This window comes from Lampetra fluviatilis, chromosome 11 (genome assembly GCF_964198595.1).
Source record: "Lampetra fluviatilis chromosome 11, kcLamFluv1.1, whole genome shotgun sequence".
Classification (NCBI taxonomy): Eukaryota; Metazoa; Chordata; class Hyperoartia; order Petromyzontiformes; family Petromyzontidae; genus Lampetra; species Lampetra fluviatilis.
The window spans coordinates 7,923,674-8,067,852 of record NC_136285.1 but is presented as its reverse complement, the minus strand read 5'-3'; the positions used below and the strand labels follow the sequence as shown (position 1 = coordinate 8,067,852).

At 43.1% G+C, this 144,179-nt stretch overlaps 1 protein-coding gene across 1 annotated transcript; it reads right to left on the bottom strand.

The window, feature by feature from the left end:
* Nucleotides 1-77,282: 77,282 nt before the first annotated feature.
* LOC144934765 (ephrin type-A receptor 4-like) lies at nucleotides 77,283-137,726 on the bottom strand. Its single transcript, XM_078860889.1, has 17 exons — nucleotides 137,526-137,726; nucleotides 134,481-134,545; nucleotides 126,631-127,294; nucleotides 112,763-112,918; nucleotides 108,295-108,684; nucleotides 106,409-106,533; nucleotides 103,966-104,125; nucleotides 102,524-102,629; nucleotides 99,872-99,939; nucleotides 98,752-98,877; nucleotides 95,181-95,366; nucleotides 88,169-88,230; nucleotides 86,647-86,856; nucleotides 83,275-83,424; nucleotides 82,337-82,530; nucleotides 80,764-80,919; nucleotides 77,283-80,058 (listed from the first exon to the last, which is right to left on the bottom strand). The coding sequence occupies exons 1-17, from the start codon at nucleotides 137,614-137,616 to the stop codon at nucleotides 79,950-79,952; spliced, it is 3,018 nt and encodes a 1,005-aa protein (XP_078717015.1). The 5' UTR covers nucleotides 137,617-137,726; the 3' UTR covers nucleotides 77,283-79,949.
* Nucleotides 137,727-144,179: the final 6,453 nt, after the last annotated feature.

The window sequence follows — 144,179 nt, the reverse complement described above, 5'->3', positions numbered from 1 at the left end:
GCACGTATTGTAAGCAGAAGGAATCGATTCATTGTTACACCCACTCTTCCCATGCATTCTTCATGTTTCTGAGTTGCATTGGTATGAAGTTTTCTAATAGAAAGTAGCAGGTTTGTTTTGTATCATCCTGTCTTGTCATTTCAGACGATTGGTTATTGTGCGTCGTTGTTTTTGCGAAATTTTTCCACCTGCAGTTAGCCGCCGAAGTAGGTGCACGCATTCTAAAAATAAGCGACATGCAGATGCGTTCACTAAATAATTGAGACGGCTCTTTGCAATCATTGAAATAAAGCGGTTTAGTTCGAAAGCCCTTTCTCAATCTACTGCTTGATGAAGGCCTCCCCATGCCTCGTCACTCTGGTCAATGCACGTTGGCGAAGACGTGCCTAGGACCAAATTTCGATTTAAAGCTCCGCTGCAAGTCTCCAATCGACACTCTCCCATTGACATATTTCGCTGCTTCCTCTTAGTATCTTTCACGCGACGGTCAATGGTATAGTGTATAGCGGATTGTATAATAATAAATAGTATAAAATTGTAATGTTTAATGCAATGTACAAGGTAATACATGGTGTCGTAGTTGTATGGTGAATATGCAGCAGTGTGGTGTGCAGTAGGGTGGGTAGAATAATACATAGTGTAAATTTACATAAATATGCTAAAATTCCTCTTGAGATGCAAATTCTTTTGTCAAGGCGCTCTTCCTCCTCCCTCCCAGCTTAAATAGACGCTTTAAGCCGCTTCCTCCTCCCTCCCAGCTTAAATAGACGCTCCAAGCCCAGGACCTGTTCTCCACCTGAGGACGGCTGCTTGCGTTGTGGCCGAAACGTCGTGAGAATTGTTTTATAATGTTTTATTTTTATTATTTTATTATTTCCATTCTACGTGACTTTACCGAAAGAACCAAGAAGATGCATCGGACCAGTTCAGATATCAACTGATGCTAGCCTTGCCAAGGAATAAGAATTCGGGTGACCTGCTTCATAAGCACTGTGCGCTAATCACTGTGCCAGCGCTCCCGTGTAGCAATTGTTCAAGTGTTTTAAAAGTGCATGCACCTGCTGCAATACAAATTATCATTCAGCGCGAATGGTGGCGATGTTCCCCTTGCATAGTTGCCAGCCTTGGTGCACAGCCAAACTCTAGTGGAGACCTGCTCACTCGAGATACGATGCAAATGTGCAGACTCAAAACTCAGAGAAACCCGTGCACTCGTGGCTTCTGTTGCCATTTAACCACTCTGTTTCGTTTACAAATCTCGACTTTACCCGCATACATTTAGCAAATTTACGGCGCCCTATGAAACCCCTGCGAGAGGACAGGCACCTTGGTATGAGGCTGAAGCACCCATGCTTTACCCCACCACACACGACCTGTCGATCGAATAACTGTGCTGTACCCGCTGATACTACTGACTGGACAGAGGCGGGGGAGATTTTAAGAAACTTGCTCCTCTGTCTCAGCTGGCTCGTTAGGGGACCGTTGTTTCAACTGCCGCGAGAATCGAACCGGCGACCTTCTGGATTTGCAAGTCCAGTGTGCGAACGAACCATGACACCGCTGTAGCATTTTTCCTTCTGATAAAAAAAAAGATTAATTTGAATTCTAATCCAAAAACGTCATATCCATACAGACATTATCACGTTTTCTGTCTGTATTTAAGCACGCGATGGGAAAAAAATGTATTGAGTCGCAACGTTCCACTAACTTTCACCCATGGTGTCTGCTCCACGATCCTCTGCTACGATGCAGTTGTAAAAAAAAAACCTCACCGCCTCTCTTTGGGTTAATTTAAACCGCTCCTTGCTCCTACGAGAACTACACATGAATGTACTTTAGGCAACACGTTGTGGGAGCATATCTACATGCAGATCACTCAACTCGAGGCTGACAGATGGTTTTTTTTGGGGGGGGTGCCTAATTTTACGTCGCCGCTTGGGTAATGCACCCGCCAGGCAAGGTTCACATGTCTCCAACACATCTGCTGTCGGTTAGCATCAGAGGGGATTCGTGGCTCAGCTCAGGCAAACATTAGCCGCCCGGCAGTGCCGTGGTGCCAAAGAATTAAAGCCCCCCTCTCTCTCTCTCTCTTTTTTTCGCAAGACAATTAGCATTTTGTTTTGGACTGTGGCATTGGCTGCTTTGCTGTGCAGTAAAAGTGATTACCTAATGAGTGCAGCCGTGGTATTGATCCCCAGTGGCGATAAACAAGTGGTAAAAAAAGACATGCACATATTAAAAGTAGTACACAATCTGGTAAACAGTCACAATACAAGTGTGACAAGAAACAGGCATCCTCAGTACTGCATTAGCGCATCTCATGCCTTTGCAGACAAGAAGTCTTTGCTACATTGACCGGCGTTTGTCAACAATATTTTTTTCCATTTTAGTCAGACAAAAGCGTTGCAATGCACACATTCATTTGCATCAATCATCGTCAGCCATGATCATTCCACTGCTGGATGAGAGCCTACCCAGGCTATCTCTCATTGTCCTGCAATGTTATAATCCGCACAGCACCTGCACGCGAGCTGATTGCATCGGTCTACATCCCACATTAGCCTACAGATGTAAAAATCACGAGAGGCAGTGTGCATAATGTGATATAAATGTTTTATTATTTTAGATGTGTTTGGTAGATATTGTCAAAAGTTACAGTTGAGCGCATGTGGGCTGGTGGTATTGATTCTGGCCAGGTGGGCCAGTGTTTAGACTGTACAGATCTAAATCAGAAGGCCGTGAGCTCACATCGACCTGCAACCCTTCATCCTCTTTGGATAAAACAACATTTTGTACCACGTTGTGAGAAGTCACCCGTGGCTGACTATGGATCGACTCACCCCCGCCATAAGAGCAGGATATTCTAAGTGGATTACTAGTAACATCAGAAGATCATGGGAGCTGATGGCGGCTTGGGGAACGAGGGGGAATTCATCCAGCAGTGGATTGAACTTGGCTGATGAGGATTAGGATGATGGTTGCTCCGAGCTCATTTCTGCCATGCAAAACATTTTTCACTTTTGTTTTTTTATTTTTGATGTTCTATTGTTAAAACGAGTCAAGGAGAGTATTGCATTATATTATGGATACCCAAGAGCTCAATAGTGACACTCATTAATGTGGCGGAACAGACTATTTGCTCATCTGCTGTTAAAATTCAGCACTGGTTGTAAAGGTTTGTAATGCCCGTCATGGGCAGAGTGTTGTGAAAAAGGACACTTGAATTGAAACAGCTGACAGGAGCTGATTGGCCCCGAGGGTATGGAGATTTAAGGGGTGCGGTGAAATGATAAAGCCGCTCAGTAACTATTCATCAACAAGGTGCACACTAATGATGTGAAAGAAAGTCCGCACGAAAAAAAAATACGTGAAAATGCATTTTTTTGCTGGGAGGCACTCATCAAAGATTATTTTTTTTTTCAAGTAAATTTGCAGTGACAGCTCCGGAATTAGCTCCTTGGCATTCTGGAGTTGAACGTTCAGTTTGATGCCTCAGATTGGCAACACCATGGTGGCTTTGGGTAAGCAGAGAGGGGAAAAAATACCCTTTGAGATATAACAAGTGCCATACAGCAGGTTAAGGTCAGAAGTGCTTGATTTAAAAATCCCTCACTGTGCCTTTGATTTTTTTTTTCCCATCATAAGCTGCCACTATTACGACGGTGGAGAGTAAAGGTTGATTGCATGCAGGTGCATTTCCTTTTCAACATTTTTCACTTTTCATAAGTGTTGACCAAAATAGATATTAATTTTCTGTGTAAATAATATGTGAAATTCATGATTAGAATGCCTTCGTATAAAAAAATAAACTGCGTGTACATTACGAAATGGCTGTTAAAATCACATGAATGGTCACCGCAAAATATTTTGAAAATATCTGAACAAAGCTGAAAGAGACTCTAATCATTTACATCAATGGATATACATTTTGAGACCTGATTTCTTTTTATCCACGTGTTGGAGTTTTTTTTTGTTGCTATTTCACTTCATTATTCATTTAAGATCTCGCATTAAAGCTCGGGTCAGAAATGTATAGCATCGGTTTTTGGAAAAGAGCAAATTGATTATATTGTGGCTAGAGTCGAGGCTAACTACATTCAATCACAATTCAATCTACCCATCGTTATATTGTGTTATTTACCACTCAGCAAATATGTACCATATGCATCAATATTCTGCACAAAGGTCATGTATGTTGAACTTGTTTCGCAATGCACATAGCCAACCGTGCTAATCGTAAGCTAATGCTTTGGAAAGTGTCCTGAATTATAATACCCAGATGCTCACTACTGCTCTTTTATGGAACAAAAAACACCGATGTTTCTACTCGTCTCACAACAGCATTACAGGCAACAATTTTAAGTGTTGAACTGAAACACTGTTTCACGGGTTTACTGTTTAACTGCTTGTGCAAAAGGTGTGCTCTTGATGCCATTAACATTTCAGTAAAAGTCCAACGGGGGATGCCAATGAATTAACCGGTTGACTTCACTCCTCTCCCATAAGTTAATTGGGTGTCATCATCATTATCATTAGTAGCATTGCCCCGTCGCCCGCCTTTTTCTGCGCCGCTCCGCCGTTTCCCCAGCAGCGTTCACCAGCAATTCTCAGCGGCGACACCCGCTGATTGCGCAATGCCGTTTTTCACCTGCGGCAGACGAGGTCACACGAGACGAGAGCGTGCGTTTGTGCTGTTGTCCGTCAGCGTCGTCGGTGGCCCCATAATCTAACCAGTTGCCACCGCTTATTTATAGCCAAGCTCCTCCCTGCTTCTTTGCCCTGACAGGCATTCCCTAACAACCGCTGTCTCGGGCCTGATTAATAGTCCACAACCAGCGCAACACGTTAATAGAGGCCCAGAGCTTGTCACCGGCATTTCAGGCCCGTTTCACTTTGCGCTGACCCCAGTAACATGACCCCAGGGGAGCCATACCCCAGTTGCCAGTGCCGAGCCGAGGGAGGGTTGCTGCGTTGTCCCTGATGTGCACAGGATACATGACCAGAATTAGCATCTCATCAGATGTTCCACATTCACCACTACGGGGCATGCCTGCTAACAGAAGGCTATTATGCTTGTGTGTCGCAGACACATTTACTGATTGCTATGAATCATATTTCACTGCCACCCACTTGCTCCCCCACCTCTCTCTGTGTCCACAACACGGACCTCTCGAAGCCTTTTGTGTACTATGAACCCGGCCAATTGTGTTTGGTTCCTGGCCACGGCTAACATCATTGGTAAGCCATAACTGAAACCGGTTGCTGGCTCCCACCCCTTCACCGACACGCAATGACCAGCGTGGTGAAATATGGTAAGTCAAAATCCTCTTGAAGGACCCAACATGGGGAGGCTTTCAACCATCAGTCGATTGACAAAGGGGTGTAAATTATTAATTACTGTATTTATACGATACCCCTCTCATCCTTATCTTGCTGCAGGTTTGCCTTGAAGATGTGCTCACAACTACAGGCACAGGGGACTTTCGTTTTTATAGCCAACTCTCGGGGAATACTCGCAATTTACCCCGCCACAATAAATCGGTCAATTGGCTGACTGCAGTTTAATGTTTTACCACTGAGCTAACAAAAGGCACTGCTGAAGACAATTTCCTCACGTGTTGTAAGGATTATAATACGACTAATTATTAATCCACCAATTATTAAATGTTTTGTGTTTCTGTCTTCTTGAGAATGAATATACATGTTTGTTTTATATATATACATGCTAATAATGCTTAAGCTAAAAAAATAAGTTTATTTAAAATAAAATACAACCGGTTATTTCTACATGTATCTTATGTCATTCATGAAGCACGGGTTCGATGGTGACATGGTGGTTTTTTTTGCACTGCTACTATGAACCCGGTAACCTGAGTTCAATTCTCGGCCATGGCTCAAACCAGTGGCAGTTGATGTCTAAATGTGTCCTGTGCCTCCCCCAAGTCCCCTTAGCCTCACCCGTTACAGTGGGTGGTTAAACTCCAGCACTGGGGAAACAAAAGTGATTGGGCAAATGGTTCTCCCCACACCACCCCTCTGTGCGCCATTCCAGCCTGAATATGTTGTACGTATGTTGAACTTCTTTCGCACCATACGTATCCAACAGTGCTCATCAGAGGTGCTGGGGGAAGGACACTTAGGTGTATAGTGTGCACATGTTTCATTAAGATATAAAACTGGGCAAATTTTGCCCACCGATGTCGAGTATGTTTGTTACATATATACACACATAATTGCTATTGCTGCACGCTGCATTTATTAATTTCAATAACATGTTGTGATTCATATACAAGTAATACCAGAAATGTAACGCTTTGATCTGAATAATTTACTGATGTGAAAATCAAAGGCATTGATTTTCAAATAAACTTTTGGGTATATAAATCACGGCCCTTACGAATTACACACTTGACCTGTGCTTTATTGGAATTCACGCCAGAACTTCCAACTTCAACCACAATTACAAACAGATCACACAGGACGTTGGATGTTCCAGCAAGGGGCGTAAATTTATTTTTACTAAGAAGAGAGACCGCGGCAAAGGAATGTAAAATTACACGCTTTTGTGACCTGTGTGTATTGCAAAGCACGTCCCTGTGCAATGCTTCCCATGCCGTAAACAAAATGTGCAGCCAGTTAACTCCTCCGCTGAAGTCCCTTTAACTCTAAAGTCTTGGAGGCACATCCACGTTATTTCCTCATACAACAAAAAAGCTGAATGCATATTTTACTTCGTATGTTCCGTGTTGTTTTATTATGTGACTTTATAGAATTACAAATATTAAGAATTAATTAACAATTGTCTAAAATTATTGTGTATTGTATATTGTTAGAACACATGGTGATTTTTTTTTAACATGTGTGTGTATATATGTGCAGTATTTACTTTTCATTTTTGTTCACGAACATCTTGGTCATATTGATGTCTGGTTCAACTGTGTATGCTCACTGCATTCTCGTGTGTCCCAGGTCTCCACAGAAATATTCTGCCAAACAATGTTTGCTTCTCAGAAGGCCACGTGGCCAATGAGATATGTAAAACATATTTTATGTGCAGAGGCATACATGGGTAGGAGGCATATTGTCGGCTTATTTATTATCCCTTGAAACAGATGATTTTGGTCTCAACCAGGCTCTCACCTGGTTTAGATCAAGATTGCTTTTGCGTGTAAGATATACGTGTGCGTGTATGTACAGCATACCGACATCATCGTTGTCAGTAATAATCAATCCACTGCTGGATGAAGGCCTTCCCAAGCCAACCATCCCTCGCAGTTGTGTTTCAAAGACTATGTAATGCTTTACAGAGACAGCCGCGTTTGACTTGCACGAAACGAATGGCGCGAATACCGAATGTACTCACGACTTTATTTGCATGTACATACGTATGTTTGTCGAACTTCTGTCGCGCTATACGTAGCGAACCGTGCTAATTGGGTGTGCGCAATTCCATGATTTGATCATTTCATACCCCCGGCAGACATCTTCTCGGGTGCGATATCTCCTTGGGCTGCCACTGCATCGTCCGGCTCGACCACAGGACATTATCCCTGCTATTGACATGTCCTGCCCATGCCCACTTACTTGTCTAGGACCGCATATTGTAAACACAGGAGGGTCTTCGCCTGCAAAACAATGCTGCTGAGATGATGCGCTCCCTAAAGGCTGAGTGGCTGACGAGGAGTGTAAGAAGTACTTTTATATGATGTGGCTTGAGACGGATATGTGAAAGAAACACTGCTCATTTATTGTGTTACTTTTTTACATTTCTACAAAAAAAAAATGCCTCTTAAGTTATCTTACCTCTCAAGATAACATGTATTGCCCTCTGTCATCAGTGGGTATTTTTTTTTATTTTAGCATTTAAAATAATATTTGCATGTATATAGATCAGTCAATTATTTAATCACATGAAATGCATATTCGTATATATAGATACATTGATTATTTCACCATTTAAAATTAAAGCCGTGTGTGCGTATAGATAACATTTTACGTGTTGTATAGAATTAAAATGAACATAGCAAATAAAATTATCATTCTTAGTGCATATGGCACATTAGAATGCCATCTACACATTTGTTTTATGTCATTAAGCCATAATCACAGCATATGGCAGGGAATTTGTTTATTTAGAGTTTCCTTGCAGGATTCCTATTCAGCAACATTTTGCACTCAATTAACTTGGGTCCATACAGCACCAGACAGTGGGATTTGTGTTAATGGGCAAAATCCGCTTAAAGTAAGAACCAAAGCAGTCGCATACATTTATTTCAGCAATTACGTGCTTTTAATGGGAAACAGAACCACACTTACATTAGTGTCGCCTGTTTTGCTGCAGATAAATTCTGTGGCGAGCATTTCAAATTACCGGCACGTTATCAGCACAGCCACATCTCATTAATGTGACTGATTAGCCTCGCCGCGAGTCACTATCATTAGCGGAAGGAAGAAAAAAGGTACTTAATTAGATGCATATAATTATCAAATGTGCTGTGAACTTGCGTATGGTCGCTTTCATTATTTTCTGTCACTTTCAAAACATCGCGTCGTGCCTGTAGCACGTCCCCTAGGAATGCCAGCTCTCAATTTCATTGAGGTGATTGTGCAGAGTGGTTAAGGCATCTCGTGTCGGTCAGATTGCCTCAGAAATATGCATGCCATGTACATTGTATTTTATGCAACAGAAATATAATTGAGACGTACGGGTTGCATTTTCACGAGCATGTAAAATCACCGAAATGCCCACAGGTGTTACAGCAGGTCATCGTGAGGCCATCATTAAATATTCAGTTGCAAAGAAGCCAATGAAAGAAAAGGCATCACATATGCAATGTATTAACATCTGCACTAAAGAACACGTATGAAATTTAATTTCGAGAACAGACTCTAAGCACATCATCTTGCATTTCATGATTATTCTTAGCAAAAAATATATATATAACGTAAAAGTGGCAATTATTTCACAGAATTGTGACATTCTAATATTTTTCTTAATATTTGTGTGACAAGAAAAAATTTACAAATGTGCTTCCAGGTTTAATTATGTGACATATAAAATAATTACATGACGTCCAATTGAATAATGTGATTCATTAAACCCAGTTTAAGGGACAAAAGACCCAGTGTGTGAAGCCACCTGGAGAACACAAGGGGCAACTGAATCCAGGGTGGCTGGAAACGCAAATGGTTTTGGTGCGTGGCCAACACCACAGCCTGACTGTTATCGGCATTCATTGTTTTCATCTCGCGCAGGCGTAATGAGCAGTACACGGGGCTTATGGATGCATGCAGCTGCAAAGTGATATGGAGCAATGCGTCTGGGGGGAAATTGGCCTCCGAACGTAAGTACACGGCGTGGCGATGATGCGCTAGGCTGGAGAGACTCACATTCCAGTCATCGGGGATTCAGGGACAAAATACCCCACGTGCTGCCCAACTCCCTTGCACGGCCTGGGTGTCTCTCTACAATGCCAAGCATTTACAGCGCTATTATTATTATGCCAAAACCATGCTTACATTTGGCAGCACTAACGCTTGCTGGCGTACACATATCGAAGGTGTGGACACACGGCGTGATAAGAGCATGCATTTAATCGCCGAGCTGCATTTGGCTTCCGGTTGACTAACGAATACATTACGAGGCCGCACTTATTACACACAGAGTGCTTGCAATAAATGAAGCACACTACCTTGCTGATCTCGTTAAGGAGCATAAACCATCACGTGAACTCTGGTCATCCTGGCAGCAGCGGCTTTTGGCGAGCCACTCGAACAAAGACAGTCACTGCATCGCGCGCTTTCAGATGCGCTTCTGCGGCCGTCTGGAACGCTCTGCCGATATTAAGAAGCCACTGGAGCTATGCACTTGTAAATCGTCTAGATTGAAAACGAATTTCTGTAAAATTTATTTTTGTGTTTATTTTGTCGTCCTTCCCCCGCACCTCCGATTAGGACGGTTGGCTACGTACGGTGCGAAAGAAGTTCAACCTACATACGAACATACACGCAATATAAATCATGAAACCCAGGAGATCCCAGCGAGGCACACAGGCTGTTTGTCCCTTCCCATAACTAGTGAATGCCTCATTCATATATGTATGCACATGTATGTATACACGTGCGCTTTCATGTGCATCAGACGGTCCTCCACACCTCAAGATACAATGGAAGTGGTTATAGGACAATTTGCTACATTGGCCATCATGTAGCAGCATTGTCCCCTTCTTTGATCTGATTTTTCTAATTTAATTTTTGTATCGCAATCACATTTTGTTTAAATTCATGACGACATGCAAAGGCTTGTGGTGGTACTTAGAATTAGAATAGATAGTGTGCAATTGCTCTGAACATGATTACGATGGTGCAAGATGGTTCATGGGATTGTGTGGGCTTTACATAAAGTGGTGTTTTTAAAAAGCGTTCTGTTTTATTATAAAATTATTGAATTTACTTTCCGCATACAGGATACCTTTTTTAAACTTGCAATGTATGTAAATCGTGATTGCGTGAAAAAAAACGAATTAAGAAGAATGCTATTTCATCGTAAAGTTGTGAAACATAATATATCTACTATCGAGTCATAACGACCTAAACAATAAATATCGTTTCTTGTTGGGGAAGACATTTTAATGATCTTTTGCTTGCAATGGTTCTACAGCTTGAATGTTAGCGAAGCAACTCTACTTTAAGTGTTCCTGAACCATTGAACTGATTCCCAGGTAGACTAAGACTAACACTCTAACATAAATACCGTCATATCTCCATCTGGGATGGAAAACAGTGTCACTATTTGATATATATATCTTTCTATGCTTACTGCGCTGAGTAAAACATCTTAAAGTCACGCTAATTGAGGGAAGAGTCTCTCTGTGAAAAGGGAAAATTCGGCCAATTGTTTTGCAGTAGAGGGCAGTGTTACTGTGTGTGAAATCTCAATTGAGAAAATTGGAGGTCATTTTTCAGCATTGGGCTGTTTTGTGCGGAAACCTATACAAGAACTGGGGAAGAACAAATAAATACTATAGGATAATTACACTATTGCTAAATTACTTCATTTAACTTCCATTTACATGCTTAAAAGTAAACGCAGAGAATATTAACCACCGCATTTGTACTGATGACATAGTCATTCCAGCAAGCAATGTAAAATAACTACGGGAATATATTGAAGAACTGAAAAAAGAGGGCTGCAAAGTTATACTCAGGATAAATCTGAGCAAAGCAAAGGCTGTGTACAAAAACACTGAAAACACACGGAAATAATTGTTAAAGGGACACGACTGGGAAACAACATAAATGGAAGAGAGGATGACACGTTCACAAAGAAGCACGGAGAGATGCAAGTTTGTAATTACACTGAGAAACATGGGAGAAAAACATGAATCGCGTAACAAAAGCAAATCAGGAATGTCATATGACTATCAATGAAGTATCTTCTTGGTTCTTTCGGTAAAGTCACGTAGAAGGGAAGTAATGAAATAATATAAATAAAACATAATAAAATAAAATAATATAAAATAATATTTTATTATGTTTTATTTTTATTACTTCCCTTCTACGTGACTTTACCGAAAGAACCAAGAAGATGAATCCCTGCAGTCACGAAAGCTTTAAATCGAAATATCAATGAAGTAGTAAATGGGCTTGGGTAGAACACTTCACTATGAAGGGGGTGATGGCCGATGCACGAGGTTGATGACGGAATGGCAGATAAAGGAGAGAATGTGAGTAGCATGACGACCACAGGGAGAGAGCATCAGCCTGTGTGCCGAAGTGAAATGGATTGTGGCGTCACAGGACCATGTAGTATTAGGTGAGCATTGGGAGGCTTCTCCCGCATAGATAAATCATGCTTGACGACGACGATGATGATGATTAATTTACTAAATCAGAATTTACAATACATCTGTCCTGGATTTAACGCACTTGTTCGTTCGTGTAAATGTATTGAACGTAGACTGCACTGCATAGCTGGGAAATTGAAATCAAAACGATACCATTGCACGAACACAGTTTGTTATTTAGTGGACATGAATTGTTGAATAATCGTTATTTATCTCCATTTAATGGAACTTTTAGTGTGAGTGAATTGTGTTAAGTATAGATTACCAATTATACACGTTCCAGTAGAGCTCATTGATTTTATTCTGATGGCAAATCAATTCTCCCGAGTCGAAACCATTTTTGGGACACATTTGAAAGCGCAATTTGCATGTAGGTTGGCTTGCGGCTACGTGTTTTTAAATGTCGCCTTTTACTTTAACCTCAGCACAAAACAAAAACGAATACCAATGTATTCCACCAGATTACTCTTACTTTGGAGATGTCGTTGTAAACATAACACAATGTACATCAAGTAAACAAAAAAACAGAAGGAAAAACACTTTCCCTTCTTGATTTAAACTATACGGTATGGAACGATGAGTGTGTGGCCTCGGGAGACATGTTCAGGATATGACTGAATAAAAAAAACTGCTTGCATCGGATGCCATGCACTTTTGTTGATCACGCGATCGGGGCTTTGTGTGGCGTCTCGCGAGTGAAGCTCTCACCCCCTGCTCTGGCAGTCTTAATAAAGCTGTCAAACCCCCAGTGGCTGTCAGTCTGCCTGTCTGTCACTTCCCACAGGCACATCACTCTATGCCCCTTTGTCTTTCATCCAGGCCGGCATGCTGCAACTTTTTACATGCATTCCAATTTTCATTGCATGCATTGTAAAAGCCCCTTACCATTTACTCTCTTGTTTTCAGCGCCACTGTTCTTCGCGGACAAAAGGTGCGCAATTAATGTGCATCACCTGAACAATGCCAGGATAGCGGCTCATTTTCAGGCTATTGTTTTCGAGGCAATTGGATAATGAATTAACGAGTGTTCTTTGAGCTTAATTACTCAAAATGTTCTGGTAATCATGATGGCGGATAATCACACTCCCTGTTGTATGTGCATCCCTGCACTACAGTATTCACACTTAGTGTCACTTGAATCAAAAATGATGAACCAGATCACTGAACACACGTTCGTGGATGGTAAATGGAGCGCATGTAATATAATACACAGAAAATGCACACAATCTAATTCCATTTAGGTCCATAATGCGTGACAACTGTAAGAGTCTTCTTGGTTCTTTCGGTAAAGTCACGTAGAATGGAAATAATAAAGTAATAAAAATATAACACACAAAAAATATTAATTTATTATATTATTTTATGTTTTATTTTTATTATTTTATTATTTCCCTTCTACGTGACTTTACAGAAAAAACCAAGAAGATGAATCCCTGCAGTCACGAAAGCTTTAAATCGGAACTGTAAGAGTGTTTACACTTTGTTGTGTCATGCGACGTGACTTTCGATAGCATTTTCTGTTTCATTTTAAATATCCTGTGCTGCGTTTTTATAATTTGTGTTGAGCAAAAAAAAACTCAATTACCACGCATGCACAGCAAGACGCATGATTCATTGCATGGTCAGTAGTTATGCTCTATACATATGAATGTGTGTGTGTTACAATATATTTATGGATGAGAGCGATACAATCACAATTGCAGTGTTTGTTTATTGCTTCTGGTGACATTGCAATGTACATGCCCATAAATACGCATTTACACAGCAGTCTATTTTCACTAACCATCCAATGACAATATGGTTTCCCCATTCGTCGTCTTTGGTATTTATTAAATAGTAACTAAAAGTTCCTTTGCGTGTTTCCCTCCATCCATCTCTCTCCCCCGTTGTGGAGTTTTTTCACTTAATTTTCCCACATCCTCCTTCTCGTCTTCTAGTCTTCTCTCTTCACTACCCCCTGCCACACACTCTCATGGTATCAATCTCTCTTGGGCTCTTGTGTTCAACCAAAGAGCAAGCCTGAAGGGCAAGGTGGAGTGGGGAGCGGAATGGAGTAGGCGGCTGGAACAAAAGATGAGAGCGCAGCGTTAATTAAAGCGTGGAATTGAGAGTGCGGGCAGCGCTGGACAGTGAATAGCCTCCTTGTGTCCAGAGTAGGGGGATATGCCCCTCTGCTCTTTCTGGCCACTGCCTTCCAAGCAAAGAAATGCGATAATTCCTCATACCCCAATTACTGCTTTAGCCTGTCTGGGTCCGCGTGTGCGTGTGCTTGCTTGTGCCTCTTGGTGTGCAGGTTTGTAATTTGTGCAAGTGTGCAAGTGTGGGTGGAGCTGTCGTGGTTGGCGCACGGCGTGATGAACCTGATGTCCCGAGTTTGATTACCAGCCACGACTAACACCAGTGGCAGTTGTCTGAACTGGTCATGGGCCTCCCTCTCCTATAGGGCAACGAACGTCTTAAATTGTTTTGTTTTTCGATTTAAAGCTTTCGTGACTGCAGGGATTCATCTTCTTGGTTCTTTCGGTAAAGTCACGTAGAAGGGAAATAATAAAATAATAAAAATTCAACATAATAAAATACAATTCTCACGACGTTTCGGCCACAACGCAAGGCAAGGCGTTGTGGCGTTGTGGCCGAAACGTCGTGAGAATTGTATTTTATTATGTTTTATTTTTATTATTTTATTATTTCCCTTCTACGTGACTTTGCCGAAAGAACCAAGAAGATTGTTTTGTTTTATACGTGTGCACCGCTGTCATTGCAGTATCACAACAATTTGTTTTTTTGTTAAAACTGTCCTCAACTTTGTTGATTGACTTCAAAATGGCATCATCAGATGAAAGAATGTTGCCTGGGTCAAGCAAGTTGCGTAATAGTCATGTCAAGCACTTCACCTGCCAGACAGGAAAGCAGACTTTCAACGTTGCCATGGATCAGATATACTTAGTGGCAAACCCCATGGAAACGGCCTTTCAAATGTGCAACGCTCCACCAATGGAGAGAAGACATCTGTGAAATATTCTTACGCTGTTGTGTGACATTCAGACTGACGCTACCAGAGTTATGTAGTACAGGATATGTTATTTAGATCTAGCATCTATTTTACTCATTTTGTACACTTTTGTCTTGCTGTTAAACCACAAAAATGTTGTATTGCAGTAAAACTGGAGATAATTTACTTTGAATCTGGTCAAAGCAGATTTTAATAAATAAATACATCAATGCATCCACATGCATACACCCATAGTGCATACATCTATGGGTTATTTGACAATACTAGTTATACTTTACGACCATTTGTCTATCTACTGCTGGATGAAGGCCTCACAACGTCATGAGGGCTGTTTTGAGCATACATCACTGCCTTGGTCAGTGCAGGAAGTTGAAGTTCATGGGTGAGAGAGTCACCCATTATCGGTTCAAATATCACTTGCCCCTGATGTTAGCCATGGCCGGAAATCGAAAATTTAACTCAGGTCACAAGGTTTGCATTGTGCACGCCACCACTCAACTCATATGGATTCCTACCAAAATGTTAATACTGATGAACATATGAAAAGTATTATAAATAGTTATGCATATCTAACAGGTTTAAACAGTGGTGATTCAAAGTTAGTGACTGATGTGAGTAATGAGTCAGGAAAAGCTATGGACCTGACAATTGGTATAAATATATAACGTCTACACTTAGAACTAGAAACATGTTTAAAACCATAACATGAATGTTAAGCTTGAAACCTTGCACGAGTAATGTTTGTATCTCACGGGTTTGAAGGGTGCTGAAGCCGAATACGACATCACACTCTCAACAACTACATTTTTGGTGCAAATTTGAAAAAAATCGTGACGCTAATGTTAATATAAAGTGAGTGAAGGCTGCCACCAGGCACTAGGAAAGGTTAAAGGTTAAAGGTGCAGCCCTGCATTGCTTGCTCACGCCACTGCTGTCAGACGGGCCTCCGCTAGACAGAGAGAGCTCTGGAGAGGCCCTCTGGAGGTCATTTGGCCTACTCTTTCACACAACGGCAGCCGATACATGTAACCGGTAAAACGTATAATCAAATCCTTTTATATTTGTAAGCCTATGAATTGTGTTTCGATCCTACCATTAGCGTATTCGCAGTTGTTGAAGCAGCAATAAATAATACATAACGGATTCGTAATCTATCCCTCTTCACCCTTCCCTGCTCCTCGTTGAGCACTGAGCACCGTTGCAGGTAGGGAGATAAACGTTTAGCCTCGCAGGGAAGGTCAAGCGGGCATCAAAGCAGCGAGATGCAATTCTCTATTGTCCCGGCACACAGACACGGGTGTCAGCTGGTAAATTACCCACATCAGAGCCACTTGCAATGATCAAAAATAGCTTTCAAAAGCTTCACAACGATGGTGCATTGACCTCACTCATGAGCCGCAACTTACAGCAGTTTGTATATTGCATGCATGTTGGCTGAATGTGACACGCGCCAGTGAATAACGTGCCATTTTTCCATGGATTGTGCGGGAGCAGTTGGTGATATTCGTGTTTGCACAACAAGGGTGCTGTTATCTCGCACGATCTCAGTTTATTTATAAGTGGTTCCTAAATTGTTTAATGCTTCTTGGGGCTCGACTGTTTACAGTAATCCTGCACACGGTTAATCAACATGTCTGCTTACGGAGCAGTTTGTTTGAAAGCGGCCCTCAGCGTACGTATTACCGGTAAAGTCACGTAGGTAAAAAAATGAAATTAAAATTAATAAAATAATAAAAATCACGACGTTTCGGAGGCAACACAAGTCTCCGTCATCAGGTAGGACCGTCACAACCAGATTTGCTGCATCAAGTGACGAAAGCTTCAAGTGATACAGTAAATCTGGCTGTGACGGTCCCATCCAATGACGGAGACTTGTGTTGCCTCCGAAACGTCGTGATTTTTATTATTTTGTTTTATTAATTTTAATTTCATTTTTTTACCTACGTGACTTTACCGAAAAAACTAAGAGTATGAATCCTTGCAGTCACGAAAGCTTAAAATCTGGGACATTGAATCTTACACGTGTCTTCACACTGGAGTTGCAAATGTTGTTATGCCATTTCGATGCTGAAACCTCAGTGCGCAGCATGGACATTCAGTGTCCATGGAGAGTAAGTGTACAACAAAGAGCAATAGGACATCTCGACGAGTCTATATCACGTCCCAGATGGCGATGCTTTTCTTTTTTTTGTTCTACATGGTACTTAAATTATGTATGCACACCTCTGCGTGCCTTACTATTCTTAATTTCATTCATTGATTTGATGGATGCACAGCGCAATTGTCAATCGATGCGTGAAAGCCTCCACACGGCATGTCGTTGTTTGACCATACTTCACCAAGCTGGGCAGTGCCGTTGTTGGTCAAGTGGGATGGGGGGGATTTTGAACCAGGAGTGGTTGAAATCACACCTTGCCACTGGCGTTAGGGTGGTAATCAAAGTCAGGTCCCTTCGTGTGCATTTCTGTTTGCTAACCGCTGAGGTCAGCACCACCGTGTTAAGCGCTGTACCATATTAGTTGTGTCACGCCGCATGAATACAAGCGCACTTCTAATACAGGTTTTTTTGGGGGGGGTTAGATCGCGTAAATATATAAATGTGTCGTTAAACCCGCCACCACCCGATACAGCCAACTAGTAAGGGTTGTCACGTAAACAGAACGTGGCCAATTCGTCACTAGTACAGCACACCGGTGTGTTGGAGAGCCAAGCCACACCATTTACAATCTGAGTACGACGTTTCGCCTGCAATTACAACTAGCTTCATCAGCCAGATTTCTGGAGAAGTCCACCTGTTTCGTTCTTTATATAGAGGGGTACACTGATGCGTTTGTAAACACATTTTATGTGTGTTAACGCATGTAGTTTAGTGTATTCGACCGTTTCTGTATGCTAAGATTCAACAAATAGTGTGCAACATAATCTTTGATCAAATAAATTTCGATGTCAAGCTTTCGTGACTGCACGGATTCATCTTCTTGGTTCTTTCGGTAAAGTCACGTAGAATTGAAATAATAAAATAATAAAAATAAAACATAATAAAATAATTATTTCCTTTTTTTACTTTAGGACATCTCTTAAAAAGCCACCCAGAGCAAGGTTAGGCTTTAATGAAATATCATATTTGTTGTTTATCATGAACCACAGGTATCTTTGGGATGCAAATTACAGTTGTTGATAGTTGTGTTTACATTGTTATTCGGAATTGTGTAATATTTAATGAGTAATTTCCATATCCTTGAATTGAGCTGAGACTTTAATTGGCACACGCGACGCATAATATTTGTGTGTATGTTGAACTTCTTTCGCGCCGTACGTAGCCAACGTGCTAATCGGAGGTGCGGGATAAGATGATGCCTTCATGAGGAATGTAACCTATAAATCATACATAATGGGCCCAATGGCAATGATGTTGGCCATTGGCCTATTCAATCTACTTTTTTCAAGTAATACGATACATGTCTCCAAGTGTGACGATATTTTGTATCAGATTGAAGTAATAAGTATCAGTCTGTGCATTCTCCATACCCTCTTGTTAATATCGGGTATGATTTTGCTTAGTTATATTGCCAATTTGAGCATGACGTGTCCATTTCGAATATGATTTGTCTTCATTAAGCAACTTGCCATGGCGTACCCCATACTTTATTTGCTTAATTAAAGGTGGCTTTACACAGAGGCCTTACCGTTATTTGAAACCTCACAACAGCATTGTCAGATGCGCCACTCTTGTTTGTGACTGAACACGTGGTTGAATTTGACATGTTACCTCTTGACAACAGAAAAATTTAAATCCAAAGTGTCACACACCTTCCTAGTTATATTTCAACATTTTACATTGCGCATCATTCATAATTGATGTGGAATTCATAATTGCAGTTCACTTAAGGACGGTGGGGGAGGGGGGGGCAGAAGTCTATGTGGCATTGAACTATGTGGCGACAAGGTGGTGGGATGTTAACTAGCTCGCCTGGTATGCAGGAGGTTGTGGGTTCGATCCGGACCCTCACGCTTGTATATTAGGAGTTTGCGTGTCTCTCTCTCCCCGCTGTTGCGTGGATTTTTCTCCGAGTCCTACGGTTTTTCCCTCCACATTTAGAAACACGAGTTTGGAGTATTTGGTTCTAATAAATGTCCACATGATAAGGCACTTCGTTGTGCTATCACTTGTGATAGTCATGTCGTTTCTAACAAAAGAGAGACATAACTCAGTGGGCCTTACCTGGTAAAATAAAAAAAAAAGTTAAGTTCAAAAATTTACAGGCAGCAAGGAACATTACACTGTGAGCGATAACTCTGCATCAACGTATTACATTGTCGTGAAACTTTTAATAATGTTTCAATGCTGAATGTTCCAAGTCAAGGGGAGAGGGTTGCAGGGTAAATGCCAGCCACTATTTATGTACGTTAAATGCAAGTATGTAGGAGAACACATCTAAAGGAAATGAATTTGTCTTTCCACTGTGATGCATTTTTTGCCTCTTTGAGCAAATGGGCATTCTGAGTGGAGCGCTGCCAGCTCTCCCTGATAAATTGCCTCCATTAGCCCACTGCGTTTTTCGAAATTGCATTTAACATTTCAGCGGTGCACTTCTGTTCAGCGAAAGGTAGACATTTCTATGCAAATGCACGAAAGTGGAATTAGGCTGAGGGAAGTGACACACAGTCGTATATATTCTTATGTTCAGTGTCGAGAGACGTTGTAAATCAGAGAACAAGTTGGTGAGACGAAACGATGAGAATTCACCAAACATTGCGCGGAGATGGAACTTCAAATCAGCGTGTCTTGAATATGTAGAGCAGACACTAGCCTAGCCTGCCACCCACTCATTGTAGATCAATAAATCAACAACATTAACTCAAACGACGGCAATCAATCGACGAACCCAAAAACACACGCGAAGTGCAGCCAAAATGCAGCGACAATAAATCCAAGCAGAGTAGAGATGGAGCTACAGATAGTGAACATCTCGTGTATTGACAGAGGCCACGCACTTGTCTGTGTTGTGGTCCACAGACGGCAATCACCGCGCACGTTGATGAACAATCATCTTCGTCCGTCATCAGGGTGGGGAGAGGGGGGGGTGGCCCGCGTGCTTCCTATCGGCCGATTATGATGATAGAATCGATTGGGAGCCGCGAGGTTGGAGTCCTATAACGATAGCCACTGCTGTCAGCGGAGGAGACGCAGAGGGAGCGAACGCACACCCCTGCGTGTGGGAGAGACGAGAGGAAGGGGGTGGTCGCGTGTGGCGAGTAGGTGACAGACAGGAATGCACACACACACACTCCCACCCCCTCCCTACACGCCAGCGCGACAAAGGAGCAGTGAGCGCCACGCGCTTTTGTTCGCGTGTCCCCACCCGCCCTTTCAACCTCCCATCCCCGTCGAGCCCACAACCCCCCCTCCGCCTGCACCCCGGCCAGCCAGCCAGCCCTCCCAACCCACCCACCCAACAACCCCGCATCTCCCCGACGGCGAGCCCTCCCTGTCGGGCTATAGTTTGTCCACTCCCCGCTAAGCTAATCAGCTTGCCTGACATTCAAATGGGGCCTTTTAAACAATAATTATCGTCGCTTCTTTTTTTTTCTTACAGAGGAGCGAACAATGCAATATCGCCGCCATAAATTGCTTTCCGTCTTCTATTATGAACAGCGTTTGACAGTTTGTTACTTTTCAATTGGCAGGCTTTTTGCAAAATGTGTTTTCAATTGTTGTAACAGAATTTGACATATTGGCAGATGCATGACCGTTCAGGCCTCCCAAGGTCAATAATAAATTATATAGAATGCGCTTGATGCTGTGGATGGGCATATCACACACGTTCCAATGGTAATAATTTGCGAACAAAAAAACGAGATTATTTTGCTATTGTTGGAGTGAGAATAAAGTATTCGTCTGTTTTGCGCAGAGACCTCTTAATGCTCCCTCCAGCATTGCTGCCAAGGTGAGCGTATAGTTTGTGTGTCAGTCTTGTGCAGCAATTATACACACCTTGTGAACACTAACCATACTAGAATGCAAATTACCTAAACGTAACGATCGACTATTGATCTGCATAATTGGGCTACGTGAAACCGCTTTGTGTTGGCACTCTGTATGAAAAAGTTTCACAAACTCTCTCCAGAAACCCTGTCATGGCTATCAGACCTCAACATTGGCATTTAGCCCCTGAACACATTGCCATGCGCAAGAATGGCATTTTACATTGTTTGTAAGGTAAAGGTGCAAATGAGAGCCTCATTCATTGTACGACACATATAATAACACATATTACCTCTTCATTTCAAGAATATAGTTCGTGTGCAGCAGAGGGCATTGCATCAGATTCTGTTTTTGTACTCTACCCTGCAGCCAAGCCTCTGCATTCCCACTTTCACCAACCCTGCACTGATCGGAGTGATGCAATATGGTCAAGTTACCTCCGCGACCCACATGACATGAGGAGGCCCTTAACCAGCAGTGACAAAGGGCTCTACATGTACGCAGAGTTTAAGATATACACACAGAGAGAGATAATTACCTGATACAGGCGTCACAGTCCAGTCTTATGGAACCATCAAAGTTTGTATTCCAGTGTGAGTCAATGTATTCTCCATTATATTCGGGCACTTTATGATCTGTTTTAAAAAGGGAACATTTCACAACACCGAACAAAAGTATTAATTGGCTACCAGTTAATTTAGGAAGTACATTTTAAATTGCTCTGCAAACTCATGAATCATTAAACACCTAGATATTTTCGCGACCAACTTCATTATCAATATCTGGCGAGGTCCCTGTGTTCTCTGCATACATTTACTCTTAAGGAAGTTCGTAGCAATTATGGACTGCAGCCACAAACTTTTGAACAGCCTTCTTTGAGAATACAATGTGCTGAGAATATTACCTCTTCATTTCAATAAATAATTTAGAATGTTATTTTTATTGAGCTATGCACCATTTAACGATTACCTGAATGAGATAGGACTATAATTAAGTTGATATGGTCTCTGTATTTGTTATTGCTTCTGTGTTAAACCAACAGATATTTAATCTGTTGTGTGGTTCACAGAATATCACTTCAACAATGAATGTAATGTCGTAGAATACTTAAATTGGTCTATTACGACACATTCGGTGCAATCATATTAATATATTTAATGTGCCTTGAGATGACTGGTTATTTTTTTCATACTCTTCGGTTCTTTCGATAAAGTCACGTAGGAAGAAAAATAATAGTAGGCCCCTACTTCAGCAGTTTGTTCTTGCTGTGGTTGTCCCACCTGATGACGATTGCTTGTGTTGCGATCGAAACGTCGTGATCTATTGTTTTTTTTTCATGCTTTCATTATCATCAGCAGCAGCCATGGTCAATCCAATGCAGGACGTAGTCCTCTGCAAGCCGCCGCTGTCTCCTGTGATCCCATGATGGAATGATCCACTCAGCACGCAAGATGAGTTCGTCGCTCCGTCTCTACAGTGACCGTTCTCTGGGACGCGTGCCATTCCTTGCCTGCCACTTGGTCACTATTCTTGGCCATGGGTCACCATCCATTCTACCAACGTGTCCTACCCAAGCCCTCTTACTGTTTTCAAAGTGTCCCTTCATGTCTCGAACCTGCACGTTTTTCTCTCTCTCTAAATCATGCACGATTGATGACGATAATGCATAATTAAGGTATCTTCTTTTGTGAAGTGAATGAGAGTCTAGAGTGGATATATGTATATAGGTAGATCTATTAAAGCTGAAGTGAAGGGGAATTCCTAATAATTAAAAGTGAATCATTGTAGCTGAAATGTACAAAAGTATCCATTTACAATGTTTATGATTCGTATTGAGTCGTATACCATTCCAGGTTTTCCAATAAACAGAAGTGTGTGCCATGAATTCATTATGAATAGTAATATTCCTTCATGAATGCAGTAACCCATGTACATTGTCTATGGTTGTGTTAACAACAATAATGGCTGTCTGGTTTTATGGGGTTTATTGTCATTTGCAGATTTGAGTTTTCTAATTCACATAAATGTTCATTAGAAACGTTTCAAGGAAATGTGTACGTATCGAATTACTTCCAATATACCAAAAAAACACCATGTGCTTATCGGGCTGTGAATGATTAATTCAAAGTAAATGCACCTGATATGTTTTTTATGTTTCATGTCATTAAATACATCTCAAACACAAAACACAAGAAACCAATTAAAACAATCGGGTGACACAAACATGGTAAAATCAGTCAAAGGCACAGGGCTGGATTCAATTGTTAAGGAGGCCCAGGAGGTTGTTTTCGTTTGTTGGGGTGCCCTATTTTGTACCTTTTTATTTATTAATTCTGTTTATTGTCTTTACCACCACCACCACCCATGCCCTATGTCAAACGATTCATTGTTATCCACCCTTGGTTATTTAAATTTCAGTTTTTTTTATGCGATGTACGAATTGCATCGTTAAATCAAAGTTAATATGAACAAAACTATTTAAAGTCGGCACATAACTGGTAGATATACACACAGTGATGCTATTGCTTTAATGACCAAATTACAATATAGGATTTATCATAGTGCTGCAGTATTGCGTTTCAATTATTATAAAGTTATATCTATATTTTAGAGGGGCCCCTCAATATCCGATGCCCAAGGCTATAGCCCCAAACGCACCCTGCATTAATCCCTCCCCTGGTCTTTCACTGGTAGAGGTGTAAATGTGTAGAAATTGCCGAAAGCGTATGTGACATATTGGTTGACGACATTACAGCAAAAAATTGATCTATCATTAACACCATTCCATTGGGGTGTGACAGTGCGTTTTGCCACTGCGGTCCAGAGAGCATTCTCGCTGAAACGTAGCTGGCACACCACGTGGAACTGTTGACAAGAAGACAACCCCTTTTGCCAGTGGAATTCTATTGTAATTGGGAAGCATGTCCCCAACCATATTACTCTCTGGTGGTAACTCATTGCAGGTGTCTATGATAACGTCACGGGCGAGTATGTCAGCAAAAACATCACATCCAAGACGACAATGATTTTGTCGTGCAGTACAGACCCAGAGCACAAACTTTGCGGATGTTTCCCAAGAAACTACATTCCAATGTTAAACAATAAATAGCTCGCGCTCATAATAATGCACGTATCCTCGCTCTCATCTCATTAGCATGCACGTGACCTTTGCCCTCATTCTCACGTTGTCCAAATGAAAGCGATCCCTGGTCCTCGGCAGCTGAGCTCACTGGTCCCCGAAGTCCAGTGAGCTGAGGTCACATACTGACCCCACCCACCATCCATCATCTTCTCTCCTGCTCTTCCCAGATCAGTCCACCTAAAGAAATTCGTCTGACTCCGTGTATATGCCCTCCCTCCCTCCTCGCTCTCTGCCATTTGCTCCCTGCCAGTCCCTTCAACCAGCCCCACCACCACCCCCTCGAATTATCACTCTGTGGATGAAATCACGCGTCCCATGCCCGACTGATGATTAATGGGCTTCCTCGGAAATGGTTATGCTTGCTTTTTCAGCGTTAAAATAGTTTGTGTATGTAGGCGTTTGGTTTTGACAAAGGCTTTTTTTATCCGCTGCACGCTAGCATTCGTGCTGGATTTGTTATAAAGAATGTGCTGTATGTTGTATTACGTGGCCAGGGTTATCAAGTAAAAATAATACATCACGTCAGTGGTCCTTAACAATTGATAAAGTGTTTACGTGTGAGTGTGTTAATGTAGGCAATATCCATTAAGGGGTAAATTAGTGGGGGTAAAAGTCAGTTTCTCTGTCCCATGGGTAATGATGAGCATTATCCACCAAAAATAATCATCCCCAGAATTTAAGTGGTCATCCCACAAACGCGTAACAACCTAATCGAATGTAACATGACTGCCTTTTCACCTTTTAAATTAAAAATGGTCAATCAGTACAATACATCTAAAGTACATAACATGACAATTGCACAGCTGTTACTGTCGGTTTAGGGGAACGAAGGCAAGTCAATCTGTAAAATGTGAAACGACAACTGGATTCTTTTTGGCTTTACTATCTCGATACAGTACATGGAAATACATCTTATCTCATGCTATCGACATTTACACGGCGCCTTTTCCAATGTGCTTTTGCAGCGATTATAAAATTGTATATAAGAGGATCGTGGTTTGAGATGAAGAATGGGGTTATTCAAAGTGGTGGTACAATTCTAGTGACAGCAGACCAGCCGCGACTGCTAAGGAGGGGATTTCAGTCTTCTGGGGGGGGGCGGGGGATTGCGCATGAAATTAATTGTTGACCAATTATAGACTTTGGAAGCCACTCCACCAAAAAAATAAGCCAAAACCCTCGTGGTCGGGAAATCAACGACGGCCTCGTCGCTGTTGGAGGCCACCCCCTTTAGCCAGAGGCGACAACAGAGACGCTGGGAAGCTCTGCGGCAGGTGCTGCGGAAAATGCCGGCTGGGAGGCGAAGAACGGAAGAAGTAGAAAAGACAAAACACGACAATGCGAAGAGAGAGCGCGCTGCGTCATGGGTGAAAAAAAACCCGATTTTTCCAGCGGCAGACATCGGGTTTTTTTCTTTAATACAATTAAACCCGATTTCGGGGAATTAAAACCTGGTTTTATGAATACGAAACTCTGATAGGCTTAGGCTGCTTCCTCGTCGGTGCTGCTATCGTACTCGGGGGGGCCGTCGGGCACGGGGTAGTCGTAGAATGCGGCGGGCAGGTTGGTCTTGATGAACACGAGGAGCTTCTCCTCCACAATCGTGGGCGCCAGTGAGTTCCTTAGCTTGGAATGGATGAAGCCCATCGTTGAGAAGTGCGGTTCTGAAATTAGAACCAATTAAACCGGATTTCTCCCAATCTCAGATGATCGGGTTTAATATAAAAAGACAATTAGAGCCGATTGTAAAAAAAACCCGACTGTGCCACCCTTACGCTGCGTGTACGTGGCGAGCTCGGAGTGCTCGTCGTCAACAAGAGGGGCCCTGCCCTTTGATTGTGCGCAAGTGCGCGCGCGTTGGCGGTTGGGGGGGTTGGGGGGGCGGTTGGGGGGGCGGTGGGGGGGTTGGGACGGGGGGCGGTGGGGGGGTGGGACGGGGGGCGGTGGGGGGGTGGGACGGGGGGCGGTGGGGAGGTGGGGGGGCGGTGAGGGGGGCGGTGGGGGGGCGGGGGGGGCGGTAAGAAGGGCGGGGGGGCAGTGAGGGGGGCGGGGGGGGGGGGCGGCGGGGGGGCGGTGGTGGGGGTGGGGGGGGCAGGTGGGGGGGGGCAGGTGGGGGGGGGCGGTGGGGGGGGGGGCGGTGGGGGGGTGGGGGGGCGGTGGAGGGGGTGGGGGGGCAGCAGGGAGTAATGCCCCCCACGCTGCCCTGATGCCAACTCTGTCGGCGCTCTACGGGCGGTTTGAAACGGCGTGACTCACATGGTGCTTGATTTTCTCAAAACGAGAGCGAAATGGGCCCATTCGTAGGGGTCTTTTCTTTTTTATTCGAGAATGTGACGCGCGGTGCGAGTTTTCACATTTGTGCGGTACAAGTAATGACGGTACAGGTTTATGGTCATACGAGCTAATACAAATGTATTTCCTCGTATTATTTCAGTACGTTCTTTCATTTCGAACGGAACTTGCATTGCAAAGTAAATTGGGCCGAGATTGATTTGCGGATAACTTTTGCCTATGACATTCGATTGCCCCGTAGCATCGGCTTGGCGGAGCAGGAGACTCTGTATCTTAAATAAACAAACGCTATTGAGATACATCAATTGTAATAGTTTTTTCGGTAAAGTCACGTAGGTAAAAAATTATAATAATAAACATAATAGAAATCTTATTTCAATTATTTGTATTATAATATAAATCTTATTTCTATTATTTTTATTATAATAGAAATCTTATTTCTATTATTTTTATTATTATTATTATTTATTTTTACCTACGCGACTTTACCGAAAAAATCTGAGAGTATGAATCCTTGCAGTCACGAAAGCTTCAAATCTAGAAATAGTCAATGTTGACTAAATTAGACGCTACTTAAAATCAAAACTAGAATCTAACCTCCCTTTTCCTGAAGACGACCACTTGCGTTGCGATCGAAACGTCGTAGTTCTCTGTTAATTTTTATTATTTTCTTTGAACCTATCTACGTGACTTTACCGATAGACCCAACAATATCAAACCTTCATTAAGCCATGTATTTCATTCTGGGTTGCGTAGTGAGTAAAATAATCCCATCTTTTTAATTCTAATGGATATTCATGTTATCACGTGCATAAATCTAAGTCATTTATTGCTCAAATGAGCAATCGGGCGGTGCTCTTCTCTCATAGCAGTCCTGGCAATCCCACGTTCCTATGGCAGGGGCACGTATATCGATAGGACAACCACTCTTGACTTCCCCATGAAGTGGTACCAATTTTACCGACCCGAGAGTGATGATTAATTGAGTCAACCCCCAAGCAGGATTTGAACTCGCAACCTTCCAACTGCGAGCTGCTCACTAGATTGCTGAGCCACCCCTGTCTCCATTACGACTGTGATTTTATAATTGGGTTTCATTAAAACTAACGAATTATGGCATAAATGTGATGCAGGTTGTGCACAGAGATCATTGGTTGCTTGGATATTGGAATGAATGTGTGGTGGGAGAGCTATGTGGGTGTCTGGGTGGCTTCTCGGTGTGTATTGAACTTAAGATTTAAATTATCCGAAGGCATGGGGGCGTCTGCGTGGTTGACTGATAGGGTGTCTGGATGACTGAATGGCTGAATCATGGGATTGAAGGTGCTTATCAAAAAAGTAGATAACGTGCAGAGACTAGCGCCAAAGTATGTCATTGTAAATTACTCACGAGAAGTTGGTGTTGAATCTTGACTTAAAGCTTTCGTGACTGCAGGAATTCATATTCTTTGGGTTTTTCGGTAAAGTCACGGAGATAGGTTCAAAGAAAATAACAAAAAACTACGACGTTTCGATCGCTTGTGTTGCGATCGAAACGTCGTACTTTTTTGTTATTTGCTTTGAACCTTTCTACGTTACTTTACCGAAAGACATAAAGAATAAGTTAGTGTTACTTTATATAAACCTCAGTGAGAAGAAGGCCAAAATGCAATCTGTGTATTGCATCAACACGACAAAGAGTGACTTTACTGAACTAAATAGGTGCAGTACATTCAGGATAATACTCCTTCATGTATTGTACAGCCTATTTCTGGAACAAGCTCCCGCATAACCGAGCGCAGTGGTTCTCAACTTCTCAACCAGGGGTACGCGAACCCCCAGGGTCACGTGGCAATGTCCCAGTGGTACGCGAGATGATTTATCAATACTCTTAGGTTATTTCGGTAAAGTCACGTAGGTAAAAAAATAAAATTAAAACTAATAAAAGTAATAACATGAATAAAATTCTAATTATTTTATTTCTATTATTACTTTTATTAATTTTAATTAAAATTAATAAAAGTACAAACTCAAAGGGAGGAATTATATGAGTTACGTCACTTTCACTTAGTTGATTAACAACATTTGAATCATATCAATTAATGAAAAGTATAACAACTTTGTGCTACAGGAGGGGAAAATACCAACAAACTGACTTTGCTTTTGCACAACTTACGTATTCACAACAGTTTGGAAAAAGTCATTCGACCATGTTTGCCTCCAGACGTGTTTTCTAGAATAATAAAGAATATTAGTGACGGCCCGTTTTTTATTCCACTGATAAATGCAGCTCTCCCTACAACTGTCATGGAAATTATTTAAACCATACTTCACCACACTGGTCAATGCAGTTTGGTGTAGCAAGGACTCAGGACCAGTTCATGCATTGCTTGTCACTTACGTTAGCCATGGCTAGGAATCAAATTAATTTCCCTGGGTCCATAGTGCATGTGATAACCACTACACTGCACTACCGCTCTCACCACTATTTTCTAGAATGCGTTGATTGAGATGCCAGCTGAGGTTTCGTTGTTATTATTTCACGTAACTGCCACCTAAAGGAATGCGACTCAGGATTTTATTTTGCACAGTCCACTGGTACTTGTGCAATTTAATGACACATGTGAGTCAGGCATCTAAACCAACTGGCGAGGCTATGTTTCATATAGAACTAAATCTACTTGATACAGCGAGCGTGCTGTGACGGTTCCACCTGAAGACGGAGGCGTGTGTTGCCTCCGAAACGTCGTGATTTTTATTTTATTTTTATTTTACTTTTATTAATTTTAATTTTATTTTTTTACCTGGGTGACTTTACCAAAAAAACCCAAGAATATAAATCTGCAATCCAGTGATTGTGAGCCATGTTGCCTGAGCATTAATCCAGGCAAGGAAAATGCAGCAGATAAGTCAATAAACCAGTGTAAACATTGTTCTCTGATATGGATTTTTATTATGCTGCATGGTGTCTGACATTTCACTGCAATTGATGGGAGCTGCTACGGGTGAGTATTGCTGAATATTCACAATTGAATATTGAATATTCAGTATTGAATATCCAGTTCTTTGCAGGAGCTCCAAGCACACAGAGCCATACAACTGATATGCTGAACAACACATGGTACAACCCGAAAACATATCAGAGAGACTATAGTACAATCCCAAAAACCCATACGCAGTAGAACAACTCATATCATCGTGTAATTTTCTGCCATTGTTAACTGGGACTGAATGACAAATGCTGCATTCATTGGTGAGTACATTTCGTACATTCGCCTCGAACTTTGGTTTACAAAATCCAAGTATATGCAGCTCAACTTGGTCCAGCCTTTTACATCTGCTGTCTGGTAAATGTGTGTAGTACAGTATATTATTTGCATATGAATAAACACCTAATCTGCACATCAATGCAAGAGGCTTGCTGTCATGGAAATTTGAACCAAAGTCAATCTCAGGGAGTGGGCTTTTGGGAGCCACCGTACAGCCGCGTTTTGCTTGAATCTGTCTGAGCACAATGCCTTGCTTTAGAGATGACGAAAATGTGGTTCCTGCAATCTCACGATTGACAGTACAAGTAGGAGTGATGTTGAATGTCCATTTGGTAAGTTGGCAGTGAGTGCTCAGGTCTGCAGGCCGGCGAGACAGATTTTTAATCGTGGTTTAGGGAGGTCACCTGCACTGACAAATTAGGCGTTCAAATTCTCTTATGAATCAACAAACTAATTACGTGGACCCCAACTGTGCATTCCCTGGGGAAAAAAAAGATTAGCTGGCAGAGTCAATCTTTGCGTGTTGACTGCTGCATGTACCTTCATGAACTACTACACTTCCAATTAAGAAAACGTATGAGAGAAATGTTTTACATCACCGTCTATATATCATTATACATTGTATTTGTAATATTGTACAGCTGAAATTAGTATTTGAATGATGTTTTCATGAATACATAATTGTGGAGCAAAGGTAAAATGTGCTAGATTTTGTTTTACATGTGCAAATAACAAATACAAATGTATCAACATTTAAACAACCTATCGTGACTGAATATATGTTTTTGTATTGCTTGAACCAGGTACACTGAATGGACTCACAATGAATTAATTTACACTGTGCTTTGGATTGTGTAAAAATGTGTATATGAGCACATTACTGAATCACTTGATTGCAATAGTAGCGCACAATTAAATATGCACCTCTTTCACAAACACAGCCATAACTCTTTTTTCATGACCAGCTCTGTTCCTCCAGCGTTCCAATACTTCGAACAATCACCTTGGCTTTAGGTAGCCACGTGTCCACTGGCACGACTGTGATGAAGGCACTTGTACATTGCGTTCAGGACAGACTGAGCTCTGTGCGTGATACAAAGCTACTATCGTCGTGCGTGACAATAGCGAAACCTGAACGGATGCTTCAATCAGCATGTTTCGAATGCTCTGTGAGTATAAGAGCGTGTTCAATTCCGTTGAATAAAAAAATCAAGTGCCTGTTTGCAAGGGGTTTTTTTTTTCATTCAAATTAATATGAGTGGGTCGATGTTTACTTCACGAAGGTCTAGTTTATTATGGAAAAGTAACAATCATAATAATAGCCAGCCTTTTGTCCACCCACTAATGGATGATGACTTTTCCACGTCATGTCAGTTGTGGGGGTTGTTTAACCATCGCTTGCCACACTGGCTGGTGTGGGTTTGGCGAATGGAACCCGAGGACTGATTCCAATATCACTCTCCACTGACGCTAGGGAAGGCCGAAGATCACACCGCTTCACGGTGCAGCATAGGAATTGCGTTAGTCGGTCAGCTCTAGGCTTGGTGTGGTGCGTAATTTGCCGATACATTGAGCGGGAGAGACGAACACATTCAGACGTTTTGCTGACTTGTAACAACTGCGTAGTTAAATTTCGATTTAAAGCTTTCGTGACTGCAGGGATTCATCTTCTTGGTTCTTTGGGTAAAGTCACGTAGAATGGAAATAATAAAATAATAAAAATAAAACATAATAAAATAATTCCCACGACGTTTCGGCCACAACGCAAGCAGCCGTCCTCAGGTGAAGAACAGGTCCGTCGATGTGATAACCACTACACTGCACTACCGCTCTCACCACTATTTTCTAGAATGCGTTGATTGAGATGCCAGCTGAGGTTTCGTTGTTATTATTTCACGTGACTGCCACCTTAAGGAATGCGACCTGTTCTTCACTCTGTCTTATCGACAGACCTGTTCTTCACCTGAGCACTAAAAGACTCTGTCTTATCGACAGACCTGTTCTTCACCTGAGGACGGCTGCTTGCGTTGTGGCCGAAGCGTCGTGAAAATTATTTTATTATGTTTTATTTGTATTATTTTATTATTTCCATTCTACGTGACTTTACCGAAAGAACCAAGAAAACTGCGTAGTTGGTGTTATTTTGTCCCAAGAACATTGCTTACTCTAGGTACATTTTAAAGCTCTTGTGTCACCACTCAATCTTGATGCGAAATAAAGCCACGTTTTGTGTGTGTGTGTGTTTTGTGCATATAGATGTGTGCGCTTTATACTGGTAGGAACGAAGTGGACCAGACCACCAATAGATTAATGTGTCCGTCCGTCCGTCCGTCCGTCCGCGTCCGTCCGTCCGTCCGTCCGTGTATCAACATCGCCCCCTACTGCAAACACTTGGCATGACCCTGTCCGACAAGATGGCCGCCCGCTCCCCCTGCGATCTGTGAATTAAACAAGATGGCCGTCGCTTCCGGCGCATCACGGCAAAACTTTAAACTTCGCTTCAAAATTACTTTACTGAAACGCAGCACGTTTATTAAAAAAAATACTTTACTGAAACGCAGCACGTTTTTTTTTAACACAGAGACAAGAAACATGTATTAACACAGAGACGAGATACATTTAATCGCCTTATTTGTGCACGAAAAGCACGGCGCGAGGCCTAGTGCGGCAGGCTTCGCGAGGCCTAGTGCGGCAGGCTTATTAACACAGAGATGAAACGCAGCACGTTTATTTAAAAAAAATTACTTTACTGAAACGCAGCACGTTTTTTTAACACAGAGACAAGAAACATTTATTAACACAGAGACGAGATACATTTAATCGCCTTATTTGTGCACGAAAAGCACGGCGCGAGGCCTAGTGCGGCAGGCTTCGCGAGGCCTAGTGCGGCAGGCTTCGCGAGGCCTAGTGCAGAAGGTGGTGGTGGGGGGTAGTGGGGTGGTGGTGGGGGGTGGTGGTGGGGGGTGGGAGGGCTGGTGGGAGGGGTGGTGTTGAGGGTGGTGTTGGGGGGTCTTCAAATCTCACAGCGTTTCTTGTCAAAACAAACACTTTTAATTAACGTTACACTAGAATACAGTATTTTTTTCTTTAACTCCTCTATACCCGGTGGATATCCCTGTACCGGTACTAAGTATTATTCCTACCAGCCCACCCCGCAGGGTCCTGTTTGTGTCTTTACCATCATATAGCCACTGGAAGAAGCCCTCTCCATGCCAGAACCATCCCTCATGGTCCTGTGATTACACAATCCACCTCTCTTTTGCACGAGTTCATCTCGCAAGTCCGTATCTGTGATGGTTGTCCTCTCGGGCATATTTTTGTTCGTTTGTCTGCCATTCTGTCACAAGTCACATCCATTTGGCCATTATTCCTTCTACCAAGGTATTCTTCCTGAGTCTGCTTATGCTCCTTAACAGTAATTGTGCATATCTTTTATACACAGGACTGTGATTGAGTAAGTGACTGATATAGATGCTATGTTCTGTTTCGGCTAGACAGCTGATGTTTGACTCATATGAAGTTTGATCTGTGCTGATAACTATGTAAATCTAAAGCTAAGTTTTGGATTTGGAAATTAATTGATATTGAATTATTTCAATTTCATACTAATGAATGCAACATATTAAACTTAGGAATTTAGATTAAGTGGCTATGTCAAATTTAGGCAGCGGACCCCAAATGAGTTGGATAAACGCATGGAAGAAGAGAAGAAGAATTTATAAATAGTTTATATTAATATATACATACTTATTTTAGTCAAATTGGTAGGTGGATTGGTGGGACAGCAATTATTACGCTGTGTTATGAACCCAGTAACCTGGGTTTGATTCCCGGTAACAGCTAATATCAGTGGCGAGAAATGTCTGAACCAATCCTGAGCACCCTCTTTACCAATTCGCAGTGACCAGCCTCGTGAAGTCTTGAAACAAAAACGAAACCGTTTCTTTTATCTTACCAGGTAAGGCTCACTGAGCTCTTTTTCAGAAGCGACCTGGCCACAAATGATAGCTCAACGAAGTGGCTTATCATGTGGATATTTACATAGTAGCCAAATACTCTAAGCGCACATTCATTCTAAATGTGGAGGGAAAAACCGAAGCACCCAGACAAAAATCCACGCGACCATGGGAGAGAACATGCCAACTCCAAATATACAGGCGTCAGGGTCGGGATCAAATCCGCGTCCTCCTGCATACCAGGCGAGGGAGTTAACATCTCGCCACGTGGCGGTAGTGTGGTCAACCACTCTACGTGGTTGAGTGTGTGTGGGCAGGTCTTCAACAAGCAGTGCATTGACAAAGGACTGGACAGTACATTGTGATTGGTGAATTTATAAATCATTTCTCGTCCTTGTCAGTCCACAAATGGATGAAGACCTCCCGAAGCCATCCTGGCCATGAGGGTGTTATTTTTACCACACTTTCGCTCTGCTGGTCATTGCAGGTAGGTAAGGGAGGCAATGGCATATCACTCGCCACTGAATTTAGCCACGGCTGGGGATCAAACTTGGGTCACCGAGTTCATAGCACAGTGGAGAAACAACTGCACCATCGCTCCACCAATGACTGGACAACTTACATTAACCTAACTTAAAATGTTAATGGGTTCGTCTTAGAGGTTTTAGTAATGTTAGAACGTGCACAAAGTCATGTTAAATACAATTCTAATATATCACAGGGTCTATCCATCAAGATAAATTACATCTGAATTTTCCAGGGCTAGCATGAAGGAAATCATTTTCTCTCATTATTGTATTGCCCATTACTCAAACGAAATTGAACTTGGATGTGTGCAAGTTGCAATTCAGTCATGTTTAACGTGCTATGATGTCCAAACCGCATTTTAAGGCAGTGTTATTGACAAATATGTAAAGTTTAATCAAACTCAATTCAGACACAATGCTATACATTTCAAGGCAAATAATTTACACAGGAAAGCCTCACTGAGTCTAAAGATATTTTCAGGAGAGTCCTGCATTGGATATTTGGCCAATATCATTCATGAGTGTCTGCCTTGTAGGAGGAAACTAGAGTAACACTCAGAGCTTCAAACATATATTCAATGCTCAAAAATACTCAATGCTGTATAGTGAGTGAATCAAATGCATCAGTGAACCGCACCCATGCACTACCATCTGCTGGCACTTTGCATCCCTCACATCCCTACGCCTATAACACCAGGTATGCATCAGTGGTAACTCATCCGAGTGCTAAAAGAAGTGCCACCAAACTCTTTGATTCTTTCGGTAAAGTCACGTAGGTATAAAACTCAAACAAAAAATAATATATATTCATATTCTTGTTTTTTTCGGTAAAGTCACGTAGGTAAAAAAAAAATTCTTGGGTTTTTTCGGTAAAGTCACGTAGGTAAAAAAAATCTTGGTTTTTTTCGGTAAAGTCACATAGGTAAAAAAGATTTGACCTACGTGACTTTACCGAAAAAAAAATTTTTTGGGTTTTTTCGGTAAAGTCACATAGGTAAAAAAAAAATTACCTACGTGACTTTACCGAAAAAACCCAATAATTTTTTTTTTTAACTACGTGACTTTACCGAAAAAACCCAAGAAAATGTTTTTACCTACGTGACTTTACCGAAAAATCCCAAGAATATGAATCCTTGCAGCCATGAAAGCTTCAAATCTAGAAAAAAAAAATATATCACGACGTAGAACTGCTGGATTATTTTTTTCCGCCTGAGGACGACCGCTTGTGATGCGATCGAAACGTCGTAATTTATTATTTTTTGTTTTATTTTTATTTTTCTACCTACGTGACTTTACCTAAAAAACCAAAGAGTATGGATTCCTGCAGTCACGAAAGCTTCAAATCAAGAAAGTAACACCAACCTTGTGTTGACTTTATATTTAAGCCACATTTGTATGTATCAATCAAGCAAGATAATATTTGTTTTAAAATAATTGGGGGTTATATCGAGGTTGTATTGTCGTATGTTAACGAGTAAATAAATGGAGTTGAATTATGCATATTACATATTTCATGATAGTTTAATTAATCTGTTTTATACCAATCAAATGAGGCCAGATTGAGTGAGGGAGAACTTGGGAAAATTTCTATTTAAAGCTTTCGTGACTGCAGGGATTGGTTCTTACAACACACCGGTGTGTTGGAGAGCAAATCCACAACATTTACAATCTGAGTACGACGTTTCGCCAGTAATTACAACTTGCTTCATCAGGCAACAGACAGATTTGTGGAAAACTCCTCCTGTTTCGTTCCTTAAATAGAGGGATGGATGTGATGACGTCACTTGTGAGCCCTTCTTGCGCGAAGGGGGAGGAATTAATGAATGCATATAAATTACAATAGGTATCCATACTTATTCTTGGTTCTTTCGGTAAAGTCACGTAGAAAGGAAATGATAAAATAATAAAAATAAAACATGATAAAATAATTCTCACGACTTGGGAAAAGCCATTGAAATGTGAGGCCAAAGACAGCGTGAGACATTCGTCAAATTTAGTGTATAATTAAGCCAAGCAGTGCATAGTGCCAATACTACGCATAAAAAAACGGTACAATTACATGTTGCCAATTTTAATTTATATTGAGAGAAGATAAATGAGTTTAACAGGTGGCACGACCCAATAAATGTGTTTGATATGTCACTTTCAGACCTTTTGATTGCCAAATACATTTTCGCAGCCCATTTTTTGTTAATGTCCATACATTATATAATGTTTCCCAACGCAAGCAGCCGTCTTCAGAAGACGGCTGCTTGCGTTGTAGCCGAAACGTCGTGAGAATTATTTCATTTTATTATGTTTTATTTTTATTATTTTATTACTTCCCTTCTACGTGACTTTACCGAAAGAACCAAGAAGATGAATCCCTGCAGTCACGAAAGCTTTAAATCGAAATTTAATGTTGCCCTTGTCTGTAAGATCGCCACTTCACTAGCATTGGTTCGAGAAAGTCTGACTGCTGATGAGACATCGTGACAAAACAAGTCCATGATTGACTGGTCTTGGAACAATGCTGGTGAAATTCTACACTCCCAGAATAACCGTGTGGCTATTCGGTTATGTAAGAAATACTTTTTTTAGTTTTGTCCATGGAGAGATAGATATGTGAAGGAGACGTATTGTCCACTAATTTGTTTTGCTACGTTGTTAAATGATTTTCCTGTTGCACATATGTTCAGGACATCATGCTAATGAACACCAAGAGAGCCACGATTTTAGCCCAACGTTGTCCGGGTGTAAATGTGTGAATCGAGTTCTGGTAAGACTTCTCAGATCATGCCCTTCAACTTATAGAGTACATGAAACATAGACAATACATAGCTTAATGTTTAACAGCTTGGCTGATTTTAAAATCAATCTTCCGTTACATGCTTTACGCTTTAGGGTACAAAGGTGTTGAGAAATGAAATTCTTAACTGCATAATTTAGGCGAGATAATATTCTTAAGCCCTTATTGCTCACAATATATCACACGATGTCATATTAATATAATTGATCTTCAGGTGAAAAAGATATGACCTGCCGAAAATATGTGTCCGTGATCGACACTTATGTGTTTCGCTTCATTTTTAAATGTCCTTCATTCATTCCAGTTCATTGCTGTTACCACGGCCATTGCCCTTTATCGAGAGATACTTTTTTTACGTGAATAATAGTGAACAGTAATTTATTGGTTAATCAAAATAACAACTCAACAACCTCAGTTTGATTCCGGGCGACGTCTAACACCAGTGCCGATTGGAATAAAAACTTCTGCCCGTCCCTGCCTTCACGAGCCCACACTGACCGGTGTGGTGAACATCACGTGATGACCGGTGTGGTGAACATCACGTGATGACCTGTGTGGTGAACATCACGTGATGACTGGTGTGGTGAACATCACGTGATGACCAGTGTTGTAAACATCACGTGATGACCTGTGTGGTGAACATCACGTGGTGACTGGTGTGGTGAACATCACGTGATTACTGGTGTGGTGAACATCACGTGATGACCAGTGTTGTAAACATCACGTGATGACCTGTGTGGTGAACATCACGTGATGACTGGTGTGGTGAACATCACGTGATGACCTGTGTTGTAAACATCACGTGATGACCTGTGTGGTGAACATCACGTGATGACTGGTGTGGTGAACATCACGTGATGACCTGTGTTGTAAACATCACGTGATGACTTGTGTGGTGAACATCACGTGGTTACTGGTGTGGTGAACATCACGTGATTACCGGTGTGGTGAACATCACGTGATGACCGGCGTGGTGAACATCACGTGCTACCCGGTGACATTTACCTTGAATATGAGCCATTGCCCAAAACATTACCTAGCATCATGTATGTTACCATTCACATATGTTTAACTATTATTGATATTTGTTATTTCTGCCTGTGAACCACTGCAAAATCAATAGTATCACTTAAATATTCCGTTTAATTGTGATGAAGCTTCGTTAAAACGTTATCCCATAACCAATGTGGCATGGAGAGGCCTTTGCCTATTGGTGGATAGAGAATAACTGGGTTTTTTGTTGTTATTTCTAAATATATATAAACACACTACTGGTAAAACATAATATTGAACGATAATTTTACTCTCGATTTGAAGTTTTCGTGACTGCAGCGATCCATACTATTTGGTTCTTTGGGTAAAGTCACGTGACTTTACCGAAAAAACCAAAGAGTAATAATTTGACTGAATCTGCATTGCAACGTTTCATCATTGCAAAGTTTCCATGCCGTCACGTGGTGACAACGTGCCAGTGATGGGATGGGCGGATCGCACAAATTCGACAAGCTCCATACGAGCTACGAGGTATCCAGGAGATGGTTGTACAACAAGTGAATAGAAGCCATCTGCGCTGAGCTCGAAGTCCTATCTCTCGTATTGCGTGGGCTTCCTTAGGCAACTCTGCTTTTTCCTCCCACATGCCAAAACAACGTTGAATGCAATTGGGGGCCGTCCATAAATGACGTCACGCACCTAGGGGAGGGGAGGGGTGGGGTCAGACATTTGTGACGATGTGTGACGAGGAGGGGGGGTGAGAAATGAGACGTCACATCAAAATGCGCAACTTTAAATAAATATAGACAACACGTTCTACTTAATTAAATAGACGTTTTAATACATGTTTTCTCCTACAACATCAGAGTGCAGCGCCACATTAAATACGCACTACAATGACAATAGTTTAAAGCGATTTGAAGCATGTTTTATTTTTTTGGAGGGGGGGCGGGCAGAACTTTGTGAAGTCATATTTGAGGGGGGGTCTGACTTTTTGTGACGCCGTGTGACGAGGGGGGGGTCAAAAATCGTCCAAAATCGCGTGACGTGATTTATGGACGGACCCTTGGACAAACATCCCAATAATAGACTCCTCCTAAGAAAGACGCTTTTAAGTGTCCCCCGTTGAGTTCGTGGTTTGCGCCGCGTGTTTATCCGGCATGATGTCCAAACTTGTTTGCCACGCGTGCGCGACACGTTACTGTCCACTACGACCTACGTGTTAGACGTTTTAAGGCTCATTGCGGTTTTCCTGGATGAGCACAAAACATCCTTCTCGATGGGAATCCTTTATTTAACTGGAGGTTAAAATAATCACCTGACACACGCGGAAAACATTGCATCTTGAGCAATGGACCACCTGGGCAACATCATTCTTAGATCAGAAAATACATATATTTTTTAAATAGCATTTAACAACCATAATATTTTTTTTCGGTGAAGTCACGTAGGTAAAAAATTAAATAAATGAAAACACCTAAATTCAATTACAATGCTTGTGTTACCTCGGAAACGTCGTGATTTAATTTATATGTTTTCATTTATTTTATTTTATTTTTTACCTACGTGACTTCACCGAAAAAAACAAATCTAGAAGCATTTAACAAATCTGGGCTATATGTAACAATAACGTTTAACGTGTAAGCTATTGCGACCAATATTAACCACAGTAGAGGTTGTTTTTTAGTTAAATCGCGTAAATGTAAATGTGTCGTTAAACCTGCCACCACCAGACACGGACAACTAGTAAGGTTTGCCACTTAAACAAACGAATTGGCATGTTTTGTTTTCATGAAAAATATATATTTACGCGATCTAACCCAAAAAAACTCTATTATATAACAATAATGCTAAACACATTTTTTTTAAGCAAAGAATTGTATTTCAGCCATCTATGTCTCTCCTTCAAATCGTTCGTCTTTCCTCATTTATCAAGGCCAGAGATAATTTTTACACCAATCTGTTTTTTTTCTATGTAACCCCACGTTTCAGTTTACGCACTTGCATTTAAATTCACACCTGCATTTAAAGGTCACAAAATCTCTCATTGTCCATCAACGGCCATGATTAATCTTTTTTTTTTCCAAGCCCGTACAAATTGAATGTAACCACCCACTCACTGGGCCACATTGTTTGGCCTCGAGCTAAAACTGGGTGCTTATTTACTAATTGCATACGTGGATTTCTACCTTCTTCTACCTGGAAACGCGGTTTGAAAACCAATGCATTCATAATACTTCCATGCAAGACATTGCTCGCGCAATACATGCGGCACTTGCAAGGGTCGGTCATTGGCTGCCAATATTTTACATGGCTCACGAATGTGGGAAAAAGGAGAAATACCAGTAAATGAACACTGGCCTATTTTACTTCTCTTGAGCATTTTCTGAGGATTAGCCAAGCTGGTCTGAGTGCACCCCACTGCTGCTCTGGCAGCACAGACTTCAAGATAATACAAATTGTGTTTTTTTGTGTCTCAAAAAGGGTGAAATTGCATGTTTACACTCCCACCATAGGAATGTGGAATTTCCACCGCTGGCCCAGGGCTGTAAACAGGAGGTGAGCACCACTGCCTCAATACTCATTTGAGCAGGAAACCACTTTTTCGCTTGGCTTTTGTCGAAACAATATGACTCCTGAAATCTTTCCAAGCTCGTGATTTGTATAATATTTCAACGAAAACAACTGCCAAATTGTCGGATGTTAATTAAAACGGCGGTTGTGTGCTGTGCACCATATGCTAATAATCCGCAAAGACATTAACATGTAGCTCTGATATTCTACGTGCCGCAGATGTAACCAATCGGTTTTGACATTTGAAAAATTAATGAATGGACTGATTCATACGTCTTTAGTCACAGATGGCGTGCAAGAAAATAGAGAGGTAACAATAGAAAAGTTGTTTAAAAATGTACTTGGTTGGGCACACAAACCGTGACGCAGACAAAACACAATATTTTGCACAAGCCGAATGTAATTTTTAGTTTGAATCGTACAGGTTTATATGAAGTGCTCGATGTAGAAAACTGTACATACATGTATTCATACCGTGGTGATAACACATTTCTGTAAGAGTTGAGCGTTTATCAATGTACTTACTAATCATAACGCACCGTTTATATCTCATTGTTATCAGTCAGCTACCTTCTCGAGCATTTTATATGAGTTATTGTACAGGATATATAATTAATCTATAAAGGTAAAGGTGCAACCATGCAATCTCCTGTTCATGCCTACTGCTGGCAGGCCATCCATTGGAGAGAGCGCCAGATAGGTCTGCCTACATGGTACTTTGGCCTACTCTTTCACACTGGCCAGACATCTTGGCAGAGGTGAGAGTACCCACACTTCCCCCCCACCACACGTGACCTACAGATTTGCTAATTGCGATGTACCCAAGTATGCTTGCTCAGTCAAAGGTTTGTGGACAAAAAACACAGTTAAACATGTCTATAAGTCTATCAATAACATAGGGATTATTTGCTGAACTAACCAATTATTGTTGAACAAACATGTGCTGATGATAAACATCACTGTGGGGCTGGGCTGGTAGAATATACCTTCAAGCACTCCCTCTAATTGATGGCAAAATTCCTGTTGATTTTGTGACATCATTCACCCACATACTAAAGCCACGATAATGACAATGACTTTTTCTCACAAAATCAACTGCATGTTGCTAATGTGGTATTGGCAACAGATGGCTGAATGGCTCATTGCACATATAGCTTGAATAAGAGATGATGGATAGACTGTTCACACGTATTGCCAAAAATGTCTATCCATATCTGCAACTGTTATCTTATGCACAGACGTCCACTATACCTAGGAGTAAAATGCAATGCTTCTGAAGATGTGATATTGGCTAATGTGTCTCCTTTCTTTTGTGCAGCATGTCGGTCTTGTTTATACACCCACAGTGAGAATTTGGTGAATTCGTACGATACCAGTAGCTTCCAATGTCCACTGGAAGAGTTTAGTTAAGTCTGCTTTTGTTTATTTTGTAATCAGTGGAAATGAAAAAGGTGGTTTTGCATTGGGTGTTGAAATCCTGTTGAAGGTCTAACTATAATCTTTAAATGGAGCTAAATGCTTTTAGTGCCGCCTAACTGAAGCAACAGTTTTCCTTTACACACCCTTTGGATCAGTCTGCTCTCAGCCTGGTATGTCACACACTTACCCTGGACCTTTTTACACAATAGGTGCAATTGTAAAATAGCCAGATATCACTGACCCCTTGATTTTGTCATGCTATTAGCTGCCTAGCTGAAAGCCTCTTTGAGTCAGCGAGTGTCTCTCTGCTCCTGAATCTAATGTGATGTCGGCTTTCCATCCCCTGATAATAAAAAAAAAACACATTCACTTTCCACGCTAATGATAAATGAAAGGAAAAAAAATATCACAAAGATTGGTAATTCCGCGTTTGAGTGGTATTTTGCTGAACTATTATAAAATTTAATTATTTCATAGCTCCGAGCATTGTATACGCATGGTACATGCATTAAGATTGGTGAAATTAATAATACATTAGTCTGACACATTAATTTCAATTTTTATATATCCACTCTCTGTAACATATAGAATTTTCATACCATTGGTATTTAACAGGAAGCTTCCACATATGCCTAAACCTATCATTATAAATATTTGTTTAATCTTCTCAATGCTCTTTGACCACTATTATAACTATGCAAAAAGGGTTTATATAAGTTATCTCCACCTTGTATTAGGGTTATAGCAAATGAAGACCTATTGTACGCTTCATATAATGATGCCATTTTGAGAAAGCCATTCGTGGAGCAAGTGCAGGCAGTGTTAGGGTCATTTTCAAAGGTTGACCAGGTTAAGTCCCTGTCACCGTCGTGTCTCTTCGATCACAGTCAGAAGTGATCCTGCACCTTTCATCTTTGCAAGGTTAAGCCTTTTACCTGCCTCCCACGGGTAAATTATGGGACGGTAGCCAACCTGTCCTCGGGTACGGATAAGCACGTGGATGTGCATCGAGAGTACCTTTCAATTATGCCGTGACTTCCATGACCCCGGTTATTGACCTTTGAACGAGCTTTGTGATGTTGGTGGAAACAAACAAAAATACTCAATTTGTGCAGAAGAATCGCTTTCTAATCCATTCAGTGGAATAATTTGTTACGTTATGTTTCCGCATGACACTGTCAGCATCATGTCATGTCGTGAGATAAAGAAGCTTCCATTTGGATTTAGTTTTAGTTTTAGAGAACAGTGTATCACCCTGCATCAGAGCACTGTCCCAGAAGATGACGTGGCAGAACTACTTAGCAACATAAAGTGAAACAAACTAAACTAATGATTGTGATTGTACGTATGTTAGTGACCGGACTGAGACCATCACCCGGCTACACTCGTGAACCCAGTTTAATCATGAGTGAGTGGCCCAGATTCACAGTCAGATTCTCAGCAGTGATGGCTCAGAGCTCTGACTCACCGAGTCACCTGTCCACCACTGAGCAAGAATTTGAATCCGTAGTCACGAAAGCTTTAAATCGAAACTTTGTAGTTTTTTCCTGGATTTTTCTGTTTGCGCATAGTCATTTGAAAATGTTTTCTTGTTCATGTTTTTGGTTTTTTTTTTTTGCGGTTGCACCCGATTCAAGAGCCGAATGGCTCACATGGCTATACCAAATAAATGAAACTGAAACTGAAAAACTGAGAATGTTTGAAAGCGCAGAATTATTGTGATTCTCATGGAATGTGTTGGTCAGATGTTGGGTGTCAGAGGATCGTTGGTCGCGGGCCGGTGTGTAGCAGTGAAAGAGTGGACGGATGTCGTCAGGAGCAAATCGCATGTAGTGCGTTGTCAGTGAGAAGGAGGACCTTCAAGTCAATCCTAAATTCGTGGCTTCCATGTTGGGACACTGAAAGATTCCTAGCTAGTTGTGAATCTTATGTTGAAGCCAACTTCCCACCTATAGCGCTGAGATGATTTGTGTGGAAAAAAAAACCCTTATATTTATCGTGATGATCTCCACAACCCATGTGCACAGCTCATGCGTATAACCGCTCTGTTGGGAGAACTCTCCTTTCCATTCAGATGCCTTTTGGTGTCTCTTGATTGAAGACTGGATGTTTATCTACAAGAACGGACTCCCCTGTGGTTCTGACCATTAACTGAACGGCAGACTTTTCTCAAGGAGTTGGTGACTTTATGATCACACAGCATGAAAGCCACGAACACTTCCCAGAAGCCCCGTGGCTTCCGTGTTTGGGGTGCTCTTTCCTGCAGCCATGGCAGTCTCTTACAGCATTAATGACGCTCAAAGCTTCCTATAACATTCGTGGAAGCTGTGAACTTTATTTTGTAGCCAATCTCTCACACGTTGCACTGAGGAGATATGTGATTAATATATATATGTGTGTGTGTGTGTTTTGTATTCTCAACAAAATAGTTATGATAATACATAATAAACATGCATATATATTGAAGTGGAGGAAAAGGAATCAACAGAAGGAACGTGCTTATAAATATTAATAACTTCTTCTTTATTGTTTTTGTGGCCTGATTCATTTTTTTCCCAAAGAAATGTTATTCACACACCTTGTCACTGCATGAAGACTTAAGGCAAACAAATGAATGCATCAATTGATACATACCGAATTTGAAGCTTTCGTGACTGCAGGAATCCATACTCTTTGGTTCTTTCGGTAAAGTCACGTGGGTAGAAAAAGAATAGATCACAACGTTTCGATCGTAACACAAGCAATCGTTATCAGTTTTACTGGTAGGAACCTCCTGGTTACACCAGCCCACAGGGGATTATTGCGTCCGTCCGTCGTGCAGGGAGGGGCTGGGTGGGGAGGGAGGGGCTGGGTGGGGAGGGTGGGGAGGGGCTGGGTGGGGAGGGTGAGGCTGGGTGGGGGATGGGAGGGGTGGGGCTGGGTGGGGAGGGGTTGGTCACCCCGTGGTGCCCTTATAAAACTCAATGTTTAACCTACACACGCCGGCTTGTGCCCGCCCTCACCGTCGGGCATATTTGCGGAATACACCACGCCGCCGTTGACCCCGGCCATTGACTGAGCAACCCAACGTTCCTACCAGCTCCCTCCGCAGGAATGTGTTTCTTGCTGTGGTTGTCCCACCTGATGACGATTGCTTGTGTTGCGATCGAAACGTCATGATCTATTATTTTTCCACCTACGTGACTTTACCGAAAGAACCAGATATTTATGCGTATTTATGAATTCATATATATTTAAGACTTCCACGTATTGCAGTCGTACGTGTAATATAATGGCAATGTATTGTGTTTTGGAATGTGAAGTTGCATTTTACTTATGTTATTAAAAATACACAGTTTACATTAAATCAACTGTCTATACTAAAATACATGATTTGAATGTAAACTGCAATCAGGCATATGACATATATTTAATCAAATACACCATTATATTTCTACGTACCGTTCTTAATTCTCTGTAAAGCGCCTTGGTGAAGGCGCTATATAAATTACGTTAAGATAAGATATTACATACAACCATTACTTTATCCTACCTATTTTATTAGTTAGATGTTAATACATAATGGACCTATTCGTTCAAATACATGCAACCATCTAGGTTGACGTACAATCCATGTCTGCAAATAGCAAAATCTGTACTTTATTAAAAAACTTATTTGATCAACTTCAAAGTTTTCAAGCCATCACCGCGCAAAGCGCAATCTCCAAATCTACTCTCTCTCTGCTTATTTGAAGAAGGGCTTGTATCTGCAACTCCAGCCAATGACTCTATACATGTCTGTTATAAGGCAGTGTTATTGATGAACTTGGTGAGTTTTTTCTTTGATAAGAGGAGCTGTTTAGCTTTCCGACTTAAAAGCATTCCATTTTATCACAGACAACTTCAATTCTCCGAACCAGACTCGGTGTTGTCATATAGATGACATTGCCACTTGACGTTTGAGCTCTCACCCCCTCACCCCCTCACTGGATTCCTTCCATGGAATCCAATATCGCCACATGGTGCCTTCTAAGTTGTCTTTTCTTGCTATGTCCCCCCATGCGTATGTCTGTCATATTGACATCGTGTCATGAGACAAAATCATTATTACAACACGAACTTTCATAGTGAGCTGTGCACTACCCTGTGACACTTGACTATCCGCAGCAAAGTTAATTGAAGGTCCGTAAGGCCAAAACCAAAATTCCCTGCAGAGGAATTAAGTCATGTGTGTGACTTTCTTCCTCCGTTTACCAACAGCTCGTGACTGAAAGCAGTGCATCACACAGATGTGATCATTTGATGGAGTGAGAGTGCTATGAATTTGCCTTCATCCCCACATCGTGACCGTGGATCTGGAATGAATAAAATCCGTCATGAAACAAAATGCTTCAAAAGTACGCGACGAAAGAGTATCGGTTGTCGTGGTCTAATTTCGGAACCATACGAGGTGTTAAACGTGTTCGAGATTACCTCGAAAGCGTTGCCGTTATAGAAAGGAATCGGCCTCGATGACGCAGCTGAAGTGGCTCATTTATGCTTTGCTACAGTTTTCACTTTGACCTCCCCCACCGTCAAAAACGAAGGTCGCACAATACGCGCAGTTTCCAGTGTCATGTCCGTGTTGTGGCTTTGTTGCATTGCAGGGTCCTTCGCTATTGTTAATGGAGAATGATGGCTCCTCAATAAGGATCAATCCCTTTGCATCTGCTGCAGCTTGTGAGCCTCACACACACCCTGCGAGGTCTACGGGTGCCAAGAGCTATGTCATTAATCACCGTCCTCTCAATTGACTCCTCATAACATATTGTCACACGCACACACACTCACGTGTCTGACACAAGGCCAAACATTCCAACACCGCCTCCAAATCCAGCGACTCAGAGGTGGTGTTGGGGGATCATGAAAGGATGGAGCTATCAAGTGCATTAGAGACTGACATGCCGAAAAAGAGGGTTCATAGATGAGGCAGTACAGCAAGTTGGTTATTTTAACTACAGCACGTGTGCAGAGTGTAAAGTGTTCTCTTTTAATGTGGATGTTTTGCTTGTCCTGCACTCACATGTCCTGAAACGGAAACGAAATTGGCAAAAAGTGCTCCGGGCTTTCCTGATCAAACAAAGGGTTGTTATTATTGATATTCATGAAACCCACTGATGAGCATGTCAATATAACACGTTCCGTCACTACTGTGCCATTTATTCCCAAACTTATAAACTTCTCTTTGTAATCGGGGTGTAGGTGGCCGTGAGGAAAGGTCAACCGCACCCCTTGCATTCCCTAGCCTACTGCGCCACTAACCCCCTAACCCTGTCCCACTAGGATCTCCCATTCAGAGAAGAAACTGTGTTTTTTTTTTCTTTACCGTTGGCGGTCCGTGTTGGATACACTGCACGCATTTTAGACCCGTGCAATGTGCTTCTCAAGTCTGTTGCAATCGGCATTCCATTCCGGTAGACTACACAACTTGCCATTGTGAATTTTTACAAAGGCATCTTGTGAAGAATGAGGAGAAAAAGAAGCAGATTTTTTTTTTAAGTTTAAATAAAATAAATTACATTCCTTGCCTGCATACTTTTGATTCTGCTGGTGTTTGCTCACTGCTAATGACATTTTTAGAATTTGACATTTTAGTAGTGGTATTTACAAAACAGCATGGAAGTATCACACGCATTTGATAAGTGTGTTAATTTCACGGAGCAACGACGGATGCGTTTACTTTGCCTGTAATTTATTGATAATGTGTAATTGACGATGTCAAGTCCATTGTCTGCTGGGGGAAAAAATACTTACAGTCCTTTTGGAAGTGTTCCTAACGTTATAATGTTGTTTGCTAATGGATGTAAAAATGTATGAATATTCAATAGGGTGCAAACTTGAATAATTTTCTAACTAGCCTTTAATGCCAGTGGTTTTCAGAACCTGTAATTCACAATGAATAAATTAACTCACAGAATCACATAAATGTTGCCATTAAAATATAATTGGTTGATTCTTACTGATCCTTGGAAATATGGGTTACAAATATTCTGACCTTTCTTTACAACGGCCTGTGAGTGAATACCACACCAATTGCATGATATGTTATGCATTGTCCAGGTTATGTAATGGGAAGCAACTGTGCAATGTTGTGGCATACTAATGCCATTACAGAATTTCATACAGTAACTTCCCTTACCATTGAGCTTGTATTCAAATGCAATTCCTGTCCTCCTCAATCTCCCTGCTCCCTTATAATTTGATCAAGGTCTTGAGATTTCTCCATAACAAATTGTGGAAATAATCTGAATATTATTGCATTTATTATTTGATGATGTTTCATATGGTAAGCGTTCACTTTAATCGAGTGTGTAGAGGAAGATGAGTAAAGATTACTTTGATTGAGCCAATGATGAGCAGTGACACTGTTTGCCTGCCCCAACCTGATGGGTAAATCCGATGCACCACGACTCTACTTAAATCTCTTTCACTGGCAAATTAAGTTCAGAGAAATTAAGACGTAATTCTGTTTTGAACAGCATAACATATATATTTGAATTAGAAGAAGAATGTATTTCCAGTGGATGTGTGATTCATTGAGTAAGTTGCAACATACCCAGTGTAACGGTTATATTTAGTTGGCACGAGTCGTATTGAAATATTGAGCATTGCTAAACATTCAATGTGGTTTTTTTTATTCGTCCGATGATTTATATGTAATAATAATTTTATTGTCTGGAGATGATGTGGGATTTTTTCAATGGTAAAAAAGACAATGGAAAAAAATGAAGGTTTGTTTTTAATACATGATAATATTCTATGATAACATTCTTTCATTCATGTGTTGCTTTGCTGATTTATTTGGCGTGCATTTTACCAGCCTTCTGTGATACACTGTATTCATTATTTGGTTTGGAAGATGAGCGAGAAATATCATGGCTATGGTTTGCATAACCACTGTAATAATGAAAAAATATGTCAACCCTTTGTACATCTGCTTCTGGATGAAAACCTTCCCACTCTGCGTCCATCATAGGGGTTGTCTGACCATACTTCACCAGCTTATCAGTGCGGGTTGATGAATGGGTGGCTCTAGTATCGGTTTAGTTTTTTACTTGCGACTGCTGTGAGCCATGACCAGGGTTCAAACTCAGTTCATCGGTTCATATCACAGTGTGATAACCATTGCACCACCGCTCCACCCCATCTAGTCTCTAGACGGTGTCATGTTATTTTAATTTGCAATAATTTTTTAAAGAGTTCTTCATTTCAAAGCTGACACTTAATTTGCTTTTTGTGCAATTGCTTTGATATTCTTGCATTTGCCTTTGTACTCAAGCACTATAAAAAAAAATACCACTTGTAAATCTCAAAGTGCTCTCACTTGATTAAAATAAAGGAACCGGCAGAGTGATGTGTGTATTCACGTGTAGTCAAAATTTTAGGTTTTTTTTTACAGTAGATACAATCGCAGTGAACCCTCATTAAAGGCCATATTGGCAGGCATCTCCCCACAGACTCTACTAAACGCGAGTGATTGTGCAGCTGCTCGAGCCTTGGGAGACGACAAGTATTTTACAACTGCTCAACAAATGGCTTGAACTCACTGGAGATTGAGAAATCTTGCGACTAAAAGGAACTGATTCGAAGAGCATTCCTGGCAGAGCGTAGTTATAACTGGCGTCCATTTTTGGCAAAGACCATGACACCACCTCACGTATTACTCCCACAGGCCAACTCAAGGCAACACGTTCACATTTGGGAGACACGTTCATAACGCACTTGCACATGGGGGGGGGGGGGTTGCACGTATAGACCCACGTTAAAGAGATCCGCTTGCTCCTGCTCGCCAATATAAGGCAAGCGAAATGAAGTTAAGACCTCTCGGCTCCAGATAACGGCCCTGGCGAATGCCCCCCCAACAGCATTGAAAATGAAGCTGTACGTGATAACAGTGGGGGGGTGGGTTTTTTTTTTTTACACAGACGGGCTGTGAGCTCTTGCAACAGGCCGAAGCCCGTCGTGTGACATGTTCTGTGCGGCATGTCTCCCCGGCAAACAAAAGGGCAGACTAATCACCGAGGCAACGGATAAATGTGTCCTCAAGCCCCACGCGATGGCAACACAGGGCACATTTGGCAGGGTTTCCATGGCAACTCAATTCCTTGGCAAAGAAAAAAAATCGACCCGTGCGACTTTGACAAAAAAATAAGAAAACGGAATTTCCAATGGGCATCGCTTTGTGCTGTGTCGGATCCAACGATTAAGATATCATTGGCAACACGATCACAACTCAATGAGGCAGTACTATGAAAACATCAAAAGCATCAAGATTAATTCAGAATAGGATGTAGCTTTCAGCACAGCTATGAAATGCATTGCATTGGCAATTTACGGACGTTGTCCTAAAACTCGACGCTTCATCAAACTCTAAAATGGTGATGGACAGAAACAAATACAATAAACCTAAAGATTTTTTTTATAATTTGATTGTAATATATCAACATGAGATGAACTTTAAAGATTTAAAAATACATATATCATAAAATGTGCCTTACTTATGAGGTGTGTAAATGACATTTTTCATAGCAAGATGTTCATCATGAGCTAACATCATTAATAATATCACTTCTCAATTTGCAAACCAATGTCTTGTGCCAATTTGGTGGGCAGAATTTCTCCCCAGGTGATCATGAAACCATCCAGTGCTGCTGCTGTCGGCAGCATTAGCCACAGTTTTGCAACAGCGGCGACAATCTTGACGCTTCTAACTGCTCTGTTTCACACAAGTGCGTTAATTATGTATCATTAACATTCAAAAGCCCTTTGTCAATCCACTGCTAGATGAAGTCTTCCCCAGGCTGTGGCAGTCACGTGGTTATTTGATCATTCTTTATCATGCTGGTCAGTGGTAGTTTGAGGAAGAGGAGACTGAGGATTTATAGGCCATAAGCAGTGGATACACATAGGAAGTTGCCCCATGGATTTGATAGGCTATGGAATTACACTGGAGAATCAAAGAGAGCAGTCCGGTCCAGGTGTCATTCACCACGTATGTTAGCCAAGACCAGGAATCAATCTCAGGTCGCCAAGTGCATTGTGCAGAGTGCTCACCAGGATTGGGACGTGTGAGAATCACCCAGCTCTAGAGTCCGTGTAATGCATAATTGCTGATACATTGCGTGAAGTGGATGGACAAATTCAGTCCGTCATTGACTTGGAACAACTATGTACTCGTCTTAAAGCTTTCGTGACTGCAGGGATTCATCTTCTTGGTTCTTTCGGTAAAGTCACGTAGAAGGGAAGTAATAAAATAATTTAAAATTTCAGACGCTGTCGCCTCGACAGACCTGGTTTTCACCTGAGGACGGCTGCTTGCGTTGTGGCCGAAACGTCGTGAGAATTGTTTTATTATGTTTTTTTTTATTATTTCCCTTCTACGTGACTTTACCTAAATAACCAAGAAGATATGTACTCGTCGTTAGTTTGTTCAGAGAATATTGCTCACTATAGGCACATTTTAAAACTCTTGTGTAAGATTCAGTCACTCTGCAGTCATTGACTGTTCTTGCGGAATTCCCAAACGATAATTCATGGGGGAAAAAATGCTGATTAGGAAAACTCAATGATTAGTTTTTAAAGTGTCTTTAAAAATGTTCAACCCAAAACTATTTGGATATCTGTGATGTTTATTACAAAGCATCAATGTGAGTTGTTGTAAAGTATTTGCTAAAGACAAAGACACAGATCCCCTGTATAGCCTTAACATACTGTTGGGGCAAGTGCTGTTACTGAGCACCTATGAAAGCCGGCACGGTACACGAGGGGGTGGATGGCCAACACCATGCCGCCTTTGTCTCCCTAGTGGTGATGATTACACACTGCACTAGGTACTCATTTGAGGCTGAGTCTATCTCGGGGAGACCCAGGACCGGTTCAGATAATCGTCACTGGTGGTGGCTGTGAGCTTAAATCGAACTTGGGTCGCCAGGTTCGTAGCGCAGCGCATTAACCACTACACTACCACTCCTAACAAAGTATTTGCCACACAACAACAACAACCGCCATTCGCCACTAAGTGGCGGTGACGTCACCACGACGCTTGTGCCAGGCCATGTGCACCTTGAGGCCACGTGAAGTGTCGAACGCCCGCTGGCAGGAGGTCACGGGGCAGACCCAGGTGCCACGGGTCGACTGACTGAGATGACTGAGATGACTGGCTGATGCACCACCTGTGCCCCCTACTGTGCCAACTTGCTGTGCTTTAGCCACCCGGCGCTCCGCTCGTTGTTGTGAGCGTCGCTTCTCCGCCCTCCGTTGTTGTTGGAGGGCGACTGTCTCCAACTGCCCAGTAGCGTCCTTCACGAGCCTCCTCCTCCACAGAGGCCGATCTTGACACCGCTGGTAGCAGTCATCGGCAAGTCCACTCAGCTCCACGTCCTCCTCTACCACATCCCTCCATCTCTTCTCTAGCCCGTGCCGCGCCCGTTTAGCTCCCTCGATCCGGCCGAATAAAAGCTGTTTAGTCATGCGGTGGATGGGCATGCGGACTACATGACCCAGACACACACGCACACACACACACTCCCTCCTTTCAGGTACGTTTTTGATTAAAGATGCTGCTGTTTAATCAGTGCTGCGTCCGTAATTGGGGTGAATGCACGTTACGCATTGATTAACACCCAGTACTTCCTGCTAGCACCCCACGCCAACCATCTGCTGCTCGTGTCAAACGCACTCTCCCCGGGGGACATTCCACGTGAGACTTTCGCTCCTTGCACCAGTGGGGGGAGGTTACAGCTCAGCCAAAGTCAATGGCACGGGACCAAAGCACGACGCCCGCTTCATGTTCCGTTGACGTGGTCCAAAACGTGCTCGTTCCTTTGTGAAATGTCTCCAAAGCCCCCATGCATTCGCTTATTTCACTCCGCTATTTGGAAAATTCTAGAAGTGTGTGTGCAGTCCGCCGCCTGCCAATTCAAGCCCTCTGCGCGTGTGTCTTTCTCTCGCTGGGAATGTTTAAGCAGACAGTGGTGAGCCTGCACACAAATGAGTCAGGGTACAGTGTTCTTGAATATTCCATAATCCTCTGCCTTCTTGCTTCATTGCACCCGAAGTGATGGCTTCAATGGTGTGACATGTATTTATATTCCTGCCAACTGTGCCCACCTTTTGATTGGCATTTGAAGTCCAACTACGCTCAGGGTTGCTTGGTTGTTCACTTTTCACGAACTTTGGTGCGAACTTTAACTTGGAAAGTTGCTCCCAGAAAGAGTTGCAAGTAAATAACGAATTAACGTATCGACACACGTTGATTGCGCTATCCCATTTTGATATACAACAGCATCAGTCGGGAATGAAAGTTCTCAAAACATAAAAAAAAAATATCCACAACTTGACCTGTGTGTGCATAACCATGTCATGCGTGTAATGCTAAAATGGCATCCCCACTTATACCTAATATAATCACCCAGGAATGTCTGTCCTTAATGCTTGTGACGTCACTCCACATCGACCAGCCACCCTCATTAATATTCATGAGCAGGTGACGTCTTCCAAATGGACACGCCCCCCCACCCCTCTCACTAATACTCATGTGCAAGTGACGTTACTTCACATCAAAAAGCCCCCCTCATTAATAATCATGAGCAAGTGACGTCCTCCAAATGGACCCCCCCCCCCCCGCCATTATTATTACCAACTACAGTATAATGAGCAAATAATATCTGTGTGCATCACTCGTGACGTCACTCCACATCGAACAGCCCCCCCCCCCCCCCCCATTAATACTCATGAACAGGTGACGTCACTCCACATCGAACAGCCCCCCCCTTCCATTAATAATCATGAACAGGTGACGTCACTCCACATGGAGCACCCTCCATTAATACTAATTAGCGGCTGACATCACTCCACATGGAGGGGCGAGGCGCCTCCTCCACCTTCCTCGACGTCAACTCACAACCCTCACTACAAAGGCAGAACCCTCACGTCACGTGATCTCCGTCACGCTGTTGAGACATCGAAGTAAAAAGGACGTCATGATGAACAAGGGATTATAACCTTTAAATGAAATGGGTCTGTGTCATCCCGCCCTTACAAATTGCACACGCATTAATGCAGAGGATATCGCGTCGCGGTCTGCTTTTTGCTTGCAAGTTTCAGATTTACTGCAATACACTCGTCCTTGGACGGGCAAAAGGTTTGCTGACAATAAAAATAAAATTTCATGACGTCAATGCATTAATACAGCTAGGAGTGTAGCAGATCTTGGCAGTCTTAATAGCACAATCTGACGAATTCTGTTTCCACAAATGAGTGTGTAGCATCGTGGTTAAGTGCTGACAAGAATTAACGAGGCACACGTAAAGGCTACATGGTAAATGTCAGCATGCATATTTTTGTATATTAGTGTCAGCGTTGTGACATTATGATAGCCACTGGTTGTAATTTCATGGCTTTATAAATGACCTTGAGCCATGATTCAATGTTAACATGATGGCCAGTTAACTGACTATTATGTCAACTTTGTTTTTGTGATTTGTTTTGTATGTAAGTTATATTTTCGACTGCCAGGCCGTGTCATTACACTTCATGCGATTCATTCGTGAATTGATTGTGTTTATAGCCGAGGGAGATCCCATTGAGAAGTACCAACCGTTTCCTAAGAGAGACCTGGCAAAAACAAATGAATGCAAAATATGGCAATAACAGCAGCGTAAAAAAACGGCAGTGTAAAACACCTTAACACAAGAATAATATTAGAATACAATTTGAACGTATATAGTGTTGAAATTCATCTCAAGTTACCATACATTAAACAGTGGGACTAAGTAATCTATCGAGAGAGGCAGTCATGGGCAGAGGTAAAGAGGAAGGTCTTGAGCTGACACTTGAATAGAGCCAAAGAGTTGGCAGCATGGATAGTTGAGAAAGGGAGATTCAGACATTAGGAGCAGCAACGGGAATGAGTGACCTCCCGCTGAGCAAAGTTGTAGATTCTGGATGCAACAGGCGCGTGCAATTGCCTTCACTTGAGAAATAACGGCATGTGAATCTGCAGCCCCTTTCTGCCAATCCACTACTGAATGAGGGCCTCCCCATGCCTTGCGGCTCATGAGGGATATTTTGACCATACTTCACCACGCTGGTCAGTGTGGCTTGGTGATGGTGGTGGGACGAGCGCAAAAGCGCAATGAATCTTCTTCACGACTCTGTACTGCCCACAAGGCCGATTACGTGTCTCTTTTGCACATCGTGGTCACCCATCTAAGCACTATCTCGGCCCAAACCTGCTTAGCTTCTGACACCAGCAGCATTCTGTGTGATTTGGGAATTACGATGCAGGATCTTAAATGCTCAGTTTACACGAGATGGTATGCTTTGGTGGATTTTTTTTATTAAAACATATATCTATCACATAGCTCTAGACATTTATATGTGTGCCATATCAGGAATTTGAGATATGACTCTTAAATACAGAGGGAATTGGCATAAATCATTATTGACACTGTTCAACCCTGTGTGACTCAGTATGCATGGGCGGATAGAAAACATTATACAGATTTTTTCCCCCTGGAAAATTACCCCTCCATGAAACAATCCTTGCACAGTGCAGCTGTTAAACTGCAACACAAATAGTGGGATTTAGCACTTCACCGTCCACCTTACGTGTCCTGTATGAGTCATACATCCCAATGCAATGTTATTTTCCAGGCAATGTCATTTTTACATGAGGGGAATTTTTTGTTTTAGTGAAAATGCAATGCCTACGTCATCTGCAATAGAATACTTCTCACTTTTCAGTGGCATTCAGTTTTTTTTTACTGCAAATTAGACACTGAATTTGTACGGCGCCGCTCACACAACATGTAATATTTTTTATTTTCAACGTTTAAATGAATTTGTGAAGCCACGTGTTTGTTTGTCCTTGAAGGCATAAAAACAAAACGTTACGCTCAGATATATGGCAGGTGAGATGTTGCTTATAAAAAATGTAAAAGACGAGACTTTTCCACACCAGTGCACTGTCACAGGAATTCGAAAAAAATTGCAAGGTGGGCTTTTTCTTAACATTTATCGTCGAAAATACATTTTAAAACTTAAGAACACTGCGTCGCGCTTACGTAAGTATTCGCGGCAGCGTTGCAATGTGCGGCGCGGTATTTGAGCGTCGGCTAATGCTTCTTGTAACGTGTGTACGATGCTGACTGATGCTATTATACCTCGGCCAGTTGGTCATGGTGACCCAGCCTCATAGACTCGGCCAAACACACACACATGCGCTTCAATTAATCTGTCTTCTCTCGCGACGTTTAATTATTTGTGAATATGAGCTCTTAAAATGAATAATTGCTTCTTTGTGTACGGGATTTTTTTTGCGGTTAAAAAAAGTACCTTTACATTACATTAATAGGTTCTGCCGTTTACGCTTGACAGTCCATGAATGCTGCCCCATGTACTTGAGTTTTTGTCGTAATCAGTGGTCAGCTTGTACATATTGAGGAATATTGAAGAAAATAATATATTAACACAAATGACATTCATTGTAGCAGTCAACTTAACTGTTAAAGACAGCCGTATGTAATGGAAGTGCACGTGAGCAGTAGCAAATGTGTGTGTAATTCAAGAAACCCTTCTGTGTTGTACAAAACAAATGCTCTTGTATCATTAACTGTCATATATATGTGGAGACCACCTGGAAAAGATTGCAGGCATGCGTTGACAATGATGGCGAACAAGTAGAGACTTTTTGAAGCTATTAACATTCATTTGTTATAATGTTAGTGTATTATCCGTTCCTTTTCCATTAAAAACGATAGTCGCATATCTGTGTTAAAAACATTTTGAAGCAGCCAGTATATCATGAGTTTGGATCATATTTTTCTAACAAATACAAAGCATGTATACACAAGTCTCTAAACATAGATTTTCCAAAGGTTTATAAGAATTATTTTATTTCTGGACAATATATTTTTAAAACACACTTTGAACCATGCTGATAGTTTGACGTTTTAGTATAAGAATGGATGATAATTTTAAAACAAACTGCTGGAAATATTGTGTTTGCATGCTTATACTGAATTGAGAGACAGAAAGCGGAACACGTGTTTTAGAGATCATACTCCGGGTTAATTACATAATTAAAACTATGGCGTTAAGAAAAGTGAAAGGACATGTCACAAAGTGAGAGAACATGCCACGAGAAGGAACGATCGAGAATCATAATGGAGTGGCAGCCACTCAAACAGATCGCATGCCGAGCAGAAGTCCACTGAGGAAATGAATCGGTGAAATCGTTTTCATTGCAGGTGCTACGTGGATTATTATATCACGGGATTGTGAGAGGTGGTGGCAGCTTCGGGAAGCCTTCGGTCTGGCAGTGGATTGACCGTGGATGTTCATGATGATGGAAATCCGGTTTGTTGCTGCTTGTCTCTACAAGCTTGAAAACTTCGTCTCCACAGTTGCTAGATCGACGATACCTTTTCATTGACGACCTTGGACCCACGATGTCTCTCGGAGGCTCCCACGAGTTGGCTGGCTCCCTTGGGTGGTCGCAGGAAGGCTCTCAACAGGCCATTGGTCAAAACAACAAATTGCCCCTGGAGGTTGTTAACCGCTTAACCAAGGTTACACATTAACCCTTTGAGCAATGTTCAGCCTGCCCATGTATCATGCGTGACTGTCCATGCTTTTGTTCATAAGCTTCCCGTTAGGATTGTGTTTCCTTTAGCGATGTGCTAGAGTGATCCACAATGGCACTCCTGATTGGCCTGTGCCACTTGTACTTACGACAATATTTGTTTATGCTTCGTCAACGTGCACCATGCAGCTGTGCACCAAGTGTGGTTGCAAAGGATTTTGCGCAGAGCAGGCAGACAATTGTGTGGGATACGCCTCATTTGTGAAGTTTTAAGTAAAGTAAATTTTACGTTAAAACGTTGGTTCATGAATACCAATGGACTAATACAGGTTTCCCTTTAAAACAATTCAAACTTTCTCCGAAATGAATTAATTTAGTAATAAGAATGCAATTACAAACATGAATTATTTTCAAATGTTATCTGCAAAAAAAAATGGACTGTTGGTATTTTGCAGAGGTGTGGACTCGAGTCATGTGACTTGGACTCGAGTCAGACTCGAGTCATGAATTTGATGACTTGCGACTCGACTTGGACTTGCATAACAATGACTTTGTCCCACCTATGAGATGTGGACTCGAGTCATGTGACTTGGACTCGAGTCAGACTCGAGTCATGAATTTGATGACTTGCGACTCGACTTGGACTTGCATAACAATGACTTTGTCCCACCTATGAGATGTGGACTCGAGTCATGTGACTTGGACTCGAGTCAGACTCGAGTCATGAATTTGATGACTTGCGACTCGTCTTGGACTTGCATAACAATGACTTTGTCCCACCTATGAGATGTGGACTCGAGTCATGTGACTTGGACTCGAGTCAGACTCGAGTCATGAATTTGATGACTTGCGACTCGACTTGGACTTGCATAACAATGACTTTGTCCCACCTATGAGATGTGGACTCGAGTCATGTGACTTGGACTCGAGTCAGACTCGAGTCATGAATTTGATGACTTGCGACTCGACTTGGACTTGCATAACAATGACTTTGTCCCACCTATGAGATGTGGACTCGAGTCATGTGACTTGGACTCGAGTCAGACTCGAGTCATGAATTTGATGACTTGCGACTCGACTTGGACTTGCATAACAATGACTTTGTCCCACCTATGAGATGTGGACTCGAGTCATGTGACTTGGACTCGAGTCAGACTCGAGTCATGAATTTGATGACTTGCGACTCGACTTGGACTTGCATAACAATGACTTTGTCCCACCTATGAGATGTGGACTCGAGTCATGTGACTTGGACTCGAGTCAGACTCGAGTCATGAATTTGATGACTTGCGACTCGACTTGGACTTGCATAACAATGACTTTGTCCCACCTCTGGTATTTTGCTGATTAAACGATGGTTCTGGAAAGTAAGACACACCCAAAACTTGTGTCCATTGTACATAAAAGTATACAAACCTTGTCGCTCTCACACACCTGCAAATTTTAAGACAAATTCCTAACTTTTTCTCTAAACTAGAGTGGAATCAAGTGTGTTTTATAATCTGAAGAATATGGTATAACTCGAGTTATATCTCTTATTTAAAATACATTAAACATATATCTCACGACCTATTGTTGTGAGTTGCAATATTGAACACACGAATACCCAGATTAAAGTGAAAATGAGAATAAACCATTTCAATTTCACTTGCAGAAAGCCAAGCGGAGGTTTAGATCTCGTTTGTATTAAAATCAACGTGTCGTTTTAATTTTCCACGTTATAATATTGAAGCATCATTAAACGTTTAAAGCAACATCACTTGTAATATTTTAGCATTTCTACTTAACAGAAATGCTCATTGAACCTAGAAGCACTCAGACAATGTTTGAGAGCATGCAATCATTGTTTAATCGTCACTTTCCTTTAAAACCAAGGTGTGCCACCCTATCATTACGATCGTGTCTCTCAAGTTTTCTGCTTAAAGGCAGGTTCCTGATTCAAGTTTCTTACATACTGTGCGACATTGTGCTTTTCTTTTCATTCAATCATATAGACCCCCACCCACCCACCTCCTCACCCTTCCACTTCCCTTTTAAAACTTGTAAAGTGGCAATTTACATTTTCCCCTTCATGGACGTTCACCAGCAGCATTACATTCAGAGCTTCCTTCAACAAGCTTTCAGCTCTGACTGTGTACCCAATATAGATATTCTGCATTCTCTCAGCGGGGACTCTGTTATGCATCTCCACATTCAGGTTTCCCTTGTTTATGCGGTAGATGCATTCCAAAATAAGGGCTGCAGAAAGCGAAACAGCACGAGACAACTGCCTGCCGAGCAGTGTATACAGTTCAAACAAAGCATGTTATCCGCATTGCCTGATATGAGTGAGGTCAAACCGAATATAGCGAATTTTGGGTAGAAATAGTTTGTCCGCATATGCAACGCGTAAGCGCACAAACTGAACCCCGCATAAAGCGAGGGAAACCTGTACAAATAAGGAATTTTAGTTCATCGGCATATTGGCTTTCCAGACAAATATTATCCTCGCAATAATTTGTTTGAGCAAGCAAAACCCTCGACTGGGTTTGACTTTCTTGGTCTTATCAATAGTGGCCTTGTTGAACAAATGCACCTGCTGGGTTAGCACAAGTCAATGTGTTGAACACGGTCCCCATATGATAATTGGTTCTTTACCCTTCTATCTGGCAACAAAACTGACACCTTTTTACAAGGAGTCATGTTTGCATAGACCGCAATACCTGCAGTCATAATACAAACAAAAGAACATAACTCTGATAATGTGCACTGTCCTTGAAGTTGATTGGTCCACACCCGAGACAGCTTTCCTTAGAGCCTAGTCTCATATGGGTTGGACCAAATGACGCCAAAAGGCACACAACTCAAGGACAATGCACCATCAGAGTATGAGAGCTCGGGGCAAGCATCTACACTATGGGAACCTCATTTGCCAGTAACAATATGATAATTGGTTCTTTACCCTTCTATCTGCTTGCCCCGAGCTCTCATACTCTGATGGTGCATTGTCCTTGAGTTGTGCGCCTTTTGGCGTCATTTGGTCCAACCCATATGAGACTAGGCTCAAAGGAAAGCTGTCTCGGGTGTGGACCAATCAACTTCAAGGACAGTGCACATTATCAGAGTTATGTTCTTTTGTTTGTATTATGACTGCAGGTATTGCGGTCTATGCAAACATGACTCCTTGTAAAAAGGTGTCAGTTTTGTTGCCAGATAGAAGGGTAAAGAACCAATTATCATATTGTTACTGGCAAATGAGGTTCCCATACGGTCCCCATAGTTTAGATGAAGTGCTCTTGCCAATGAACTAAAAAATTCAGCCAATTCTATAAAATATTGTTTATTTATAATGCACAGTATATGGAGACCCAGAATGGAGTTCTACTTATGCATGCATTTACTCATTACGCTTTGTAACAATGCATAATGAGCTTTTATACAAGTCTGCAGTCTCTGATTTATTCAAATTATAATGCAATGGACCTGCTCTAGCATTTCCTTTTTTCCAATTTTTTGCAGGGTATATTAACGTACATTCTGTCCATTGGCAGATAAGCTGGTACATTGGAAAGCTGCATATTCAGAACCAAATTCTTTGAATACCGCTTACTGTACATGTGTCTGTGTCTTTAGAAGTGCACGGCTGTGCATGCCAACTGCTCTTTCCAATTTCTCGTGGGGGTTCCTCTTGGGAATTAATGTTTTTGGTGGATCTCTGATTGCAAACAATGTTGTGCCAAGTTAAAAACACGGCTGCATCCACCCTTACTGGGAGCTTTTGCGTGCCAGTATTTACTTACTGAATCCACGTTTTTAAATTATGCAGCCATTCTGGTCGAAACTGACTTGTGCCCAAATGCTGAGTGTCACAATTTGTTCGTATGCTGTGCATGAGATGTATTAAACATAAATAAGATTGAAAGAGATCAAACTACAGTATGCATGTCTTCAAAATCTCGACATTTTGGTTGAAATCGCCAACAGTGAGCATAATGGAAGGTTTTACAATTTTACAACTGGGATTTTTACATTAATTGATTGTGGTATATAACATTGATTGTGGTCGTGGTGGTTGGTGGTGGAGATGCGGATGATGCGAAACAAATTCATTTTAATGCGTAGTCCAAAGATGTTTAAAATGATGAATGTATGAGCGTGTCCCAGAATTGATTAAACAGGGGGCAGGAGGGTAATTTTAATGACAACATGTAGCCTTCAAAAGGGCAGTTGGTGGCCACCCTTATATTTTGAAATAACATGATGTCCCGTGACTACAAATGGAAAATTTACAATCACTTTTGTACTTTCTTCTAAATGAAATAGCCTTTGGGCAGTATTTTTTCTTCAAATTTTAAACGCAGTAAAGTCAGATGAAAATGTGCATGAGGAAATGGGATTTTTTTTCTCATTCAGAAATAAGAGGATCTGCAACTACAATCTCGTAGATATTTAAAGTCCTTTACCAAGCCAAGTATGTCTTACTCAGAAAATGCATGATTTGTTATTATTAAACTATTTTACATGACGCATCAAAACATTCTAGATTTGAAGTTTTCGTGACTGCAAGGATCCATACTCTTTGTTTTTTTCGGTAAAGTCACGTAGGTTAGAAAAGAAAACAAATGAATTAAATCACGACGTTTCGGAGGCAACACAAGCTTCCGTCTTCAGGTGGAACCGTCACAGCAAAAATTACTGTATCAAGTGATACAGTAATTTAACCTAAGTGACTTTACAAAAAAATAAAGAGTATGCATCAGAACATCATTGTTGTGTAGACATTAAGCATGTAGTGTTGATGACATGATAAAAACCATTACAACAGAAAACAAATTATAATGCTAAGAGTAAAAATGTGCCCGTGACTGAAACAGTAACCTCACTTTTAGTCCAATCTATCACACTAGCCAGAGGTCTGACTCCCTACTCTTTACCACAGCATAATGTTCCCAACCCTTGGGCTTTCTGCAGTGCGTTCACATCAATGCTGCATTGACTGAGTCATTTTTAAACTTCTCCACGGCTTGATTCCAGATTTTATGAAATTTTCAAACAAGTATGTATTTTTAAAAAATGGCACTTAAAAAAAAAATTGATGTGGTTATCACACCTGATGATGATTGCTTGTGTTGCAATCAAAACGTCGTGAGAATTTTATTGTTTTATATTTTTATTATTTTATTGTTTCCCTTCTACGTGACTTTACCGAAAGAACCAATAATAAGTATGGATACCCATTGTAATTTATATGCATTCATTAATCCCTCCCCCTTCGCACAAGAAGGGCTCACAAGTGACGTCATCACATCCATCCCTCTATTTAAGGAACGAAACAGGAGGATTTTTCCACAAATCTGTCTGTCGCCTGATGAAGCTAGTTGTAATTACTGGCGAAACTTGGTACTCAGATTGTTAATGTTGTGGATTTGCTCTTCAACACACCGGTGTGTTGTACTAGTGACGAATTGGCACGTTCTGTTTACGTGACAAACTTAATCCACTATATGGGTGTATCAATGGTATGGGCTGTCGGCAGAGTAGCATTAAAGCACACACACGCAAATGCATTGCCACTTCATTCTTAACAAACATTGACACCATACTATTTGGTTCTTTCGGTAAAGTCACGTAGGTAGAAAAATAAAACAAAATAAAAAATAATATATCACGACGTTTCGATCGCAACACAAGCGGAAAAAATTATCCAGCAGTGGAACTGCTAAACCAGCGAGAGAGCTGTTACAACAAGGTTATATATATGGCGATGGGCAAGCAGCTGTGTTGCGCTCGAAACGTCGTGATATATTATTATTATTTTTTTCTACCGACGTGACTTTACCGAAAGAACCAGAGAGTATGGATTCCTGCAGTCACGAAAGCTTCAAATCAAAACACTGAAACATCCATTGTCCAGAAGTGTGACGGACAATGAAATATTTCTATAAAAATATCGAAGCAAGAGTCTCATTGTGTTAAACAAATTGTGGCAGCATCCATGGTAAAAATTCCACAAATCCCATGGCAGGAGCCAGTCTGTAGGATGACTAATGTAGTATTGCCACATTATAGATGATTATAGCCTAATGGGAGCACCACTCAGGCAAACATAACAAAATGCGGTGATCCATACATTAATTGGGAAGCATCATACTCGATGAGCACCGCACTTGAATTTTTTCTTTCAGGAGAGGCAGAATGTTTGCAACACATTACGTGGAGGAGTTCTTAGCCTGAGCAAGTACCATGTTGGTGATTAATAGCTGGCTCTGTAGTTTGGAGGCAAAGGGTTTTTTATTTTTTAAAAAGAGCTCTTCTTAGAAGATCTTCGTCTCAAGAGTAACTTGCAACGGATGTGGAGATTCCCAAGTACTTTAAGTTGGAGGTCTAGACGCAAGGGGATATGTATTTAGTGGGCAGAGCACAATACTCTTTAACACGAGTAAAATGGGGTTTCTTTTCATCTGTGTGGGAAACCACCTTGAGTAATTAGTTTAATAAATCAAATGAAGGTCACAGCTGCTCTTGAAACTTAAATTATTCTGTGTTTGATAAATATTTAATTTCATGACGTTTGTATCTACAGAAATCCTACTAATTGACTTGGTCATGTATTTTTTTGTAAAAGTTTTTTTTTCATTTGAACACAATTCTTTATTTTTTTGTTGCTGTAATGGTTTACTGCCATTAAAAAAAAACATAAAACATGAATGTTTAAAATGTATAATTGATTTACCACAGTATAACAGCTGTAAATCATTGTGTGGTAGATTTAATGGAGGGGGAGGGAGGTGGTTGGAGGCATTTTGGAATGGGGAAAGTGAATTTTACATATTAAAGGTTTTAATAAAAAAAAATCCACGGCTAAGTACAGGGCCTCTAAATGGACCCAAACAGCCCTATACAAGCCAATAGGGTTAATAATTTCACTAACCCTTCAAATTGAGGTCACACCGCCTTTCAACCCAATTTCCATCACACAAATTCAGGTTGCCGAATGTGCAGCATCAATTACCTATCCTGTCTGTTACAGCTTGCCTATCTCAATTTGCTCGGGTGCTTGGGAAAGCTCTGGGGTGTGGCTGGGAGTAGAGCTGCCCCCTGTGTTGTTAGGCAGGGGAAAGAGGTGATGTGGGATTTCAGGAGGCTGTGGGAAGTCAAAACGCTTGGGTGGTTGGGTGGCGGTGGGTTGCAAATTTCAAAGGATTCGAAAATTACGTTTCAGCAACAGGTTTGCCTCATTTAGTGCTGAGAAAAGATTTGCCGGAATTGCAGGTGTGTGTGTGTGGCTTCGCAAAGTCGGCGCTGTGAGCGCACACCGCGTGGAGCAATGGAAAGTTATTCTGAATATTCTTAGGTTTTTTCGGTAAAGTCACGTAGGTAAAAACATTAAAAAGTAAAATAAAAATAAAAATCACGACGTTTCGGAGGCAACACAAGCTTCCGTCTTCAGGTGGTACCGTCACAGCCACGACAGCTGTATCAAGTAAATGAGAGATTGCAGGAGTTATACAGCTGTCGTGGCTGTGACGGTACCACCTGAAGACGGAAGCTTGTGTTGCCTCCGAAACGTCGTGATTTTTATTTTTATTTTATTTTATTTTACTTTTTAATGTTTTTACCTACGTGACTTTACCGAAAAAACCTAAGAATATGAGTCATTGCAGTCACGAAAGCTTCAAATCTAGAATTATTCTGAATACTTTGAGATACAATCACGGCACGTGGCACTTTGCACATGCTCGAATTAAACATTACAGTATAGTCGTGCAGCTCCGATATTAAAATGCACCTGTTCGACACAGGATTTGTAGCTGAAATAAACTCAACAATTGAGTAGGTGAATTGCTCCAGTGTGGAAATAACATAGTTCTGCACATATGTATTCATAAAAAAAATATACAAAGCAAAATTCCTCACATGCAGACACATGCTCAAGTTTTGCTCAATGTGCTAAATGCAGATATTTAGAGGGTAAGCGTTGAAACGCGTATTTAAAAAAAATCACTTATCCTAGTCACTGTAGCACAAAATGGAGCTATGTCTGAGTGATGATTCTTTTGTCTCCAGGAATTGCAGAGAAAATGCTTCGGAATCCCATAGCACGTGACCAGACTGGTTGCAAAAATTCATCTCACGTTGTTAAAAGCAGGTGTGGCACAACGTTTGAGAAGTCTGTTGGTATCAACAACTTTGAGCCTCACAATGGATGAAAGAGGGTTTTTTAAGATGTCACAACAGCATTGCTTTCATTTAATTAATGGTCCTGTGCTTCTTTACAAAAGTTTAATCCTTTTTTTTTCTCCGCCGAATGCTCATCGCGAATAGCGATTAAAAAATAATCTTTTTTGGCAGCTCGCTGAATAATATATACAAGACAATAATTTCATAAGCTCCTTATAAGACCTAATGATGCTTGAGAACAAAATCATTTCACACACAAGCTCCTCCTGTTTGGATGTCCAGCGGCTGTCTAGCGGATGTCCGCTGGACAGCCAAAGATGTTCATTTCAGCGCAGAGACTTTCTCTTTTGTTCCTTGATCACAACTGGTCGGTGTGAACACGGCGTGCAAGGCCACGGATTCGAGGTTAGGGTGACACCAGATCGGACAACGATTTCTCCCGTTATTTGGTTCGTGAACTCAGTTGGGTGTTCGTTAAATAAATACAATGACCTCAGATACACTCAACAAGGTAAAGGAAATTCTAGTTTATAAATAAAACACCGTATACATGGCGAAAGATTTAATGAATAATTTAGCTACAGATTTTACTTCGTACATTTATGTATGTTTTTTTTTAAATGTGCATGAAGATATGATCGAGGTTCATTACGGGAACATGTGGGAAGGTATATTTAGAACAACATTGAGCCTGTTGGTTTTACACGTGCTTCTGTGCTCGTTCTTCCAATATGTTACATTTACACTGACGCGCTTATCATGCGGAGTAAAGTATAAAATGTGAAAAAATGGAATAAGCGATTGACTACCCTATTATAGAGCCATGCTGCCTTATATAGCCCTACTTGCATCTCTCTCTCTCTGCGTGGTCAGTGTCCAGTGACCCATCAAATTGAAGTCCTATCTCATTTCCTCTACATTTTCCCATTTTGCCAATGCAGTCTCTTGTAACAATGATTATATACTCCCCCCTTCTGACATGATGACTTACTTCATGTGACATTCCTGATAGGGTCCTTGAAGTCTCCCAAATCCAGCGTGCACGATCGATTGAGGCAATTTGGAAGCTGTTGCGCCCATTTTACAACAAGCTTGAAGACAGCTTTGCAGAAAATTCTGCATTCAAATTACACTTCCCAGAGCCCATTCCCTCTCTAAGCACCCAAGTGCCCCAGTGCATATATCTATTTTGCACTCGTGGTTATCTCGGGTGTTCCCATCCCCAGCACTTACTGGGACGGTCAGCCGTGGCCAAATGAGGGAACCTGCGTAGACAATACTTCGTGCGAGAAAATGAAGACCTTGAGACAGCCGATTGACGAGAACTCGGGAAAGTCCTCAAATGCTAAATCGTGGAATGGAGGAGAAAGACACTAACTGGAGGTGGGTGGCAATGACTGGAGGTGAGTGGTAATAACAGATGTACGTATGCATGGTGAGAAACAAATATTTATATAAAAATATATATATATATTGGAAATATGATGACAAAAACCAATATTGCGATGTCGACAGTCATTCATTTTCAGTGATCAATGGTTGAGGGCAAATCATATATTTACAATGGCATTTATTTATTAATGCCGATATATTTTTTTTTACTTCAATTATTAATAGTACTCGTCGAAACTTAGGGGCTCAACAAAAATGCGCCCATTGGCTTACCTAACCTTTCTGGACTGCCCGTATCAGTGCCTCGTCAAGGTTGACTACATTTTATCCCTTTCAGAAATCACAGGCCTAAGGAGGTTCACAATTTTTTTACAAAAGAACTGCCTGTTACTTAATCTGCCCTCTGCAACACTCGAAGGCCCTGTCCCGCACAGCCACGGGGATCCTCCGTCGCCGCAGGCTTTTGCTCAGAGGTGAGCTTGGGCTCTCTCTAACTCGAGAATAAAGCCCCGTGGCTGTAACAAAGGTCCCTCTTTCAGTCTCACTGGACCGTAGGGTCAAGTGCTGCTCCTGAGCACCTATTCTGGCTGCTTCAGCGCACAAGGGGAGGGCGGTCGGCACCACGCCTAGCCGCCTTTGTCTCCCCCGGTATTGGCGAAACACATCCTTCTCAAATTACTCATGTAGGCTGAGTGGACCTTGGGGAGGCCCTCGTTGTGAACATAGACACCATTTGTCAGTGATATATGGGGCTGGGAATCAAACCTCAGTGGCTTGGGTTCATCTCTGACGTTCGGTCACAACGCACTTCTGAAACACACATGCACAGACATACACACAGCAAAAGATTCTCCATTTAACCTGCACAGACCGTCATGGCAAGTGCTATTAGCGTCGCTGTTGAAGTTAGAAAGGCACATGATGGGGTGGTTTGGCTGCCAAGACACTCAGCCAGCCTTTGTCTCAGCCAGTGCTGGTGCTAACACGCTGCACCAGGTATTTATTCGAGGCTGATTTGACCCATCGGAGACCCAGGGTAGGTTCCGATACCACTTGGCACTGGTATTGTGTGTCAGTGCTGTGTATCAAAAAGGCCGTTTGTATCGTGCTAACATTTGCACCACTGCTCCACACACACAAACGGACACACACACATAGACACATGAAGACACACACAAACGTACCTTTGAGCGCTCACACTCCCGTATCCAGAAAAGAAAGATTTCGGCTATGGAGACTGTCTGGAAAGTTGCTGTTATTGAGCAGCCATTAATACCAGCATGGAACACACCAGGTGGTATTGCCAGGTCAACACCATGCTGGTACGCTTTCTCCCTCGTGCTAATGCCCATACTTGAACATCAGCTACCCATGTTTGGACTGAGTAGACCTACAAGATGCCTAGGCCATGTTCAGAAATGGTTACCCCATTGATCCACATGACTGAGTATCAAGTCTGGATCATCAGAAATATAACAGTGCGCTTACAACTCTCTCAACACAGACAAATACCCCCCTTACAGCCCTAACAGACCGTTAGGGCAAGTGCTGTTAGCGAGCAGCGCCGTTGAAGGCCATCACGATACACGAGGTGGCGGCAATGTTCACACAATGCAAAAGGTACTCTTTTGAGGCTGGGTCGACCAGGGGGATGCGCAGAACCGGTTCAGATAATCATCACTGGTGTTGTGCCTAAGTGGGACTCGACCTGGGGTCACCGGGTTTTTAGCTGCTTCCCAACACAGACACGAAGAGACGTCAATTCCCACGATGGTCATATTGACTGTTTGAGCAAGACCTGCTAGTGAGCACCAGGTGGTGTGGCCAGCACCACACCTGTCAGCCTTTGTCTCACCTTGCACACACCGCAACAGGTATCAGCTACTAATGTAAGGCCAGAGTTGACCTAGGGGAGGTCGAAACCCTCTGAGACCATTTCCCACTGATTTTATCTGCGTCTGGGATTTGAGCTCAGGTCGAGAGGTTCACAGCGTAATGAGGAAACCACTGCACCACCACTCACTCACTCACTGACACTCGTGCTTACATTGATTTATAGGACCCAGCGAGCATTTGAGTTTGTTTTTCCAGTTTTCCGTTTGCAGTACTATGACACACAATTGTCGAATTAAATAAATATAGTTTCTTATTCTGATAATATGTTGAAATACGCGTGCAACTATCATGGTGAATGTATGCTTTGCCCAGCAGCGTTCTTGGCATAATGTAATAGATAACTCTTATTCGTGACGATTTCAAATGATGAAAGTGATGATGACCACACAGATGGTGATAATGGACAAATTAATATACAATGCATGACTTTCATTATCTCAAAAGTAGGCTATATTTATTGATGGCGTTTAAAGTCACAGGGCTGTATAAAGCCAGGCCAAGACCACTCCACCAAACACATCCAATTTTCACCTTTCTTTTAATCGTCTTCACCCTCACCCCCACCTAACCAATCCTACATTTCCCATCACCCAACCACAACAACCATTCACCACCCAGTCGTTTTGCCCCAGCCCTACACGTTTCAATTCTGCGTGTAATGGGTGGCTTCAATAGAATAAATGTTTTTTTTTAAAAACCTCTTTTGAGTAAATAATCCCATCCTGTGTTCACATATACCATTGACCCTGTGCATAAAATGATTCTTATGCAATAAATAAATACACCAACATCCGTCTCTCTACAACAACAGAAATATACTCCATCAGCCGAGGGGACTTTCAGACTAATGCTTTATAACATCATTTATTTAAGCAGACTTACCCTAGAATCCCTATTGGCTGGGATGGTGAAAAAAATACACATTTTACGTATTTTTTTCCTTTATTTTGGACAGACGGAAGTTTTCTCTATCGATGTGTTACCTACAACGCTCCACAACAGCGCATAACGGATTATTTTGTAAATATCATATAATAAGCATACCTCCTTTCTGTATCTCCACTTACAAATGAAATGTGTTTTAGTCGACTGGCCTATTGGGCATTCCAGACCAATATTATCCACCAGAATTTGTTTTTCAAGCAAGAAAACCTTTGCCCGGCTTTGACATTCTGGGTTACATCAGCAGACTCACAGGCTTCTTAAACAAATGCCGCTGCCAGGGTTGGCAGATGTTATTGGCAAGAGCACTTTGTCCAGACGACAGGATCCTGTTCAACACAAAACCGCTGTATGTAAATGGTCTTTTTGACCATGCGATGAAAGTGGCCACAAAGAATATTGATATTCCGAACGGTTGTGCCAATCGTAAAATAAATAACTGGAGCGTGTGTCATTTATTGTTGGAGAATAGCCCATGCTCCTGCCAGACTGTGCCAGCTGTGTTTAAAAACAAGGGTCTATGCAGCACCCTCTAATTATCTACGATGTTTCGAACGAGCTGACAGAAATTGGCTACGCAGAACTGCTGAACTTGTTGAAAGCGAGGGAGATTTTTTTTCTTCATTCTTTCACGGTTTAATAAATCACCGGTTTGTACATTAGCGGTTGTCCATGGAAATCTTGCTAACGGTCTGAGACACTTGCGCCAAGCCCATGCAAATCTTGCTGTCGTGTGACGAAAAGGCGAAGTCATTTAGCATTTTTATTCAAAATATAGAATTACAGTTTACTTAACGCTTGAATCTTTTAAATTGTATCCGTTTGTGCTTAGAGGACATGCATTAGCATTGTTAAATACAAGGGACATTCGATCACATCCACATTATATAAATTTAAAATCACAAATTCTAAATATGAAACTTTCCTACATGTATTTTTAAAGAACAACTTTACCTAATTTATTAATATCATGGCATAATAACTCAGATTTTTTTCGTACAATATACTTGTATAATACATTAAGTGTATTGATGGTCACACAATTGAAATATAATTGCAATATCCATGATCCCTCTGTACATATATATCTCATACGATAAAGGCACATCAGTGGAGTGTGCATTTGAGCTGGGACTTTTTTTTATGACAGGACACCACTTGGGAGAGATGACTGATGAGATGGACGATAAGAAAGCCATCGTTGAGTTTCAGAGCAATGTTGAAGCAGTTAAAGAATCACAAAAAGTACTTTAATTGCTCAGGTGGCGCTATGTTCTCAAAATACTCCAATTTTGTGAAGTAGTTACAAACGGAGGCAATTTGATAGGTAAAGGAATTGCTTCCCAGTCACATTGTACCACAGAATACGTTCTGTATCTCATGCTTTTGCAACGAAATATATATATTCTGGGTGCATAGAAGCCGCTATTGTAGTCTCGTAGGCATTCTCTACAGCGTGGGGGCTTAGAACAAGATTACCCATCTGTCTTGCCACCCTTGGCAGCTGTGTGTGCTTGTGTGCGTGTCGTTATGATAAAGGTTACAGGCTGGGACATACTGGGCATTTGTGTACATGAGACAGAGGGCCTAGTGAGATATGGGCCTTCAAAATTTCCATCCATTTCTCCCTCCTACCAAAATGAACGCTATCTTCTTACCCATAATGTATTTTTATGTGCCACACCTGCCCAATAGCACTCCCAGTTGTCATGTCAGTAATTATAGAGAGAGACCTTTTCCATTTTTTCACTGGAGCCCAATGATAACTTTTATCCATCTTTTAAAAGCCACGGGGGATGTGGCAGTGTCTAGCAGAGGTCGCAACCGGGTACCCGATACCCGTACCCTACCCGATACCTGGCTACCCGTACCCGGCCGGGTACGGGTACCCGTTTGCGACTGTGGTGCGGCCGGGTACGGGTAGACCGTGAGTCACTGGTGAGTAACCGTTTGTCACTCATTTCCCAACGTCTTGTCTCTTCTCACAATTCAAGTTCCTAGAATGAACCCACCCGCGCCTGCAACATGGCTTCATCCCAGAGGTCGCAATCAGGTACCCGATACCCGTACCCTACCTGAACCCGGCCGGGTACGGGTAGGGTACGGGTACGGCCGGGTACGGGTACAGGTACGGCCGGGTACGGGTACCTGTTTGCGACCCTGGTGCGGCCGGGTACGGGTACGGGTAAGGAATCAAACCCCGTTTGCGACCTCTGGTGTCTAGGGTTGCCACTTGTCCAGGTCTGACCGAGAGAGTCTGGGAGTCAGCAATTGTGTTCGGGCGGCAGGAAACGACCTGTACCGAGATGTGGTGGTATTGTGTCGAACTTTGTGGCAGTAGCCTGCATAGTTTTCATAGACCTCGGACGACTGAGAAATATGTCCAGGTTTAATCTGTGAAAACGGTGGAAACTCTGGCAGCGGTGCGGCGGGTATCAAGCTGCATTATGAACCCGACAGCATGAATTAAATTCCCGGTCGTGACTAACATTGATAGTGAGTAACATCTGAACCCCTTCACCAACTTGCACTAACCAGATTTGAAGCTTTCGTGACTGCAAGGATTCATGCTCTTAGGTTTTTTCGGTAAAGTCACGTAGGTAAAAAATTAAAATTAAAATTAATAAAAGTAAAATAAAAATAAAATAAAAATCACGACGTTTCGGAGGCAACACAAGCTCCCGTCTTCAGGTGGAACCGCCACAGCACGATAGCTGCACTTGATACGATAGCTGTACTTGATACAGCTATCGTACTTGATACAGCTATCGTGCCGTGACGGTTCCACCTGAAGATGGAAGCTTGTGTTGCCTCCGAAACGTCGTGATTTTTATTTTTATTTATTAATTTAAATTAAAAAATTTTACCTACGTGACTTTACCGAAAAAATGTAAGAATATGAATATTGCACTAACCAGCTTCGGGGGATATGGTCAAAGAGACCCCATAAATGGCATGGTGTGGGGCGACTTTCATCCAAGAGTGGATTGACAAAGGCTGTAAATTCATTCGTATTATAATCCAGACTTTGAAATGTGCCTGAAAACAACACAACTGATGTTCACCTTGCCCTTCCACGATTTGCGTGTGCACAACTTCAATGCGTTGTTGTTTATCCCCATCTGTCCTACATGTTGCTAGCTCCTAAGTGACTATCAAATACATTGTAGTAAAAAACATTCATCATAAGCTGTGTTTTATCCACTGTTGGGTAAAGACCTACGCTCACCATTGCCCTCTTGTATGGTCCTGCAATACCATGATACATCTCGTTCCTACACATCTCGTCTCTCTATCTCTGCGGTGGTCATAATCTGGAGCGTGTTGCCTCCTTCGGCTGCTATTCCGTCATCAACCTCATTCATCAGCCATCAGCCCTTCTAGTCGTGTTACCCAAGTCCCTCTCGCTGTGTCCATGCGTCCTTCCCAGCATTATCGCTTCATGCAGATTCGTGTACTCTTCACTTGTTGTGCCGGGTTTTTTTTTTTCTCAGTGTCCACGTTTTCACTCTTTATGCCACAGCGGATACTATTCACGAATTAATACCTCGCTTCGTTGGGCACGTTAATATGTTGTCTTTCATTATCAGAATTAACATCAATATGTTGTCTTTTATGATCAGATTTAACATAGCCAAACGTACTTTAACTTGCACTCACAGCAAATTATTGTATCATAATGTCGATTCTGCTCCACGTTCAACACGTGCGCTGTTGCGTATGTCAGTTATGTTACCCCAACAAATATTTTCTACAGGTCAGCTAACTTATACGCCACTTTTGTTTTTCTCATCTGTGTCTTGAGCCCAATTGTTGTGGCGTTATTTGTTTAGCGCTTAAAAAATGTTCTGTAATTAATTTCCATTTGTTGTTATCATGCACTGTTATCACCAAATATGCGATGGCGATTACTTCCTTTATGTACTGTATGCATATGCCTTCATTTGTTCTATAGAATGTTCAGAAAATATATTCAAATGAGGCTGTAAATCGCTTTGGTGAGAGTGTATATACTTGCCTGACTCTTCTTCGGATGCGTCTGCTCTCCGCTTGCTGTCTCAATGTAACTGTTTGATATTAACAAGTACATTTGTTAGCACTTCTACATATATTCACTTAGATAATACGAATTCTACTCTGATTTTTTTTTCATTCGAGCTCCTTAAGGATTTTTTCTTCCAGTTTTCAGTGTGTGTATATATAGCTAGGTGAACAGTGACACATTGGTGAGTTGTGCTACAAATACAGATTTTTGTGTCCAACTCCCAGCTCTGCTTAAGATCATCGGTGAATGGTATACGAACTGGCCAAGACCACCCTTCCCCACCACGTTCACCAATCTGCACTGACCAGCATGGTAAAGTATTGGTCAAACAAACACCATGACTAACATGACATCTGGGGGGGGGGGTCTTCATTCAGGATTTATTTGGCAAAGGTTTGTAAATTACCACTATTATTATTGCGTATGCATTTTCGGATATCGTACATGACTGAATGTTTTCGCAGTGTTTAGGTTTTTTTGGATGGGCAGGCTTTGGGGGATCGCAGACAGCCTATTCACGGGCAGGCGCTCTCACCGGGGATGAATAATTTAGGGGGAAACATTCCCGCCGGATGCATTGTTCTGACCGCTCCTTTCTCACGCAGCAAGCTTCTTCCCCCGTGATTTGTATGGGTGCTAAATGCAAGAAAATTGATCCTCAGGAGAACAGCATTTTCTTTTCTAACGTCTGCCGCAATGTCCTCCCAACCGCCATAATCGCCTGCAGATGGATGTGTAATCTCTGGGTGTGAATATGCGGTTCGTGCACGTGTGCATATGCGCGCGCGTGTGTGTGCGCGCGAGCGCGTTCGCACAAATTTCTGCCATTGGCATATATGTACGTACGGATAAATGATTGTCTTTCAGTAGGTCAAGTCTCCCAGATTCCCCGTGAGATCAAAAGATGTCGTGTCGTATAAACTTAACAGAGATAACGAAGCAGCCTGTGTTTGTGTGCTTCCTGGAAAATGTTGTCAAATATTACTAATGTTTTTTTTAATATACATATATAAGTAAATAAACCGTTGTGTGTTCACATACCAAAAATAAAAACATACTCAGAGATAGCCGTGATGGCTCAGTGGGACCAATGTCCATCTTGGAAGAATGTGCTAAGTACAATTTAGCAGCTGGGTTCAATTCTTGCATGGTCATTCCTGGTAAAAAAAATACTTTTTCATAAGCAAGAAAGTAAATAACTACGTACAACGAGAATGTCAATGTCATACAAGTCAAAATTAGCCATGCACTACCACGACTACAGGGGAATGAACTATTATTTGGTAGATTGGTAATAATGTTAAATATATATACACACGCATGTTTTATGAAAAACAATACACCAAAAATGAAAACACAAGTGACAAGCCATCCTCTGAATATTCTGGAGTTCTTTTGTAAATTGATTGCAAAGTTATTGTCCATTTCATGCATTTGAAAAAAATCTAGACAGCTGCTTAGTTTCCTGCCTATCCAAGCTGGTTGGTTTTAAGGCTTTCCGAGCACACATAATTGATTTCAGAAAATTGTATTTACTGATTATAATTATTTTATTCAAACAAAATACATGTTTTTACAATCGTTTTGCTTTACTGTATGTGTTACAAATTGTGATTGCACAGAGAGCATTTTGAAAACGTAAATATTCTGGGCATGCCCGGTGGGAAATTGTCTCATTATTGTAGCATTAACTAACAGCTCAGGGCTTGGGAGACTCTCTCCATGGAAACTTTTATTAAATTCAAACAAAACTTTGGTTTTTCACTTTGCATCAATTTGCTATTTATATTCGAAGTGGACTGAACCAAGTATGGTTTGGTTAGGAGTTAATCTAGAGATTTCAACCAGTCTGAAAAAAGTTTTACACATCAAGTGCACTTTTTCGTATTGTTCACAATTGTATTTCAAGTTTGCTATCAGCATGCATTCATGACATGAGGCTATTTCTAGTCTAAACTCTGCAGCTAGCAATGTATCATGATTTGTTAGAAAATGGCCCTGGAAGATAATGTTGCAGAAATACTTCTGAGCATAATATAGGTTTTTGGTTTAGATCGCGTAAATATAAATGCGTTGTTAAACCCGCCACCACCCGACAAAGCCAATTGGTAATCTCTGTCACGTTAACAAAACATGCCCATTCGTTACTCGTATGGCACACCGGTGTGGAGAGAAACCCACAACATTTACAATTCGAGTACGACGTTTCACTAGAAATTACAACGAGCATCATCAGGCAACAGCCAGAGTTGTGGAGAAATTACATCTTCTGAGCACTTCAATATATCATTGATATGCTTTCCAAAGAATGTCCATTGGATATCAGTCAAATATTTTAAAGTAAAACTATGATACAAACCGAATTTTATGCAATATTTTTTGGTGATAAAGTTGGTGACTAAGCTGAGACCATCAACTTGTTATACTTAATTTCACATGTAGGCATTCACGACCGATATTATGATTCATAGTTACTTTTAGGTTAGGTCGGAATAAGTGCCAATGGTCAAAATTGTTCCTTGATTTTCAACAAAACAGTTAGCCACATTTGCCCATGCGACAACTTGATTTGGTTGACCGTGTCAGGTGGTGGAGGGCTATAGCGCTTATTAACATTAAACCTACACGATCTGACCCAAAAGAAACCAATTATGTACCGTTACACTTGAGAACCCAGATTAGTGAGGGGTGGTTGCCTGGATTCCGACCTCAGATCTAAGCCGCAACGGCTCAGTGCTCTGACTTCTGAGCCACTCAGCTACCTCTGACATGGCTGTGTTGAATGCATATTAAAATCATATATTTAATAACCTAAACCAATTAAATTATACACGTATCTGCATAATGTATGCGTACTCATTACCACAGATATTATTTTTGTATTGTTGCTGCTGTTCTTTTGTGGACTTGTCATACAATTGCTGCTGCCCACGCTCCACATCCGACTGATGCACCATTTCAATTGGCCTGCGTAGGAACAGATAGCATGGTGCACAGAATCTGGTTTGGTTGATGTGGGTAGAATTTAGTTAAGAAGTCTTGGTTTTCGCGAGAAATTGCCCGATTCGAAGCTTCACGCCTTTCCTCAAGCATTCCAACGCCACCAGTTTTGTTCCATTCTCATACAGATTTCATCAGCCGGATTACAGACATTGCACGTGTATTGGATCTGAAGATGCGGACATCTTGACTGTGGCAGGGTGCTTCAGGGATAAAGTCGGAGTAGACTTTTGTTTCTTTTAATTATACGTTGAAGAATGTAACAAGTGAGGCACACATTGACACCAGGTCCATTCAACCATTTATTATACAAAAATATTTTACAAAACTTGAGCAGTACCAGGCCTTATACAGAATCCAGCCTTATAATAAATAAAGATTTCATTTAGTCATCATTACTGTTGCTGCTTTATTTAACATTATCATCGTTATTCAAATCTATAGTGTTAGCATTCTAACCAGATGAAGATAATATAGACGTAGCGGAAGATATGGGGGAGTGGGAGCAGGAAACAATACAAAATGAAATACAAAATAATGTATACAAAGGACCTCCGTCACATTCAAGTCTAATCTTAAAAACGACATGCCTTGACCAACTACAAACTGACGCATTGGGTGGTTTTCAACATCCATTGATGACCGATGTCACTGGTAGGCACGAGGGCTTTGTTCAGGCTATAGTAGCACATGGAGAAATATTGTGCCTGCGATTTCTATGAACGGAAATATCACGACACAAAGTGTGTGCTAATTGCTCTCAACAAAAAAAGTGATAGATTCCAAACACTAAACACAAACATCGAGGCTCGAAATAAATCCTATATCTACCCCCATAACATTTACATCTTGATCAAAGTTTTTGTTTTATGTACAATATCATAAGTTATGCACACTTTTCAGCACAATTATTATCTACAGTAAGTCAGTTACACGCAAAGCATTTGTTGGAGTTGACACTTTTTAAACATTTTTAATTGAGACTCAAACTTGCTGGCTTTGTGTAAATGTTTGTATTGTCTGTGTGTGCATTAATTTAAGCTATGTGTTTACACTAATATACATTTCATTCATAAGCAACAATAATAATATGCTTATCGTTTTAAACAAAAGTCATGTTACTGATCATGTAACGCTGTCGCTTTGCAGTAGCTTGTTGATATTAATCTCTTCTCTCGTGATGCCATTTTTCATAATCCTGAATCGGATTAAAGCTCCCGTATGCGCATGTTGCAGACCATGTGCTATCCTGGGTGGTGATAAAACCTATTTAAATATTCTCTGTCCGATAAGCCTTTAAAATAAAGCTTCCCTAGAGTGTTGATATTCCATTCAGTGGTGCCATTGTTCTCGTCAGGTTACAAGGTATTGCATATCATGTGTTACTTGTATTTCAGTTAATGTGCCAGAGGCTCAGAGGAACAAAGAGCCAAGGCAGCCAAATTACATCGGGAGAATTAGTCGAACGCTCTCCACACATCACACTTTACACATTTGGGCTGCAAAGAGCTTAAGCATTTGTTACTGCATCGGGCAGAAACAGGTTTTATTTCCCACTGTTAATTAAGTAACTGGTCCCTGTAGCTGTAGCTATTAGTAGTGCGAATAATTTCTTTAAAATGTATTTAGTGTTCCCTAAATAAAAGTGCTTTCCAAATTGTCATGCACTGACAATTGTCGTATTTAAAGTGGTGACTTGGTGATACAAATGAGTTTGGTCATTAACCATCGCTCATTGTTACGGTTTTCAGATTAATTACTTCACTTAAGGTGTGTCCTATTTATAACGTTCTATAAAAAAAATATACATGAACCAGGTTTATCATATGGGAAGGTTTGTAAAGCAATTCTACGATATTTGATGTGCACTCTGCGCTCAGCTATAGCAGGCGAAGGTTACAAAGCTTCCTCTGCAGTAAAGAATTGCTGATAAATGTATGTGGCCAGATATTGTCGGAACCTAGATCTAAATTCCCAATTCCATTTGCTTCAATGATTTATCAGAGGGCTTCCACATTCCTCATGGCAGGTGTGGGCAAAATAGGTCATTCGAGAAAGGCTGCCGTATCTATGCATGTACATTAACGCCTTGGGCTGACCATCGTGTGGGGATTTTAAAGCCAAGGCAGGTCACTTTGGCCTTATCCACACTGAAGTCTTCATCCAGGTTATCCTACCTTGGTCTCATCTGTGAATTTATAGACATGTAATGCAGTGGAAGGAATGTAGAGCTTTGCCTATGAACCCTGCAGACAGCTTGTGCTGAAATAGCTCACGGCGCATCCATTCAAATGGCGCTCGCCGAGGCAGAACATGACATGAATGTTGTCCGAGTGGCTATGGCAAAGATGACGGCCTAATCTATTGCGGATGTGTTAACGAGCTGCGTGTTGTGCATAACAGACACATCATAACAAAATAGCTGAGCATACACAAATAGCCACACTTTCATATCACCACAACCAAGAGCAGTTTTTTTCTTCAGAATTGACACCAAAGTTTACAGAAGCAGTATAAAGTGTCCTTGACCCAGAGCGTTTTGCTTAAAAAAATCTCACAGACTAAGCGTCCTTCAGACATTTTGCACATCCCTGGATCAGGGAACAAAGCATGTGCTTTCCAACAAAACACCAACAAGTCCACTTGCTTAGCCGGATTCAATATGAATCTGGCATGCCGTCTGGTAACAGAGCAAATCCCCTTTCGTTCCTTCTCAACGTCCGATGACCTGCCAGCTCAGCCACGGCACTCTGTCAACCATAGTGGTGTGTCTCTTTATGCGGCAGAGACATGGATTCCCAGCTCCGTGCCTTCAGAGAAGCACCCGCCAAGATGGAACATCCAATGCCAACCCTTGCAGACGCTTCATTCCCATCGCAAACGCATCATCATCCCCATAAATACGTTTCAAATTTCCGAAGACACACCACCGATGGGCCACAAAGAGTGCTGCCTCTCTCTTCGTCGTGGCGTCGTGAGTGAGGAGTGAGTGAGTGAGTGAGGAGTGAGTGAGTCAGTGAAGAGTCCATGATGCGCTGGGCAAGCGAGTGGAGCGCGAACGAGAGGAGTGGGTCAGTAGAGGGTGTCGCTCATTTGCCGTGTTGTTGGAGAAACCGCGTGACTCCCTCATACGCCTGTGCTGTGCGCTGGCAGGGTCTGGGCCCTCATCACTTGAATGCTGTTAAGAATCTTCTTCTGGTGGCCGACCAGCGTGACTCCTATTCTGTGAATGTCACTGTAATCAGAGAGGTTCGGCATTAGATTTCTCCCCGTTCACTTTTATCCAGCTCTATTCGAGCTGCGCTATCGGCGGCGTGTCATGAGATAAGACGAAAAAAGTCGATTTCGAATGTTGCAGCTAACAGTGTATCACCATGTGTCAGAGGATTGCTAAAGGTATTTTCAATAGGTCTCTTTAGTTACATTAGGAGTGCATGCTTTTATTAGGCAGCAAAAGATTGCTCTTCATGTCAATCAAACTTAACCTTTTATGTTTCAGAACCGAAAGATGCCGAATTAATAAAATCACGTAATTTAACTTGTTTTCATGCAGTCATTGGTGACCAGTCTAGGGCCAACAACTCGCCTTAATTGAAAACCAGGTTTTTATCAAAGATGGCAGCCAAGATTCAAACCCAGGATCTTCGTTTTTTTTACATGCTCGTTGTATTAATCTTTGGGTATTAAGCATTGTTTTAGCACACGCTTCACACATAAGAGTCATATTGACTAAAATATAATAATCGTCAACTGACAATGCCCATTCGTATTTGTTTCCCCTGCAATGAGGGCATGCCGGTAGTCTGCGCATTTCAACGTAGAACTCAACCTGGTCTCAACACACCGCTCAGCGCTATCGGTCGCGTGCGCAGCCAAGTATTGTGTGGCCAATGGCATCAAGGTACCCAATCTGCTTGGGGGCGGGGGGAGGGGAACCCACCTGAGCGTCATGTGCCGGACTGCCTCCAGGGACGTATAGCCGGCAGCCAAGAAGTTGTCACGGTATCGTGCCATGTGGATGGCATCCAGCCACTCGGACACGGTGCGGACGGTGGTGTAACCCGGCACGGCCTGGCCGAGCAGCGGATCCGAAACCCTGTGGACGGCAGTGACCCGTGGTGTCATGGACAGACACGCACCCTGCTCTACGTGTGGGTGGATGAGTGATATTGGGTGAGTGCGTGAGTGGGGTACGTATGCTGAACTTCTTTCGCAATGTACACAGCCAACTGCGTGAATTGGAGGGGTGGGGGGAGGACAACAAACTAAACACAAAAAAGCATGAAGGAGTTTGTTTTCAATCTGGATTTAAACGTGCATAGCTCCAGTGGCTTCCGAATGTTGATGGGAAGAGCGTTCCAGACGGCTGCAGAAGCATATCTGAAAGCAAGCGATACAGTGACCGTCTTTTTTGGATGGCTAGCCAAAAGCTGCTGTGAGGATGACCAGAGTTTGCATGGTGGTTTATGCTCCTTCGGTGATATTGGCACGTGAAATAAAGATTGAATAATTGATTGAAGACTCATGCAATCTCCAACATTGCAGCATGTGCCGTCCTCGTCGTGGGAGAGAGACAACATCATGAGTTGATCTCTCTGAAACTGATGGCTGGAGGGGCCTCCAGTTTAGTGGTGTGCGACCCTCAGTGTAGGACAAACTATGGCCTGAAGGCAGATGAGAGGCCAAAGGAAGCTACAGCAGGGTAGTGAGATCCTGCATAATCTGTTGATGAGCACAGTGCGAACAGAAGGTCTAGCAGTCAGTGCATTGACCACTGAGCTGTTTAACATGCGTTCGAGATTGGGCTAAGGTCACTACCATGGCATTAACAAAGCATGTTGAATATTGTGATGTGGGCATTAAATACTCCGTTACTTCATTTACAGGGGCATGCCATGTGCTGAGGTTATTAAACCTGTTTGTTAAGAAACAAAGAATGCAATACTATGAATGTATACTTAATTAGTCTTTCTTAAGTTAGCCTTTAAGAGAGTGCATTACATTAGACTACCACGTGCTAAATACATTGTTATTATTAATGTAACTAAATAATTAACCACATTAATACATAAACAACTATACAATAATTCACCCCGGACAATATTTCAGTTTAACACGTAGACTTCTCTGCAGCTGGTAAAAGAAGTCAGGAATGATTCGGGCAAGCAGTCCCGGCAAACGGAGCAAATTTCAGGCTTTGCAGCCAGAAGTACATTTACGTTGCAACAAGTAGTGGGCTTGGGCAGGACGTGTCATCAGAGTGGATGATGGCAGGTGGTTGGAAATAATGATAGTGGCAGCCAAGAGAGAGAATGCACCCTCGATGACATGCATCACGGAGATGGAGCGATGAAATCAGCTCACGCGCAGGTGCTGGGTGGGGCGTTGCATTGCAGGGATCGTGAGAGATGGCAATGGCTAATGGCTTTGGGGAGTTCTTCATTCGAGAGCGGATTAATCACGGCCGACGGCGGTGATGACGATGACAGACAAATACACACGCGCACACTTACTGTGCATTGCTCTGCGAGGGGACATTGAGGCTGGCGGGGTTCTGCAGGAGCTTGTCCAGGTAGACGAGGATCTGGCCAGAGTTGGGCCTCTCTGTGCGCTCCTTCTGCCAGCAGTCGAGCATGAGCTGGTGCAGCGCCGGCGGGCAGTCCATGGGCGACGGCAATCGGTAGCCCTCCTCGATCGACTGGATCACCTGCGCCATGAAGCGGGAGTTGTACTGTGAACCCTTCACTTGCCTGACCGCAACCCTAATCTTCTGGAAATAATTTTGCTGCCATGTAAAAAGACCCTCTGTTCGTAGCAGAAGACCGCCCGATTATCAACCTTTGCTCTGAATACATTTTTTTTTCCTTGCTGTCTGCAATCAAATAATTTATTTGCATGCGAAAGGACATCTTCTAAGCATTTTTTATTTTCCAATATTGGGCTGTAGGGTGGAATGACACCTAAGTGATGACATGCTGTCAAAGCTTACAAACCTCACTCATTAACATTCTGATATATATATTCATATACTCTACATATTAAAATGAAGGGAATGTGTTGGATTTTTTTTCTAAATGCAGGCTTATCATGCTCTACCACCACAATTATTCATACTGTAATTTAGCTCTGTGCTTAGCTACTATTATAAATACATAGTGCATAAATGGACAGACGGAATGGATGAGCAGATGGACAAATAGATGCACAAATACGCAGTCATCTAACAAACCTGCAGACAGATAGATGGAGAAGAAACACATACGTACAAAATAAACACATGGACAAATGTATAAGCTGACTGACAGCGAAAAAGGTTGGTAATTGTGTATCAGCCACTTACAGACAATGTAACTGCTGCCTTCACTGACAGTCACTTCTATGCACCTTTCCGTTGTCAGTCGGCAGCGACACTTAAAAAAAACACACACACACACACACTGGGGCAACTTACATCCTGGTTCGTCATGTTCCAGTAGGGTCTCTCTCCGTAGGACATGACCTCCCACATGAGGATGCCGAAGCTCCACACGTCACTGGCCGTCGTGAACTTGTGGAACGCGATGGCTTCCGGGGCTGTCCAGCGGATCGGGATCTTGCTGCCCTGCGCGTCGGCAACACGTTTCCAACGACGTTGCATCAGCTCGCCGTATTCGCGTGCACGATGAATGTTACACACGTGGGCAAATAATCCTGTGATGCGGCATATTCCCCGGTTATCATCACAGCTGTGATGGGGAATTTAAAGTAGGTGGATGTCGCAGCAGTGCCACCCGCTCTCCATCCCACGCTTCGACAAGCACACGGTGGTTGCATAGTAACAGCAATTCAGCACTGCAATTTCGAGCAATTAACTTCTTCGAAATCCAGACATAAGCCTGGTTGATATCATTAAAGGCATTTCTCGGCTTTATAACCTTCCCTGTGTGCTCTTCCCCTTCTCTTGTTTCTCTGCCGTGTTCAAATTACAACTTGGGGCTTGTGTTGTTATAATTGTATTTGCTGGCCATCCGGACATTGTGTACCCTGGTTCTGTGTTATCCTGTACTTGTAGATGTTTAATATATAAGTTAAATAATAAATACGTGTTTTCGACTCAGCCATACATAAATTATGGGGTTGTGTTTTGTAGAGTATTAATATCAAATGTGCACATATATAACAGTTGCATGTAATTATATGCAATTTTGTTCATATATATGAGTGTACGAATTTTCTTTTTTTTTAAGTCTTATATACTCCGTACATGTACATTTCATTCAACATGGACGGTTAAACGGCATCGTCTATGGTTTTACAAATTACGTAATTGCAAATGTAACGCGGTAGCTGACTTTTCTGAGTGCTGGGCACTGGAATGGTCTTCTAATATGTATGTCGGGAATGTATCGGTGACCACTATCAATAAATGTATATTAAATTCAGCATGGATGGTTAAATGGAATCGACTATAGTTTTACATCAACTCAATTTATATGAGTCCAGTTTTCTGCCAGTCTCGTGACAGCGAAGTGAGACTGAAGTTTGAATTACCACTGCAAGTATATTCAGGCTTTGAGTTTTGATTCTCAGCATCTGCGAGTGTGAATTCATACCCAGTGTATCACAAGGTTTGAGGTAATGAGTCTAAGTCAGAGTGGGTCTCAATTCCCACTTGGAGCCTCATTGCTGATGGGGGTGGTGAGTATAAATTAAGTGGCATTAACATGAAAACTGTTGCAGTTGAACATAAAAATTCAGGATAAATGACGCTCAAAATGAAAATTAATTCTTGAGATATGTTTTGGAGTTTATTGAACTGTCAGCAAATAAATTCTCGACACAGGATTCCCAGTAAAATAGGTTTCATTTTAAAGATTAATATTTAATTCTGAATCTGAATTTCCGTGTCATGTGTCTCATGGCTGAATTTACGGAGTCTCAGTGAGTGATGAATCCCCACTGTGAGTTTCTAGGCTGGGTGGTGATGAGTCTCAGTGAGTGAGTGTGAATCTCCACTGTGAGTCTCTAGGCTGGGTGGTGATGAGTCTCAGTGAGTGAGTGTGAATCTCCACTGTGAGTTTCTAGGCTGGGTGGTGATGAGTCTCAGTGAGTGTGAATCTTCACTGTGAGTCTCTAGGCTGGGTGTTGATGAGTCTCAGTGAGTGTGAATCCCCACTGTGAGTTTCTAGGCTGGGTGGTGATGAGTCTCAGTGAGTGGGTGTGAATCTCCACTGTGAGTCTCTGGGCTGGGTGGTGATGAGTCTCAGTGAGTGAGTGTGAATCTCCACTGTGAGTCTCTAGGCTGGGTGGTGATGAGTCTCAGTGAGTGAGTGTGAATCTCCACTGTGAGTCTCTAGGCTGGGTGGTGATGAGTCTCAGTGAGTGAGTGTGAATCCCCACTGTGAGTCTCTAGGCTGGGTGGTGATGAGTCTCAGTGAGTGAGTGTGAATCTCCACTGTGAGTTTCTAGGCTGGGTGGTGATGAGTCTCAGTGAGTGAGTGTGAATCCCCACTGTGAGTCTCTAGGCTGGGTGATGATGAGTCTCAGTGAGTGAGTGTGAATCTTCACTGTGAGTCTCTAGGCTGGGTGGTGATGAGTCTCAGTGAGTGAGTGTGAATCCCCACTGTGAGTCTCTAGGCTGGGTGATGATGAGTCTCAGTGAGTGAGTGTGAATCTCCACTGTGAGTTTCTAGGCTGGGTGGTGATGAGTCTCAGTGAGTGTGAATCTTCACTGTGAGTCTCTAGGCTGGGTGTTGATGAGTCTCAGTGAGTGTGAATCCCCACTGTGAGTTTCTAGGCTGGGTGGTGATGAGTCTCAGTGAGTGGGTGTGAATCTCCACTGTGAGTCTCTGGGCTGGGTGGTGATGAGTCTCAGTGAGTGAGTGTGAATCTCCACTGTGAGTCTCTAGGCTGGGTGGTGATGAGTCTCAGTGAGTGAGTGTGAATCTCCACTGTGAGTCTCTAGGCTGGGTGGTGATGAGTCTCAGTGAGTGAGTGTGAATCCCCACTGTGAGTCTCTAGGCTGGGTGGTGATGAGTCTCAGTGAGTGAGTGTGAATCTCCACTGTGAGTTTCTAGGCTGGGTGGTGATGAGTCTCAGTGAGTGAGTGTGAATCCCCACTGTGAGTCTCTAGGCTGGGTGATGATGAGTCTCAGTGAGTGAGTGTGAATCTTCACTGTGAGTCTCTAGGCTGGGTGTTGATGAGTCTCAGTGAGTGTGAATCCCCACTGTGAGTTTCTAGGCTGGGTGGTGATGAGTCTCAGTGAGTGGGTGTGAATCTCCACTGTGAGTCTCTGGGCTGGGTGGTGATGAGTCTCAGTGAGTGAGTGTGAATCTCCACTGTGAGTCTCTAGGCTGGGTGGTGATGAGTCTCAGTGAGTGAGTGTGAATCTCCACTGTGAGTCTCTAGGCTGGGTGGTGATGAGTCTCAGTGAGTGAGTGTGAATCTCCACTGTGAGTCTCTAGGCTGGGTGGTGATGAGTCTCAGTGAGTGAGTGTGAATCCCCACTGTGAGTCTCTAGGCTGAGTGGTGATGCGTCTCAGTGAGTGTGTGTGAATCTCCACTGTGAGTCTCTAGGCTGGGTGGTGATGAGTCTCAGTGAGTGAGTGTGAATCCCCACTGTGAGTCTCTAGGCTGGGTGGTGATGCGTCTCAGTGAGTGAGTGTGAATCTCCACTGTGAGTCTCTAAACTGGGTAGTGATGAGTCTCAGTGAGTGAGTGTGAATCCCCACTGTGAGTCTCTAGGCTGGGTGGTGATGCGTCTCAGTGAGTGAGTGTGCATCCCCACTCTGGTTCTCAGACTGTGCGAGGAGCGTGCGGGGGGCGGGGGGGGGAGCTGCTCACGTGGGTGGTGTAGACGGCCTGCGGATCGTCCTCCAGCCCCCGTGACAGCCCGAAGTCGGACACCTTGCACACCAGCTTGCTGTCCACCAGGACGTTGCGAGCGGCCAGGTCGCGGTGGATGTAGTTCATGTCGGACAGGTACTTCATGCCGGCTGCAATGCCCCTCAGCATGCCCACCAGCTGACCCACGTTGAACTGCCCGTCCTGTTTCTGTTCAAACAATTTATAACATCTGTGATGTTTCGTCCCTGTGCACAGCCATTCAGACACTTACAATCTGCTCGAATTTATAAAGCAGTTCAAATACTTGCCTGTATTGCCAAGGGTCCTAGGCCTCCAGGCTTGCCTTTATAGTACTGCATGTAATACAATCATAGCCATTCAAAATGGATTCAAAAGATAATATTAATTGAACATGCAGGGTTCAATCTGATTTTGGATATTACATGATCAAGACACCTTGTTGAATATTGCGTCATCTGATGTCGTTATATTATAAATACATACATGATACATAGTGAAGGAAGCTGTGGTGTAGGTTATAGCGCAGTTAGTGCACCATGGCCTAAGTTCAATTCCTGGCCATGGCTCATATCAGTGGTGGGTGATATCTGAATCGGTACTGGGGGGCCCTTGTCACCAACCCACACTGGCCAGTGTGGTGAAGTATGATAAGAGGCATGGCATGGGGAGGTCTTCATCTATCAATGGATTTGAAGAAGGGATGAGGATTGTAAATAATTATTCCATAAATATAACCTTCCACGTAAAATTATACGTCTGACTACTATGATCCCACTATTAAATTTGACTGCACTCGATAACATTGATTGTCAATCAATATTTTCCTCCTTTGTCATGGATCTATTAATTAATTACAATACTTTCATCATCAGCTGTCATGTGAAAACACACGTGCACGGCCATACATGAACACATGTATCACTCATGGAAATCGCCAAATACAATCCCCCTTCCGTGACAATTTGAATTATCACCATCATTTACAAGCATTCGGGTCATCGTTATGACGCTAATTATTGGCAATTATCGCCACGTCCCGTGGTCGTCATTCATAATTAGTCTCTAGGAAAGCTGGCCTGGAATATGTGCGTACTGTGTGCCCATTAAAACAGGACCATTGGGCTCCTAATGCATTCGACTCCAGCAAGTTGAGCCCACATTGAATACAGAAGCTACATTTCACCAGCTGAGTGTAATGAAGCTCCAACATTGGTTATGCTCGCCACCTGTTCTGCATTATCCAGCTGCTTTTGCTTGTGTCTTTTCAATTTGAAATGCATGCTGCCTTCCTTCAAAGCGAGACGATAAATTACCCGGTAACAATGCCAGATAGGCTGCGTAAGTGTTTCAACTTCGATTTGAGATTAGGCAAGAGGCTGAAAATAAGAGAATTAGGTCTCAACTTCACAGCAGGTTCACGGAATTTCATCTCAATTCCGGTGAGATACACTTTTCGGACACCCCCTGTAATTCACGTGAACGCGGCGCGGCGCTTTACCCGGAGGAAGGAGTCCAGGGATCCATTCTCCATGTACTCCGTGATGATCATTACAGGCGTCGCTGCAGGCAAAGCACAAGAACCCGGTCAATTCCTGCACATTAACGAGACGTTAGCCCTTCCGTTTCACCTCGATTGCCACAAACACGGGGGGGGGGGTGCGGGGGATGGCGTGGACATTAAGGGGTTATAGTGTTGAATATATTTTTTTGTCGTCTTTGTTGCCGGTGTGATGTGGCCACCCCTGTCCACGTGTCTTTTTTTTTTTTTACAAAATACCAATTTGGAGAAAGAAAAAAATCAACGAGTTCAGTCACCGCTTTGCACCGTCGGAAACAAAGTGTCCGCAGTTGTGCAAAGCAACGCTTTTGTGTCTAAATTGAACACGGCTTGGTGACTGTGGGGCTTTACCCAAGCAGGTATTTGGGCTGTGTTTCAATCGTGACAAAACATATATTACATTCAGTATTTTAGATATAACTTCCTCAAACTTTCTTTCAATGTATTAATTCAGAGATAATCAATCTGAGTATTCTTTTAAAATCATCCCCACGTGACTATTCCAAATACACACTTATTTGAAACCCCTAATTTCTCATCGTCTCCATTCACTTTAAATTTCACTTCAGTGTGAATAGAATTGACATATGTGAATATAATATATATATAAATAATCAGGCACCTATAAAGGCCAGCATGGCGCACGAAGGAGCATTGTGATCAGCACCATGCCCGCCCAGCTTTGTCGCCCCTGTGCCAATGTTTACGCACCTTGCCAAGTATTAATTTAAGGCTGAGTCGACCTACTGAGCCCTCAGACCTACTCAGATATTCATCACTGATATTTTCCATGAACGTGATTCAAACTCAGGTCACCAGGTTTGTTGTGCAGTGCCCTAACCCATGACACGCACAACAAAGAAAAAGATCCCCCGTATAGCCTGTAACAGACTGTAGGGGCAAGTGCTGTTAGCGAGCACCTATAAAGGCCGGCACGGCACACGAGGGGGTGGGTGGCCAACACCACGCCCGGCCGCCTTTGTCTCCCTCGTGGCGATGTTTACACATCGCACCTGGTACCCATTTGAGGCTGAGTCGGCCTAGGGGAGGCCCAGGACCGGTTCAGATAATCGTCACTGGTGTTGGCCGTGAGCAGGAATCGAACTCGGGTCACCGGGTTCGCAGCTAGCTAACCGCGACATTACCGCTCCCCACCATGACACGTACAGCCACTGACTCACATGCAAATAAAAAATACCCTGCTTATCCTGGAGACACTGCTGCTGAGTGCACTGTTTTGGTAAGTGCCTATAAAGGCTGGAAAGGCACCATTCCTGGCTGTCATTCACTCCAAACTGCTGATGTTGGCCACATCATCTCTCGTGTACCAAAGGCGACGCTTAAACCTAAAATCACATAAATATGCAATGCACCTGGGATCTGAAAGCCGAGGCAGTGTTGAGCCTGGATGACCGTTGGATGGGTGACCGTCAAGGCTTGCCAGGTCGTGTGTGAGGTGGCTAGGAGATGGCAGTGTTGAGAAATTGTTCCTCGGCTTGTGTGGATTTTCACCAGTTCCTCTGGTTTCGTCCTAACGTGCCAAACACTCATGGGTGGTATTCTCCAAACATCCCAATGCAGGACCAAAACTAAAAAAATTGTATCTTCTGGTAAATAATTGGCATTATGATTGTAAATAGATACCAACTACTACTGGTGTAAATTTGCCCAGAAATCGCAGTGTGGCTACTGCCAGGTGGTTCGTGTGCTGTGTTCATATATGTGATCAGATATTCTTAGCAAAGATCTATACTTGCCTTAAAGAGAGAAGTTTAATAAATTAAGCACAGGTGTGCTTTAGAGCTGCTAAAAATAGTCGTGATTAATTTCACAGTTTCATTATTCTCTCCACAAGACCTGCCACTATTCTCTTTGATTATGCAGAATAACTGGTGGAGCGTAATCAGGAAGAGGGCTGTTAAAAATAGAAGCGCATGCTACATTCACAAACCCCCATCCTGCAATGTCTCACAAGGCTCCGTTCTCAGCCCACGGCTCTTCTCATTACGTCTCCTCCCTCTTTGCAAGACCATCTCGTGTTGTAATGTAGAGCGGCGTTTGCACGCTGATGACAACCGGCTCTACATCGCCAATGACCCCATGACCCCGACCACAATATGCACTCTCACATTCTTCCTTGAATTACTCTCATTTCGGATTGGGTTTCAACGTCCTCCAGCTAAACATTTCAAAAACTTATACTCATCAGCAAAAAAGTTCACTCTCGGGAGAGACTCCGGTTCGAGTGTGCTCCTACTGAACTCTGATGTTACACTGGCCGATAGTGTGGAAAATCTTGGCAGGTGTCATTGATCCTACGCTCTCGTTCTGTCCCCACATCTCACACCTTCGATTAGCATGGTTTGCCACGTGCAGTGAAAAAGAAGTTCAACATGTGCGTACATAAGTATGTATGTTGATACATACTTATGTACGCACATATTGAACTTCTTTGATACATACTTATGTACGCACATGTTGAACTTCTTTTTCACTGCACGTGGCAAACCGTGCTAATCAGAGGTGCGGGGGAAGGACAGCAAACTAAACACATTAAATTGTTCTAAAACACGATTTAAAGCTTTCGTGGCTGGAGGGATTCATCTTCTTGGTTCTTTCGGAAAAGTCACGTAGAAGGGAAATAATAAAATAATAAAATAGAACATAATAAAATTCTCACGACGTTTCGGCCACAATACAAGCAGCCATCCTCAGGTGAAGAAACAGAGCTGTCAGAAAGACAGCGCTCCAATGAACACTGCTAAGCTTGGCAGCATATTTAAGCTGGGTGGGAGGAGAAGAGCGCCTTGACAAAGGAGTTTACATATCAACAGAAAGAACCAAGAAGATGTTCTAAAGCAGTTATTTTTCATCTTCTTGGTTCTTTCGCTAAAGTCACGTAGAAGGGAAGTAATCAAATAATAAAGATAAAACATATCAAAATAATCTCACGACGTTTCGGGCCACAACGACGAAACGTCGTGAGAATTATTTTATTATGTTTTATTCTTATTATTTTATTACTTCCCTTCTACGTGACTTTACCAAAAGAACCAAGAAGATGAATCCCTGCAGTCACGAAAGCTTTAAATCGAAAAAAAGTTATTTTTCAATCTAGATTTAAAAGTGCATAGCTCCAGTGGCTTGCTAATAGCAGAAGTAAGAGCATTCCACACGGCCGCAGAAGCGCATCTCAAAAAAGATGCGGTGACCATCTCAAGTCTGCAGGACCTCATACCTCCATTCATGCAATATCTCCCACATTCACCAAGTCCTGATCCCAGCTGCCACTGATAATCTCTTCCATCTCATCGTCACACCCTGACTTCACCATTGAAGCTCTCCCCAATGTCCTCCTCAAATCACACATCTCCAAAATAACGACGCCAGACTTATCACTAGCACCGTGCAGAAGACCAATCCCACCACTGGCTGCCAATTAATTATTGGATCAATTTCAAGATCACAATCACCATCTTCAAGATCCTCTCTGGACTGGCCCCTCCCCCTACCTCTCTCCTCTCATCTCACTCGAGCTCCACTCCACACAGTTTCTGCTCCAGAAACCGAGGGTTTCTGTCAACCTTCACTCAGTGGGAGAGGTCGTTCATTCCTCTGTTACCACCATTGTCTCGAGCTCTCATCCCCCACCCATTCGTGGTGTTGACTCCCTACACGTCTTTAAGTCTAGGATCATGAGCTCTCTTTTTCCTCTCGCTGCCTCTTTCACAAAACGAAATATGCCCTCGTGTTTCTGGACAGAGTCTCGATGTATGGTCTCATCGAGACGCTATATTGTGTTTCAATTGTATCGTATCCAATAATGTAAATAAATAAATAATATGCACATCGATATTAACTGGGGCACCGAGAGCGTGCATTCTTTCTGCGTCCATTGTGAATCAATGAGCAGGCGTGCTGAACCAGCACAATGAGTGCGCCAGCAACAAAACTCACTTGAACGTGTTATTAGTGTATCATTACATTTAAATTGGTAGCCACTTGGCCTTAAGAATATCCAATGGGGATTTTTGTAACTGCTGCATGTAATTCATATTCCTCTCAGGGTGATGCAATTGAGACCGTGGAGAGGGAAGACCTTGGTTTAGGCGAAGAAACTCAATGTCGATGTTCTGACGTCAATATGTGACTGGGAGCCACATTCCAGGTTCGTGTTGAGTATATTGTATGTCGTGTGTAATGCACACAGGTCCATTCAGCTCTTAGTTATTGTCGCAAAACCATTTTCCCATCCATAGCGTAGCCATCTTTCTGTTTTATTCAACCAACATACTCACTTAATGCTCAAACCACAACCGATAACTGAATTTGCCAAGACGTACATTGTACTCATCTTTTGGTGAACACTCGAAAAGGCTAGACCAATCGGAACTTAATGGAGCTGCGCAGAATGGCTAGGGACGTTTCCCACTGCTCTGAGCTTCTTCGATGAATTGTAAGAAAGCCTAAACGTGGTCCGGTGTGGCTTAGACCACTTTCAGCAACACACACACTTATTAAATACACTGCTTGTGAATGTATTTGTTTTTCAATTCATTCAACTAATTATTGCTCGCAGTCGTGGTATAAGTCGTGTGAGCATTTCCGTGCTTGTGTCTTAGCACATGTACGCACTGACTTTGTGCTCCGTAGGACACGTGCCAGTCACTTCCCGCCACTCGCCGTTATCACTCGCCAGGGATTATCGCAAGATTTTGCTATCGCGGCAAAAAAAATATTAATATTTTGTGTAATGCCTAAAAGGTCCAAGGAAGTGGTGATTTTGTCAACAACAAAAAACGACACTCACAATAGATTTTTGTCTTCACATGATGCAAACCAGCAGCTTTCATTTGATGCACATCTTATATTTGTGAAGATAATGTGTGGATGAAGGGGATTTGGATACAGACGCGTGTATATTTGTGTGTAACTGTGTATATGTAAAAGATATCATGATGGGGAACCCTTTTATCTTTCTCTCCGTGAGAACGCTTAAAAACAGTGTGTGCTGCTACAGCCGCGAGTGTGAAATGAGTCACAATTTTTGCGTAATCAAGGCCAACGGGAGTGTTCTATTTGCTCAAATGGAAATGCTATTTTAACGAGCTATTGGTGGGGGAGAGGGGGAGGGTTCTCCCAAACAGAATTCTCCCAAATTCCCGTTGAGCATTGTTGAAAGTTTATCCCCAGCGTAAAGTGCGGCATCCATCTTCCAGAACAGAGAGATAAGTGTTGCCAACTGTGACAGCCAATCCCTGCTAATAAGACAACTGTGAGATAATTTAATGTAATAGCTCTTGCCAGACCTCCTTGGCCTGATGATGAAACAATAAATAAGCCTAATCTCTGGTTGAGCGCAGTAATTGCGAGCAAAAGGTGCACTTCATGAACCACGACTCATTTTACGCCGTACGAAATAACGAAATGTTCCTTTGAAGCCCAAGACATGTTAATGGAGTAAATCAAATAAATAATAGACTGTGAAAATATGTCTATATTGCACAAAGTGCATTCCCAAAGCTAATTTGTGCCTCGTAATAAGTAAAATGACCTTAGCTACCCTGGACACGATATACTGGTTGAGGAGCCACACAACTTCAACAGCCCTCTTTTGGGACCAATTATGCACAACAAATACCATTTCTTTGCTAATTGACATTGTTAGCATGCAAGCGCCCCGTTAGTGAACAACATCGCTTAATTTTCTTCGCTTGGTGTAACAAGCAGAAGACGGGCAGGAGGCACTATTCTTAGAAGTGCATTGGCAATTTGTTGGGGTTTTTTTGCTCTCGTTAAAACTCACAAGATATTCATACTCTGCCCATCTAGCGCACGGTAATGAATTTGCGCAACAAATTCCTCAGAGAACTAAAGCAACTTTGTTGAAATGTACCATCACTTGCATTGTTTTCGTGAAAAATGTACGTGAAACGAAAATATCAACATCATCAACAACATCACCACCATCATCAACAACATCACCACCAGTGTTGTGTACACATGCGTACACGTGCACACTGTATTTGTGGTGGGGAGTAGTGGCACATCGGGTTGCACACTTCATTAAAATTCCCAGTCGTACAGCAACCGCCTGTGTTGCCACTAAGTGGCGGGGTGATATCTCCCGCGCTTCTGCCAGGCTAGGTTCCAGGCCATCAAGCACACCCCCAGGGGAGAGCGGCATCTGAATCTGTCCTGGGCAACCCCAAGTATCATAATCCTGGCCACCTCACCCTCTCTTGTGACATGCCAGCCACTTTCAAGGCTCAGTACATTGGCGATCTTGTTCGAATGTGTGCTATGACATCACAAATAATTCGTTTGTGTCGGTATATTCGGAACCCCTCTTGTGATTCGATGAATTTCTGTAATCTTAGGTCATGATTTGATTCAAGAATCAATTATTGTTTTGATATAACAATGAATGTAGCATCTCGAGTTACCGCAAAGAAGTCTTGAATATTATTTTTTTCAAATCATTAATTTCTCATGCGTGAGATATGTGCACGTAATATATCGCGAGCACACCTATTGATTTTAATCAATTCACATGTATGTAGTTACTTGCCAGGTATTTGCGCGTGTGTGCATGTGCTCATCTGTCAGTGAAGCAGGCTCGTGAAGGATGCTAGTGCGCAGATGGAGGCAATCGCCTTCCAAAAACAACGTCGGGTGGAGGAGCGATGCTCACAACACCGAGCAGAACGCCGGGTGGCTAAAACACAGGTGACAGTGTGAAGCACAGGTGATGCATGAGCCAATCATCTCAGTCAGTTAACCGATAACACCTGCGTCTGTCCCATGACCTCCTACCAGCAATTCTTCGACACTTCACGTGGCATCAAGGTGCAACTAGCCTGGCACAAGCGCCGCAGTGATGTCATTGTAATTTTTGGCGACGACAGGCGCCGTTTGCTGCTGCTGCTGCTGTTGTTGTTAGTGGACTCACTCTTGGTGACGACCCCTTCCAGGCGGATGATGCTCGGGTGCTCAAACTGGCCCATGATGCTGGCCTCGCTCAGGAAGTCCCTGCGCTGCTTCTCGCTGTACCCGGCCTTCAGAGTCTTGATGGCCACCGGCGCCTCGGCCTGGCCCGGCACGCGCAGGACCCCGCTGTACACCTCCCCAAACTCTCCTGGTAGCGATGCAGGGGTGGGGGGGGGTTCAATTAACAGCAGCAAATGGTTAATTAAACTGAGCATTATCAAGCGTAAGTGTTAATCCCCCCTCGCCGCCCGTGTTTCTCGACAGCAGGCCTCAAGTCTCATGCCTGGGCAGGCCTCTATACATTGCCCAATCTTCTCCTTTCACACATAACTTAGGAACGCATTCATATGGAGATTAAAGAGCGCTTCGTGCATAAAAGGGACAATTCGTATGCAAAGTAGGTGATATATATGTTGTATTGAGTGGGCACACGGTGAGAGGCCAGCTAACAATGAGTTAATTTTTGGACGTGAATGCAGCCTCATTAAGTAAATAACTAATTAGGCAAATACATGCAGCACATACTACATTTTCTGGTAACCCCCCAAACATATGGGTGTGTGTCGAAGACATCACTCAGGCTGCTACACAAAGCAAATAGCCTTGGGCACAGAGGACAACAATGGGCCAAAAACTAGCAGCAGACTGGTAGCGAAGAAAGGGGACACTGTTGAACGGATGACCAAGAGGGAGATGGATGAGAAGTGAATTAACGGTAACACAACCAATATCATGTTGCGACGAAGAAAAAACAAAAGGGTTTTTATCCAACAGGGAAATAGTATATATACACGTCAGCGATGATTTGATTGAAAGCGCTTTGTCAATTCGCTGCTGGATGAGGGCTTCCGCATGGCATGTTGGTCATGGAAGGTTGTTTGGCCACACAACACGCTGGCCAGTGATGTAAGACATGGTCGGGAATCATATTCAGATGACCGAGTTCATAGTGCAGAGCACCCAGTGCTGCTGCCTACTTTATAGACTCATATTCCTCTTAGGTATTTTGGGTAAAGTCACGTAGGTAAAAAATAAATATTATTATTATTTACAAAAAAATGAATACAAATAAATATTTATTTAAAAATACATATTAATATTTATTTATATATTATTTATTGATCATTAATACAAATAAATATTTATTAAAAATAAATAATATTATTTTTTTTTACCTACGGGACTTTACCGAAAAGACCTAAGAGTATGAATCCTTGCAGTCACGAAAGCTTCAAATCTAGAATTAATACTTATAGACTGTATGTTGAGATATTTGTTTGTGAATGGTACTGCAAAGAGATGTGGCACACTAGTGTAAATGTTAAGGTTAGGTATGGGCCTACTCGGGTAAGTTAACCCACAATAATCCCTTTAGTCGCACAAGTTAACAGTTAAGGCAGCAAAGAGAGTGCCCCAAAGGCTTGCGCAGAGGCAGATTAATGCCCCGGTTTCACCCCAGGATACTCTCATAAAAAAGCCATAGCCCTGAACTCACAAAGAATTCAAACCCCTGTACCAGAGCCAGTGGAAGGCTCATTGACTTTCATTGAGCAATTTTTTAAACAATGATCTTAAGAGAGGATTTTGTGGTCTAAACCTAATTTTTTATGTTTTACGGCTACAAAATACCCTCTTGGCTCAGTGAACTGGCATTACATCCATCTTTTTTTTAGGTCAAGATTTTTTTTTTTACAGAGGTTGACTCATTCTAAAACGAGCACCTCTCTTCGCAAGCGCTTAGAGTGACACGGAGGCAGGAGAGTGAGGTAATGACCCACCCATTTCAGCAGCTGTCCAGTAACAATCAAGTTCACCATGGTAGCCCTGACCCCCCGTGACACATCAGCATCTCAACAGGACTGTGATTGCGACCATCCTTCGTGGTGTTAATAAAATCTAAGCGTGAGATGTCATGCGTGTATTTTATTTGGCATTTATAAAGTGTGCTGAGTATAATTAATTCCGGTGCACACAAGTGATGATGTGTGCACATATTTTGCGTGTTTCGGGATCTGCATCAGCATATTTTGACCAATATTACATTATGTGCATTTTGCTTTTCCAAAAAAACTGTGTGAGATGAACAAAAAGCAGATGAAGGAACTTTTTCAAGAGCATGTTTTGCATGTTACACTATTTTATGTTTGTTTATTAATGTATACACCTGGACCTGAATACTGAGAAACTTGGAAACAATATTTGATATTTTAAATCTGCCTAATTATTGAATTACCGACAATGCTCAACAACAGTGCATGATGAGGATTTTTATTGGTTTTGTAATTTATGCACCTAAACATTTAAACCAAGTCAATCCTAGCATAGAGCTAGGCTTGGTTTGGTTACCGATTGCCCCCTGTTCTGTTTCCGTGTTCTGAAATCAAACCCAGGCTGCTAGGATTGTAATACAATGCGCTAATCAGTAGCCCACCACTTCCTATATCTTACATACCTTTGCAAACAGAAGACAAAGATCTCCTGTATAGCCTTAACAGACTGTTTGGGCAAGTGCTGTTATAGAGCACCTATGAAAGCCAGCACAGCACACGAGGGGGTGGGTGGTCAGCACCACGCCCGGCCGCCTTTGTCTCCCCAGTGACGATGTTTACACACCATACCGGGGACTTATTTCAGGTTGAGTCGATCTAGGGGCGGCCCAGGACGGGTTCAGATAATTATTGTCACTAGTGTTTACCATGAGCGGGAATCAAACCCGGGTCGCCGGGTTCGTAGCGCAGCACGCTCACCGCTACACTAGCACTCTATGCACACGCACGCACACGTACACCACACTCGTAAGAAACACACGTCCCAGCAGTGTCAGCGATCTCCAGGTGGAAGGAGTCACGGCTGCAGGTGTTGTGTCCAGGGTTGGATTGACACAGGGGCCTTATACGGGGACGGGTGTGGGGGGTGCAGTACAAAGCCTCGGAATTTTTTGAGGCCCCAAAAAATGTATACACACTGCTTGGAGTACAAGACTGCAGCACTGCCATACATCCTATCGTGCAAATTGGTCATTGAAGCCGTGGCATAACTGCGTGCATTACTGCCAGTTGCGTACCGGCATTAAAAGTTTTGTTCGTATTAACTTGAATTTAGATTTATAATTAGGACTTGCCATTTTTTGAAAAACTCATTAACTAAACATCCAAAGTGAGGAGCAATAGGGCATCTCGGGCACGAGTGCTGGTAAATCAGTGAAGGGAAGGAGGCCAATGCACAAAGAGGGGACCCCCAAAACTCTGACAGTAAAGCGTCCGCAGTCGTGGCGAGCGCTGCGCTCTGAACCTAGAGCCCTGAGCTCGATTCCCGGCCACTGTTCACATCGGTGACGACTGACGTCCAAACTGGTCTGGCTCCCCCCCCCCTACCCACCCACCCCCTTTTCACCAACCTACACTGACCAATGTGGTGAAGTATGGCAAAAGAACCCCACGACTGATACAGCAATAAATAAACAAAAACCTTCAACCAGCGGTCGATTGATGAAGGTCTGAATTTGTTTTTGAATGTAGTCCTGGTTGCCTTACCAGCTCCCACCACCCTCTGGATGGAAATGCACGAGACGGTGATCTCCTTGGCAAACTCGTGCACGGCTTGTGCGGGATCCTCATACGTGTGTGGGTCCACGTAGGTCTTTATCCTCCGCAGTTTTACTGTTCGCGCAGACAGAGGGGGGTCCTCGTCAACTCGGCTGTCACAGTGCCAGAGCGTTGGCACACGACGAGAATGGCTGGCTTCGTTCAAGTCCGGCTGAGCTGTTTATACTTTTATGGGGGAGTTTAAATGCGTTCTTTGGTGATGCTGCATTGGCAGTGGTGCACAAATAAAAACTAAAACTCAACACACTCGTCAACTACACTGTCTTAAAAGTGAAACATATAATTGACAATGTTCCGGGCGATTGTTCTACTTCATAGCACATAAAACATGAAGAACGGCTTTGCCATAAATTTTGCTGATTATATGTTTTTTTTATTTTAAGGCAGTGTTGTTGGCTAGTGTGTTGATTTACATATATTATATGTGGAAATGCTGTTGAAAACCAAAGTTGTAAATTTATGCCTATTCATTGCATGAATTTAAAACATGTTCAGAGACATTGCAAATCATAGCATGGAAAAGCAGCAGATGCCAATCAGCCAAATAATTTGGTGAAATGTGTTTTTTTGGTAATTTCAACCTCCTCCGTATGAACTAAATTGTATATGTTTTCAAATGACTCATCTATAATTTAAACTGGTGGAGCAGTCTAGGAGGACTTCTCCAGACATACAAACATATCCTAGATTAGCCGCGGTTATCATAGAGACTGTACCCTATATGATATTAACACAAGCAACTTTGACCACAAAAAAGTCTGAACCAATCGATGACGTTTCCTTGGCTAGATGAAAACCCGCCAGAGATGTCAATTGCTGCTGCATCGAACATGCTCAGGAAACAAACAAAAAAAGTGATCTTTGTAATCATAGCACAATGTTTAGGCTATATCAACACAATGATGAAACTGTCAATTATCTTGGTATACTTTACACCGGTACAGTGCCAGTTACATTTTTGTGCACGTGTGCTCAACGTTTTTAGTTCAGAGTTTCCACCAACTGTTCACGTGTATTAGACAGGACCCTGTGCGTACGAAGGACTTACTGTGGCCACTCCAGAAGTTGAGTTTCTCTTCGTCTGGCACGTGGCCTCCTTTTGTGTGTCGGCAACGTCTAAAGGGAAGGAGGAAAGTTGCAGCTCTTAACCTCTCACCCAAAATGCCCAATGCAACGTTGTTCCTAAAACATTTTTCACAATTGCCAATTATATTATTACGACTAATGCTCCTACATTTATTTTCCCTGTGAAGCCTCGTTGAGTCTCAAGACTCTTTTCCAGGTGAGTCATTCCAAGGTTCGCACTAGATGGGGTTGCTATTGCTATGCGTTTCCCAATGGACTAATGTGCAAGTAATCTTGCGGATTTGCAATATTTTGGAACAATCCTTGGGCACACAACAGCCTGCTCGATTTCGAATAACATCACGGGGTGTTTAACGTCCAGGTTCGCGCCTCTGGGCTCGAACCTTGAACCTCTGCACAACAAGCGGTGAATGGTCTTTCGCTCGGTCATGTCACCACCCCAGCAATTAAATAATTCATCACTCGCTTACTTCATTTATTTCCGCTTTCCCATGCTGGCAGGAAACTCCAGCTTGGAGCGAGTTCCTTTCATCGTAATGGAAGCAGCTACAATGCAGTAGCTGTGGAAGCAGGGTCGTACTGCAAGCATGCAGAAAAAGCATGAAGCCGGCATGGCATGGCTTAATAGCTATCTTAACCTTTTGCGCTCACACTCTCAATCCAATGAACTCTCGCAGACGACAATCCAATGGATTTTGCAATTCGTAAGCCTTTAATGCTAAAGGTTGACTATGAATTGGCACTAAATGTCTTCTTGGCTGATACTTGCAGTAAATAATAATATTAAAAGCGCAGTTTAATCCCAGTCAAGCAGCAATGTAAATTGCAGGACGTTTTACTGCATTGCGGTCCTCTGTAGCTCTTATCTTTGGAGATGACATGATGAAAATTATTGCCAATTTAGTTTATATGGAAGGAAGGGGGTCGGGGGCACATTTTTTTCAACTGATACAAGGAACATTAATAATGCCACTATCGGTTCAGCTGTCTCACGTGAATATCCAGCTGTTAATATAATCTATCATGTTCGGGCAGCGCTTTATATTTTAGGGCATTCGTTTTTCTAGTTAATGCCTTGTCACAAAGTTGATGGAAATAAGACTTCCCCCAGCTTCAGAAGTTTGGGCTTCTTAAACAAGGACCATGAAAATATAACAATCCTACGAATATAATACCGTGCTAACATGAAATATAAATGTAAAACAAATCCACGTTTCAGTAAACACACCACCGTTATTATGAACCTGTCTCTTTGTGGTAAATGTGCTGTTTGAAATATGCGAGCCTTTTTTGGGTTACACACACACACTGTGTGATTAGAAGAGGAAGCCCGGATAATCTTGCTCTTGTTTAAACTTCACTACATTTCCTTGGGAACATATCCCCAGGAAGAAAAAAAAAGACCTCCCACATGTGTTACTTCGCAAACAAGTGAATAAATAGATAAGCAAATAGAGATGTAGCTCCTCGCCTGCAGTGGGCCATTCACTGCTTGTTTACACAAGCATGGAAGTGCCCCACTATTGTGAAAGCCGCGGCCTCATTTGTCTGGCACAAAATTGCCTCCGCAGTTCCCACAGAGTTGACGCGCGGCGAGGATGCGTCTGCCGAGTTTGTGACCGATGGTGCAGCGCTTTCGATGGCGGTCCTCTGCGAGTCCGTGCAAAGGAGGGTAATGCTCGAGGAAAAACGTTTTAGCTCGCGATGATGCAGTGGGTTATGTGTTTTTTTTTTTACGCGATGTGCTTCGCACGGAAAGTGGCGTTCGCGAACGTTCCACAAAACCGCAACAAACAAGCTCTGTCCGTGACTGTTTCAAGAGCATCGAGTGGTGCGGCTAGTTTTCTCACGCACACACACAAAGACAAAGGGCTGCTGTTTAGCGTTACACACCACCACATGACTAAGTGCTGTTAGTGAGCACATACCAACAACAACAACAACCGCCATTCGCCACTAAGTGGCGGTGATGTCACCACGACGCTTGTGCCAGGCCAAGTGCACCTTGAGGCCACGTAAAGTGTCGAACGCCCGCTGGCAGGAGGTCACGGGGCAGACCCAGATGCCGCGGGTCGACTGACCGAGATGACCGAGATGGCTGCACATATCAAAGCCAGAATGACATACACTCTGCTGCCTTTGCCTCCCCAGTGCTGATATTCGCACACCGTGGCAACTATTCATTTATGGCTGAATCACAAAGATTAAAAAAAGACCCCCGTGTAGCCTTAACAGACTGTTGGGGCAAGTGGTGTTAGCGAGCACCTATAAAGGCCAGCACGGCACACGAGGGGGTGGGTGGCCAACACCACGCCCGGCCGACTTTGTATCCCTAGTGACGATGTTTACACACCACACCAGGTACTCATTTGAGGCTGAGTCGACCTAGGGGAGGCCCAGGACAGGTTCAGATAATCGTCACCGGCGTTGGCCGTGAGCGCAAATCGAACCCGGGTCGCCAGGTTCGCAGCGGAGCGCGCTAACCACTACACTGCCGCTCCCCACATACACACATAGACACACAGAGAGATGGGGGAAAGTGCTGGAGGGATAAGGGGATGAAGGCAGCGGTTCAAGTAAAGGAGTGTTCGGGCGGTGGGTATGTGGCACATACCCTCCGCTGATGAAACAGGCGATGAAGAATATGAGCAGCAAAATCACCATGGAGACACAAGCCCCCAAGATGGTGATCTCCTTCATTTCTCCTGTCAGGGGGCTCGCTGCAGGAGACACGCGGCGGGAGAAAGGTTAGCAACTCCTTTTGAAAGTCGAGAGATTTATCTTAAATGAGATCAGCAACATGTGATCAATGTCTACAAGAAAGAGGAGAGCTTAAACCCATTTTAAAACTAGCAAAATTAAAATTCTTCCATTTTTATGTAGCACTTTCATTCATTATTATTATGTTTATTCGACTGCACTTTTGTATTTTTGAGGTGTGGGAGAGAGAGGTGAATTTGTTGGTGGATATTTAAAGCCACTTTAGAAGGCCTGCTCATTCCAAAAACACAATTTTCAAACACCATTTTTTTTAGACTTGACCTAGAGGCTGTTGTTCTCAGGTCATCCACCACCCTCAAACTACGAACTGTGTTTTCCACTGTGACAAATTTGATTGAACTATAGGCCGCAGGCTGTCAAGGCAAGCGTTGTTAGCGAGCGCCCATTAAGGTCAAAGTGCCACATCAGAAAGTGATTTAGCCAGCGCCGCAAATACCCAGCCACCGCACTTCGGATCTTCAAAATACCATACAAATTTCAGGCTTTAGTTCACCAAGGTGAGGTCAACCGTGCATTCTTTTTGCCCACTGCCTCTGATGTGTATGGCCAGCAATAAAACCCAGCCACCAGGATGATAGCCAGGTGCGTTATAATTACACCACTGCTCCACGCGCTGCATGAACGCACACAGTAATGTTCAGCCCTTGATGCATCATGTCCACTGTGATGGACTGCTATTGTTTACATAACTGCCATAGAATTCTCTGCATTAAAAATACAAATTTGGAGGGGCTGATTTGTCTACGAAAATTATATTCAACCTCCAAAAGAGTTTGCCTTTCCTGTTAATAATTCGTGCATGAAGGTTAGTTTGCAAATAATCTTAGGGAATAAACAAAAATACACAAACTCAGTAAAAACACAGAGAAGAAAGGAAAAAGAAACGATAGATGAAGAGCGATAAATAGATACTGAGATGGACAGGCTTGGTATAAAAAAAGACACGCACAGAGACAGTATGGGAAAGAAGGTGATGAGAGGTGAAGAGGGACCCGGAGACAGGGAGACAGACAGACAGACAAGCACACAGTCCCGTCAGGCAGACAAGCAGATCATATTCTTCTTCTTGGTTCTTTCGGTAAAGTCACGTAGAAGGGAAATAATCAAATAATAATAAATAAAACATAATAAAATAATTCTCACGACGTTTGTTTTATTTTTTATTATTTTATTATTTCCCTATCTATGTGACTTTACCGAAAGAACCAAGAAGATGAATCCCTGCAGTCACGAAAGCTTTAAATCGAAAGATCACATTCCGTGAGAAAGAGGCACCTTGGCTGGTGGAGTAGAAAACCCGGGCGCTGTAGGCTCCGAAGCCTGCGGCTGTGCGTGCGCGCACGCGGAACGTGTAGACAGCGCCCGCCCGCAGCCCTGACATGGTGGCACCACGAGCGCTGGCCTTCACCAGCGTGCAGTTCTGCTCCTTCGAGTCCTGAATCGCAGTGATGCGCAACGTCGGATCGCGGGGCTCGAGCCCACGCCACAGCTTGCGCCGAAGCGGTCTGTTGCGCTTGCAACTCCCTGTGCAGTGGCGACGTGACAGCCGGCCTGGTGCCTCTCGGGTCTGTGTTTATTCGTTGTGTGGACATCGCCGCGTGGTCGGCATTCTGGTCGTGTGTGTGTGTGTGCAACCCATTTGTGCGTTCGCACATGAATGAGACGTTATCCCGGTATTGAATTGAAGTTCTGTGTTTGCCGGTTTGTGCATCGTGCGCTTTGTGGAGATTGACGTGAAAACGTTTTGATGCCGAGTTGTGCAACAAAAAGTATCGCGCCGTGACAATTTGCTCGTGGATTTCTACACGTGAATTATTACCGACAATATTTGCACAATACATAATGCAACTATGCCAAGTATAAAATACATAAAGCACATTAATTTTGCACATGTATATATAAACACACTTTTAAAATTACTGGAACAACTTGCTAGAAATGAAACCAGTCACGTGATTTATTTTACAACCAGTCCAATGGCATTCCAATGACAATTGAGAATTGTGAGGTGTAGGTCTGCTCATAAATTATCGCCGAAATTGTGCCGAATCGTAAATGACAGTGATGCTTCCTTGAGGACCTCCCCTTTGCAGACCCTCCATGGTTGCAAATATGGTGCGACAAACGCCACTAATATTGTACACGCTCTGGAACATTGGCCCATGTGGGGGACTCCTCTTCTGTGGATGTCCCTAAGGACCGTGGGTTTGAGGGCCACTGCCATGTGAAATTGAAACAAGTCTTCACAGCAGTAACCTGCTGGGCTCCAATTGGAATTTAAAATGTGCACGCGATCATATAACATCTCTGACAAACCCTCTTAACCCTATACATTCTGCCCTACTTCTCCTCGCCCCCCCACCCCACCCCCTCAAACCCACATCCCCCCACCACGATGGTTGTTATATGCAGACAACTGAGGTAAAGGTTAGTTCCCTGGCCGAATGGTGTGTCTCGTATTTGAGGGCTTGCATGGAATTGAGACTGTCGGTAAAGGTGAGACGCATTATACGGTAATTTCTCGAACAGTGTTATGGCGGTTTTAAAACCAAGCAAATTATGCCTGATGTGTCAACTTGTGTACAGCTAGTGCTACCCTTCGGAAGATGTCTACCCGCGCAGGTATCATAGTTACGATGAGGGACTAGCGTTGTTTTGGCAATGAACTTTGCATTGCGGCAGCCTGGTATTGTACATTGCTGCCCATCGACTTGTGTGCGAGTAGTATGCCCTGGAGCAACTGTTCACTAAGAGCATCTGTCTCTGTATTCCCAAATAAGTACAAACAAAAAACAATGTTTTCATTAGCATTAATGCCCTCCCACACTGCTGTGGGTTTGATGACCTGTCAAGCCAGTTAGTTCGCGGTATGCTACTTCTTAAAAAATGCTTCATGCCAGATGGTCAGATTGATTAAAATAACACAGTAAGGGCCGTGATCATTTGATAACGTCGTCATTAAAATCATGCATTAACTTCATATGACCAACACATAAAAACAATGAAATGGGCACATGCCAATGGTAATGAGCAATATGAAACATTTTTTACTTGTATTTCATAATCACATCATAAATGTAAAAAAAATTCCGACCATAAGCTGACACACTGTGAAATATCAGCAAGCGGGCTTTGTCATTTGGACTAAAACTAAGACGAGAGGCATCTGTGCATTGTGGGACACCAGTTTGGGCCAGAAGATGCCTGCTCTCCACACCCCATTTGCGTTTGCAATTACTGCGGCCGATTTGCTCAACTGATGTGGCAGCTCGCTCAGAATTGTTGTCAGAAAATCCCCTGGGATGAGTCGCACTCCAATTTTTGCGGTAATGTGGAAACTCTTCGAAAAGATTCCAAATTCGCGTTTAAAATGTATCCCACGGGCTCTGGTGCAAATTCAAAATCTGTGCAGTTGTGCAGAGTGTTTAAAAATGCATGTGAGGTTTCAGATATATGCGTGCTTATTTTAAATGACTGGTTTAATACTTTGTTAACACTATCAATTCGATTTGAATTATATTGCTGCTTAGTATACAATTAGAATTGCAGACATACTGGATCAAATAATAGAACATTAAATTAATAATAACGTGACTCCAAATCCATATTAACAAATATTTTATACACAACACTCTTTGATTATCCATCGCGTAGCGTGATTTTCAGCTCTCTCAAACTTTTGCTTTAATTATTGGAGACCGATCCATTAAGTACTGACCTTGTGGCAGCAGCTGAGTTCGTATTCCAAAATGATTCCATTTGGCTGCTGGGGTTCACTCCACGACAGCGTGAGGCTGTCCCGTGTCTCCCCTTCTTTCTGAATCACCAGGATCTCAGAAGGTGCTGGAAAACAATTCGCGTTATACACATATATATATATAAATACGGCAGTATGGCGGCATGTTGCCCTGCTTATGATGTACGCAAGCTGAAAGAGTAAAAAATTTAATTTTTGGGCCTCATGCATGTGCTATCATATGTGGAGCTTTTATAGCAAAGAGAATAAGCATTTATTATGTATACTGAATTGAGACTGATCCAAATTCATGGGTGACTACCTGTGCTCACAATCACAGCTCATTCAGCCCATTTACAAACATACGCAAGTCTGCCTGGGTCCGCCGGTTCAAGTTTTTATAGCTGCCTAGCAATTTCCGCAGCACATTACCGATATACACTCCATGTTGTAAAATTAATGTCATAGACCCCGTGGTGGCTCCCTAATGTAGGGTATTGTCTAAAAGTGCCATGGGCCAAAACTGCCCACGGTTTTATTTTGTAATTTACAAACATTCACCAAGACCTCGTGCTGCCTGGCCTTCTCACGAGTGTGTGTGTATATGTGTGCGCATTTAGACGTAATGAATATTGCTGCAAGGATGTGGGTGTATTATTTAATCACAATTTTTTTCTTTAACTAACATCATGTTAGCCAGAGAGAACATTGCAAAGGAAATTGGTATAAAATGATACACAACAAAAGAAATATAAAATGTAACCATGCAACAGTACAAAATAATGAAATAATGTGTCCTCTTACACTTCAACAGACACTTGAAATGCATTAACTATAAATTTACATTTGGAATATGATAAACATGGCTTAATACAGAAGCACTTTATAAATATATAATTAAGTTCATTAGTATATTACAGAGGTACATGCATTTGTATTTCAGTGTTTTAAATTGTTTTTGATTTATATTAAATCACACTTAACAAAGATCCCAACTTTGCTACCAGATTTACATGATAGTAATAAGAAGTATCATTCCATAATTAGTGGAAGATGGTGAAATGTCATCAAGGAATTACCTCAGAAAGATGATAAATCAGAACTACGTTTTACATCCCTTCATTAGGCCTCTCTTAACCAACACCACACAACGCTCCTTCTCACTCAATAGAGAATGCCAGTCACTTGCAAACCATTTTTGTCCAGGACGTCCTTGCTGTATATGTCAAGGATGCCCTGTACAAAAATGTACATCCCACGTTTAGAATTTTAATATAACCCACACTGATTATGTATAAACCAATTCACAGTTGTCTTTGATAGCTTTTACCTATGTCATCTTTCCACAGATGAGGTCACAATGAATTAAATAATTCACTGTCATTCATCCTCTTTAGTAGTCTGCTCAAAAAAGATTACGTTTTCTGGACACTGAGCTTCTTGGGTTATCACATTTTTTTCAGCATACTCATCCTTAGTCCTCAGAGTTGAAATATTCCAAAGTAGAATGGACCCCCCATTTTATTTTGCATTGCCTGCATTTGGAGGCACAATCAATGGTAAAATCACACGGAAATATAAATCCCATCTATTGAGTGGCAGACATCGGATTTCAATATTCAGTTCTTTAACAAGCTCCCAGCTCTTGGAGCACGGAGCGAAACATTGGACATCAAGACGAACACATTGGAAAGCTGTACAGTACAATCACGAAAACCTACAGGGTCGAATTGAACGGCAATCCTCGGCAGCCTGTTTGGCCACCATGTACGTATATAGCCTATCACATTGTGACACTGAGCAACGAATACCAGTGACATATGCACGGCGTCGTACACCTATCACGGCACGGACGCGGTGATCCTCACCGGCCTGGTTGGTGGTGAGCGACACGGACACGGCCTTGGGCGGCGCGGGGCTGAGCCGCGAAACCCCGTTGAGCGCCTCGATGCGGAAGGTGTAGTTGGTGTGCGCCAGCAGGTGCGCGATGGTGACGCCGGGCACCGCGAGGCCCTCGCGCCGCGGCAGGAAGCGCACGCTGTCCCCGCACGGAGCGCACGGCGACGCAGCAGCCGCACCTGTCGTCGTCGCCGCTGTCGCGGCCGCCACGGCGGCGTCCCTGCCCCCGCCGCACGTCTGGCACACGAGGCGGTAGCTCACGTCGCCGCGGCCCCCGCTGTCCTGGGGAGGGCTCCACTCCAGGATCACCGACGTCTCGTTCACGCTCGAGATCACGTTGCGCGCCGCCGACGGGGGGCCTGGAGGATGCCACGTGGTTAGCGAATGACGCCTTTTGATTTTCCGACCTCCTGTGAGATGGCGAGTGTGCCGAGCATGGTGGCCACAATGTGCCCTGCTGGTAGCGTCGTGAATAATCGAAGGTGTCATGAACATATGAACGATATAAAAGTATATATATATATTTTACAAGGTAAGGCCCACTGAACTATGTAGCTCTTTTTCAGAAGCGACCTCGCCCCAAATGACAGCTCAACGAGGTGGCTCGTCATCGTGTGGACATTTGTCACAGCCACACTTTCTAAACGCGTGTTGATTCTAAATGTGGAGGGAAGAACCGCAGGACCCCAAGAAAAATCCACGCGGCCACGGGGAGAGAGACATGCAAACTCCAAATATGCAAGCGTCAGGGTCAGGATCGAACCCACGACCTCCTGCATACCAGGTGAGGTGGTTAATATCTGACTACCTCCGTTCTCCGTCTCTGCATGTAAATATAATCAATGTTTAGTCGATCGGCAAAGCGGCTTTTCAAACCAATGTTTCCCCAGCAGAATGTGGAAACCAGCCCAGACTTTCCTTGCTTAAGCAAAGTCTGGGCTGGTTTCTAGATTCTGGGTCTCATCAGAAGAGTCAGGCTCATTAAACAAATGCTGCTGGGTTGCCAATTGTTATTGGAAAGAGCACTGCATCTCAATGATCGGACACTGCAAACAAAAAAAACTTAGTTCCTAAAAGAGGTTGGTTAATTACCCTGACACTGGAAAATAATTTGTAGGACAACCACCTGCATATGCAGGATTGTTGTATGTATACAGAATATGTAACCGAGACGATTACTTGGTGGTTGAAATACTGTGAGGCAAGGATGTTATCCTGGATGTTTGAACGTTTGGCCCATGGAACACTGAGTAAAATTGCCGCAAGGCAATATTCAGCATCTGGCTAATGTCCTCTACATGTGTCTAGTATACGTGTGCCTTTGTCTGTGTGTATGAGCCTGTAGTGGTTCCAGCATAGTAACAAATTACCAGCATAAAAAAACAAAAGACCTTGACAGCAGCAATAAAACTTTTCTTTCCACTGTGACGGTGGCAATCAGCACGGGTTGGCCTGATGTATGCAAAGTTTTAAATTTGTTTATTTTACAAGCCGTAACTACAGGCGCTCGTGCAACCTTGTTCAGTTTAACAGATTGTGCAGTCAAGCATGTTTATGGCTTGCTGGAACACTTGTCCCGCATTAAGCCTTTACACAGCGCACCCAAAAAACTTGCAAACAGCCTTCCCCTAACTTCCACCCCATACTCCAGCGCTCCCTGTTCGTTGGCACTTTCTTCCCCCATGGAGCTTTCTTCCTGTCGCCTTATTGTCGGCTTTACAACCACTGGCCAACGCATCGGTTGCTTTAATTGCTCCGTGTCATGAATGATCCGAAAGGGCTGTTCCTGAGACCTGGACAAATGGCAGACCGGGACTGTGGTTTTATGGGGTTTTTTTATAGCCTCGGCCAACGTAGGCGAGATGTCTCAGTGAAATTCATGCTGAGCTCGGGTTTAGCTCGCCACACAGCTTGCACGCAGAGTGATGCCACTGGAATTAAAATGTCTCCGCAAAAGGAATTGGATTGGTGACAGTGCATATTTAATAGGATAGTCTCTTCTTCTGACATGGTAAGCACTCTTCGAGAAATAGTAATTTTTTTAACATGTCTTTTTTCGAGTAGAAATCGAAATCCTTTCCAGCGTTCCCTATGTGCCACATGGCATGTAAAGCCCCATCATTAAACGGTCGAACAAATGAATAGTAAAATAGTCTAACAAGTTGCAGCTGTACACTTTAACCAATCGAGGTTTTGTGCCTTTTGTTTAAATCGTACACTTCTGTCTTGAAAAAGTTGTTCAATTGATGCAGTCATCCTTATCGGCTACTAAATCAAAGAAAAATTCCACGCATGCATTGGAGACACTCTCATTCACCCCCTCCCCACACGGCCTGCTTTCTGTGCGAGAATATTTCCCCTGAAAGGTCCCCGCGTTGTTGTACCCATCGGGGCAGTGGAACTGTAGCAGCGAAAGAGAAGGCTGCTGGATGAGGACTGATGAACTCAGCAGGGTTCCCAAGCAAATGGATCCTCTGGACCGTGAATGAACAATTGGCGCAGTGCGCAGATTCGCACGTGGGGCCCGAGAGCCACCAGCCACCAGCCGCCCAGAAATTCGCTCGGTTAATCACAGCGCCCATGTTCATCCTCCCTTCCCCCAACGCCGGCCGGCCACAAAAGCCAACCGGGCTGACGTAAGGGACGTTGGAAGGGCGAAGGAAGGGCCGATTGCGCATTAATCACGGAGGCTGAGTGCTTGCGGAGTTTGTGAGAACTTTGTCAATCCCGAGGCGTTAATTGGCACGTGTTAGGCCGCGAAGTGCTCCGTTGTGTTGTGGTCTAGTGCCGGCTGTAGAGCCGGCACTAGACCACGCGCGTGTGTGTGTGTGTGTGCGTGTGTGTGTGCGCACGTGTGTGTGTGTGCGTGCGTGCGCCTTCCCGGAAAATACGGTGACTTTGGCGAGAGGAGCCGGAGGAGGGGAGAAGCGGGAGTTGGTGTTTTGGTGTTTTGGACGTTTTTGTTTTATTGCGTGGCTGCTTTCAATTTAAAGCTTTCGTGACTGCAGGGATTCATCTTCTTGGTTCTTTCGGTAAAGTCACGTAGAAAGAAAATAATAAAATAATAAAAAGAAAACATAATAAAGTAATTATTTTATTATGTGTTATTTAAATTAAATAATTATTTTATTATTTTTCTTATGTTTTATTTTTATTATTTTATTATTTTCCTTCTACGTGACTTTACCGAATGAACCAAGAAGATGCGTGGCTGCTGTTTGTGAACTCGCTGAGAGGAGCAGTCGTGCCTCGAGGCGACAACAACAAAAAGTTGCCTTTTATGTCAATGTTAATGAACGCACAAACTCATTTACGTTTTGCAAATATAAATAATGCACGCTTGCTGTTTGCGTATTTTTGTCACTGAGATTTTTTGTTTTTAAAAATACGTATGGACTTTTGAGTCTGCATGCAGCACGGTACCCAAGGAACATTTGAAAGACAAGATAAAAAATAAATATAAGCACTGTTGGTACAACATACCTTCATCAATCCTGATTAAGGGCACACGTCCCGAGACATTGCCTCTATGTATATTTCTCCTCCAGGGTAATTTAAAACTCTCTGATATGTGTGAGACGGAGTAAGTATCATTTCCAGGCTTGTGAACAGTTTGATGAAGCGGCATGTTAGAAGGTAAGTGGTGGCGCTAAGTAAATATGAACAGAAGCGGCAGATGTGAAAGAGGCTAAGCAATGTGCATTCGTCTGTGGCAGTCAGGGAAGCTACATAGATGAACACTGATTTCAAATGTATAGCGGATTTCAATCGACAATTTTTGCGAGATGTTAACAATGCGTTGTCTCCAAATTGTTTAACAAAACGAGAATAAATATCGTAACAAAGTCGCTGCTATATTTGTGGGCCTATGATCTGTTGAACGTATGCTGTCAAGAGCAATTATTATAAATTATGGTCTTTTCAGACTTTGATTCTTCAATTTATGCACACGATGTGCCATTAAGAGCAAAAACATAAATTAATGGCTGGAACATGATGTTTTCCATCTCGGCACATGATTATGATGATTGTTTTGGCGAAGGGTTGATGGTGGTAATGGATAAGTGATATAAAGTTTATGATGATGGTGGTGCTGGCATCAGTGTGGGGAGCAGTAACGCACGCTGCGCTATGAAGCCGGAAACCCGAGTTCGATTACCACTCATCGCCAACACCAGTGACGACAATCTGAACCGGTCCTGGGCCTCCCCTAGGTTGACTCAGTCTAAAATAAGTACCTTACACGCTGTGTAAACATCGGTACTAGGGAGACGAAGGTGGTCGGGTGTGGTGTTGGCCACCCACCCCTCGTGTGCCATGACCGGCCTTCATAGGCGCTTTGCGAATAGCACTTGCCCCAACAGTCTGTTCAGGCTACACGGGGCATCTTTGCCTTTGCTGGCATGGTCGGCGCTGGTCGCGGTGGTATTCTCTCACGTGTGCAAGCCATGTTGACGGCGTCGCTCTCGGCCTTGTAATAGCCGGCCTCGCAGAAGCAGCGTGCCGGTGTCTCCCGTGTCGAGTAGCTGTGCGCAGGGCACAGGGAGCAGCGCTCGTCCCCCGCAGATTCCTTGTAGTAGCCGAGAGGGCAGGCTGCAGAGCAGAGCAGATCGGACACACGCCGTGAACACAACGCAACGGACACATTCGGACGATCGGTCCGTGAACCTTTAAATGCAGCGTAGAGCTATGTAAATTAAAATGTTTTACCTGAATGCCTCTGCACAAAATCAATGTAATTGGTGATGTTTTTTTACGTTGTTATTTTGCCCAGGTTGAAAGGGGCTGGTCCATAGGATTATGTTATAGGACTCACACAAACAATGTCTAATTCTCTTTTTTTACTGCTGTATTCAAGAGAATGCTCTTTCACTAGCCCACGTCAATGCACACACACACACACACAAGACAAAGATCCCTCGTATAGCCTGGACCAAGTGCTGCCAGCCAGCACCTATGAAGGCCAGTGAGCGACACAAAAGTCGGGTGGGTGGCCAGCACCACGCCTGGCTGCCTTTGTCAAGTACTCAGGCTGAGTCGACCTAGGGGAGGACCAGGACGGGTTCGAATAATCGTCACTGGCGATGGCCACGTGCGGGAATAGAACTGAGGTCACCGGGTTCAAAGCGCAGCACGCTAACTGCGCCGCCACTATCCCCCTCACACACAGCGACACACAGATAGTTTGGCTGTTATGTACGAGTTGAATCAGAATACTATTCTATATTGTACTCATTGTGCACGCTGCATCAACATGAATTGGCCATCACTCTGTTCACAAACATAGCAATTTATGAGCATGTAACATGGTTTTTTTTCTTCCTCAGTAGCACAATAATTTAGTTCAATCTACGTTTAATAATATATTCAAGTCATTTAACTGTCTTGAAAAAACAATTCAACTTTTTTTGGAATACGTGCTGTGTATATGGGACCTCACAGATTGCCAAAACTTGGCTTATTATAGTTTAATTTCATTTACACGTTCTGTGGGGAAAGGGGTTAATTGAGCCTTGATATTTCAATTTACATTTTAATTAGGGAGGCATGCAGCATTGCTCAATGCTAGCATTTAATTTTTTACTTTTTTTTATAGATAAAAAACACCATGATTTAAAACGTGTGATTGCAGAATTTCTGTTGGTCATGCTATTGTATTATTATCGTTATTCTGTATTCACGTCTACAGTCTGAGCTCTAAATTTTGATTGTAATGAAACTCAACTTGGCAATGTAAATCATCTGGCAGCAATCCGACGTGTGATCTGGGAACTTGAAAATGACATCAACTATATCCTATCAGTTTGAACTTAGGTTTCTGAACGAAATATTATTTATATAGATGTGCTCATCTTTGGCTAATAGATGTGCTATTTTAGCCAGGGTCAATTTGTTCTCATTTGTTATATGTACAGATAAAACGATAATGTTATTCCAACATAAAATACATATAACCAATAAGCTCATCGAAATATGCGTTGTGATTTCCATTCTTATGGTCTGGCATTGTCATATGTACGTGTTTTTTTTTTCATCAACGTGACGATATTTTACAATGACGGTGATGATATATGATAGATTCACGTTCATGTATGTATGTGTAGCTTCTGTCGCACCAACCGTGCTAATCAGAGGTGTGGGAGAAGGACGACGAACTAAACATAAAAACAGGTGTCATGAAACTAGTTTTCAATTTAGATTGTAGGTGTATTGCTTCCCTGTAATACATTATTTTGCTCAGCCATTCCTATCTACACTTATTTTCCCTATACATTTTAGATATGCTATAAGTTTGCCAGTTTAGCAAGCTGGTCTAATATATATAGCAGGTTAACCAAAATATTGAACCCTTCAAAAATCAATAGACATCACAGAGTCCTGTGGTCTTGATTAATTGATCAATTTGGACATATTCAACACTCTATCATTATTTCACTTCCTAGCAATCATCATTTATATTGCAAGAAAATCTGGTAATAACAAAACAGTCTATTGTCTTCCAAGAGCATGGGGAAAGTGAATCAAACTTAATATGCCTTACTGCGAACATTGATTTTGAAAATAATCTCTTCACATGCGCAGATACAGAGTTAAGTCCGTTCACATTATTTATGATGTGAAGGCCTACTTATTTTGTGACTCCTTGCAGGAAAGTGCTTTTAATCTTGCACAGTTGGCACATTTGCATTGGCAATTACTTCTGCTAAACTAACAATGTCAGGGAAGCCTCCGAGTTATGCTGAGAAAAAAACATTACTTCAGCAAAACATGCAATTTGTCTGCATCAAAGGCAGTGATGGATTAAAAATATATATTTTTTCATTTCCTTAGAGCCATTTATTTAATTTCTACGTTATTGTCATGCTATAAGATGTGAGAGAATATAATTTTGCATTCAAACATTTCGAATAAGACTAAATATTAAGCAAAAGGAGATTGCATTAAAACAAAACATGATGCAGACCTCTTGTCAACTGTCAACTAATCTATCACAACTCACTTAATCCACGCGAGTTGTACGGTCCACACAAAACTCTTGTTTTTCTGATTATTATCCTCATCAGTAGCCCCACTCTTCTTTGTATTATCCACAATCCTTTCATCCGAATAAGTGGAGAATATTTGTGGATAACAGGATCCACCAGATGGGACCCCCCACATTACCCTCACAGAAATGTAACGAACCTTGCGTTTCATTTTCTAGTCACCATTTTCTAACGGGTTTTTTTGTCATTGTTGGCGACAGGCACTTTATAAATCCAAAATTGAATACGTAACTTTGATTGCATGGCACATTGTGTTGCCACCTTCAGTGTCGATGATCACGTGTAATGATGTTTTAATTATGCTGCAATTTTAATTATAGATTTGAAGTTTTCGTGACTGCAAGGATCCATAATCTTTGGTTTTTTCAGTAAAGTCACGTAGGTAAAACATTATAAAAATGAAAACAACTAAATTAAATCACAAATTAAATAAATGTCAATGTTTGCCCTTTGTAACCTCAATGCAATATACACATGCATTTTAGAAATATATCATAGCAATTGGCTGTACGTAGGCATATTGTACGGTATAAATGAAATGTTTACCTATTACTTATCTCATTGATACAGCAATATATTAAGTAAAAATATATAATTTTTACTCTTCTGCCAATAAAAAAAACCGGTTTCAATGTAATTTACAAATGGAATGATTTCCCTGCACGTGTCGTTTCACAGCCGCGATATATATATTTTTGGCCACTTACACAAAAGTCATAATTCAGATTTCACACGTCTAAATTTTATGTCAGGCTGTGACACATTCTCACGGGTGACATCATGACATGGATAATGTTTTATGTCCATAATAAGACGTGTACCCTTTAACTGTGTGCATCCACTATTAAAGGGAGCCCGTGTGTCACTGTGGCCCTGTTGCAAGGGCAGGCAATGCTCTTATCAATAATATAGACCTCCTTTGATGTGCTGCTCCAACTTAAAGTGACGACGGTACACGTCTATATACCCACAAAGAACTTGTGCGCACCTGTGCCCCAGCCATCTGAAGAATGTTTTTGGAGGAAATGTTGCCGAGCCAAAGTTCACTTTAACTGGCGACACCAGACACAGGGCATGATTAAAGCAGAAATGAAAACCTGCAAACATACAATCAGCCCCTTCAATGGAGATGATCCCTCACCCGGTAAACAGCGCGAGGAAGAAAGAAGGTACGTGCTCAGAAAGTTCAGTGAGAGGACAGACTTTGGGCGGCGGGGTAAAATGTCAGCGTTAAGTTACGGCTTCGACAACAGCGGGAAGGGGTCGTGACAGCGGCCGTGGTCTCGGGTTATTGGACGTGTAACACAAGCGCTGTTTAGTATCGCTGCTTCGTCTGATTAAGCTACGATCGCTGAGTTCGGACATGCAAACAGAGGCTCGGTTTTCCTGCTGTTTTGCAAGCTTGTGTGTCATCAGGTGGTAAAAATTTAGACCCGAGTGATCTTACAAATTGAAGAACACTAAGACTGTTTTTTTTTTCACGCATCAATTTACAAATGCAATTTTGATTTCATTTTCATTTCTTGTTGCTGTAAAATTGGTAAATCGATGCTACTTACAGGATAATTTATATTTAAAATGTAGTATTTGCAAAGCAATAACCAGACAAAAAATCAAGCCTTTTGCGAAATAAATTGGATAGTTTATGTACTTAACCTACAACTGATGGCAATGACATGGGGCATTTTAAACTTCAGCCAAAGCTATTGAGGGTGCGAGGGAATAACCATTTCGAGAGTGTCGGTAAAATAAAAGAATAACACAATCTCCATCGTTCATCTTTTATATAAAATAAGCGCAGATTACAGCAATTGGTTTCAAACGAGAGATTGCTTCGCGATTCTTTTAACCGACGCATATACAATTCCACGTCTTTATTTGCTGCCGTGTTTACATATTTCCTACAGGTGGCCTCCACACTGACGTTAAAATCCCCCAAACTGGAATGTCTCACGAGGGACGATCATCCACTCTCTGTTCCTTTGTTTACCCATGTTTTCTTGGGACGTTGCCTTCTCATTACTCACCATTATCTCACCTGCACAACGCAGGTTCCAGCCTTGGAATCCAAATTCCAGGATGGGATGAAAGAGATTGGCAAAAAAAAAAAACACGCCACGGGATTGAGTTACTCAGCATGCCGGGTGGGCCAGTTTCTGTTTGGGTTTTTTCTCTCTCTCTCTCGGCCCGGTCTTCTTTTTTTTCCTTGTTAAAAGCTTTCTTTTGTCTCACTGTTTAAACAGAGTTGCTATGGCAGGGACAGCCATTTGGGTATATTGCATTTAAACGGCCTAAAACTTAAACAATAGTACTACAGTCCGCGGAACAAGTGCGGGCCGTCTCGTCAGTCCGTCACAATGGCAGATGAAGACCCCAGATATGCATCTGTCGCCTGAGCTTAATGTGGCGGAACATTGGGCAGCCCTGCCCAGCGATAGCACTGTTTATTTTCACCGTGGCCGTGTAAGTGGAGTGTTGTGCCTTTGCCCGTGGGTACCCCTGGAACGCGTTTATGCCAACAGAGGGCGATTTCAATACCCTGCTGATCTAAGGAGCTCAAGGAGAGACAGAGTTGTTGATCGCTCAGAGTGGCTGTGTGCACGTGTTCTACGCGAACAACACAACAGGCTTTGGTTTTTTTTCATTGTTCCATCTTCTCCGATTCACCTTTTCCCCACCAAACTCACTCTGTGTATCGGCATCTCTCATTTTCACTTTTCCTATTTCTCACAGCAGAAACATTTCTCGCCGCCCTTGTTTTCTCCTCCGGATTTTCTCTTTCATCGACTGGATGTATGTATATATGTTCAACTTCTTTGGCTCCATACGTAGCCAACCGTGATAACCGGAGGTGCGGGGGGAAGGACAATAAACGAAGCATATGTTTGGGTAGGAAAGGTTGTGCGGTGGTTAGCGCACTGTGTTAAAAAACCCGGTGACCCAGTTCGATTCCCGCTCACGACCAATAATAGTGTATAATGTCTCAACTGTTGCTGGGCCTCCCCTAAATTGACTCAGCCTTAAATAACGACCTGGTGCAATGTGTACAATTACTGGCCACCCTTGCGTGCCATGTCGGCCAGCATAGGTGCTCACTAACAGCACTTGTCCTCACTATCTATTAAGGCTATAGGGGGGTATTTGTCGTTGTTGTTGATACATATACGTATGTGCAAATGTGCAATGCCATTAATTCGAATAGATGAGATCATGCTCTGGCAATGGGTGCTCTATGCAAATGCAATTGACCCCGTAGCCAATAATTAGAATTTAATGCCACGGATTGTATCAAGATCTTACGCCCCACATTCCCACCATCACTGACCTCTGCTAGGACACCGCCAAATGACTTGAGCAATCGAATGTGTGTACGCTGGCAGTTTCAAAGAGAAGGGGTGGGAGGGGGAGGGGGAGGATACAACTACCTAAATAAATAAGCAAAACTAAATTCCCCACGATTATATTGAGGGCCTCTCATGAGTGACTGCGTTCTGTCAACGCACACATTTTCCCAAGGAGAGGAAGTTGAAATGAAGCGGTTTTGAGGGATGGGATGTCCCTTCATTCCTCGCCGACGGTGCAAGTCCTGGACCGAGCCAGGAAGATTAATCTCCGGGGTTACAGCTCCGTGCAACCCACCGTGTCTCCCCGCAACAACAAAAAGACCTCCCTCCACCTTAACGAAATCGTGCTCCGCATTTGATCTCGTCGCTACGGCAACATAATTCGCCCTCTAAAATAAACTTCACAAACGCGATGCCACTGGGTCGGGAGGTTCATGGAAGGCATGGACAAGGAGGGGGAAGGAGGGGGGCATGGCGTTAGGGGGGGGGGGGAGGGGGAGGCCACAATTTGTTTGGGACAGAGGAGTAGGGGGTTCACGGGAAACCTAGAAGAGGTTTAACACAGCCTCCTTTGTATTCGTCAGTCCAAACCCATGATTAAGATATCACTTGTGCAATTGTTTGGAATCGCCGGGCAATTAGACCGCAGCTGATCCAGTGCCTGACGTTTCCCTTGTAAAATCCCCCAGCCCTGGCTGAAGAGGCAATTTTTGCATCTGAGTACCATCAATTAGCTTCTGAATAGCAGTGGCAGTTATTTGAAAGTTGAGAAAGTGCCACTAATTTATGGGTAATGTATAAATAAATATATTTTTCTTCCTGATGACGAACGCTTGAGATTGAAACGTCGTTTTTTAAAATTATTTTTTGTTATTTTATTTGAACCTATCTACGTAACTTTACCGAAAGACCCAAATAATATGAATTCCTGCGGTCACGAAAGCTTTAATTCAAGAAATATATTTGCTTAGGTTTGTGCCCTGCGAAGCTATAATTGGGGCTGTTTTTAGCTGTTTTATAGTATGAAATAAATCCCATAAGAATAATAATACTACATTTATTGGTATGGATCTTAGTATGTACGTTTATGTGTGGAAAGCGAAATTGGGTTTAAAATATTTTACGCAAATTATGTTAAAAAAAAAGTTTTCTTAACTGAAAAATAAAATCCTGGATATATTTTATGATTTTACAAAAAATATATTCCCGCTGTTTTCATGCAAATAGTTTTATTTAATCTCACCGGAGAAAATGTAAGTATTGCTTTACAATTTGCGCGTAGCTATTATACACATGCGATGGTTATCAATGTGCCACCCTTCATAAGTCGTCACTAACCATACTCTCCTCAACAGTCTATACTGGACAGACATATAACTAAAATAACGAACCAAAACTAGATTTTAACAGCGCCATTTATACGAGGCCCCATGGTGCCTGACATAAACTAACCCAACCCTTCACAAATTTACATTTTTAATACATATAAAATGAATAAGAATTAAAACAACCTTAAAAGCACATAACCTACATGGACAAGTATGAAAGTGAAGATAAATGTGTTTTAAGATGGAACCTAAGAGACTCCACTGATTGAGGGTCCCTCATACTCTGGGAAACGGCGCTGTTCCACAGATGCCCTAGGCGTTTGGCTGCTGCTGAAGGCTCCATTATCACAGTTTTGTCCTGGGCACACTCAGGTGCTCGGATTCTGTGGACCAAATTCGACAGCACTTTAAAGGGAATCTTTGTCCTGTGAAGTAAGAGTAGCCCGTACACTGTATCGACGTGTGCGAAATGCACAATGTGCTTTTCATAATTGGGCCTTCTTTGTCGTGCTGTGGGCAAGGGTACGAGAGTTGAATGCAGAAATTTGGAGTGGAACATTGGAATGAAACTCCCTGGAGCCAATTTTAAAGAATGTTCTAGTTCACGATTGTGCCGGAAATGTATGCTACAAAGTTCTTAATACATCGCAATAACCAGCCGCATGTTTACGCACAACCGTGCAGGTGTGTTACGGCACATAGAATGGAGTGGTGGCACAGTGGTTAGCATGCAGCGCTAACTGAACCTGGAACCCCAGTTTTCCCAGTCACGACTAACAGCATTGTCAAGTGAAATCAGAACTGGTATTGCAACCAGTTATCAAGTTTTATCAATATATAGCATTCATTTTAATGCAATAAATTATTTCAGGAGTAGAGCGGTAGTGCAGTGATTGTGCTATGAACCCGATCACCTGGGTTAAATTTCCAGCCAATGTTAACATGAGTGGTCAAACTAATCCTGGGTGCAACGTTCACCAACCTGCTATGACCAGCCTGGCAAAGTATGTAATCAAAATCATGATTTACATACCGTGGGGAGGCCTTCATCCAAAGGTGGATTGAGAAAGGCTGAATTTTTTTTTATATTATTATCAGGGGCATTAGAGCACACGTGTGCAAGTGAGCATGCAGGTGTGTGCAGGTGGCTTCTTTGATAATTGCCCTGTGTGACTCGTCAGCAACGCAGGCATGACAAAGTCTGGCAATTGGTGGTTTGAAGTCCAATTGCTCCCTGGTGAAAGAGTTGGTGACAAGTTAGCTTGAAAGGCAGGGGGGACTTCAAGCTGTCCCATTCATTCTCAGACATGAAACTTCACGTGGCACTCTTGGCAAGAATATGACTCCCGTGTGCCACTGTGATGACAACATAAATCACATTAATGGCTCGCTCTAAGTCATATTCCACAAAACAAACAGGCCTTCCTTGGAGATAAGTGGTTAGTGGGGTGTAATGAAACTGGGAATGAATAAAACAGTGGGTAAAATACTACAGATACTTTTAATTGGCTTTCGCATTATAAATTGAATTGATTTGGTAATGTGCGTGAATGGCGATAATAAAAGGGTAGTTTCCATGTTTGTATCATCATATACACAGACTTGTTAAATCGATCAACTATAGAGCTTTCCTCACCCGCTTGTAACTGATGTTTGTTCTAATTGTAATAGTAAAACAAGTATATTTTAAGTGTAATCATACACATGAGGAGCAGTAAAAGTTTTGAAAATGGAATAATGCATTATAGTGACGTACAGCTAATAGTTTATTTGCTTTTAACTTTGTTGGCACTGTTTTTGAAAAACTTTAAATCTTAAACTTGTTGAAGACTTTGCATATTATTCGTATTCTAACTATAATTGTGTATAACTTAACAAAATGGGTGCCCGTTCGTTTCAATATGTATAATGACAGCACTGTGCTTAACGCTTTTGCTGTTATTCGTTTTTTGGATGTGTACTGGATAATTATTCTTCCCCACCAAACCCACCTCCTACCCCTAAAGCCGTTCAATGAACTGGTATGATTCAGGGTCGTGGTTCAATTATTATTTTTGTCCACTGTTTACCATTTCTGTTCGTAGAGTTTTTCAACGGTTTGTGAGTCTATTTTTGTTTTGTTCACTCTGTTTGGCCAAACATAGCCTCATACTACAATTTGTAGAAGTGTTACATGTTAAATTAGTTCATGCACAATTTCAATACATGTAGTGAATTTGTATGTATAGATCAGGGGTCGGCAACCAAAATAACAAGAAGAGCCATTTCTTTCCAATTCGGTACAAAATTCAGTATTTCAAGAGCCGCAATGCATCTGAGTACATACTGTACATACGTACATATCGTCAAGAAGCAGCCCGTAAAGAGCCGCATGCGGCTCCGGAGCCGTAGGTTGCCGACCCCTGGTATAGATGGTTACATGTCATCATTAGTTAGATCCCAGACAAAGAAACGTGTATTGATACTCATGCTGTGTAGTAGCTCTTGACAAATCTGGCGTTTACAGTTTTTAGCCCAGTCACCTTTGTGGCATCAACTCTCAGAAGCCTCCTCAGTAACGATCGTGAATTGGAAAACATCTCTCAGATATTTTTATGAGATACTCCAGAAACTGAGTGATAAGCATAATTAATATACGTGGCTTTTTGTGGATAAAGTAGGACAGTGTCACTGTTGTTTGGGTGCTCGTCACTGCAAAGGTCACGGAAATTCAAATCATATTTTAAATGATTACAGTCTCAAGTGTAATTTGTCTGCATTACTTGTTCACAACCACAGGGCATATTTAGAGAAAGAACGCTTCTTTAACAAGGTTGAGAACAAATTAGGCATGAACTAACAGTCGTGTAAAATTACCTGAATCATGACAATCGTGTTTTAAACACTATATTCTTATATTCTTTGATAGGTTGCCAAGTGAAATACCATGAACTAGCCAGGAAACAATAATCCCTAAATGTCATCATCTAATGACTTGACATTTGAGTTAATTATTAAATAAATTATAATATTCCAACTTTCGGTATTGAATTGGGCCTACCCTTTTGTTATGTGACCTCAATTATCCATTGCAAAAAAAATGCTGAAGTTCAACCTCTAGCACAGTGCCCACACCACTACAAGCTCATGGACCTTTGTTTCCGAGGGCCGTTTGGCCTACACAGCCACACTACATCAGGGCTCACCCACATTTTACCCCGCCGCACGTACACAAGTCATGATCCACGTGTCGACTTCTGGTCGTGTCCCCTTATTTAGCTGATGATTTGAAAGCCTTAATTGCAAAAGGGGAAAAGGAACCCACCCCCCAGGGGCTTTGAATATAAAAATATAAAATGTATTACATCGAATAAGAAGCGTCAAACAAGCCGTGTCACCTTGTGATATGGTGTTTCAATGAAAAACAGTGTCACAGCTAGACTTTGGTTGCTATCCAAAGGTTAAGCAATTTGACTCCAACACATGCCACTATCCCTTAGTCTCAGCTTTAACTCTTAACCCTGGCCTCATCCATAACTCTAACCCCTAGCTATAAACCATATCCTGAATAATATTAACTTTCTCTAACTCCTAACTCATAACTATAACATAGAAACAGAACCTTAACACCGAAAGAATAGCTCTACGAGTCTGGATTCTTAGTCTATATAGATCTCAAAGGCTGGGCAAGGTTGAGACTGAATCGCGCATGGTGGGTGACCACCATGCGTGACAGGCAGGTGCAATGGGCAGTGTGTGTGTGTGTGGGGCACATGGTGTCAGTTCGAGTCGGAAGCTCCCCCAACTATCCAAATACTGTATAGGGACTCCTCTTTAACACGTAGGCTTTCGCGACCAATAGTATTCATAATAAACGTTTTTGGGTTTAGATCGCGTTATTTATAAATGTGTCGTAACCCTCCACCACCCGACACGGCCAATCAGCAAAAAAGTGTCACGTTGACAAAAGACAAATAGTTCACTACTTTAGCCCACCAGTGTGTTGAAGCGTGAATCCACAACATTTACAGTTTTTGAGTACGACGTTTCGCTGGTAATTACATCCAGCATCATCGGGCAATTCGCTTCAACACACCGGTGGGCTAAAGCAGTGAACTATTTGTATTTTGTCAACGTGACAATTTTTTACTGATTGGCCGTGTCGGGTGGTGGAGGGTTACGACACATTTATAAATAACGCGATCTAACCCCAAAACGTTTATTATGAATGGAGGGACTTCTCTACTTACGACTGTTCGACTTACGAACTTTCAGAGAATACGAACAAACCTGTTCGTATGTCCAGTTGCCTATTCGGGCCATAAGTCGTAAGTTCAACCGCGACGCAATAGATGGCGGTGGTGGCATCTACATCTACAGGAGATTATACAACTTTTAAAGGCATTCCCCGTACTTCGTGTACATGGCGTACAGCATGTTTAGAATCGACAGGACTAAAGTTGGACTTACGAACAAATCGACTTACGAACAGACCTCTGGAACCTAACTCGTTCGTAAGTAGAGGAATCCTTGGACTCATCAGGATGCTATTAACTGCATCCCCAGCCAAGACAGCTCATCAGAGGCTCGATGCTTTCCCAAGCGGAGTAACATTCAGGCCTCGCCCTCCTATCCTCTCACCATATCTGTCAACGCCTTATCAGTGCCCAACTTATTACAGACCAATTCAGACCTCATTGGTCACCCCGTTCCCCTACAAACCTCAACGTTCATCCTACAAAGTCCCATTACAAGGGAGAAACACAAACAAATAGACAAAAACAATGTTGAAACGGCTGTACGCCCTATGGAGCTGAAAACTCAATTTCCCTGCACAAGAATACGGCTAAACCGTATGGGTTAACAGTGATGTCTCACCCACTGATTTTGGCGGGAAACTAATCTCAGTTTGACAGAAGCCATGTTGCCAAGCAGTGAGGCAAGTGAGAAATGGGCTAAAGTAAAAGTGTTACTTCTGGTGTAAAGGTACTTTGCTATAAGGTAGGGAATAGCAGGGTAAGGTTACAACTTCTACGGATAGAGTTATGCGATTAAGAATTGAACACAACTCTGTAGCATTCTGAGGTAAATCTTGAAAAAAAAATACGGATTTAAGTCGCAAATGTCAACATTCATAGTTACATAGTTTAAGTTATTTTCAAAATTCGTTTGTAAGTGTGACTAGAATCAAAAATAGATGTGATAGGTAAAAATGCTGTTTTGACATTATTAATGACATAAATAAATACAGCATTTAAAGCTGTGAAAGTCTATAAAAGCACACGACATATTTTAACTGTATATTTAAGCATTCAGAATAACATTCTTAAGTAGCTTACATGATTTTGAAAAAATTCGTTTGCAAGTTTGCATATGGTTACAAGCAAATATGACAGGGAAATATGCTGTAATTAGCGTTTTGAAGGAAACAATTAATTATCTTAAGGAGGCAAACGAGCATAAAGCATAATAATCCTTTACCAATTATATGATAATAGTATAATAAACCATTTAAGTTGAATAAATTAGATCAGACCAGAAACGAATTTGTTAAATGTTTATTTTATTAAAAGTGACTGCTGTATTCATTCACATTATTAATGAGTCCATGAGAGTACCGGTAAAAATAGTTTTTAAGGAACCTTGCTAGAAAAAAAATTGTGGTACTGTTTGTTAGCTGTTGCATCAAATAATCCAGTGCTGTAGTTTTTGCCAAAGAGTTTATTTGATGTGAAGTTAGTGTTATACTGTTCAATATTTTTAAATGCGTTAATTACTGTTGAATGCCCGTAATTATATTGTTGATATTTACGTGAAACCGTACGTGGATAGAAGAACCATCCTCAGATTGACAGCAGCGATATTGTCAAGCCGGTGAGGCAGTGAGAAACGGGCTCAAGTAAAAGTCGATTAAAAAAAAACTCACCTGCAAAGAAGTCTCCACGTTCATTGCTGTGCGCCCGTTGACATCTGAATTCCCCTGATTTTCTTTACTTTTAAACAATTGAATGTGCAGCCACCGAACTGAACATACGCTCGACAGATCGGAAGTCCTGCATGTACACCAGAGGGCAGTGCGACAAAACCAATTGCCCCGCATCCCGCCTCACCTTCACCAACATCACAGGTACCACTGCCGAGCACGATGACAAATGTCCAAATGTGTCGCAGCCCGCAAGGCGATGGGAGGCCCTCACCCAGCCAGCAGCCATGGATTGACAATGCCGGCCGTACATTATTGTTGTAATTACTGGCGAAACGTCGTACTCAGATTGTAAATGTTGTGGCTTTGCTCTCCAACACACCGGTGTTGCTGTACTAGTGACACGTTCTGTTTTACGTGACAAACCTTACTAATTGGCTGTGTCGGGTGGTGGCGGGTTTAACGACACATTTATATATTTAAGCGATCTAACCCAAAAAACCTCTATTATGGATTATACTGGTCGCGAAAGTGTTAAACCTATAATCTGCCAATCGCTGTCTCACATTGTGCCAATAGGCACCGCAGTCGCAACGCGGTGCCAATCGGCACGGCGCCCCAATGAAGAACCGTCCGGCACGCGGAGCGGGGCCGCAGCGGCGACGACGTGACACCGACGCCTCACCTTTGCAGATGCTGCCGATGGCCTCGTAGCCCGGGCGGCACACGCACTGCCCGATGGGCACGAGCCACTCGCCGTCCGTGCTGCAGTGCATCCTGGGGTCGCCGCTGGCCACCGCGTTGCGCACGCACGAGCCGCGCACCTCGACGAGCGAGGACGAGTCGGTGCCCGTCACCGTGTCGGGGAAGGAGGCGAATTCCCGCACCACCGCCGGGCACTTCTTGTAGTAGACACGCACGGACACGAGCGCCACGCACGCGCCCACATCCTGGAAGGCCATGAAGAAGCCCTTGCGGCTAAGGAGGCCGATCTCGCGCACCTCCGTGTTGAGCTTGAGCACGCGGTCGCCCACGTCGACGTGCGTGAAGCTCTCGTCGGCCGCGATGGTGTCGATCTTGGAGTAGAGCCCCTCCTGGAGCTCGGGCTCCTCGTCCGAGTCGGTCTCGCGCACCAACAGGTTGAACGTCTCCTTGCAGGTGCGCGACACGCCTGGGATGCTGTTGCAGTCGCGCAGCGTGAACTTGAGCTCCACGTAGGCGCGCTGCGCCCCGTCGCGACGGATCCAGTGAGTGCGCAGCCAGTTGTTCTGATTCTGCTTCATGACGTTGCACACCTGGTAGAAGCGGTCCGGCATATTCTGGTCTCCGATGCCGCTAATCTCTTCCCACTGGAAGTGAGAAGGCGCCCGCGGAGTGGAAAGGGAAAACGGCGCAGAATGAGTGATTGTCATCACTGTATTTCAAATTCATTTCTTTATAACTGCTTTGTGTATTTCGTTTGTTCTTCCCCCGCACCTGCGATTAGCACGGATGACGATGTACGGTGCGAAAGAAGTTCAACGTACATACACACACACATACATCGTTATCATCAGCCATGTTCACTTGCCGCTGATGTTAGCCGTGGCCAGGGTTTGCACTCGGGTCGCCGGGTTCATAGCGCCTGGCGCTAACCACTGTCCCACCACTCACCATTGATGCTAGGAAGCCAACTTTTTTTAGTTTTGTATGCGGAAACAGTATACAGTTTACTGTGTCTATCATCATCAACAGCCACATCAGTTGTCATCTATCCACTGGATGATAGCCTCTCATCGTCCTCTAATGCAACAATGCACCCAGCACATGCCCGTGCTGGGTGCATTGACGCCCTCTTGGACACATTCTCTCATTTGGCTGCAACTCACATTGTTGTTATTCACGCCAGCCATAATCCCTTCTAACGACGTCTTACGCCCAAGCTCACTTTCTCTCCTTACCAGTGGAAAACGATAACCTCTGTACCGTTCTCTAATCTGCACGCTCCTCACTGACCAATACTAACCTGAATTAATATCTGGCCGCAATTGGTCAGCGCATCGTACGACTTGCCTCGGTGTTCGCCTGGCTTCCAATTACGCCGTTTTAATCTCGACGCATTTCCGAATGACGATTGGATCGTGTAATTTTGAGCACAAAAGGGCGGACATGTAGTTAAGCAGCTCTAAAATTGCTAATTTAACATGGTGCGTATGATACCGTTGGGCCCATTGTAGTCAAGCCGCGATAGGGGCAGAGCGTTTGAAAGGAAACCCCAAGGTAGGACTTAATTGGAAATCTCTCCTGCACATTTGTTAGCAGGTAAGTGAGCAGACTGTTAACGCAGAACACATGTCTGACAAAAGAAAATTAGATTCCAAATGCATTGAAAGAGGTCACTCAAACAAAGATCCGAGTCGCAGTCACAACAATGAGAAGACGTGTTCGACCTTCAAAAAGTTTGACGCGCTCAGGACGTTCTCGGATTCCATTACATACCACGGTTAATACATTTCATCGCGTATATCATCGTGAACTATCCGTTGCTGGATGAATTAAATTGCTCATCATGGCTAACGTTATTTTTCGGCGAATGACATCTGAACCGGCCCAGTACCCCGCACACCTTTTCCCTAACCTGCATCGACTAGCTGGGTGAAGTATGGTCAAATCACACTGTGTGGGGGAGGGAGGCTGTCATCGAGCAGTGGAATGACAATTGGCTGTACCCGGTGTGTTATTTTTATCGTGTATATTCATACTAAACCGAGGCGAGCAATGTGGATATAAATAATCCTGAATCATGTATGTAACAAGGGAATACATTGTAGAATGTAAATATCATCTGTGGAAACACGATGAGGCATTGATACAGCAGTGCATATATCAGATATGATGAAGATGGTTTTAAATATATATTATGCGTTTGGCATGTAATGTTATATAATGCCCATTATGTTCATAAAAATGTTCAATTTGCTTTAATAGGACGACAAAGTGCCGCGTTGAAAACTCAAAGGGAATGCCCTTTTGAAGGACGACAGGATTGAATGTATCCCGCCTAGTGGTCTCTCGTGCAGTGCGGCGCCATGAAAAGTATTCTTTAAAAACACACACACACATGAAACATTAAGCATAAAGATCTCTCAGTGATAAGTGATTTGCGATCATTTGACAAAAGGTTTACCACCAATAGCTTCAAACGCAAAGTACAGGCGATGATGAAAGCCGCGTCATGGCTGTTTCGCAAATGAACACGGGACAATTTCCATATTTTTCCCCGTCTCGCTAAGCAACTGATGCCCCTCCTATTACCGCGCGTTTGACGGTGGGCTCAGAGCAGCGTGTGTTGTGTACATGTCTGAGTTGCACACGGGATGTGTTGGGAAGTGATGGCTACTGGGAAATTGTGGTTCCCAGTGATCACATTTTGTTGCTTTATTGCAGCGACTCAAACACTAAATCGCTGTGGGTGCTTCTTTTACTCGTGTTAATGGTTCATTTTGGAATTCTGTCTGCTAAAATTGTGTTTGTGCATAAGGTGTGAACAGTAATATTATTGAAAATAATTTGACCTTTTTGGCCTCGGTCTGTAAATAAGCTTAAATATTCGATCTTAAGTTTCATGGCCAAAGTATAAATCACTCAATTTATCCTAAACTAATTAATTTGTATGCAAAAAAAGTACATCCACATCTCATCTGATTGAGTGATGCTTTACTCTGAAACTTTACAACAGAGCCACATATTAGATAGTGTAACTATTACGGTATTTACTATCACAGAGCTCCCCTTGGTATGCGAAATGTCCTTTAACAAATTAACTCCCGTTGCTGCACATGTCTTGACAATGACACTGAGAGCTGAATGTGAAAATTACAGGAATTCAAATGTGATTTCGCTCAATCACCCAGTGTCTGTAGCACACCGGCAATGGTTGAATGCTCTTCAGCCCAATACGCGATACTTTAATGGTGTTCTAATCTAAGCTGAGCTTCTGCCAGTAAGGGAATGACAGGTGGAGACGGGGAAATTGCGATGACTTTTGACAACAAAGCAAGGTCATATGGCGTCAGTTACTTGGCAGAAATGTGTCCACAATATGTTAATGTGATACGTATGTTTATAAGTTGGGCAAATAGTTCTTAAGCTCATGAACGTACAAATGCATGTGCTTGCTAGCTATTAAGCAAATACACATTGTGTTATTTAGTTCAATATGTTTATAGCTAAAAGCAATAGGACCAAATGTTACACATTAACCTTCAACACTGAAGTTAACAAGCAAATCCGAACATTTATTTATGTTTACAGCTACTGCACTGCAATATTCCACATGGTAATGAACAAAATAGATAAAACATGTTAGAGCCCCCCCCCCACCACACATCTCTGCAAATAGCTGGGGAATAACACTGAGAAAATATCGAGATTGCCACTCGAGGCTTATAAAATGCAAGCAATAAGTAAAGTTCCCTGTAACAATGGTACTTTTCAATACTCACCGCAGTATATATGTTTTCCCTCGTGTGAAAAGGCTGCCCTCTGATTTCTGGTGATCGTACTATTGAATGTTCCTTGGCACATACACGTGTGCCACAAATCGGCTTTGCTAAACATTACGTGTGTTCAACGTCGGTTTGCTTGCCGTATGCTTTGACCATCGAAATGAACGTCATCACAATGTGTATTCGTGCAAGAGGGCCAGCATAACGCCTTCGCACGAAACAGTTGTGAATAATTTAACGTTGCTCCAGAGTTGTTTGGAACCGACAGGAAAGGGCCTGCTTTACCGATCGAATACAAACTAAGTGCGCATGGTACGGTACTTCCATTGTCAGACACGTTAATGCAGACACTCGGTCTACACGCAACCTCCACGTTTTCTTTAAGGTTCCCTAGAATCGGCCTGCGTGCGTGTGAATCCGTGCCGTGCGTTGTTAACTTATTTTGGGAAGCACACACACCCTGTTGTTTCCGAGCTTCTGACGTGAAATGAATAATTCAGAGATCAAGCGCACAATGACCTTACAAGCCAATATTGTTGTGCGAGCACACTTATGGTATATTACATAACCCGATAGTTGTGTGTGTGGGCTGAGAAACCCGTAAATGTCAGCTGTAATGTCCCACAGCGGAGCACACTTTACAGCTACCGATCCATTATTCTGCACAGTCACAGGCCCCGGAAATTCATATATATTCAACTTCTTTTCATGACTCAATCTCCCTACACTCCCCTCTCTCCTAACACCTATGGCTACCTATGGCACTCACCTCCCACATGCAATGACACATATTTAACACAATGATTTTAGTACAATGGCGTCAACGTTGTTCGGTGTGGATTAAAAATAAAATCTCACTGAGCAAAACAAACGCAGGCAATTATTTCACACGATTTTTTTTCAGGGTGTGCATCATTACTGCATCAAGGGAGTAGTTATTTTAACTACCTGAATCACTTTGGGGAAAAAAATGTCAATTTAAAATGCCAAAAAGAAGTTGCGTGGCTAAGATATGAAATTTGTCTAGACACTTGTCATTTTCAATATTTCCACCCCTTCCATATGTGTGACATCGTAATATATGACATGAATTATATATAAATGTGGTCCTTTGAAAGAGCTTAAAAACAATTTTAACATAAAGTATTTTTCCCACTTTTCGCTGACCAGATTTACTACATGTACGGTATGCATAAAAATACGCCAACAAGTATTGAGTGATGAATATAAATCAATTTGATGTGTTTGCAATTTACTGGCAATTCCCAATCAACATGATGGACACCAATGACAATTCGCTAGTTTACAAAGACAAATGTCCCCCCCCCGTGTAACCTTTAACAGACTGTTGGGGCAAGTGCTGATTAGCGACCACAATCCTCATGATGTGCACTCTGCATCATAAAATAATGTGTGACTTCAACGCCTTAATTGTGTTTCAGGTAGCATTAGCGGCATGCGACCTTCTGTGAAGGTAAGTCGCAGAAGAGTGCATCAAGTTTTAGGATCTTAAGTAGCTTACGCTTGGCTTTTAAGCGTTATCGTCGAGTACAAAAAATTATCTCGAATGCAGCCAAGATGACTCTTAGATACTCTTATCAGTTCTCTCTTCTGCACGATTGACTGCAGCAAGGAGCGATATTGCATGTGCATTGCGCATCCACCCCAATGCAGGTGTTCGTGACAGGCAGAGGACCTACTAATGCGGCTTTAATAGGAGTGTCAATTCCCATGCCACCAATATTCACTTACCCTTATTAAAGAGTCAAATTGGTGTCGTAAATGAGAGTCCTCTAAGGTTTCACTCATTTGGCCATTAATTCGCAAAAAATTTGTAATTTTTCTTCCAAACGATTACATTATGCACACTAACCGGTAATTTAAGATAAGCTTCATATGAATCACATGCCATCGGTGCTATCAAAAGATGATTGTAGGATGTGGAATGCATTACGAATGCACGTCAAGCGTGTGTTGTACAGCGCGCGTAATAGCCACCATCAATGTCCAATATAACACGAAATCCCAGAGCACATGTTTTAATTAGCTGTGGTTTTATCCGACCGTAATCGCGTAACATTCAAAATAGCAAAAAGGAAAACCAGTTACCCTACACCAGCTAAGCATTCCTACTCGGGCAGGGTCACTCTAGAATGGTGAGAGGCTGATGGCCGAGCACTGTGCACATACTCCTGCTTGTGAATGTGCCAGTGTGCATGCTTCATGCCTGCGGGGTAGTTAGTCTTGAGCGAGAGGCAATGTGTTTCAAGGATATTATATACTGTATGAGAAGCCTTAAATGACTGAATAAATAAGACGTCCCTTCCTGGCATGTGCTTTGTTGTCATTTAGTTTGGCTCCAGACCCTGATACCACCCCACCATGAAAGCGCGATCCATCTCATTCGGTCCAGCAATCATCTCAAATCATTGTGAAATTTGATTAATTAATACCCTTATTTTGTGCTAACTTGGTTAAGCGCTGTATTCAGAGGATAACCACGCAGTACTGTAGAGTGGAGACCACACGTTGTTGCATGCTAAATTAATTTGTTCAAGTCAATTCCAGCACGATATTTTTTTAATTAACCCACTCCTCCAGGGAATGCAGTTAGACACTCAGGAAAAGCATGTATTTTCAGTAATCCCAAACAGACATTTCTGCTTTAACAAATCCAATCTGTGAAATTATGTACATCTGTGAGAAGGAGCTTCGTACATCATCGGATTTCTCCAGTCTCAATAAAGATTCTGATTCTTAAATCAAAGGCAGTTTGTATACCGCACAGAGAAAAACATGCTCTGAGTATTTCCATCAAAATCTAGGCATTGGTTATTTTGTAACTATGGCCGACTGATGAGGGCTGAGAGGACAAATCCTCTTCGAGTGTGTTGTGCATCAGAATTGCTTTTTAGAAAATGCTGTGCTGTCATCTTTCCCCCATAATCAGATGAAATGTTGCTGACTATATACAGGGTGTCCGTAATGAGTCGTGGTGTGCTACACACACACACACTAGAATCCTGGCAACCCGGTTTATATTCATGACAATAACACTGCCATTTATTTAACCAGGAAAGGCCCCTCGAGTCTCCCTCCAGTAGTTTTGCATTGGGCTGTTCAGCCAATTCCATTAATGAGCGTTCGTTCGATTCCTGGCAATACACAACACTATTAGCAGCTAATAATCTGAACCTAACCTTGGCCTCTACTCATCCCGAAATGAGTATCAATGGGAAAACAAAGGCGGCCGGGCACAATTGTGCACTGCACTGGGGGGCTTAGTATGAGCTCGCTAATAGCACTTCGCCTTGTCAATCCCCTAGGCCTCCAGCAGGGATCTTTGTCTTACCATCCACACGCTGGCGGTGTGGGCGTGCCCATCTGCCTCGTTTGGGCTGCTCGCTCTGCGTGAACGTCACCACCGGCTTCGTCCGCTGTAGCCGATGCGTGCGATACGCGCGCGCGTCCGTGTCGCGCGCGTGACGGACGCGCGCGTGCGCGTGGATGGGGGAGCGGTGGCGCAGTGGGTGAGCGCGCCGCGCTACCCACGACCCAGGTTCGATTCCCGCTCACGACCAATAACAACAGGGGGCGGTTATTTGACGCGGTCCTGAGCCTCCCCTCGGTCGACTCAGCCCCAAATTAGTACTCGGCGCAATGTGTAAACGTCGCCAGTAGGGAGACAAAGGCGGCCTGGTGTGGTGTTGGCCACCCACCGTTTCGGCCTTCATAGGCAGCAGCACTTGCTCCCAAAAAAAATGTTAGGGCTATAAGGGGGATCTTCGTATCCGATTAACCAGCCTTGGGTCTCCCCTAGGTCGACGCGGCCTTAAATTGAGTCGGTACGGTATCTAAACATCAGCGCAAGGGAGACAAAGGCGGCCGCGCCTTCATAGGTGTTCGCTAACAGCCAGCTTAGGCTACACAGGGGATCGTTGTCTGTGTCCCGTGCGCGTGCGTCCGTGTGTCCGTGCGCGTGTGTCGGGCAGGTGCTGCGCAGTGACGCCCACTGCTCTCCGTGGTGCGGCGGGGGTCAGTGACTCACCCCTGTGGGAGGAAACGCTCGCCAGCCCATCTCGCCCTGGATGCCCATCGTGTTGAGCAGATCCACTGTTACAGGAGCGGTGGAGGGGGCGGTTGAGAGGGGGGGGGCGGTGGTTGTTGTTGCGGTGATGGGAGAGGAGAAGAGGGTGGAGAGATTTGGACAAGTGAGATACTGTGCACTTTTTTGTACCAACAAAAATACAGAAAATTACCAAATATCACACGTGACATTTACAATTAATCAACAATACATTTCTGGAGGTGCCATCTTGAACCATGTTAATGGCTGATTAAATTAAACCACGTAATCTTCTTCGTCGTATCTCCTGTCCAACCTCTATGGTATTTTGCCAATATTCTGCACAGGCCAACGCTTGTGGTGTTGGCATTGATAAAATTCGAGGAGTGCATTGTGGTGCTGCAGGACATCTCAGGAGATGATCCATGGTTTGCTTCTCCTGACAAGCACAACCACGTAATGACGCATTGACTGACGTCCTGTCCTTCATGTAGCCAAGTGAGAACACAAAGAGATTCGTTTTACTATAAACAAGGGAGGCCAGACCTCGGAGTAGCACGTGTTTTTAGAAAGGCACACAAAGGGGTTAATGTAGCAATTGTCAATGGGTTAGGCCTATTTAATATCCACTTGGCAGAAAATTGTCAATATGTATTATTGTTACCATAATATAAAATTACACTTATAAAGTTAATTTCTACGACTCTAGTAGGCATAGCACTTTGATAATACATCACAATATTGTCGTTCCCACGAGCCTATAATGCAACCATCATCTATTTTTTAGACTGACCCAGTGGTGAATGTTCCAATTGCTGGGCAAGTTTATTCAGCTTCACCAAGCGTGGATGTGAATGTTGTGTCTGGCTCGGACTACTTTCACGGCGTGCGCGTTCTGAAGGCGAGAGTGTGAGTGGGGCATTGTGAGGCACCATCAGCGAGAGCTGGCACGCAGAACACACGAACACATGGAAGGATGGCGATTTGTCTTGGTTTCTTCACCCATCGTGTAATTTGATAAATTCACCACTGAACTCAATCATGATTTCTTATTCGGGGAAAGACATTTTCCCCGTGCACTCCAGTTCTGTCCCACGCACCAAAAAGGCGGGGATGGAATTGTCCAAACATCCCAATGCTAACGCCTTCCTGAAAAAAAGTCTTGTAACTGCGAGTTTGTTGTTGCTTTTTTTTTCTCCTGAATAGTGCATTATATTGCGTACACTCATTGTTATTTAACAACGTAATAAAACGTCCAACTTTCGTGGCTTAACGCGCAGTGAAAACCAGCGAATAAAAACGTACCATAACCCGTTTTCAGATAATAAAAAAAAAATCAGTTCATCATATTCGGAGGTGTTCGTGAATGTGCACAGATGTGTTGTTTACGGGGCCGTGACTCGAGTGCGTGGCGTGCACATTAATAAAAAAAAAATGACCACATTTACAATTGCAAACACACGGGATCAACCACCACCCGAAGCTTTCAATACGAACGAAACCTCTTTCGTTCTGCGCGCCGTGATTAACAATATGTGTAAGCGAACGAGGAACATCTGCGCAAAAAAAGAATTAAAAAAATAACGAATGAAAGCGGCAGGTAAGTGGGTGCAAAAAAATCCACACGCCCGCACACACACCCGCGTGCGCTTTGGGTTCAAAATCGTATGACATCTGAAGGTCTTGTTCGTAATATGTACAAGATAATGGGCCGTTTGACGCGATAATACCACGAGAAATGTATACGCTATAATTTCAGCCCTCGACACAAAGAACAAAGCGGAAAAATGTTAGTAGGCACGTATCCGGAGGAATAATAGTCATGCCAAAATGACATTTGCAGAATACTCTTACCACAGCCAACGCGAATCCTGTAAAACATCCAATTCTACATTTGGCGAGCCGTATTTTTAGCTTCACAATGCACAAAGCTGCAAGCATTTGATCGTATGCGCACGTCCATTGTAGCCTTAGAGTACGCTTCCAGGACAATGCTGAGTGTAGATCAAACGAGGACAATATCTCGCGTGCAACGGTAAATGGCATTTCGATTATTAGTCGTTGACTTTCTTCTCGCGAGCGTCAACGAGAATGCGCGTAGCTTGACCACGTCGTCGTATTGTTTGCGCCTACACGTCCATTAGGAAGAGCGGACGCGCTTCTTCACGGTGCTCAAACGCGCTCGGCTCAGATTGAGCCCGAGAAGTAAAAACGATCTCACGAAGTGGCGCCGATGCCTTCGAGAACACCACCCCCCATAGCCTCCTCGCCGGGAGGCTCGCGAAACGCACGCCGCCAAAGTTGGATGCGATTACGCGAAACGATGTGCGGGGATTCATACTCTTAGTTCTTTCGGTAAAGTCACGTAGTTAAAAAAATGAAATAAAAATTAATAAAAAAAATTAAACAATAAAATCACGACGTTTCGGAGGCAACACAAGCCTCCGTCATCAGGTGGGACCGTCACAGCCAGATTTGCTGCATCAAGTGAGGGGATGTGCGGGGCGCACGATAGTCGCGACCGCCAAGCGACAGCACGCGCCACGTAGCCCGTGCCGTCGCTGATGCGCGGCGTGTAACTCTGGAGCAGCGTACGTCGACGGGTGTTTACGCGTAATGATAACAATAACAAGAGCGACGTGCAACGGCTATCGTCAAACGCACCAACATTGAACACGCGCCCGCGCGCTTTAACCCGTCTCGCGCACGGTCGTCAAAGATGATCGTGCCCGCGATTTAACTAAACGGCGCCAGACCAGCGTCTCGAGTCACAGCGCCACGAGCGCGCATGAGTGAGCCGAGCAGGCTCGGCAAAGCGCGAGCACCGGCTTCTTCGCTTGTTGTTCACACGCGAACTTATTCCCCGGGTCACCGGAGACCAGCGCAGCCTTTAACGCACGAATCAAAGCGCGCACCGCTGCTTTGACGCCGCCGCCGCAACAAAACAAGTTTAACTGTTCGTTGCGAGATACACGTTGCTCTGTGTGTGTGTGCGCGTTGCTCAATGTGTGCGTGCGCTGTATTCACCTTCTTTGGCCGTGCAGCCGACGAGATAGCAGCCGCAAAGCAACATCCACATGCAGGAGACGAGAAGCGCGGCGGATGAGCAATTCTCCATCGCACCAGCTTGGGCCGTGTTGGGCTCTGCTCCGAAGCGCAACTGATCAGGCGCGGCGCGGCTCGATGGGTTGGGAATATAGTGTGGGGGGGGGGAGGTGCTTCACGCGCTCCGAGCTGCCAGTTATTCCTGCCAGAGAAGCGACAAGGGCGGCGCTTACACCCGTGGGCGAAGACGCAGGAGGAGGCCGTGCGCTCAGCCAATCGCGACAGGGAAACCCGGCCTTGATAAAGACATCATCGTGTTGCCTCCCCCCCCCATTGTAGGTTGATGTGTGGGTGGCATTACTCATCTGTGAACATAAATCAGTGGTGGGGATTGCTGCAATAAAAAAAACTGAATTTAAATTTTATTCTCAATAGCATTTCAATGTTGTTGTTTATTATTATTTGTATATGCACGCCGTGGTCCAACGCAAAGCAAACTTGAGACCGGTGCTTTTATTCTAAGGCAGCACCTACAAAAGAGTTAATATTGCCTTAATTGGATTTGTGCCTTCCTGGTTGCATTCTGTCAGATAGACGGTGGTGGAAATGTTGGCAGTGTGGAAACTCATTCATGCCCCTGTATGGCAGGTTTATCCGAAAATAATGACCCTTGGAATCGCATCGTTAAGACGTCTTCTCTTGCGCACAAGATATATGGGCAGATGCTAAAACTGCAACGCGATCCCGACGACCACTGCGCACAGGAGATTGAACAGTGCTTGTGGAAAACAGATCAGTTGATTGGTGGACCGTGTCACTCACAGCCTCACAGTGGTCAGGAGAGGACCTCTATTCATACGACATTGATACGATTTATGATAAAAATTCAGCAACGATCCATCACAAAGAGTCCAACATTTCCAACGCGTTGCGAAATTCCCCACAGACCAACGTCATCCTCTCTTAAAATTACGATTGCTCGAGCGGTTTACGTTCAGAAAATTGCGTCTCGGAATCTTGCATCGAATCTATAAAATAAAATAAAACCTGCTGGCAGAAACTTTGCTTTCATAAATGAACAATTATACTAAAAGTGTACTCGGGCGTAGCGCGTCGATAAGCGACATGGGTGTGGATTGATGGACAGAGGCAAAGGGCAGTGGTTAGCCCACTGCGCAATGAACCCGGCCACCTAAGTTCGATTCCTTGTCACGGTTAACATCAGTGGCAATGTATATTTGGACGGAGCCAGACCCGCCCAGTCACAGACCTTAGCTGATCAGCGTGGTGAAAGTATGCTCAGACAACGCTCATGATCGACGCTGGGTAGGGATGCCTTCATCCAACATCGCATTGACAAAGGGCTGCAGATTGATGGACAAAGCCAGAGACAGGATTGTAGCTAAGAGGAAATAAAACACTCACACGAAGGGAGGAGCACAGTGGATATACAAACATCAAATCAGGGGACAAATTTAACTGCGGTGTATCGCAGCTTTCCCGTGTCGTCAACACGATGATGATGATGATGACGACGACGACGATCTCGTGCCGATAGCACAGAGCACATGATGTTGTGATGATGCGTCTGCGTTGTTAGTGGGTCACAAGAACAAATAACAGCAGCAGCAGGAACAAAACTCAACACATTCGTCAAAAACACTGCCTTTAAAAGGCAATATATATAATAGACGTGTCGCCCAATGGCCCTTCTTTTAAGGCAGTGCTATTGACAATGTGTTGTGTTTTTTTATCGTACACAGCAGATGGTGATGCTATTTTAGGACACTATATACTTATATAGCGTACGTCGTGAAACCGTGGAACGTATCTTTGTGTCTTGGCTGGAGAATTTGAAACACATCAGTATCTCTCCCTCCCCAACCAGCTTTCCAAGATGTAATCCTTGACACCGGTTGTCACCGAGTCGACTTCTGCGCCTCATTGGGGCCATAAATGAACCGGAACCCACGGAGTTCAGTGGAGGACGGGGCACGCACCAGCCCTGGTATAAGGCGCGCGTACATTATTCATTTCGCTGCTTGTGTTTGCACTGCAGTGCACACGTGCGAGCACCTTGCACGTGATCGGAGAAGGGAAATAACGGAGCGTTAGCCCTGGCATGCAAATCGGATGCTACACGCAGATCTGCAAATAAGTGTACGGGGATTTTCTGTGTGTGTGTGGACGATTGTGTAACGGGAGCCAAGCGGCGATGGGCTCGTTGATAAGGGGACCAATCGCAAATCAGAGACACGGTCTTAACTGTTATGAAATGGAAGTGAGCTTGACCAGAACACATCACTGGGAAGGGGTGGGCGAGGCTGGCGACTGAATGGCAGCTAAAGGAGAGAACGCTCCCCCAGAGGGGCCACCGTGGAGGGTAGAGAGATACCTTTACGTTTTTTTTTAACGTCAATACATTGCACGTGTACATCTGTGTATAGTGTAGCGGTTAGCGCGCTGCGCTTTGAACCCGGCGACCCGAGTTCGATTCCCGCTCACGGCCAACACCAGTGACGATTATCTAAACCGGTTCCGGGCCTCCCCTAGGTCGACTCAGCCTCAAATGAGTACCTGGTACGGTGTGTAAACATTGCCACTAGGGAGACAAATGCGGTCGGGCGTGGTGCTGGCCACCCACCCCCTCGTGTACCGTTCTGGCCTTCATAGGTACTCGCTAACAGCACTTGCCCCTACAGTCTGTCAAGGCTATACGGGGGATCTTTGTCTTTGTGGTGGTGGCGACGCAACCCTCGTGTGCCGTGCCGGTCTTAATAGCTGCTCGCTAACAGAACTTGCCCAAAACGTCTGTTAAGAATATACGGGGGGAGGGGGGGGGTCTGCGTCTTTCTGTGTCGATCATACCAAAGGATCCATAGCCTATCAAGCCGACGGCGTTCGATACTTGTGCCAGTGTCTGAGTGCTTGATAGGCTCGCTTATTTAATAACATCACCCGGATCGCAGGCTGCTCAATAATCCGAGGCTCCCTTTATATTCGTCAGCCGCTCAGGAATGCGTTTCATTAACAGCGAGGCGATCAACTTTAGTCTTCATCATACATCGCGAACATCAAACAGGAACCCCCCCCCCCCCCAATGCCATTCAGTTTGTGTCTGATATCCACAACATCTAAACCTACGCACATTCACGATACCTGTTGATCTCAATATTGGCATTCCTGGGTTATATAATTACCATCTGTGCGTGCGTGTGCGCGCGCGCGCGAGAATTCTAGGAACAAGCACTGGAGTGTAATTGCAAATTCTTCTCCCGGGATTATTAAAGGTCAGCAACATAAAATACTTGCGGGGGGCGAGCGGGCGGGGGGGGGAGAAATGACAAAAAGTAGTAAACATTACATGAGGCTAATTATTCGACAAGGGAATAACGCCTTTCCACTTTAATTTCCTGTGATTATAAACAGGCTGCGCGCGTGTAAGTGCTCGGATATTATGCCGCCTGCCAGCTCGCAGCCAATGCACAGCCCCGTCACATGCAACTGGACGGAAGCTATGCTTTCTTAGAAAAAAAATGCTTGGGTTTTCTCTCTCTCTCTCTCACTCCCCCTCTCTTTGAAAAGTAAGGACACTTTTGTAGAGAGCCTCGCGGTTCGTTGGATGCTGGTGGGAGTGAGCATTGTTATGAGCAATGCGTGTGGAGTGTTATGTCGGCTGGCACTACAGCGTGGGATGTCGGCGGTTGTGTGACGAACAGCCCTGCTGTGTGCATTGGAGTTGTGGTGCTGCGTGCACGTGCCGAGAGCCGTTGACTTCCAACGCGCGCAACGAAACGTCGTGCGGAATAGCTCGCGGGAACAACCATAACCCAAGAAGCTACTACGTGCAAGCGGGGGACGAGCACACTGCGCTACGATCCAGGCCACCGTGGGTTCAAATCCTGAACGTGCACGCTTCAGTGACAATTGCTATCTCAACACAGTAACAGCATGTGTTGCCGCTTAGGTCAATTCGGCCTTGAATGAACAAATCCGGTCGGTTTCAACGTCAATATATCATGTAATTATCTGCGCTAGGAACCAATTAACCTGAGCTCGATTCCGGGCCACGGTTCACGTCCGAACTGGTCTGGCTCCCCCCACCGCCCATTCACTAACCCGCACTGCCCAGCAGAGTGAAGTATGGTTAACCATCCCCATGGCCAACCACGGCGCGTGGGAAGTCTTGAATCTCGCGGTGAATTGACAAATAGCGGTAGGTGGTTGCTATTAATATTATTATAATTTAACAAAAAAATATCATAAATTAATCTGTTACAAAATGAGTACTCGGTGAAGTGTCTCAATCTCATAGAACCGGAGAGACAAAGGCGGCTGGGCGAGTGTTAGCGTGAGCTTAAACCGTAATGGGTGTTGTGCTAACAACGCTTGTACCAACAGCCTTGTCGTTCAATAACAAGGGGGGTGTAGGGAGGGTTGTTATAATGCACCGTGTATGTGCCCGTGTACATTGTCAACGTAAATGGTTATTGACTTAGCAATTTGCACATTTAAAGTCGCAATTCTCCAGCAGAATGCGTTGCGCGCGTGTGATTAATGTGTGTGTGAGAAATACTGGGGAGACAAAGGCGGTCGGGCGTGGTGCTGGCCACCCACATCCCATTGTGTAGAGTTCCGGCTTTCATCGGTGCTCGCTAACAGCACTTGCCCACCAGTCTGTTAAGGCTATATACGGGGGGATCTTTGAAACACTGGGAGTGTCTCTAAGAAGTACGGCGCCTATTAGACGACCGTGCGTGAGAGGTAGACATCCTAATGGTGTTCTATAAAATCATACATTGGCACAAATATGGTCGAGCATACATTTTTACCTAAAATAATCCAAAAAAACACATTTTACAACGTGGACTCCACAAATTACGGCCCACAGGTTGACTCGTTTGACACGTAGCTGCAGGCAGGCGCAGCCTATAAGTTCTAAACCGTTTTAAGTCTCGCGATTAACAGTTACAAACTAGCAAACCAAGTATTTCGCCTCCCACGGAGGGCGACACTAAAGCCAATAGATAGCGATTGACGTCAACACGTCAGGTTACCGGCATGTGGGTTGTTGATTGGTTCCCTTTTACATTCAGGTCACATAGTTCGGGACTCAACAGACACTCCAACGCAGCAGTGGATAGACACGGTTCAGCTTCGTGCCAGAAGCTGCGTTGGCAAGTGATCCGCGTTTATGAGCTGTCTCCGTGTATTGTTTCTCAGTGGGTCCCAGCCCCAAGAAGGGGACTTTTCGAGCGAGTAACAGAGGTCGCAAACGGGGTTTGATTCCTTACCCGTACCCGGCCGCACCAGGGTCGCAAACGGGTACCCGTACTCGGCCGTACCCGTACCCGGCCGTACCCGTACCCCAGAGGTGTGGACTCGAGTCATGTGACTTGGACTCGAGTCAGACTCGAGTCATGAATTTGATGACTTGCGACTCGACTTGGACTTGCATAACAATGACTTTGTCCCACCTATGAGATGTGGACTCGAGTCATGTGACTTGGACTCGAGTCAGACTCGAGTCATGAATTTGATGACTTGCGACTCGACTTGGACTTGCATAACAATGACTTTGTCCCACCTCTGCCGTACCCTACTGGCGAAACGTCGTACTCAGATTGTAGATGTTGTGGCTTGGCTCTCCAACACATCGGTGTGCTGTACTAGTGATGAATTGTCACGTTCTGTTTACGTGACAACCCTTACCAGTTTTACTAGTTAGCTGTGTCGGGTGGTGGCGGGTTTTAACGACACATTTATATATTTACGCGATCTAACCCAAAAAAACTCTATTATGGCCTTAACAGACTGTTGGGGCCAGTGCTGTTCGCAAGCACCTATGAAGGCCGGCACGGCATACAAGGGGGTGGGTGGCCAACCCCACGCCCGACCGCCTTTGTCTCGCTCGTATTTGGGGCTGAGTCGACCTAGGGGAGGCTCAGGACCGGTTCAGATAATCGCCACCGCTGTTGGCCGTGAGCGGGAATCGAGCTCGGGTGGTCGGGTTCGTCGCGCTAACCGCTGCACCACCGCTCCCCACAGTGCTGTGCAGTCTCTCACACACACACATCGAGAAGCCGTGGTGCGTTCAGTTAGTGCCGAGTAGTAAATCAATGCTCAATGCATCCTAGGGGGACGTCGTATATACAAACACGCGCGCACGCACACATACAAATCGCAGCAGCGTTGTCAAAGGGGGATATCCGACTCGCGGGGTATAATGGTTGGCGAAAACCCACAAGCACCTATATCAACACAAGTTCTCGTCCACGAGAGCTTGTAATTAAATGCGTGAGCAGCGGTGTTGAAGAATACGAATTTGGAACTGTCATCGTCTTACAGAGGAAGCTGAAAATAAATGTAGTCAATGTTTTTCGGACAATGGGCCTTTTGTAGAACAGTATACATTACAGTACATGAAATATTTATGCACTCAGGGCCAAAAACTAAATCTCGCTGACTCCCAAAATACTTATTCATGAGGATATCTGGCTGGGGAGATTTGCTATTATGCTATTATGAATATTGCGGTGTGTTTGTAGATTAAATTAACACATTTGGACAGCGTGATGAAGCATATTCCATGACTCACACTCATCACCATTTTAATGCATCGGCCACAGACTTCGA

Bases quoted from the DNA above. Each gene is read 5' to 3' on its own strand.
- LOC144934765 (XM_078860889.1), bottom strand. From the start codon at position 137,616: ATGGAGAATTGCTCATCCGCCGCGCTTCTCGTCTCCTGCATGTGGATG. The intron at 99,940-102,523 runs GTATGTGCCACA...CCTTCCCTTTAG, and splicing joins GCCTGTTTCATCAGCGGAGG to ACGTTGCCGACACACAAAAG. The intron at 95,367-98,751 runs GTAAGGCAACCA...CATCGCTACCAG, and splicing joins CCAGAGGGTGGTGGGAGCTG to GAGAGTTTGGGGAGGTGTAC.